Consider the following 144179-nt stretch of genomic DNA (forward strand, 5'->3'; position numbering starts at 1 on the left):
CGCTGCATTCGCTGTAAGGCAGCAACTCTACCGCTGCACCACCGTGCCGCCATAAAAGGCTAACTTAGACATAATGGGCCGAATGGTCTCTTTCAATCCTATATATGTCATAATGCATATAAATTATGCTGAGACATAAATATTTAATTGAATGTACATTTTATAGTTGATAGCTATTCTCCTTCAGGCCAGCAGGGGTCACATACTTTTGGGGACGTATAGTGTTACTGTATTGATCATTGGCAGTCACCATTTTGGATTGATTTCTGAAAGGGCTGTGTTTGCAGACATATTGGTCATCAGCTTGAAAAACATAAATTAACTTTCTGAAGGATGAAACCCAGCCTCCACCCTTTCAAAATGTTGATATATATAATATGGTTCTATGCGAATGAACTGGGAGGAACTCCTGCTCAGTGGCAAAGTAACACCAAGAGGTCTCTTTTGTCCATCTGTTAGAAGCACCAAAATATTTGTATGGGCTGATATTCATATTGGTATTGGTTTATTTTACTCACATGTACAGAGATATTATTGAAAAATGTAGTTTTGCACACTATCAAGTCAAATCATACGATATATAATGACATAAGGTAACGCAAATGAGAAAATAAAAAGAGTAGAATTTAGCTGCAGAGACAGTGCAGATAAAACAAAAGTGCAAAGGTTGTAGAGTCATAGAATGATAGTGATACAGCGTGGAAATAGGCCCTTCGGCCCAACTTGCCCACACCGGCCAACATGCCCCAGCTATAATAGTCCCACCTGCCTGCGTTTGGCCCATATCCTTCCAAACCTGTCCTATTCATGTACCTGTCTAACTGTTTCTTAAATGCTGGGATAGTCCCAGCCTCAACCACCTCCTCTGTTTGTTCCGTACACCAACCACCCTTTGTGTGAAAAAGTTACCCCTCAGATTCCTATGAAATCTTTTCTCCTTCACCTTAAACCTATGACCACTGATCCTCGATTCACCTACACTGAGCAAGAGACTCTGTGCCTCTACCCGATCTATTCCTCTCATGATTTTATACACCTCTATAAGATCACCCCTCATCCTACTCAACCTCTCCCTATAGCTCAAACCCTTTAGTCCTGGCAACACCCGCATAAATCTTCTCTGTACCCTTTCCAGCTTGACAACATCTTTCCCATATCATGGTGCCCAGAACTGAACACATTACTCTAAATGTGGTTTCACAAACATCTTATACAACTGCAACATGCAACTGTCTCTTTGTGCAAAGAACCCCTTCCAATTGACAGTGATTTATCTAAAAAGGCACATTTTTTTTTGTCAGCTTTGCAGAAGGATTAAATCACTGAATTCTGAATTACTGAACTCAAAATAATATGAAGTCCAACGTCTTAACAAAATACCTCGGGAAGGAACTTCAAAGAAAGGAACATAAGGTTTCCCTTTGTGCACTTTCGTAAAGATTAATCCAATTGTCGTTGTCCAGAACGGGGCGGGCATCAGAAGGAGATTCCACTTTGACAATGCCACAAAATCAGTGGCAATAAAACAGAAGTGTATTATTGCAGCAGCATGTTGCTACTAATGCATAGTCTGGGACGTATTTTAAGGGATTGAGCAATGGATTAACATATGGGAAGATTACTCCCGCACTGACAGATTGAACAAAAGCAAATTACCGAGTATTATTTATGAGAAATACTGAGATGAGAGTGTTCTTTTGATGAGACCGATGGATGCAGTCAATGACGGCACAGTGCCAAATATTTTATCCCCCTTTCCATTGCTCTTCATTACACCCTTGTTCAGTTTATCTGATGGGCTGGATTGTGTTGATGCAACCTTCTGCTCAACTGGGCCAGAAGCAAAGGGTCGACCGATTGACCAGAACAAGGAGGCGGCAACTGGTGAGGTATAACAGGCCCAGAACCAGTGTCCTGCTGCGCTCCAGTCTCAGGAACATCCTAACAGGAAGCAAAGCTGGGGTTGGAACTCCTGTCAAAATGTTCTGTTTTTAGATTTAACTAGACCTTGGATCCATTGGGCCCAAACCTCTCCTGCATTGGTGCAGCACCCTGTCCTCCCCCACTCCCCTCTCTCCTCAACCCCCTCTCCCCTCTCCCTTCTCCCCCAATCCTCCCTTCCCCCCTCCCTCCCTCCTCCCTCCTCCCCTCCCCCTCCCCTCCTTTTAAACTTTAAAATGTGAATAACTTAAAAAATATAAGACCGATTTCAATAAAACTACTTGCATTATCACTAAAGTGACAATGGTGAGTAAGGTGGGCCTAAAATTGTCGCGCTATCGTGTACCGTTTTGGCTGAAGTTCAGTCACAAACAAGATAACAAACGAGAGTTTTAGTATAGAGATTAAACAGAGAAATTAAAAAAACATTGAGATTTCTGTAAATAATTGAAGAATTAAAAAATATTTTTAAAACAAATTAAAAGCAGGTTAAAACATCAGGAAGATTTTTTTTTAAGAAAGGAAAAAAATATATAAACATTCCTTTTTCTTCTTATTATCTAAATCATTAATCCCATTTCAAAAGAATGGATTCCCAATCCTGAACAATCTAACTTCAGTGTGACTGCAGAGTGGATCCCCTAAATATTGCGTCGGATTCAGAGCCAGATGAGGCCCCACCTGCAAACTCTACTTGGGGGACAGTGATGGATGCAGGCATCTGTCTTCCAGACTGCCCAGATTTGTCGTGTCTGCATGAAGTGCAAACTTAGTTACTTAGGAGTAGCTGAATACTGGCAATTCCTTTGAAACTGCTGACCACTGCGAGAATGATTGTAAAATGGCAAAGTCCAAATATTGGAATATTCAATTATACTTTATTGTCCTAGGTACAGTGCAAAACTTTGTTTTGCATACAACCTGTAAAATCATATAGCAGACCTCACCAAGGCAATACACAAGTGTCACCACGTTTCTGATGCCAACAAAGTTACAAAAGGTCACTGAACAGTCCACAGATATGAAAATGGTTTGGCTTCATGCAGTGATGTCCAATATGTTAGGTTAATTAAGAATCTCTATGTCGTTATGCAAACTTAGAATTTTAAACCCCCTGTTTTCAAACATGCTTTCTCCAACATCACAACCTTTTGAGATATCTGCACTCCTCCAAGTCTAGCTCCTTGGTCATCCCCAAAGGTAATACCTCAACGACTGTTGGCTGCACCTTCAACTACCTGTTCTCGAAACGTATCATCCTCTCCCTGTACATCTCTAACACATTTCCTCTTTTAAAATGCTTCTCAGAACCTAATCTATGACCAAGCTTTTGGTTACCTAACTTAAGGTCCCTTTGTTTTTCAGTGTCAAATTCTGCATGATAATTCTTCTGTGAATGGGACGGTGTTCTATTGGAGATCTTGCTGCTGTTGCTATTTGGGAGTCAAGATATGGCTAACTATATTTTCGCTTGGTAAGTAAAAGCTGAGTAAGAGACTCGATTGTTGTTCCTGTCATTCCAATAATCAAATTTGCATGACATGTAAAGATGAACTTTGACCTTTTTTTGTGAATTTGTTGATAAGAGGCTAAGACCTGAGTGCTTTAACTGTGTGTTTTATTGCCTTGGTTACTGAATGATGGCAGATGCTTCTTTACTGAATACATACACACGGGAGGGATATTTACCTGTCAGGTGTGGAAGATGATTCCTACCAAAAATCTATGCGTTAGACTACAATACGTGGGGTTATACCGCATTTTCAACTGAATTAAAGGAGGAAAACAAACTTAAATGTTCAACCACTACCTTCAAGATGATCCCAGTAGATAGACCAAGCCTAGAGTGATCATTTTATAACTTGTTGGCCAGTGTTTTGCTTAATGGAGGCACAGATTAGATCAATCAAATTTAATGTAATACTTAGATAGACACAAAAAGCTGGAGTAACTCAGCGGGATAGGCAGCTTCCCTGGAGAGAAGGAATGGGACTTGGTTTGGGTCGAGACCCTTCTTCAGAAGAGTATTAATGTAATACTTCCTGGAAATTCAACTGGTTTCCAGAGCAATGACATTCTGCCACCTACTGGACAAATCTGCCAGTCTCCTTTCCATCAAAGCACAAGAGGAATTTGAAATGCCAAATAATAATAATAATAATAATAATAATATTCATTTATTGTCATTGCAACGAGTACAACGAAATTAAAAAATAGCCAATCCTGACGGTGCGTACAAACATATATGCAATAAATGCAAAAACAAATAAATACATAAATACAATTAAATACAATTATATTAAGTACAAGATTTTTTAACGGTGTTGCCTAGTGCAAAGGTAGTGTTCAGTTCTCGTATGGCCCTGGGGTAAAAACTGTTCTTAAGTCTGTTTGTTCGGGATTTGATCGACCTGAAACGTCGACCAGAGGGCAGATGAACAAACAGACGGTGGCCGGGGTGGGATGGATCTTTTATTATTTTGCCTGCTCTACTGAGGCAGCGTAGGCTGAACAGGTGCTCCAGGGAGGGCAGTGAGCATCAGCATTATGAATCACAGGAGCCTCCTCTGGCATTACTTCATCTATCCCCATCAACTGAACCCTTCTGTTCCGTTCTTGTTCATCTGTTTGTCTCGGGATCCCTTCAAGATTTAGATTTAGAGATACAGTGCAGAAACAGGCCCTTCGGCCCACCGAGTCCGTGCCACCCAGCGATCCCCGCACATTAACACTATCCTACATACACTAGGGACAATTTTTACATATTACCCAGTCAATTAACCTACATACCTGCACGTCTTTGGAGTGTGGGAGGAAACCGAAGATCTCGGAGAAAACCCACGCAGGTCACGGGGAGAACGTACAAACTCCGTACAGACGGCGCCCATAGTCAGGATCGAACATGAGTCTCCGGCGCTGCATTCGCTGTAAGGCAGCAACTCTACCGCTGTGCCACCGTGCCGCCGTAGATTAGATTAAAGGCAAAAGTGAAAGATCACGGATTCTGGAAATCCAAATAAAACCCAAAATATTAAGAAACATTAGGACAGCAAGCATATTTAATAATAATAATAATAATGCATTACATTTATATAGCGCTTTTCAAACACTCAAAGACGCTTTACAGGGATTTCTAGAACATAGAGAATTGAATAAATAGATAAATAAGTAAACGTACAGAAAAAGGAGACAGATGGTGAGGTGACCTTCAGTGGTTGAAGGCAGTGCTGAACAGGTGAGACTTCAGTGATGTTTTGAATGTGGTGAGTGAGGAGGAGTCTCTGACGGTTTGGAGAGAGAAACAGGAATTAATTGCCACAGATGGATGTGGAGGCCAAGACATTAGGTAATTTTAAGGCAGAGATTGATAGGTTGTTAATTAGGAAGTGCATCAAAGGTTGCGGGGGAGAAGGCAGGCGAATGGGGTTGAGAGGGATAAATAAATCAGCTCAGGCAGCATCTCAGGGGAACATGGTGTAGTGGCAACTTCGATCCCATCGAGTCGTCTCCGCTTGCCACCTTCACGGAGGAGTGGAGTGATAGTTCTTGACGCAAACAACAACAGAGAGATCTTCACGATGTTTCAGTTTAATTAGTCGTTTATTGAAGTAGTGTTACCAACAGATTTGTATTTCTCCTGTCATAGATCTGGTAAGAATTGTATCCCGCCACAGCTTCTCCGCTTCTGACGCATCACGTCTCTGCATTGCCAATTATATTCCTAAATCTGGCTCTTCCCAGCCCATATATGCCCATTCTGCCCATATATATATTCATCTCACGACAACCCCCAAGTGTCCAAAAATAATGCAGCAAGATACAAAATAATATGATATGTTAAGACAGCCAATAAACACAAATGGCTCCTACACATGGATAGGCGACGTTTCATGTCGGGACCCTTTTTCAGACCGGCGACCTTTCGGATCGGGACCTTTCTGACCCATCGCCTAACTGTGTTCTTCTGAGATGCTGCCTGACCGGCTGAATTACTCCAGCACTCCATGTCTTCTTTTATAAACCAGCATCTGCAGTTCCATGTTTCACCCCAATCATCCACTCTGTACCCCTCCCCTGTCAGGTAGAAAATACAAAACCTGAAAGCACATACCACCAGACTCAGGAACAGCTTCTTCGAGTCTGTTATCTGACTACTGAACAGTCCTCCCATGAATTAGGGGGCATTCTCGAACTTCCTACCTATTATCATTCACAAATGCAACTGTGACACTACAAAGCAGTAAAACTATATTTTGCACTTTTATTACTTTTCTCTGCTCTACTTGTGTATGGCTTGATTGTACTTATGTACAGTATGATCTTATTTAAATGGATGGCATGCAAATAAAACCTTTTCAATATATCTTGGTACATGTGACAAAAATAAACCAATGCCTGATAAATAGGGACTTCCTGGATTTTGACCTGGTAACAAAGGTGGAACTGGGATATATATATATACATATGTATGTGTGTGTGTATATACTTATGTTATATAACAAGGCATTTTTATCTATGCTTTCATATTCATGTGTTGAATACACAGTTGATTCTTCTATTGTCTGGTGCCAATTTTGAACCTCTGGCTATCACATGCTTCATATTTTTATTGTATTAAGTTGGTTAGTAGCAGCCAACATCATTCCATTCATTATTGCTGTGTGCTGTTTGATTACTCTAATTTAATTATTTATTCAGTTGCTAAATGATTCGATACATTTTGCTAACTTTGATTGTATTATAAATCTGTATTGAAATACAAGCAACATTGGTTTGGTGTCTCGGGTAGATGTCCCTTATTATTGAATGATTTGATAGTGAATGCGAATGTGATTGTACACTCTCCAGTTGGCAAATAATTAAAAAAAACTCCAAAGGAATGAATTTCCTTTGATGTATCATCTTTCACGATTTTACGATGTTCTAAGTTGTTTTGCACCCAATTAAATAACCAATTAATATACTTATCAAATCAGGGATGCACAGTGGTGCAGCAGTAGAATTGCTGCCTGAGAAGTGCCAGAGACCCGGGTTCGATCCTGACTATGGGTGCTGTCTGTACGGAGTTTGTACATTCGCCCCGTGACCCCATGGGTTTTCTGCGAGTGGTCTAGTTTCCTCTCACATTCCAAAGACTTACAGATTTGTAGGTGAACATTGCAATGGTAAATGGTAAAATTGTCCGGAGTGTGTAACATAATGCTTGTGCATGGGGATTGCTGGTCAGCATGGACTTGGTGGGTCGAAGGGCCTATTTCCCTGCTGTATTGCTGTATCTGAAACTACAAAACTAAAAAAAAGTCACTATTGCTATGCAGAAAAATGCAAGAATTGTGCATTGCAAATTTTCAACACAGTGCTGACACAATGACTAAATTATCTGCTCTTGTGATGCCACCAGATCGATATACTGGTTAGGTTAATGCAGAGAGCCTATTGAGTCCTTGAGTCAAAAAGACATAGAGCCCAGAAACAGGCACTTCAAATCACCACATTCATGCTGACCATCATGCTGACATTTTCATGAACTCTATTTTTATGAATTATTCCAAAAGCCCCATTAACTTCCACCAGATTCTACCATCCATCCATATGTTGCTTGTGGTGGGCGTGCTGCCATAGAGGATGGACTAGGCTGGGCTAGATTGGGCTGAACTGGGCTAGACTGGACTAGACTGAGCTGCACTGGGCTGGACTGGGCTAGGCTGGACTGGGCTGGACTGCACTGGGCTGGACTGAGCTGCACTGGGCTGGGCTGGACTAGACTGGGCTGGGCTAGACTGGGCTGGGCTGGACTGGGCTGGACTGCACTGGGCTGGACTAGACTGAGCTGCACTGGACTGGGCTGGACTGGGATGGGGTGGACTGGGCTGGACTAGACTGAGCTGGGTAGGCTGGGCTGGACTGTACTGGGCTGGACTAGACTGAGCTGCACTGGGCTGGACTAGACTGGGCTGCACTGGGCTGGGCTGGGTTGGGCTGGGCTAGATCGGGCTGGACTAGACTGAGCTGTACTGGGCTGGACTAGGCTGGGCTGGACTAGACTGAGCTGGGTAGGCTGGGCTGGACTGTACTGGGCTGGACTAGACTGAGCTGTACTGGGCTGGACTAGGCTGGGCTGGACTAGACTGAGCTGCACTGGGCTGGACTGGGATGGGCTGGACTGGACTGGGCTGGGCTGCAGTTGCTGCTAGCCGCCTGGGCTAGGTGGGGCTGGACTGGACTGCAGTTGCTGCAGCCGCCGCCAGCTGTCGCTGTGTGTGGATGCCGGCCAGGAAGCAGCTGGCGCTGTGGTGCGTTGGCCCCTGACATGTAAATCTGAGTCAGTCAGTGGCGGCGGGAGAGGAGGCGATCACAAGGCAGCAGCAGCAGCAGCAGCAGCAGTAGTAGTATCGGCGGTGACAGCGACGGTGACCACCCGGAGCGCGGGGACATGGAGCTGCGGGTAAGCGGGAGTTCCAGCCCGGTGCCGCCATGGTGGGGCCGAGGCTCCGCACAAGGGCCGGCGTCGCGACCCAGCGCCAGCTCACAATGGCCGGCGCTCCACCGCTGCCTGAGGCCGTCTGAGTAGCCGGCTACTGCCCCGTGATGCCTCTACAGTAGCCGGCTACTGCCCCGTGATGAGTAGCCGGCTACTGCCCCGTGATGAGTAGCCGCCTACTGCCCCGTGATGAGTAGCCGGCTACTGCCCCGTGATGAGTAGCCGGCTACTGCCCCGTGATGAGTAGCCGGCTACTGCCCCGTGATGAGTAGCCGGCTACTGCCCCGTGAGAGTAGCCGGCTACTGCCCCGTGATGAGTAGCCGCCTACTGCCCCGTGATGCCTCTACAGTAGCCGCCTACTGCCCCGTGATGAGTAGCCGGCTACTGCCCCGTGATGCCTCTACAGTAGCCGCCTACTGCCCCGTGATGAGTAGCCGGCTACTGCCCCCCCCCCCCCCCCCCCCGTGATGAGTAGCCGCCTACTGCCCAGTGATGCCTCTACAGTAGCCGGCTACTCTCTCCAGAAGCCACCAAAGTTGGCCACAAGGAGCCGGCTACTTTGGTGGTGTCATGAGGGAGTAGCTACCTATTCTTTCCAGATGCCATCAAAGTAGCTGGCTGCTCTCTCCAGAAGCCACTCAAGTAGCCTGCATCAGGACGGAGTAGCTAGCTACTCTCCTACAGTTACCAAAGTAGCCGGCTACTCTCTCCAGATTACACCAAAGTAGCCGGCTGCTCTCTCCTGGTGCTATCAAAGTAGCCGGGTACCCTCTCCAGAAGCCACTAAAGTAGCTGGGTACCCTCTCCTGATGCCACCAAAGTTGGCCACAAGGAGCTGGCTACTTTGGTGGTGTCACGAGGGAGTAGCTGCCTATTCTTTCCTGATGCTATCAAAGTAGCCGGCTACTCGCTCCAGATGCCATCAAAGTAGTCGGCTACTCTCTCCTGAAGCCACTCAAGTAGCCTATATCAGGCTGGCTACTCTCCTACAGTTACCAAAGTAGTCGGCTACTCTCTCCAGATTCCACCAAAGTAGCAGGCTGCTCTCTCCCAATGCCATCAAAGTAGCCGGCCACTTTGGCAGCATCAGGACAGAGTAGCCAGCTCCTCTGTCCTGATGCACCATAGTCGCCGGCTACCTCTTGCCTTATGTCACCAAAGTTGGCCATAAGGAACTGGCTACTTTGGTGGTGTCATGAGGGAGTAGTTGGTTACTCTCTCCTGGTGTCATCAAAGAAGCCGGATACTTTGGCAGGATCAGGAGAGAGTAGCCGGCTACTCCTTATGTCACCAAAGTTGGCCATAAGGAATAGGCCATTTTGGTGGTGTCACGAGGGAGTAGCCGGCTGCTCTCTCCTGGTGCCATCGAAGTAGTTGGCGACCCCGTGGGAGTGCAGTGTTAAAGGCCAATTCCTGTTGTGACTGATATCCCCAGTGATCTCCTCAGCCAGATGCCAGTAATCTGCAGTGTAGGGAGGCAACCTACGCATATCTGGCTTGATCCCAGGACGAGCGAGCAGACTCTTCATCAGTGCACGGTGTGCCTCGACCATATGAGGTTGATGAAGCCGCAGCTGGCTGGATCGCATCTTTAAAGTAACTTCATCTGCACAATAACACTGAAGGATTGTCAACTTTTGTGGCTCATTCAGTGTCTTTTGCCTTTGAGTGTGAAGTTCGGTTTGAGTCCAACTCTTGGACTCTGGGCTGCCATTTTGCTGGTACAGAAACTTGGAGCAACTTTGAGACTCTGGTACTGTTTGACTTTAAACAGAGCATCATTGCCATCATTCATCATTTTCAAGATTAGCTATGCATTCCTTACCCTTGTTTGTGAAATGCCATGGTTGCATATACAACAAATGTTTATTTTAAGAGTAACTTGGTTATGAAGTGCTTCAGATAACTTTCTGGTGTAATGAGGAACTGCATTAATGTGGAACAGATTTTTGCTGCCAGTGCACCAAATGTTTTTGCTGGGTGATTTCATGCCCTGTGACTTGAGTCAGCTGCCTTGTGGTATATGTCATCTGATCATGTTTGCTAAATGCCCAGAGAAATGAGGTGAGGAAGAATCTACAGTTCTCAAACACGTTATCCTTCCTGTTTTGAACAGAAGCTGTTTGTTGCAGACAATGAGTAAGAATGTTTTTTCTGGCTTTGCTTTGCATGCACATCGTCCTAGGAACAGTAAATCTACTGAATGACTGACCAGCTTGGGGTTCGGTGGAAAACTAAATGTACTAATACACTAGGCCTGTACTTGTGTGTGAATCTGATCTGAAAGACAGGAGTAGGAGAAGTGACCGTAGCACCTGAAGCATTTTCTGTGAATCAACTAAATCCATTTTTAGAGCAACAACTTGTATAGTGCCTTTCATATCCCATGGTGCTGCTTACGGTTATGGTCAAAGAACGTTGACCCTTGACCTCCACAAGGAAATGTCTGCAGAAGAGTTTCAACTCAAAACGTCACCTATTCCTTTTCTCCAATGACGCTGCCTGATCCGCTAAGTTGCTCCAGCATTTTTGTCTCTCTTCGGTGTAAACCAGCATCTGCAGTTCCTTCATTCATAAGGAAATAGTATGTTGGGTAAGCTGATGAAAAAAAACTCGTTTAAAGGGAGAATTTAGAGCAGAGAGTATTAGAGAAAGACTTAATTTTGTACATAAACAAGACAGAAACATTGCCAGTGCTGGCTTTGTAGTTGTCAGTGTACTCTAGCTGTCCAGCTTTAGCTGTGAAGACATGCAGCCTGACATTAACCCTGAATGCCTAGTTCTATTTTTATGGCCATACCCTTTGTTCTGAACTCTGCACCAGAGGAAATGAGGTGGAGCGAGAAAGACAGCCAACTCCCTTTGTCTTGTAAAACCTGAGTTTGGTCTTCCTTAATCTTCTGCATGGAGGATTATAAAATAAAGTGCGATCCCTGGTCAGTGGGTAGCTCTTCATCATGTAACACATGAAAGGTTGTGAGTTCAAGTTTGTCTCCAGAAGTGCGATCAAAAATGTGGCTGAAACTGGTGTATATTAACAACGTTCTTATCTTCAAAGGTTTCTGATATGGTAGAAATCACAGACTCGAACTGCTCTCTCAGATGGACGTAGGAGCTTCATTGATGCTGTTTCAAACAGCAGGGATTTATTCCCATTTTTGTTGGCAGCATTTATCACCCAATCTATATCACTAAAACAGATTATTAATTTGGTATCACGTTGCACGTTGTGAAAACCTGCTGTATATAAATAGCTGATGTGTTGCTTCCATTATAATAGTATATATACTTCTGAAAGGTACAGTGTTTTTTATTTAAAGCAAGGGCTAGTTCATGACTTAGGGCTATAACATCAACACAGCTGTAAAGTGAGGAGCCTGTCTATTGTGTCACCCACGTTGCCTTGATCAAATATCCCAAAGGGAGAAAAAAAGGAGGGCCTGGATTATTTTGAGGTTACCTTTGCTTCCAGGGTAAAATTTGATTTAATAAAGTGGCACTGTATGGAAACTGAAGTTGGAAAATAATTTGAGAGTATCCAGGAAGTATTGCTTCAAACATTGCCAGTTTACGTCTGGTTTTAGTTATCTAAAGGAAGATGCCAGAATTGCAAGACGTAACTAATTGTTTACCTCAGTCCAGAAGCTGTTGGTTTTAACCTCTCAATAGACTTACTTGCTTTGCATATTATGTCCCCCTGGGTAAATGCTAGTTGAGAATGTGGGAATAGAATAATTATAATTTCTTGGAAATACATTTTATAAGTGGGGTAGTAGGTCTTTATTGATCCATTGCTGCTGTATTTTGAACATGCAGTTTGGCACTTGTGATTGTTTTGAACAAGATGAACCGTTGAAAAATAAAGAAAACCAATGAGTATTCCAGCATTTTGTGTCTTTCTTCGGAGCATCCTAAGTGTTGTTGTCCTTAATTCTATATTCTATGGCATCTTTTGCAAGATGGCCTGTAGCATGATATACTTTCTGAGTGCAGTCATTCCCCCAATGTAGTTTAACTAGCAAGGTTCTGATGACTCAATGTTCTGGCTTAGAAACTTCAATTGGAGATAAGACACCTGACAGAAGTCCATAGCTATTCTTTGAATTATTGCTCTAGGATCTTTGGAAAGATTAGATGGGGCCAAGGTTTAACGGCTCATCGGAAAGAACTGTGATCCATCCCTGTGGATTTTGTGCAGTTTGTGCACTGGTATCTGCTTGAGTCACTCTGACTTTTGGTGTGCATTAAAGGTATTCATTTGCATCAGCAAAGAGGGCGTCTGTGATCTCGTTGTTTCTTCTTGCTTTCTCCCCAGTGCTCCTAACCTAACAAATGAGGCTAAGGGAGACTTGGGGGTTTTACGCTGAAGTTGCCAGGTTTGATGATTACAGTCCTCCTTCGATTATTGTCCTACATTCCACTGCCTGTGGAAACGAGGCTGGTTAATACACAAAAGGACATTAATTGCTGGAGTAGCTCAGCAGGCCAGGCAGCATTTCTGGAGAACATGGATAAGTGACATTTTTTTGTCGAGAAGAAATGTCTGAAAAAGTGCATCAATCTGAAATGTCACCTATCCTTGTTCTCCAGAGATGTGTCTTGACCTGCTGAGTTATTCCTATATTTTGTGTTCTTTTTCCCACTGGCTGTAGTTATTAAGTTATCTAAGCTTGACTGTCTCCAGCGTAATCATCAAGTCTAATTTAACCATCGATCTGGAGTTTGGTGACGGTCAATAGCCAGGCAATGGTGTTGACTTCAAAATTGCCCACCTTTGGCCCTCCCCTCTCTGCCTTCTGAAATCTCTCTTTCCATTTGTGGACTTTTGCATACCCCCCCCCCCCCCCCCCTCCTGTTTCTATCAAAAGACACAAAGTGCTGGAGTAACTCAGCGGGTGAGGCAGCATCTTTGGAGAACTTGGATAGGTGACGTTTTGTGTCGGGACCCTTTTTTGCACTGGAATCTGAAGAAGAGTCCCAACCCAGAACAACCCTTATCCGTGTTTTCCAGACTGGAAACGTCACCTGTCCATGTTCTTCAGAGATGCTGCCTGACCCACTGAATTACTCCAATACTCCCTTCCTTTGTCCCGCCCCCCCTGACATCAGTCTGAAGAAGGGTCTCGACCCGAAAAACGTCGCCCATTCCGTCTCTCCTGAGATGCTGCCTGACCTGCTGAGTTACTCCAGCATTTTGTGAATAAATACCTTCGATTTGTACCAGCATCTGCAGTTATTTTCTTATACTCCAATACTTTGGTCTGTTTTTGTAAACCAGCTTCCGCAGTTCCCTGTTTTCTTGTTTCTATCGGTTCATCAGCAATGGGTTTTCCTATGAGGCAATTGGAGTGTTTTGTCTGAATTGAATATATGTTGGCAGGGAGGTGCAGCATTATCTCAGTTTTTAATATTAGTTTGTTATTTTAATAACAAACACTGTGCTGCTAAAGGTTTCTGCACGTTTTACAACATTAGAACCACATCTCAGCACTGTCCTGAGCCATACACACAACAAAGCTGACGGTTTGTGGCGAGTAGCTGAATCTGGACTTTACCTTTACACTTTAGACTGTAGAGATACAGCGCACTCTTTCTGTTAGGCGGCACGGTGGCGCAGCGGTAGAGTTGCTGCCTTACAGCGAATGCAGCGCCGGAGACTCGGGTTCGCTCCTGACTATGGGCGCCGTCTGTACGGAGTTTGTACGTTCTCCCCGTGACCTGCGTGGGTTTTCTCCGAGATCTTCGGTTTCCTCCCACACTCCAAAGAAGTATAGGTATGTAGGTTAACTGGCTGGGCAAATGTAAAAAATTGTCCCTAGTGTGTAGGATAGTGTTAATGTGCGGGGATCGCTGGGCGGCATGGACCCGGTGGGCCGAAGGGCCTGTTTCCGCGCTGTATCTCTAAATCTAAAAAAATCTAAATCTAAAAAACTAATTGTCTATCCATGCTAATATATTGCCTACAATGTCATGGGCGTTCAGTTTATGCAGTTACCTGTTTATGTGGCATTTTGTTCCGAATGTCTTCTGCAAATGCCAATTCATCGCAACTACTGGTTCCCTAATCTTCCTCATTACACCGCAGAAGAGCACAAGTTCTCTTTTGCAAAATCATGATGACTCTGCAAATGGAAACCAGGGGCTGCAGATGTTGGTTTGCAAAAACAGACACGCAAAGTGCTCAAGTAACTCAGTGGGTCAGGCAGCATCTCTGGAGAACATTGATGGGTGACGTTGCAGGTCGGGACCCTCCTTCAAACTCTGCTGGATTACATTAATCATATTTGAGACCGCGTGTTACTACCTAATAATATATTTCAGTATTTTCCTAATGACAAATCCCAGGCGAATTGGAAAAACGGATCCAAGACACAGTGCAGACATGATAACTAGATGGTACTCTCCCATGTCATATGTTGTCATGGAAAATTGATTTAACGTCGTTTCTCAATGTTGACCTTTTATCAGAGAGACTTTACACAGTGATTTACAGGCTAACACCCTTGAAGATAGATAACTGCCATTTGGGGGAGGGTAGTGAAGGTTATCAGTGGTGTACAGAAATTTCAATCCCTTTTTTCTCGGCCTGCTGCCTTTAATGTAAGTCTTTGATAAGAACGCACTTCCTGTGCTGTCTTTGACACCCGTGATATATGCCATCACTGCTTTTCCAATGCTTGCGATGCTTTCTCCCTTGACCACATTGTTTTCACTGCCAGAATGCGCCTCTTGATGAGGCACCAGAATCAGTCTAAAACCGAGCAGACTGTGGGCTCGTTCAAGTGACCTCGGGCCTCAAGTGTCTCATTTACTTGGTGAATGTGGATCAAAAATTAAGGGGTGAAGACTGTGCCACTACCGGGCAACGATGGCATAAGCATTAGTTACACCGAGCTGAAGACAGTCTTTGTCTCACTTAAAGTACATGGATATGAAATTTTGATACGTGGATAGGTAATGTTTAGAGGGATGTGGGCTAAATGTGGGCAGATGAGTCTTACTTAGATGGGGCATCTTGGTGGACACAGATGAGTTGGGGCCGAAGGGCCTCTTTCCGTGCTGTGTGACTCTGATTCTCTATACCTCCACCGGGGGCGTGTCAACTCTTCTGTCGGCTCTCTGGACATGGAAAGAGCAGTTTGAAAAAGCAAGGTCGCTCAGGTACCTGCACTCCCGTGGGAAACGTTATGCTGTCACACAAGATCAACATGTGTAAAGCAGTTGTATTCGCAAGCCTCTTGTGTGGCTGTGAGACTTAAACTCTTTACAGAAAGTACTTCAAACGACTCGTGTTATCAGTCTCTGTGGTCACCCACGGGAATCAAATAATAAGACATGGTAACGAACTTGGATGGTCTGGCCAGGTCAGCATTGAGGCCATGATCCGGAGGCTCAGTTGTATTGGACAGGCCACATAAGCTGTCTGAAGAGGGTCTCGACCCGAAACGTCACCCATTCCTTCTCTCCAGAGATGCTGCCTGTACCGCTGAGTTACTCCAGCATTTTGTTTCTATGGACAGTTCCCGTAGGCCACGCCAGCTCGTTTACAGTATTTTGCAGTGAACAGCTGGAACCAGTGATGTCCAAGAAAATGTTGCAAGGATTGCATTAAAGATAGTTTTAAACACCTTCCTGTAGGATAGTTGAGACTCGTGCACAGAACAGAGTAGGCCAATGTGCTTTGACCAAAGAGCCTGTAGGCTCTTTGAAGGCAGCTGAATGGGACTGAGTCACCAGAGCCAGCAAAATAGGAACGTCTCGGTAACTGCGATGCACAGTGTCTCTCCCATACCTCCGCTGTCCCAGTGTGTGAGCCACCAAGTCTGATCCAGTCACCCACACAAGGGCTCACCATCGAAGATAGCATAACTGGTATTGTTGAACCTGACTCACCTGGTGTGTCCAAAGTCTCTTGGGTTTTAAGGACCTTCAGCCCCAATGGCCTAGGCAGTGCACTAATCTAAAACGTAGGAGAGGTCATTCAGCCCATCTAAGGTGTGCTACTTCAACCTAATCTCGTTCTTCTGCTCTTGACCCAGAAGCCTATAGATTGTAGTGCATCAGTTTTTAATTCAACTAATTTTTATTTATGCCCTCACCCCCTGAGGATGTGAGTCTCACCACCTGGGTCAAAAATGTTCCTACCAGCATCCATCAATTCCTTTGTGATTTAATAACCTCTCTCTATTAATGGTGGCGGATCTTTCCAGTTCAATTTATCCAGGCATGTCCTCATTTAATATAGCATTGAAAAGTTCCACTTCAAAACCTTTGGAATGGGTGGTGATCACAATTTACTTGAGGCTTAACTGTACACATTAGTACCTCAGATTACATGACTTGGCAATGCTCTCACCTGCATCCAGGAAGTTTCCCTATCATCCACATAGATCAAGCTGAGAGTGTTATTGAATATTCGTCTTGTCTGCACAGACGCAATCATTAGAACGTTTGAGGACTGGATAGTTAACTCCCAGGATTGGCTTCCAATCTGTCTGAGTGCTTTTCATTCAATCTCTAGTCTCACAGCTCTATGGTCCTCTGATCTCTTGTCCTTCGCCATTTTCGATCTCCAGTGCACCCCCCCCCCCCATTCACTTTGTTCCATTATTGATGGTCATTTATTTAGTTCGTAAGTCATAGGAGCAGAATTAGGCTATTCGGCCCATCGAGTCAACTCCACCATTCAATCATGGAAGTTCTATCTTTCTCTCTCAACTGCATTCTTCTACAATCTTCCCGTAACCTTTGATATCCTTAGTAATCAAAAACTTTTAAAATAACTAAAGGCTTTGGCCTCCGCAGCCAGACGTGGCAATGAATTCCACATTTTACCATCCTCTGACTAAAGAAATTCCTCCTCATCTCCTTTTTAAAGGTACATCCTTTTATTCCCTCTAGCCCGAGACTCTCCCAACTCTCAAGTGGAAACATCAGTGTAGAGTCACACAGCAGGGAACAAGGCTCTTTTGCCCAACGTGTCCATGCCAACAAGATGCCCCATCTTATTTAGTCCCATAGCCCACGTTTGGCCCATATCCCTTCACCTGCTGAGGTCCTAAGCTCTGAAATTCCCTATCTCTCCTTCACCTTCATGCTTCTCTCCTTCTTTAAGTTGCTCATTGAAAGACGATATCCAAACAAGCTTTTGTGGACGTCCTAATCTTCTTTGGCTCAGTGTTGCCTGGCAACCCCCTTGTGAAGTACATCAGGGTATTTGGAAAACATCAGATAACAGAAAATTATTATTGAACTGAAGATGTCTCCTGATGGTGACATTGCCCACATGTTCGAAGCTAAGCATTGCCTCCAATGACCTCGAATCTAATATAATTTATTTTATGGGGCGCCTATATTAGCATTAAATCTGTAACTTTAGGGAAACAGCAGAGTAATTTGCATGCTTTTCTGTGTTTAAACCGGTTAGCTGGTGTTTGTAATACAAACTCCCACATAAACAAAATGTGTAACAAAATTCCACTTAGTTATGTTCCTCCCTGTTATTATAATTTAATAGCATTTTGATGACCTTGGCAACACCTCAACAAAAATGAATAATTGAATGAACTCGTGAGATGTTCACTTCGGTTCCAATTTAATGATGTAAGATTTGTGTGGAAGTTAATTTGCCTTAAGATCATTTTCACCCATCTCAATTAGTTTTAAGTATATTTGTGAGATATATTGGGTGTTTTGATGCCGATTTCTGCACAGCGAGCTCCACAAATGGCAATGATTATCTGCTTCAAGAGACAAACATTGGCCAGGGGGCTGGGGAGATCAGTGATCAGAGATCAGTGCTACTGTTGTGCATCCCTTTGAGGGAGCAGTCAGGGTTTTTAGTTAAACAATCTGCACATAAGGCGTCAGTAGCTTGCAGCCCATTCCCCTCAGTACCTCACAGGGGAATCAGTCTGTGCTCGAGTCCCTGGAGTGGGCCTTGAACTTATAACCTTCCGACTTCCAGAGACAACTATTCTGCTTTGCACTGTAGCCGAGCAGTACCTACGTTTCAGCTGAACTCGATGTATTGGAAATTCATCCTGAATTATAAAGCAAGCGTTAGAGTGCAGCTTGTGTACCGATTGCCACACCTTAACAAGGAGATAGCATGTTGTCAGGGCTGGAGAGGTTTAGAAGTTACAAGGACAGATTTGCAGGGCTAGGTTTATTCGGAACAGCAGAGACTGAGGGGCAATATGTAAACTTGCGTTGCGTTAAATGATAATACAATAAATTGTTAGTTTACTATGTGCTGAGGTGGTGTGCTTCACTGACCCACAGATGATGCACAAGTAGCTGTGATGTTGGGATCGGGTTCAATTAGTCACCTTCCCGTAACGTGTAGGAAAGTACTGCAGATGCTGGTTTAAACTGGAGATAGACACAAAATGCTGGAGTAATTCAGTGGGACCGGCTGCATCGCTGGAGAGAAGGAATGGGTGAGGTTTCGGGTTGAGGCCCTTCTTCAGACTGAAGGAGGGTCTCAACCTGAAACATCACCCATTCCTTCTCTCCAGAGATGCTGCCTGTCCAGAGTTTTTTAAAATCTATCCTTCTTCCTTTAAAGCATTGGTAGAGTTGATACGACGGGTGAGAGAGAAGTTACGTTCTGCTTTGTCAGGTTTTCTCTTTCACTCATCAAGAGTAGAGTTGCATTTTATCAGCACATGCACACTGTGCTCAACAATTTGTGGAAAGCAACAAGAAATTGGTGAAGAAGAAACTTTCAGATAATGTGAGGAAGCACCTTGTGGCTATTTGATTTATTTATTCGGAGAGACAGTATTTCCTTGCACTGCTGCCATGGTCACTATGCCAATTCTTTAACCATTTCTACGGAAGCCAGTTGCTGTACTGACATAATATAGAACGTTTGAGGGTTACTATGAACAGTGGAGAACAGATTGACCTGCTTTTTTCAGCAGTGAATGTAGCAGGACAAGCAGATATTGAAGAATTAAAAGGATCTTAGCAGCCTTGGAGAATTTGATTTTATGAGAGATTGGCTAAGGCTGAGGTTGTTTTGGAACTAATAATGAGGATAAATTAAACTTCTGTTTATCAAATTAAGGGTCCCAGATTTGAGTTTGCACGAGGCACAGCCAGTAGAACTTAATCCCTTGTCCCACTTAGGCGATTTTTTTTTAGGTGACAACAGGCAACTAGGCTGTCGCCACACGGTCGCCAGGGTGTCGTCTGTACGGTCGTGAGTCGTCTCCAAAGAGTCGTAGCGTTTTTCTGGTCGCCGCTGGATTTTGAAATGTTAAGCCATTTTTGGCGACTGTTGGTTTGACGCCAATGATCGTAGCTTGACGTCTCCTGACGTAGGTGCTGTCACACGTTGTCGCCAGGTGACGTAGGTTGTTGCCGGTGCTGACTTTGGTGAATTCCATTGGCAACTACCTACGTCAACCGGCGACAGGTACCGGCGTCAAAACCGGAGGCCAAAATGACGTGAATTGTCTTCAGTTGTCGCCGACAGGGTCGTAGCTTGTCGTAGCTTGTCACGGGTAGGCGTAGGTTGACTTCAGTTGTCGCCTGCGTGGTCGTAGGTTGTCGTAGGTGCGGTTGTAGGTGGATGTCCCAGGTCGCGACGATTGGGTCGCCGGTTGAAGGTAGCTTGACGTCGACTTGGTGGTAGGTTGTTGTAGCTTGTCATAGACATAGGGGGGGGAGGGGGGTCCGGTCGCAGGTTTTTCGGCGACCTGCTGCGACTATGACAGTCGCCGGCAGTCGCCTAAAAAGTCGCCTAAGTGGGACAGGCCCTTTATGCTTCATGTCCTCTGGTGCTGTTTGTGTGGAATTTGGATATTAACCCTGTGCTCCGAGTTTACGCTGGTTTGCTCCCACATTCCAAAGATGTATAGATTGAGTGGTCAATTGGCCACTGTGAATTGCTCCAAGTTTGTCAGTGATGGTAGAATCTGGGAGGACTTGTTCGGAATGTTGGAAGAATTAAATGTGATGAGTGTTAGTCAAAGATACTAGAGGAACAAGATGGACCACTCCGTTGAAATCGCCGATACTGAAGTGTAGTACACAAAGGAGCCATTTTAGTAGGCAAATCCCGCCGTTCGCTATGCCTCTCACAGTGTAATCAGTGTTTTGGGGGAACAGTATGTGTGATGATACCATTAAAATGCAGAATCTATATCATCTATCAATTCACAGATTTTTGTTATTTTTCTTTTGGTTCTGCAAGTTTTTGCCTACTAAAATGGCACCATGACCCACTACGGTTTTTGGGGTTGAGTGGTCTATCTTGTTCCTCTAGTATCTTTGGTGTTAGTGCTTGCTGGATGGTCGGTATGGACTTGGTGGGCTGTGAGGCAAGTTTTGAGATCTATGACTAAATGGATTGTGTAAGAAGACCTTATTTTGGGTCAATTACCAAAAACATGGAGGCAAATAAGAACACTTAGTATGATTTGGCACACTGCCTGTCATGAGGAGATGAGGAGAAAATTATCTTTGGTCTTGAAACTGGTGGGGTTTGAGAGACAAGAAGGCATTAACTCTTGTCATATTAAACATCCTAGAGTTCAGCACATAATGAGCACTAAAGCGGTTGTAACCATCGAGGCTCGGGACCCGTAGTTGAGATGAAGAATCAGTTTTGGTCTGAGATTCTAAGATGGCCCTCCTGTGCTGTGCGTTTTGCACCGAATGCAGCTGTTTTGTAATTGTTGCTGTTGAAACCTTATCTGTGTTGCCCAGCCTCCAGCTCCTATTGGTTAAAGCACTTCTATTGGTTAAAGCTATTTCTAATCTTGAGGCAGGAATGTGCTCGGGTTTGAGAAGTTTATTTTCTGGATTTACTATTGGTATTTACGAGAGCTTTTGAAGGCAATGACGCATTCCAGCTTCCATTTTGAGGTTTTATTGGTGCTACAGTCACCAAGTTCCTTCATCCAGATTTGTCATGTTTTTCACTCTTCCGGTTTCACCTTCTCTAGTGCAGATTGTCACCAGGAACCCATGTTCCAAGTCTGTCTATTTACACAGTTACTCTTTTCTGAGGGAAACACTATGCCCTAGATTGGCTCCTGGACTGCTTGGAGTTGAATGTTAACTACTCCGTTGGTGCTGTGGGCTTTGTCATAAGGAATAGGAGTAGAATTAGGCCATCCGGCCCATCAAGTCTATTCCGCCATTCAATTATGGCTGATCGATCTCTCCATCCTAACCCCATTCTCGTGCCTTCTCCCCATAACCCCCGACACCCGTACTAATCAAGAATATCTATCTATCTCTGCCTTAAAAAATGAATGAATGAATGAATGAATAAGTTTATTGGCCAAGTTTGTACATATACAAGGAATGTGCCTTGGTGCTCCGCTCACAAATGACAACACAAACATACAGTTAACAATTAAGAATAAAGTAGAACAATAAGGATACAACATTACGGTCTAAACATGTGGGTGAAAATAAACCAGAGCAAAAAATAAACTACAGACTTTGTAAAGTCCGATTGAGCCTTACAGTGTGGAAACAGGCCCTTCAGCCCAACTTGCCAACATGTCCCCTCTGCACCATTCCCACCTGCCTGCATTTGGCCCATATCCCCCTAAACCTGCTACCTTTGGTTGGGCTTGCGACAACAACTGTGCCATAAAGATCTTGGGGGATCATCGTGCAAAAGGTTACAGAGGTAAACAGTGGGACATGAGGATGTGAATTGTAACCTTGAGGAATTGCTTAACCAGGCGACGGAGGAAGTGTCACCATGCGACTGGGGCATGGTGCGCAGTGAGAGATGGATGGCAGACTGTTGGAAGACCTACAGTTTACCAAGGAGAGCATTAGAAGAATTAAATTGACAAAGATGTTTATAAAGAATCTGCCAAGCATGATTGGGTGTTGCGTGGAATCGGTGTGTTGTGCCTTCAGTGTAGACAGTTGAGGGTTTATTTGATTGAGCTGTTTAAGCAGTGACAAGGAATTCAAAATGGTAACTACAGGGACATCTAATTCTTCTCACGCTTCCCATCATCTGAGGAATTCAAGCCCATTGGGGAACAGAAACCAGAAGCAATTTTGGATCCAAATATGGAATTCTGACTCTTTCTCTCACAGTTTGGAAATGCAAGTTGCAGCTTTCATGACTGAGATTGGTAATCTTCCATTAGGCAAGAGTAGCGCAGGAGGCTAAATGTGAGCAAAAGCAAGTGAATGGGCAAGAGGTAAAGGTCAATGACTCAGCAGCTCCAGGAACTTGGTTACTGGGACTGGCGAGGGCTGAGGGTGGCATGGTGGTGCAGCGGTAGAGCTATTGCCTTACAGCGGCAGACCCTGGTTGGATCCTGACTACGGGTGCTGTTGGTACAGAGTCTGTATGTTATCCCCATACCCTGCTTGGGTTTTCTCCGGGAGCTCTGGCTTCCTTCCACACTCCTTAGCCTACAGGTTTGTCGGCTAATTGGCTGCGGTAAAATTGTGAATTATCCCCGGTGTGTGTAGGATAGTGTAAGTGTGCGGGGATCGCAAGTCGGCGAGGTCTCGGTGGGCCTGTTTCCGCACTGTATCTCTAAACTAAACTCAAAAGAACATCCTGTGGCTAACTCTGATCCTTTTTTTTTGTAGGAGATGCTGGATCTTTACAAGGAGACGGTTGAGCTGTATCTAGGACATGGGACGAGTTATGTGAACACAAGGTTCCAGGGGATGGAGCCCTGGCAGATTGCTGCCATCACAGTCATGACTACCCTGCTGGCAGTGTGGCTGCACGGCTTCCTCTTCAAACGGCAAAGTGAGTGGGACTGTCCAATGTGCCAAGAACTGGACAACAGAAATATGGAGAAAGGTCCCAACCCAAAACATTATCTGTCCATTCTCTCCTTAGATGCTGCTTCACCTGCTGAGTTGAGCATGTCCATTGCTTTACTTGTTCTGCATCTTTACCTATGTTTTATTGGTTTCATTAAAAGTCAATATGTTTTTATTGCTGAAGAAAATAAAAAAATTAAACCAGTCATTTTTCTGATCTATCGATGGCTAGAGGGAGCCAATTAAGATTAAAATAGCTGAGTCATAAAAGTGACCAATGTTTGTTTTCCCATTTCTTGGACTGCTTCCTCGAATTGAGTTCTGAAGCTAGATTGAAATATCTGTGCAGTTTTGTGGATTACTGCATCTGCCAACATTGGAAGATCCTCAGAGTATGGAATAACTCGGCAGGTCAGGCAGCATCTCTGGAGAATGTGGATAGATGATGCTCTGGGTCAGGACTCTTCTTTACACTCGGAGAAGGTTGGTTTCTACTATTAAATGGTTACATTTTTTCCATCACTCCACAGGTATCTCCTCACGGTTAAGGAAGTTCTTCTTCAGGATCATACGGAAATTGCCGTTCCTTGCCGCTTCAGTAAGTATGTTTATCGTTTTAGCATTTCTGTGGAATAAGCAAAGGGGCATGGATGGAGTCTCTGCAGTTAAACGTGGAAGATTTCCTTGGTGCATTTCGCTGTGGTCTATTTTCCATTTGCTGGTTCAAAACCAATTCACGTCATTTCGTAGATTCTTGCCCCTGCACCTCGGGCAATCAATTTGCACACAGCAAGGTCCCACAGTAAACCGTGATGGAACACTTGTCAATTTGGTTGTCCTCATAAAGGATAAATATTGGCCAAATCATTTCGGGAGAATGCTGCAAAACAATGGTACAAAATATTTCATGTTGACCTTTGGGTGAGCAGCACCAAATGTAGCTTCCCCTTATAACTGAATGGGAGAGTTCGTCTCTATTTTCATGCTCTGGTGTATGTATTGGTTTTGAACCAGCAAACATCTAACTGGGGCCCAAGTGCCACCTGTCACTCCATGGCTGGCTGTGTTTTTAAACTGAGCATCTCCTTCCATTCGAGCCAACAGATACTACTCTGGACCTGCCACTTGTTCATTCTACGCCCAAATCCTTTTTTTAGGCGTGTAATTATGAATAGATTAGAGCTGAATTTTTCTCCATGGAAATATTTGTCTTGGAGCATTTCATTCTGGTAACCTCGTAGGATTCATTGTTTATTTTTCCAGCATCGAAAGCCCTTTAATTTGTTTTTGCACATTCCTGTGTTTACAGCGTCGCTCCTTCAGTTCTGTCTGTGTGTTGTCCTCCAATATGCGTGTTGCTTCCGCTCTAACAGCGGTACTAAATGATGAGGAGTCGATGATGTGTCCTTTGTGAGAACTTGTTGGCAAGGTCAACATTTATTATCCATCCCTATTCAACTTTGAACTGTGTCATGTACCCTGGTATTTCATTGAGAATTTTAGAATTGCCCACATTGCTCTGAATGGTTCAGGACAGGAGAATTCTTTGCTATTAGTGAATTGGATGTGTTTTTTGCCCCAATCTGGTGGATTCAAAGTTGCCATTTGTGTTGTTCCAAATGTATTTTAATTAATTAACGAGATAGAAACCGTGGCATATTGTAATTTGGGTTCCTGATTGTTGGTCCTAGGTTCTGGATTATATAGAGTCACACAACATGGAAATGGGTCCTCCGGCCCCAATTTGCCCACACTGACCAACATGTCCCATCTACACCAGTCCCACCTGCCTGCGTTTGGCCCATATCCCTCTAAACCTGATCTATCCATGTACCTGTCTAATTGTTGCTTAAATGTTGCAATAGTAGGAGGGGTGGGAGATGGTTTGCAGTGCAAGTACCTCAAGCTGTCCAGGTAGGGGTGGAGGTGTTGAAGGGTTGCGGGTGACCATTTTGTAAATGAGCAGTAGAAACAAGGAACTGCAGATGCTGGTTTACCAGAAAAGTGCTCGAGTAACTCAGCACGTCAAGTCGCATCCCGAGAGAACGGGGATAGGTGACGTTTCGGGTCATGGACCTTGAGAATTTAAGAATTGCCCACAATATCGTGCGTCTGGAGTCCCAAAGAGTTTAGAATGTGTAAGGACTGGAGAGTTCTATGCTATTAGTGAACTGGATGTGTTTTCACCACGATCTGGTTGATTCAAGGTCACTATTTGTGTTGTTCCAACACATCACCTATCTGTGATCTCCAGGAGTGCTACCTGACCCGCTGAGTCTTTTTTTGTTGTAAATGACTCGTAAACGGTTGAAATGGTGCATGGCATCAGAAGTGTTGTGCAAGAAGGTGGTCAGACACTGGATGAGGGGGAAAAAGAATGGAACCAAAAGTCGGGGAAGTAAATTCTGCAGGATAGCATGAATCTGATACAATGAGACAATCTGTTCATCTGATCGCAGTCATTCGCCTTGTTCTCCCCAGCCTCCTCCACCTCTGCAACTTGGAAATGTTCCCAGTTTGTGGAACATCAACACTGATTCTGTCTCCACTGCCAGCCCTACTGAATAATTGCAATATTTTATGTTTCTGCATCAGATTTGCAGTATCTTCATCCTTCGTTCTTTTTGTTCACAGGAATTATAAAAACTTAAGAGGTTGTGGAATTTGCAAAAGGAGAATAACATGTTATTGTGTAACAGACATAACAGGAGGGAGTGCAGTCCATTGTCCTTATGCAGCTGTTTAAAATCATTCTCTAATTTGGCCCAAGTATTATATTCTTTCCCCAGAATCTCGTATGTAAGCAAAAACAAGCTTCTGGAGGAACTCAGAGGGTCTGGTAGAATCTGTGGAAGGAAATGGACAGATGACATTTTGGGTCAGGAGCCTTCGCAGTCAGAGTTTCTCCACCAGCTTATTTATTGATCACTGCTCCAGCACATGCAGTCTCTCATGTCCCCAACCGCAGTTGTTTTCTGTACGGTTTTAGTGTTTTCTATAAATTTGCTACTATTCGCCACAAACCTTTTGTATTAATTCAGTTGTTATATTTCTGTTCTCTGATTGCTGGTACATTTGTCAAAAGAGAAGCTTGGCTCTTGCTTTTTCAAAATAACGTTGGTCACCTTTGGGTCTCTCCTAACTTTCTCCCCGAAAGCAGAGAACATTCCCAGCTTTAATAACTCCCCAACTTGAACTGCCTCATCCTCTGTATTATATTGAACCCACACTGTAGAATCTCGTAAATCTCTTGAAATAATTGCTGAATATACATTGCCTGGAACTCAGCTGAGGCCTAATCAATGATTAGTAAAGATTTATTAAAGGTTTTGTAATCAATGGTTCGGTGTACAAAGCCAAGCTTGCTTTTGTTTTTCCTCCCTGACTTGCCCTGCCACCTTTATGTCTGGATCTCTCTGTCTTGAGTCCTCTCAAAGTAGACAGCCTTGCCTCTCAACATTGCTTCTCCCAGGGTGCATCAATTCGTACTTACACTGTCTTCTGTCTTCCCACTTCACAAGTCTTGTCTGTCCTCGTGTATGTATTTTGTTATTAACCTTCTGGTCTGCAATGCTCGCAAGCTTTATGTCGCCCACAAATGTGTCTAGAGATACAATGCGGGAACAGGCCCTGCGGCTCACCGAATCTGCACCGACCAGCGATCCCTGCACATTAACACTATCCCACACAGACACTAGGGACAATTTACACTTGTACCAAGCCAATTAACCTACAAATCTGTACATCTTTGGAGTGTGGGAGGAAACCGAAGATCTCGGAGAAACCCACATGGTCACGGGGAGAATGTCCAAACTCCGTACTGACAGCACCTGTAGTCGAGATCGAACCCAAGTTTGTGGCACTGCAAGCGCTGTCAGGCAGCAAGTCTACTGCTGCACCACTGTGCTGCCCTGTTAGGCCATCCAACAGCTGTCACCCAGATGGTGAGATCGTCTGTGTTAATTGTTCTCCTTTAACCTAAGCCCATATCATTTACTCACATCTCTGATGTGGAAGAATGGATGATGTACTTGGCTAGTTTATTTTTATTAATTGCATGGTGTTAAATATAGTATGGTCATGTGCTTTTACTGTGTATCAAAATAAAAGATGGGAATTGACCTAATTGCAGAATCCTATATAATTGGAATAACTTTCCATTCTGAACACCTCAGAGGGAAAGAAATAAAAATCTGAAAAACCATGTAGTGAAAAGAAATGGTAAATTACTCTTAACTGTGTCCTCACATTAAAGTGATAATAACCCCTAGCACTGAAATGATTTGTGGCTCAGACAAATTCAGGTTTGCTTTTAACTTGAGAGCATCAGTACCTGACTGTTCATGCCATGAACAGTGTGAACAAAAGGCTGACAGGAAAATCGCATCAAGAGCAAGCACTTAACATTAGCTGATTGAGCTTCCTCTACCATTCAATGGGATTCACAGCAAATTTCGGACAAATTTCTAAATCACTGGCATTTTTTCCATATTTTTAATACTTTTGATAAAAATAAGTTAATTTTATCTGCACACTTCAAAAATGACATGACATCAGTTGCTGTTTATCTAAGGAACTTTTGCACACAGAGGGTGGTAGATATTTAAGAATGTTTCCCGATTTCACCCCTGAAAAAGCTACTTCTAATCTTTCATCCTAAGTTCCTGGTCCAACATTCTCATTCACTCTGTTTATTTCTTCAATCCCTCTCAATATCTTAAAAGTATCATCCTTTCTAAATGACAGAGAATGGAACCCATACATGTGTAATCTCCACTTAGCAGTTTAAGTCTTTCAACCTTGTATCATTACGGTAAATCTATCTTGCTTGCCTTCATGGCCAAGATATCCACTCATGCCCTTATGAGGAGCATTGCATGGGGCCATTGTATCATTTCTACTTTGTGCACAAGCATCAAAAGGAATAGTCAGGGATGTTTCCACTAGGAAAGGAGGGCATTTGATTCACTTTGAGAATACAAAACTGTCTCCTCTGCTTGTAGACCTGTATTTAATTTGCATCCAACACTGGTCTCATTCTTTCCTTTGAAGTTGCTTTGGTCAGCTTGGAACACTTCCAATAGAGAAAACTTCCATGCCCAAATAAAATTTAATAGGTTAGAAACATTGTGGTTGTGTTCTTCCTGTGCTGACTGTGTGGCAAAGTGAGGGGAACAAAGAGCTTTTCAAAAAAAAAAAAGTAGTTGTTGATTTAATTGTTGGCTCTCACAAGGGACTTGTATTTTAATCCGCTCAAATCGGCACGGTGGGAGTAAACGCGATTGTCTTGCTCAAAGCAGGAGCAAAAGATCACTATCCCATCCAACATTCAAACATATGGAGGCGCAGCGGTCGAGTTGCTGCTTACAGCGTCAGAGATCTGGGTTCGATCCTGACTACGGATGCTGTCTGAAGGGAGTTTGGACTTTCTCCCTGTGACCTGCGTGGGTTTTCTCCGGGTGCTCCCGTTTCCTCCCACATTCCAAAGACGTACGGGTTTGTAGGTTAATTGGCTTTGGTGAAATTGTAAATTGTCTCTAGTGTGTGTAGGATAGTGTTAGTGTGCGGGGATCGCTGGTGGTGAGCTCCCCCCCAGCGCAAACTCTGGGCTGAAGGGCCTGTTTTTGCGCTGTGTCTCTGAACCAAACTAAAACTAAATAAGAGTTTATGGAGCAATTTTTCATTAGGGCAGAGAGCACTGTGGTTCTGACTTGCATCACATCCACTCAGTCTGTCAAAACACATTTCTCTCTGTGCTTGGCTTGTGTCCAGCTATGTAGTGGGTGCAGATCTCAGATCTGGCCTGTTATTGAATGTTGATTTCGGCAAGGAAGCACTTCATTTTAATGATTGTTTTTTTAAAAAAAAGATTTAAAAAATGCTTGATTGCTGAAGAGAGATTTTTAAGCAGAAGCTTGCTTAAGTTACATGCATGCAGATTTGTACTGCAGGAACTCAATGCAGAATTTTTTAATTTTTCTGTTCCAATTTATTTTTAACTGTTCAAATAAGTTCAGTTCTTTATAATTAATTGATTCTGGCAAAGCTTAGAGTCAGCACAAGGGAAACTTACTTTAATTGTAACAAAACATAATTGTAAACAAAGAACAACTTGCATGCAGTGGTGTATTCCTGGTATTAAATTTCAAATTAAATATCAAGCAAAAGGTTTGTAGAGGTTATAATGAGTCATAGAGTCATACAGCACGGAAGCAGGCCCTTTGGCCCAGCTTGCACTCGCTGACCAAGGTGCCCAATCCACATCAGCCCCACCTGCCTGCATTTGGCCCATATCCCTCTACCGTTCCTATCCATATACCTGTTCAATTGCCTTTTAAATATCGTTATAGTTTCTGACTCAACTACCTCCTCTGGCCGCTCATTCCATACACCCACCACCCTCTGTGTGAAAAGGTTGCTCCTCAGATTCCTATTAATCCTTTCCCCATTCACCTTAAACCGATGTCCTCTGGTTCTTGATTCCTTAACTCTGGGTAAAAGACTCTGTGCATCAACCCTATGTATTCCCCTCAAGATCTTATACAACTCTATAAGGTTACCTCTCTTCCTCCTGCGCTCCAAAGAATACAGTATTAGCCTGCCAAACCTCCCTATGGGTTAGTCCCTCAAGTCCTTATCCTGACTACGGGTGCTGCACTGTAAGGAGTTTGTACGTTCTCCCCGTGACCTGCGTGGGTTTTCTCCGAGATCTTCGGTTTCCTCCCACACTCCAAAGACGTACAGGTATGTAGGTTAATTGGCTGGGTAAATGTAAAAATTGTCCCTAGTGGGTGTAGGATAGTGTTAATGTACGGGGATCACTGGGCGGCACGGACTTGGAGGGCCGAAAAGGCCTGTTTCCGGCTGTAGATATATGATATGATATGATGATGATACTTGTAAATTTTGTAGCTGAACAACATCTTTTCTCTCACATGGTGACTAATTCCCCCACGCAGTACTCCAACTGTGGCGTCACCACACCTTGGACAGCTGTAACATAACATCTTAATTGCTGTACTCAAAACCCTGATTGATGTAGGCCAATGTGCTGAAAGCCTTCAGACTCACTGGCCTATAGTTGTTCTTCTTAAATGAAGGCACAGCATTTTCAGCCATCCAGTCTTCTGGCAGCTCACCCGTATTTAATGATGACTTGTAAATCTCATCCAAGGCACCTGCAATCTCCTCTCTAGCTTCCAGTAGCGTCCTCGGATATATCTGACCATGCACGTGAGATTTGTCGACCTACGTGCGCGTAAGGATGTTCAGCACCTCCTTGACCATAATACTGACTGCCCACAAGCCACTTCCATTGACTGCTCCAAGTTCTCCAGTCCCCAAATAATCATTGAGGACCTTGCCTATCTCCTGCAGCTCCGCATAGATTTGTGAGGGTGCTATTCTCTCTCTGGTTACTCTTCTTCCCTTTAAAGTACTTATAAAAACTCATTGGATTATCTTTAATATTATCTGCCAGAGCTATCTCCTGTTCCACTTTTTGTCCCCCTGATTAACTTCATTTGCGCGCTCCTCAGTTCCCTTAATTCCTCAGGGAACATACTTGATCCTCGCTGCCCACACCTGTGCCAAACCTCCTTTGTCTTGACCAGAGCCTCAATTTCTCCCGTCATCCAAGCTTTCTTTTGCCCACCTGCGTGGCCCTTCATTCACTGAGATGCAGGGAAGGGCTAACACCTGAATGAATCGGCAGATTAAACACCCTTGTTGCCCTCCACCAACAGATACAGACGAAACTTGACAAAGCACTCAACGACCTGTCTTCAAGTGTCTTAACCCTAGACGAGGGAATGACATATGTCACGTCTTTACCGGCACACGGGCTGACGGAATCTGATCTCCTCACCAAGATTAAAGAATACAGCACAATGGGTAAGTTAACGTGATTGTTACTTGAAAGGATTAAAAAATAATAATTTTTACTCTCCCACCTGAATGAAATATGATACATTTTGTTCCTCGGGATAGTTTTAGTTTTAGAGATACAGCAAGGAAACGGACCCTTTGGTCCACCGAATCCGCGCTGACCAGCGAACCCTGTGCACTAACACTATCTTGTACATTCGGGACAATTTACAACTTTTACTGAAGGCAAATTAACCTATAAATCTGCACGTCTTTAGAGTGTGGGAGGAAATGGAGCTCCCAGGGAAAACCCACGTAGGTCACGGGGAGAACGTACAAACTCTGTACAGACAGCACCCATAGTCAGGATCGAACCCGGGTCTCTGGCGCTGTAGGGAAACAACTCTACTGCTACATCACCATGCCGATAGAGATCCATTCTGTTTCTCACGCTGAAAGCACTAGATAATCACAGCTGTTCATTGTATTCCGCTTCTGAAATTTGGTGGCACTTGCGTTCCATGAGCATATTTTTAGTTCATGTGGCTATGAACTAATTTTATTTTACTCCATCTTGTGTCTTGAGGAAAACATGTTTGTATTTGTACAACATCTTTCAATATTCAGATGTGCTGGGAGCGCAGCAGTCAGTGAAGTATTTTTGTATTCACAAATGTAATATTGGAAGCATGGCAGCTACTAATGGGAGCTTGCTGTGCACAAAATGATAAGGTCCAGAATCTGTTTCTTGGGGATAAATGGGAGCAGGATGCTGGGGAGAACTCCCCAAGGGTTCATTGAGGTTTTGGTTCAATGTCCCAGTAATTCCCTGCTGTTATTCCACATTAGCTTTTTGTACAAGGACATCCTGGTCCTTCCATGTGGCAATGTTCTATGTCTCTTCTTTTTAACAACAATGTTTTTTTAACAACTCTATTGTGTTCTTCATGCCACTGTGTAACTTCACATTTCCCCACACTTCTATCAGTTTAACTGTATCATGCAATGTGTTGCTTCACCTGCATTGACATCTCAGCTTTGTAGCATGCAGAGTTAATTGATCAGGGTTAAAATCCTGTCAAGAGCAACAGTACATTGATGTTGAGAGGCGTTTGCCTGATCCACTTTCTCTATGCTTTGTCTCTTGCAGGGGAAGTATGTTGGGAAAGGGGCCAAGTCTCTGGCACAGTGTACAGTGGCGAAGAGCAACTCACAAAACTGATGGTGAAGGTAGGAAATGGCTCGATGTATCATAACAAATCATCAGGACTGATCCTCCTGCCTCCGGTAACACTAATCCCTTCCCTCTGTTTCTGTTCAATGCTGGTATGTCACCAGCCATGTGAGATAGATGAGAGCTCCATCCCTGGCCCAGCGCTGTGTGGAAACCTGCTGCCTTGCAGCAGTTCCTATGACTTAAGGTTGGCGTGACCATGCACGACTCGTTTGAGTGCAATAAATGGGAACAGCAGGAGGCTGTTCAATACCCTGTGGTGAACAGTTATCTTTTGCTTCAAGTCCATTTTTCTGCTCAATCACCATATCCCTCAAGAATGCACAAACACCAATATGAGAGCAGGAACCGGCCATTCACCCCCTCAGATCTGCTGCTCAGTTCAATATGTTCACAGCTGAAGTCTGAAGAAGGGTCTCGACCCGAAACGTCACCCATTCCTTCTCTCCCGAGATGCTGCCTGACCTGCTGAGTTACTCCAGCATTTTGTGAATAAATGTTCACAGCTGATCTGCCCCAGGCTTCATCTCCTCTTCTGCCCCACAGACCTCAATTACCCCAATCTTTTCTCTCTTTACCCCCAATGGTCCACCCTCCACTAACTCCTGGACCAGGGAATTGCAGAGATTATGAGAAGTTCCTGTACATTTCAGTTTTAATTGACTGCCCCTAATCTCGTAACCAGAACCCCTTGTTTGAGGTTTCTCCACATCTTAACATCTACCCTGTCATGCCTGCTCATGATTATGTACTTATATATAAATACCCATCACTCTTGTAATCCAATGAATTTTACTGTCTGTATGCCTCATTGTTACTCCCCCCTCAGCCAGTAATGAACCATTCTACATTTCCTTGATCAACATCTACTTTGATCTGTCGTTTTCACACCTTACATTCTATTTGTACCCTTCCATATCTCCTGTTTCCCTCTCCCCTGACTCGCAGTCTGAAGAGAGGTCTCGACCCGAAACGTCACCCATTCCTTCTCCTCAGAGATGCTGCCTGTCCGTTTGAGCTGCTCCAGCATTTTGTATCTAACCGTCCCAAACGAATATAGATCTAATTTATTTTGTACTCGTGACTGGACGATCCTGTCACCCCAGCAATCAGCTAAATGAATATCTTGGGAGCTGCCTCCAATGTCAGGTCATTCTTTCTATACTAGGGGACTGAAACTCAGCCCAGCACTCAGAGTGTGGCTTCACTAGTACCAACAGTACAATTGTAACAATACATCTGTATTTCTAATCTCCATTGGTCTTGCAATAAAGGCCAGTGTGCCACTTGCCTCCGAAATCACTTGCTGCACCTTGATTCCCTTATCTGAGAGTTGAGGCTTTGCCAGATCAGAAACTAAGACATTATTGATCTCCTCTTGAATCCACACAGTGACCAGGCATTAACAACAGTTTGTGAAGACATCTCTCCTGATTTTGATCTACAAGCTTGATCTGTGTTCAGAGGCGACTTCACATAGTTGTAGATTCCATCCGAGCGAAACAAACTCTCGATTCAGAATTTTGTTTCAGTGGGATCCTCTCAAACTTCACTAGAGAAAATTGTTGTCACAGTCTCTTCCCCTCGGACAGTTTCTATTCTTCCCTTCTATACATATACAAAAAATAAACCTTGCAAGTCGCAGGTATCAACTTAATAGATATCCACGTGGAAGGTGGAAAATGTGTTTGACATCCTGCTTGCATAAGGGAACCAATCATTTGATAGTTCAGGTGTGTTATCACCAAAATCATAAAATGCATTAGGATTTCTTTATTTAATGGTGATAGTCTTTATAATGAAGACAAGTAGGAGGTTAAGACTTTGCAAGCTGCTGTGTCCTGATGGAACGTTCTAAACAAGCTTAATGATCCTGGAGAGGGCACGGTTCCTGGTTAAAGTTTCAGACCATGAGCAAGCACTATCACCTAATTGTTCGGTGCGAAAGAGGAACTTAAATTCGCCGTGATCACAATTGCTGCATTTTTTGTTTTAGCCGCTTCCTCTGGTTTATTTCCATTTCCCAAAAACGTGCGTGACGGTACGTTAATCTCAACCTGTTCCGAGTATCTAGGCAAGTTGTAACATCTGAGGGGAGTTGAGGAAAATGTGAGGAAAATAAAAAGTGAAACATTTATCATTAGTGTGAATGGATGGTTCATAAGATCATATGAGATAGGAGCAGAATTAGGCCATTCGGCCCATCAAGTCTACTCCGCCATTCAATCATGGCTGATCTATCTCTCCCTCCTAACCCCATTCTCCTGCCTTCTCCCCATTACCTCTGACACACGTACTAATCAAGAAACTATCTCTGCCTTAAATATCTCCACTGACTTGGCCTCCACAGCCTTCTGTGGCAAAGAATTTCACAGATTCACCACCCTCTGACGAAATAAATCCCTTCTCATCTCCTTCTTAAAATAACGTCCTTTAATTCTGAGGCTATGACCTCTAGTCCTAAACTCTCCCACTAGTGGGAACATCCTCTTCACATCCATTCTATCCAAGCCTTTCACTATTCTGAACGTTTGTAATGAGGTCCCCCCTCATTCTAAACTCCAGCGAGTGCAGGCCCAGTGCCTTCAAATGCTCATCATGTGTGAGTGGATGGTTGCAGGTCAGCACTGTCTGGTGGGCGGAAGAGCATGTCTTCTGTCTCTGACTACTGACCTGTATGCGGTAAAATCTCTCAGTACAGCGATGAATTGGCATTGGGGCCTTGGACTACAGTTTAGATCAGTTGGGCTGAAGTGCCTTCTCTGTTGTGTCACCAAGACCAACCATGTAACTGCACCCTGACCATGGATCACCCCCTTACTGAAGACTTTAGCTGCAAAGTGGCATTTCAATTAAAAACAATAAAATGATGAGGACACTCAACAGGTCAGGCAGCACTTACGGAATCTGAAACAGTGCCAACGTTTCAGATTGGGAAAGTTACGATAATGGATCTCAGTCCTGAAAAGAAGATTGTTTCTCTTTCCACAGATGCTGCCTGACCTGCTGAGTGTTTCCCTCATTTTATGTTTTTGGGATTTCCGAATCTGTAGTTTTTAGTTCTGTTCAGTTCAGTTTATCGAGGTACAGTGAAAAGCTCATCTTATTCCAATGCAATTCAACCCCACTCCTCTGTTCCTAGGTCTATGGGGACTTTGCTTGGAGCAATCCTCTCCACCCGGATATCTTCCCTGGAGTGCGAAAGATGGAGGCGGAGGTTGTTCGGATGTCTTGCACACTCTTCCAAGGGGGACCTGACTCCTGTGGAACGGTAGGTAGAACCAAAGTGTGCAGGGAATGACTCCTTGCCTGAGAGCATTGGATGGTGAAGAAGGCTTTCAGTCTTCATCAGTCAGAGCATCGGGTGTAGAAATTGGGACGTTATGTGAGAGTTGCACAAGACGTTGGTGAGGCCGCACTTGGAACCTGAAGAAGGGTCCCGGTCCAAAACCTGAAACGTCACTGATTCATGTTCTCCAAAGAATAAGGGGTAGGCCATTTAGAACGGAGACGAGGAAAAACATTTTCAGTCGGAGAGTTGTAAATCTGTGGAATTCACTGCCTCAGAAGGCAGTGGAGGCCAAGTCTGAAAGCATTCAAGAGAGAGCTAGATAGAGCTCTTAAGGATAGCGGAGTCAGGGGGTATGGGGAGAAGGCAGGAACGGGGTACTGATTGAGAATGATCAGCCATGATCACATTGAATGGTGGTGCTGGCACGAAAGGCCGAATGGCCTACTCGGTCATTGCCTATTGTCTATTGTCTTATCAGTGGGTCAAATTTGCCTCCTGTGGCCAATTCTCTGGAACTCCGGCCCAGCTGGAGGTGGCGGATCCATTCCCATAGCTGACTTCTGAGCCGACCTTTGGGCAGGTATCTTGTCCCCCCCCGGCGTCCTAGGTGGACCTTTCCAGTACCGCTCGATGACTCTCGTTGGCCGTGACCTCTGTTGATCCGGCAAAACGGAATACCCGGCAAAGCGCTGAAAAATTGATGGTGGACCTGTACCAATAGCAATGCAACAATTAAAATAGTATGTTTAAAATTAAAATCATAACTGATTTCTGGATTAAAAGTAGTAATGTTGCTGAAACCTGAATCCTTTGCAATGACATGTTTTGGGCTTGAAGAATGGGGCTGGCTTGTTGGGTCTGTCCTGCCATTCAGAGACATTGTGGTTAATTTTGTACCCAGTGCCACTCGCTAACGATTTCTTCATGCTGCTTGATAACCTCATCCAGTGGAAACCTTTGCACAGACTTGGAATACCCAGTTGCTCCGCCCACCCACCTCCCCCCAGCATCAACAGCCGTTGCAGAAAATGAGTTGGAGAATTCCACTACACTTTGAATGGAAAAATTAATCATCGCACTCCTGAATGGCCTGGCAAATATTTACAGTCTCTCTGCATTCAAACCTGACCATTGTCTGAATTTATTTACTTCATGGCTATGTCTTTTGCTGTGAAGGCATCAACCTTTTGTGGATGCCTTCACAGCTCCTGTGAGAGGTCCTCAAACCCTTCATTCTCACTGTATAAGATATGCCTTGCACACTTTTTTCACTGCTTTGGGTCATTCACCATATGCTTCGCTTTTTGGATCACTTGTGGTTTCCCTCTTGTTCGCAATTCCTGTGAAGGTCACGAGGATATTTGCTTCAGTATTTGTGGTCTGTAAACAGAAATTTCTGTTGTTGCCTCAGCGGAAAGTAACCGTAAAACTTCTGGATTGCTTTTTAGTGGAGGAAATCTTTAATCTGGACTACATGTAACTCCACAACAGAGCTATGTGGTTTGACTCTAAACTTCCCCATGTTATGGTCAGTTCAGCCAAGAGGGTTCAGGTTAATGATGGGCTACGAACATTGGTCTTGCTTAAGATACAATAGACAATAGGTGCAGGAGTAGGCCATTTAGCCCTTCGAGCCAGCACCGCCATTCAATGCGATCATGGCTGATCACTCTCAATCAGTACCCCGTTCCTGCCTTCTCCCCATACCCCCTCACTCCGCTATCCCTAAGAGCTCTATCCAGCTCTCTCTTGAAAGCATCCAACGAACTGGCCTCCACTGCCCTCTGAGGCAGAGAATTCCACACCTTCACCACCCTCTGACTGAAAAAGTTCTTCCTCATCTCCGTTCTAAATGGCCTACCCCTTATTCTTAAACTGTGGCCCCTTGTTCTGGGCTCCCCCAACATTGGGAACATGTTATATGCCTCTAATGTGTCCAATCCCCTAATTATCTTATATGTTTCAATAAGATCCCCCCTCATCCTTCTAAATTCCACCTCCAAAAAACAAATGTGGAACAACAAAATCCGATTTAAATTCTGCAAAATACCAAAAATGGACAACGTTTTTAAGTGGATTGAAACATTAATCTCAGATGATGTTGAATTTCAGCCAAGAGTTCTGGCAGGTAATATTCACTCTGGTATTGCACTCAAGTTATGAGAGTTGAATCTGTGAACAGACAAACAAGTTCATCAATTGTAGCAGAATTTAGATAGCAGGGTTTGGAATGCGCTATGATCTTTAATTAGGGTACAGATTACAGCTCAAAGGTGATGTTATACAGATATTTTTAAGTTTTATCAAATTGGCTTTGGCTGATAGTTTTATCTTTTAGGAACCAGATGCATTGATAAGATGCAGAAGTCCAAAGCTTGCTACTCACTGCATATTCTGCTTGTTCAAGCACATCCTCCTTGTATTCTGTAGAGAGGGCCTATTTACAACAGGAGTAGCTAATGTGGTCACTGCCCTGTCAATGACATTCCAAGGTGCATCAGCATCTTAAGCAGCTAAAACCTGCAGCATGTGACACCGGGATTACTGACACGGGCAGGCTGGAGCAGTAACTCTCAAAGGAAGATAAGTGAAGTTCACAGAAGGAATTCCAGAGCTTCGTCTGCCGACAGCTGGCGGAGCTGGAGTGATTACATTTGGGGAACAGCAAGGGAGTGCAGAGATCTTGGAGTTTATAAGACTCTGTACGGGAGCATGTAAAGCCATTGTTGGAACTGAAAGTTCAAGGAATTGCTCAATTGGGAACCAGTGTAGGTCAAGCATGTGGGTGATGGATGAACAGGACTTTGAGAGAGTTTCATTCATGGTGACAGAGCATTTGATAGACTCCAGTTGGTCAAGTTGGATGCTTTGGTGGCCAAGCGCATTACCTGCAGAAGCATTGATTCTGGTTATCAGTAATGTGATAACCAGGTGTTATGTTTTTAATGTTGGCTCAAGGATAAATATTGGTTCCTGTACACTTCGAAAAATTCCCTATTCTTCATTGAAATAGTGCTGCAACATTTTTTACATTCAGCTGATGGGGGGTGGGGGGAAGACAGTGCCTCAGTTTAATATCCTATTCAATAGACAGTATCTCTGATGGTTCAGCATTCCTCCAGTATGGGACTGAAGTGTCGGCTTTGGATGTCTGCTTGGGCATATCTGACCTGACCACGGCCAATCCAAACCTGACCATTTATTTTCCATAAATTACCTGGCCACAAATGATTACTGTGTTGCCTCGACATACCACTGATCAAAACCAAATGAGATGTGTATTAATACTAAGCAAATCATCCAGATTTGGGCAAAATATGAAGCAGCCAGCATGCCCTGACCCAAAGCCAACCTGATTGTTTTAACCACAAAATGCTGGAGTAACTCAGCAGGTCAGGCAGCATCTCGGGAGAGAAGGAATGGGTGACGTTTCGGGTCGAGACCCTTCTTCTGTGCTAAAGTATTATCCAGAGTAGCACAGTGTAATTAAGCGTCATTATCAGGAGCTATCTGATTGCACTTTCTCTTTGCGGGCAAAGACTGCAAGACAGATAACCAGTTACAACACTGCTATGAAAAGCTTCATATTTCTTCACATTAAAGGCATTGGATTTATTATGCAAGCTGGACTTTGCTTTTCAGCTCAGGGGTTTCAAATGCACTTCACAGAGTTGATTGCTACCATTAAGAAAGCTTTAGCTGTTTGTACTGAAAGGAAACTGTCAGTGATAGTTTGCAAGTCTAACTGCTGTAGTGTAATAACAATGTGACCAACTTGCAACAGTATTTATGTTTGAATCGTAGGTTGCATATAGTCGGGCTGAGCTGTTTTTCTCTCTCTTGTCATGTCCCAGCCTCTGCGCTTGATGAAGAACCCCTCCCACAGATTCTGCTGAAAAAGTTCTCAGCCTTTGTACCTCATCTCCCAGCAGATAGTTTTTTTGAGATTCTCAATGATGCAGGTCCACCAGTTTAAGCAAGAGATGGATAGAGAGGAGGGCCCTGGAACTTTGAACCTGCTTCGAACAGGCAAATCTGAACAGGCTAGGGCTCTTTCTGAAGAAAACGAGAACATCGATTCATAATCTGATGGAAGTCCTTAAAATTCTAATCAATTTCTGTTTTCTCAAAGTCATTGTAGAAGAGATTATTTTAATTGGGGAAAGAAGAGGAAGCGGTGGTAAAAGGGCACTTATCCGTGAGGAGAAACTAGTTAAACATGAGGAAAGACATTCAAGTAGGGCATTGTGAGACGTGTGGAGGGAAGCACAGCATTTGGGCCCAATGATCTGAATATGCAGTAAATCTTTACTTCTATGTATTTGAAGATATTTTATGTCAACTGCAAGTGATGGGTTCTGCGTAACTTATGTGAAAGGTCTCACTGCACCACTGTGATGAATTGTTCCAAGTGTACAGGAGCCAATATTTATCCCTAAACCATTATCAAAAACATATTGAACAACTGAATGTGTCCTTTAATGTGAAACTTACTCCTCCTGTGCCTAAGTTTCACATCAAAGGAGACTACAGGTTCTTCAAAATATATTTGAAGAAAATAATTGGCAATGACAGATTATCAGCAAAGCTTGACATCTGCGTCTATATTTCCAGTGTCGTTCTCCATGCTTCTGGTGTTCCCTTGACAATATTTGTGTTCCCAGTTGCATGTGAAGATGTTGTGATTCACTTTAAATCTCCTTTGGGTGCAATCTACCTAACTGATGTGGAATTTGCTTGACTAGCAATTTGTTCGGTAGTATCCAATCTCTTCCCACAAATCTCTGATCTTCTGAACGGTTGCTTGCATATCCTTATCTCCCTTCGATGATAATGAGCACAGAGTTTTGTCCTGGTTTGTCTTTGCCTGCAAACTTTAAATAACAAATGGGCAACTGATTACATGAGTGATTCACTGCGAAGGAAGGCCAGTTTAACCACAAATTATTTGCACATTCTCTCGGTTCTGCAACATCTCCTCGGGCAGCTACAAAACTAAAGATTCTTATCGTACTTAATAGGGAAAAAAACCCAAATGTACACGATTTACATAGTAGTTACAGAATTTTTAAACTTTTAACTTACAGCCAGGCTTTCCATCATGCCATTATAGTTTAACAGCTGTCTATAAATTAGAAAATGAAGAAAGGTTTAGTACAGAGATACAATGCAGAAATATGCCCTTCGGCCCACCGAGTCCGCGCCGACCAGCGATCCCTGTACACCATCACTACCCTGCACGTCAGGGACAATTTACAATTTTTACCAAAGCCCAATAACTAACAAACCTGTTCGTCTTTGAGAGTGGGAAGAAACCAGAGCACCCGGAGAAAACCCACGCTGTCATGGGGAGAACGTACAAACTCTGCACAGTCAGAATCGAACCACAGTCAGAATCGAACCCGGGTCTCCGGCGCTGTCGGGCAGCAACTCTATCACTGCACCTTAAATTTGGCACTATCCAAATGCCAGTCACTTTTCTCTCAATGTGAATAACATTTTGAATCCAGTTGGGACATGTAGTTGAACACTTTAAATAAGATTTGATCAGGATGATTGCAGGAGCAAGGGATCAACTTTTTAAGGTTGACCCTGTATTTTTGATCAGCATTTAAATGTTGAGATCTCTGAATAGTCATGAGGTCTTAACATAGATGGGAGGAGCTATGCCAGTGCCTGAAGTGAGGGGTGGGATAGAAATTTAATGCTGTCATGTTTTCGCAGTTAGTCTCTGGTATGGCTGATACCGAAATAAAATCTTCATTCCTCCCCAGTGCTTTTTTATTCATTATCGCAAATGATCTTTTGAAGAAGGCAAACATTTTTTTGACTCTTGGCAAAAAAAGTCAATGTTGTGAGAATATTTGGCTGAAGTGACATCTTATATCTAGAGGTGCGCACCAAGCAAGTTAAAGTCTGAAGAAGGGTCTCGACCTGAAACGTCACCCATTCCTTCTCTCCAGAGGTGCTGCCTGTCCCGCTGAGTTACTCCAGCATTTTGCGTCGACCTTCAATTTAAACCAGCATCTGCAGTTCTTTCCTACACAAGCAAGTTAAACTAATCTTCTGTTGCACTGCTACCAGGCAAATTTCACTCACTGTTTTCTTTTGGTCGCAAGAATCTTTTCCAATGCGCTGTGTGATATTCAGGTTCCCCTATGCCAAAGTCTAGACTGAGAGCCTTGCAGGATTATGCAGGTTTTATAATTTCCCTGTAATGGAAAACAAGAAATTCCCAGCCACACTGCAGAAGGTATGAGATCTGATTTGAAAGGCAACTGGGTATGTTTGAAAAGGAAGAACGCCCCTGGTTCTGAGAAGAAAGAGTTGAGAGATGAGTGTAGTAGCAAGTGGGACTTGTTTGGTGGCTCTGTTCCTGTAAACTATAGGTAGAATGGTTTCCTGTGGTGTAAATATATTTAGCCAAATCTAGATTTGGTAGGTGAATCATAGAGTTTAAATTATTAAACCTTTCAAGCAGAATTTAAGGATGTTGCAAAAAATTGTGTCAAATTGGAAGAATGTTGGAGTTATTTGGGACTCCTCCACTAAGATAGACTTTATAACCTGCTTCTTCCATCAAATATTATGATAATCTTTCCTTGTGTCTCTATTGTGGCTTGACTAATTTTGTTTTATCCTGTTTACATGGGTTAGAATATTATATGGCATTATTTAGTATATAAATACTGAGAAGACATAAGAAACCAAGTTGTATTTATATGCTGGTTCTCAATAATTACAATAACAAGGCCTCATTGTTTGTAATTACTAATCTGCCGAGAATAGATTTCAAGATTTCAAGATCTTGGTCTCGGTACTGGCCTTGGTTGAATGATTCTATGTCTCCAGATTCTAGTTTTTTAGATTTAGATTTAGAGATACAGCGCAGAAACAGGCCTTCTGGCCCACTGGGTCCGCGCTGCCCAGTGATCCCCGCACACTAACACTATCCTGCACCCACTAGGGACAATTTTTTTAACATTTGCCCAGCCAATTAACCTACAAACCTGTACGTCTTTGGAGTGTGGGAGGAAACCGAAGATCTCGGAGAAAACCCACGCAGGTCACGGGGAGAACGTACAAACTCCGTACAGACGGCGCCCGTAGTCAGGATCGAACCTGAGTCTCCGGCGCTACATTCGCTGTAAGGCAGCAACTTTACCGCTGCGCCACAGTGCCGCCGATTTAATGTAGCTGGGTTTCCCCAAAGAGATTCTGCTAGCCTCTCACAGGGATGCATACGCCTGAAATTTACTGCACAATGACCATGGAATGTGATAACATGCAATGACTCTGATCTGCAATTGCTTTTTTAGGTTACATCTGGTGGAACTGAAAGCATCCTCATGGCTTGCAAAGCCTACAGGGACCTTGGGCTCGAAAGGGGAGTGAAGTATCCGGAAATGTAAGTGCTATTCATTCGTACAAAAACAAGAAAAAGGCAGGGTGGTCCTTCGTTCCTTGAAAATGAATGGAGATATTTTACTTTTGATAATGGACGTGTTAGTATTTGATTGAGCACACAATATTTTGTGTTTTAAATCATGACTTGCCTCTTTCCCCTATTGCCTAGCTGTGTTCCCAATCCAATAATATATCTATTCTGTCACATTGATCCCATTCCCCCATTTATTTCCCAACACCCTATTTCCAAGAGTGTTTTTTTTTTGTTACCTGTCCCAGATAGACCAATGAAATATTAACTCCCTCCTGATTTTCCTGCCGACTTTGAGATAGAGGATGAAACAGGCTTGCTATTGTGTGAGAATATTATATTACAGTACTCTTCAAACGGCTGTACTATCCATGCAAATGTATTGAAGGAGGAGTTGCCTCTGATGCAAGGCGGTATATGTCCGAGCAGGCTCACCGGAAGAAGCTTCCCACCTGTCAGGTTTACTGTTTGCACTCATTTGCTATCGCTTTTTGTGGTCCATGTTCTCTCTGTGTGTGAAGGCATTTTACAATGTTTCCCTGTGATAAGGCACAGAGTATTCCTCACGTCTTCACTTGCTGTATCAACAAAGAGGTCAAGGTCTGGAATGCACTGCCTGAGAGCTGGTGCAAGTCGCTTTGGTAACAACCGTCAAAAGGAGCATAGACAAATCTACGGAAAGAACAAACTGTTGGGGGTTTGGGAGAAAGGGCAGGAGAATGGGATTAATTGGGAACCCTGAGTTGACACGACCATGATGGGTTAAGTGGCCCCCTGTCGTGTTATTCTATTATATGCTGTGGAGTAAATTATTTGCATATATTTAACAAAAAATAACTGCCAATGCAAAGCCATCTTTGGAAAAGATCTGTTCAGTCGGCATCAATTGTTTATTTGAGTCCCACTATAGATGGTCTAAATTCAGCTGGCGCCTGTGGGTTTTAAATAAATGATCACTTTAGTGCTTGTAGTGATGGTACAAAGGGTTTGTGTGTGAAGGTACATAACATGATCTATCTGAACTGAAGGAATTGGCTGTGCCAAGCATATGGCTTATTGATTGAGTATTTCTATTTGCTTACTGATGCACATAATGTACTGTTGAAAGCAGCTGCCTGACGCCACATCCCACTTGTTGCACAATGTGTTGGACACTTGTATTGGAGAATGATGCATTGTGGAAATGTATATGATATGCCCAGGCCGATCGTGTGTTGTTATTTGAGTAACAACTACTCAATTTTGAGGTACAAAAATAAACTTATTGGGCCTGGTCTTTTCTCACCTCCAACTCTTCACGCCACCCCCTATTTTCAGTCTGAAGAAGTGTCCTGACTCAAAATGTCACCCATCCTTTTTCTCCAGAGATGCTGAATTACTCCAGCACTTTGTGTCCATCTTTGATATAAACCAGTATCTGCATTTGTTTCTATATTTCATACATCTCAGAATTGCTGCGACCCACATCACACTTAACACTAGCAACAACTTTTATCTGTGTACTGAATTTAACATACGTGTTCCTGAGTAGTTCAGAGGAGTGGTGTCCAACATAATTTAACAAAATGCCTCAAAGAGAGATTGGGGACAGGTGATCTGTAGTTTGTTTGCAAGGATCTTGAGATGAGAAGAGGTTGAGAGCTGGGAGAGGTTTAAGGAGGCAACTGAAGACACAAGCTGATCAAGAGGATGGATCTGGAGATGTGGTGCGATCTTGGAGAATTGTATGAAAGAAGGTGTTTCGAGAGAGGTGACAATGTTAAAATGGAGTTATTATTCAAACAGGGGGCAGTGTAAATCACCGCAGTTGTGATTAGGGATCCTGGTCGTGGAATTTTGAATGAGCTTGGGTCTATGGGGAATAAAGGCACAACTATTGGAACTATATGTCGTGGGTTCAATCCTGACTTATGGTATTTTCTGTATGGAGTTTGTCTGTTTACACTGTAACCAAATCTGTTTCCTCCCACGTTCTAAATATCTGCTGGAGATGCCCATCAAGTCAGGCAACATCTGTGGAGAGAGAAGCAGTTAAAACCATGCCTGGAGCTACTACCTGAACTGCTGAGTATCTCCAGCGTTTGCTTTTATTTCAAATCTCCAGCATCTCCAACGAAGACTTGCTTCAACTTAATCCCAAGTGAACCTCGATATTCAGCTTCACATTTTCACTGACCTTATCCGAGTTTAACATCAGTGGGAATGTTTGAAGTATGTTTGTGAAAGTCGACTGCTTTGTATTTTTAAGAAGATTTGGCTTCAGATTTAACAGTTCTTGTGAGGTTTCTACGGGCTCGTCTGCGGCACTGATTTCCTGCAGCAATGCACCAGATAGCTTGGACCAATTGGAGCAGCTAAGATCACATCCAACTACTTTGAAGCTTGTGCCAGATTACAATTTGAGTGAAAGGTTTTTTTGTTTTCTCCATCAACTTTATGAGCCTCTCGGTCTCAAAGGAATTTGAAACAAAACTTGCATTGATACAGATCGTTGAGCAGGATGCAGAATTGTGTCAAAGTGCTTCGAGTGCAATGAATTATTGACAAATGTGAGGCTCAGGAAGCAAAGCAGGCATATTGTGTTGAGTGTTGCAGGGCAGTCGCTGTAAGTAGATACTCAACTAACCCTCAGTGCATCGTTCAGCAGGGCAGCATGTAGTTTTAGGTGGAGATTCTCTCTCCCTCTCTCCTCCACTGTTGATGCATGAGATCCATGGCAGAATTTTTGGAGTTAAATTTTTATTCAGAGAGTTGATTTTTTCTTTAAATTCAGAGAGTTAAAGCGGCAGCAAGTAGCTGCGGCACGGGTACAACTGGTAGAGCTGCTGCCTCACAGTGCCGGGGATCCAGGTTCAATCCTGACCTCGGATGCTGTCTATGTGGAGTTAGCACGTTCTCAATGTGACTGCATTGATGCTCCAGTTTCCTCCCCCATCCCAAAGACTTGCAGATTTGTAGGCTACTTGGCCCCTGAAAATTGCCCTGAGGATGTGTAAGGAGCAGATGAGAAAGTAGGATAACAGCAAACTAGTGGGAACAGGTGATCAATGGTCGGCATGGACTGAAGATCCTGTTTCCATGCTGTTTCTTTCAATGATCAAAGTTGAATCTTGGTCTGTGTTTCATGCCTTTCATATGTCTGGAAAGCCTGAAGAAGGATCTCGACCCGAAACATCACCTATCCACATTCTCCAGTGATGCTGCCTGGCCCCTTGAGTTACTCCAGCATATTTTCTTTCCATATATCTGGAGATGTTGTTTGTGTCACCTCTTACAGACCAATTTAGCCAAATATCCCATTTCTATTTTGTTCTGTAAATCTCTTTTCAGTTCTGCATTGCCATCTCCCGTCAATAAAGAAGCAAGGTGTGTGAATCAATGGCTAGCAGACAAGATGCACGGACAGTTTGGTTTTGGGTAACATCTCTTGCGTGAATGGTCTTTGGCCATCACTGCAGTTAGTGAACAGTGGAACTTTGATGCTCTGTGTCAGGTACATGGATAGGACAGGTTTAGAGGGAGATGGGCCAAATGCAGGCCGGTGGGACTAGTGTAGATTGGACATGTAGGTCGGTGTGGGTGTTTGGCCGAAAAGGGCTTGTTTCCATGCTGTATGGCACTACGTGTTGATTGCTCCAGCTCCTTGAAGTTGAGGATGTTGATTGTGCAGCTCGGTTTGCACCATTGGTATTGAAGCAGCATTAAGTGAATTGACGGGTGAACTTGCTGATACTTTGCACCTCCCCTCACGTGGATATACTAAAGAAGCAGCAACAGCAACACGAGGTATCGGTTATTTCTGTATGAACTGACCTGAGCTCATTGTAATCTAAAATGGACTTGGCTAGCATTGAATATGTCTTCTCTCTTTCAAACCCAGTGTCGCTCCAGTAAGTGCCCATGCTGCTTTTGACAAGGCTGCCCATTACTTTGGCATGAATATAGTCCATGTTCCATTGGACAAAAAGACAATGCAGGTGGATGTGAAGGTAGGTGCCTGATAATGGTACTTATTCATGTGATTGCACTTTCTAAAAGTTCAAACATCTGGGACTCTTCATGGATTCCTCGCTTTTGAAAGTATTGGATTCTTGTGTCTTTCCTCCCCCCCCCCTCCCCCCACAACAATCACTACAGATTATGCGATCATCTACACCTTCTGACCTTTCCCTCACACCATCCTTGCCCAGAAAATGTATAAAGTCTTCGGAGAAACATTTAGTTTGATCATGAACCTGGTCAACAGTCTGAAGGGTCTCAACAGTCTGAAAAAGGGTCAACTATTCCCTTTCTCCAGAGATACTGCCTGACCCGCTGAGTTATTCCAGCATTTTGTGCCTATCTTCAGTGTAAACCAGCATCTGCAGTTTCTTCCCACACAATAGTGAGGCTGCCTTAGTCTTAGGCTGTGGTACAAATGCATTGTGCTGCTCTATGCCTTTTGGAGTGTTGCAGTAAACTGTTCCTGGACATTAAAATAGAGGCCTGGGTTAATGATCAGCATCTTTTTAAATCCTTTTAAATCATTTTTAATCCAGATTAAATCCTGCAACAGCCGTAGAATTTAAATTCAGTTAATTAAATCTGAAATAAACAAAGAACTTATTTCAATAATGGTGATGACGCAGTGCATACAAAAAGAATTGGCTTTTTGCCTATTGTTCTGTTTATATGCTATGCTACTCATTCATTTAATAGTCCAGTCCATATGCAACACAGCAATATGGATCTTAATTGAACTCTGAAAGGGATTTTACAGCTTGGAACACCTGAATAATTTGTAATAAAAATGCTGCTTCAGTGGTTTCTTAAGAACATAAGAAGGAGAAACAGAAGGATCCTACTCAGCCCCTTGAGTCTGTTCACTGTTCAGTAGGATCATGGCTGACCTGACATTACTCAAGTCCTTGATTCTGCCCTTTCCCCATAACTCTTGATTCTGTAGCTAATTAAACAATTATTTACTGTGCATTTCAAGCCTGTATGAACTTCACAAGGAAAGCCAATCTTTCTTTGTTGCAACTCCGATGGAGTTGATGAGACATCCTTATGGTGACTGAGTTCAGGGCTTCTGCTTTGATACGTTACATATGATTGATATTACTAGTAAGCATTGCTACATATTTACATGTGCACATGTTGAATCGGTATAAGGATGGGCACTACTGTGGTGTCTGAACTGGAAATCCCGGAACAAACCCATGCAGGTCATGGAGAGAACGTACAAATTCTGTACAGACAGCACCTGTAGTCAGGATTGAACGGGACTCTGGCACTGTAAGGCAGCAACTCTCACGGCACGGTGGCGCAGCGGTAGAGTTGCTGCCTTACAGCGAATGCAGCGCCGGAGACTTGGGTTCGATCCTGACTACGGGCGCTGTCTGTACGGAGTTTGTATGTTCTCCCCGTGACCTGCGTGGGTTTTCTCCGAGATCTTCGGTTTCCTCCCACACTCCAAAGACATACAGGTATGTAGGTTAATTGGCATGGCAAATGTAAAAATTGTCCCTAGTGGGTGTAGGATAGTGTTGGTGTGCAGGGATCGCTGGGCGGCGCGGACCCGGTGGGCCGAAGGGCCTGTTTCTGAGCTGTATCTCGAAATCTAAAAAATCTAAACAGGCCTTTTGACTCCTTTGTCAATGCCGACCATCAAGTGCCCACCTATTTATCAGTACTTAGTCCTTACCTTGATGATATAAATGCTCATCTAGAAGCTCCTTAAATGTTACAAGAATCTCTGACTCCACCAGCCCCTCAGGCAGTGTCTTTTAGATTTTAATCAAACTTTGTGCTCTGAGGCCATGATTTCCAAACACTGTTTGACCAAAGGCATCTTATTGACAAACTTGCAGCTTTACATTCCGCACTAACAGCATTTGACTTTTTATATTTAAAAAAAAAATCATATTGTGAGTTGAACAACATATTTAATCTATATTGTTTGATGCAGGAAATCCCCCTTTGATCCCCTGCCATGTAATACCCATTGTGGTGAAAGAATGCCTTGACCAGTCCCAGAGAGCTTCTGGAATAATGTTGTTAGTGAAAATAAATCTCTCACGGAATAAGAGTAAGGACAAACAAACCACACCCCGTTGGGCAACCTAACTAATTCAGAACACCACTTAAGATTAAATTGCCTTTCTAATTACTTTTTGTAAATTGTGTTCTGCATTCTAAATTGTAATTTCCTGTCTTATGTGTTCTACTTGTGCATGACGCTTGTTTATGAAGTGAGACTACAGATGCCAGGAGATCTGTGAAGTCTGATCTTTGCTGTCAGTGCTATGCAGCCTCAGCAGATCCAGATGCCCTATCCACATCGCTCTGACCTTCAAGGCTTTTCTGATAAAACTGCCCACATCTTCATCTGAAAGAACAACGAAAATTCCCTTTGTTGAACACTCCTTGCAAGAGTCCCCCCCCCCCCCCTTCTAATTATGGTGACAAATGCAATTTTATGGCCATTAAAATTCACTAGCACCCCTACACCTATTTTTTACCCATCTTCTGAAGCCATTTTTCTTCAGTTCTGGTTGTTCATGTGACCTGATTCACTTAGCTCTCATTTTCCCTAACCTGTTGAATCGATGCTGATCCTCGTGCTTTTGCCTTCCTTGGATTCTTAACATCATAAAATCATAATCAGTCTGAAGAAGGGTCTCGACCCGCAACGTCACCCATTCCTTCTCTCCTGAGATGCTGCCTGACCTGCTGAGTTACTCCAGGTAGCGCAGCGGTAGAGTTGCGGCACGGTAGCGCAGCGGTAGAGTTGCTGCTTTACAGCGAATGCAGCGCCGGAGACTCGGGTTCGATCCTGACTACGGGTGCTGCACTGTAAGGAGTTTGTACGTTCTCCCCGTGACCTGCGTGGGTTTTCTCCGAGATCTTCGGTTTCCTCCCACACTCCAAAGACGTACAGGTATGTAGGTTAATTGGCTGGGTAAATGTAAAAATTGTCCCTAGTGGGTGTAGGATAGTGTTAATGTACGGGGATCGCTGGGCGGCACGGACTTGGTGGGCCGAAAAGGCCTGTTTCCGGCTGTATATATATGATATGATATGATATGATTACAAAACTATCAATGTCAAATACGACCCACCTACTCAAAAATATGTAACCTTGAGGTTGAGAGTGGTTCTCAGGAAGATTTTTGTTTCACTCGTAGGGTGATTGCAATCTGGAGTCCACTTCAGATTAAGGGTCACGACCTGAAATGCCAACCGTCTACCTCCCTGTCCATAGGTGCCGCCTGATCCACTGAGTTCCTCCCACAGTTTGTTGTTTGTTCAGGACAAGCAATTTGCGGAGGGCAGTGGATCTGTGCAATTCTCTCACCTGGAAGGTGGCGAAGGCTTGATCCTTGCGGTTATTTGAAGAGGAAGTAGGTAAACTTGAGAAAGATCGTGGAATTGATGGCTATGTGGTACTGGCACAGTAGATTTGAAGCCGGGGGTGGAGCAGCCATGATCACGTGAATGGCAGGGCAGGCTAGAGGGGCCAACTAAGCGGCTCCTATTTTCTCCTATTGTGTAAAAGAGCCGCACGGTGCCTCAGCGGTAGAACTGCTACCTGACAGTGCCAGAGTCCCGGGTTCGATCCTGACTCGCGGCTGTTGTCCGTACTGACTTTGTATGTTCTCCCTGTGGCCTCTGGGTGCTCCGGTTCCCACCCACATTTCACAGACGGACAGGTTTGTAGGTTAATTGGCTTCTGTAAATTGTAAGTTGTCCCTAGTGTGTAGGATAGCGCTTGTGTGAGTGGTTGCTGGCCGGCGCAGACTCTGTGGGCCGAAGGGCCTGTGTTCACAGAGTATCTCTAAAGTCTAAAAAGGGGCATTGGAAGATGTTTTTGGAAGAGTCGGGAGGTTTCGACTTTCTTGGATGTGACATGAATCTGCTTTTCCTCCCAGGCCATGAAAAGGGCCATTTCTCGGAACACCGTCATGCTGGTCTGCTCGGCGCCTCAGTTTCCACATGGAGTCATGGACCCGGTCGAGGAGATTGCCAAGGTGATTTCCCAAGATCCATATTAACAATGATGGGAGAAGTTCCAGGGGGAATCACGTGGATCTCTCTGAACTTAAAGCTTTTTGCCCCGGTTTGTGGAAGGATAACTGGTGTTGCTTAATATGGCAGTTATCAGTAAAATTATTTCTGTAGCTGTTAAAATGTCTCTGCCAGTAAGCCTTCTAATATGATTAATTTCAGATTATAATGGATAAGCAGCGTTGTTGTTTACACACTATTTTCATTTAGTGTGATTGGTACCAGTAAGGAAGTCTTCAATTTTTGGAGTCGTTAATAACCACATATTGTAGTGCATCAACATCCAGGCTGCTAACAATTTGCTGAGTCTCAAAACATTTTTATGTGTAAACATATAACAGTCCTCCCATGGGCACTATCTCAATAACCCAGGCAAATGCAAAGTTACAGAGGGAGTGAGTGGACCCTGCAGAAAGCCGAAAAAGGCGAGAGGGAAAGTTTGGTGGGATCGTGTTGCATCAGGCGTTAATGATTTAAAAAAAATGTACTGGAAGGGGATGCTAGTAAGGTGAAAGGTCATAGATTGTGGAATCAGGCCCTTCGGCCCAACTTGCCCAAACCAGCCAACATGTCCCAGCTACACTAGTCCCACCTGCCCGCGTTTGGTCCATATCCCTCCAAACCTGTCCCATTCATGTACCTGTCTAACTATTTCTTAAATGTTGGGGTAGTCCCTGTCTCAACTACCTCCTTTGGCAACCTGTTCCATACACCCACTGTCCTTTGAACTCTACTTCTTTTCTTGGGGGGGGGGGGGGGGGGGAGACAAATATCAAGGACTAGAGAGCATAGTTATAAGGTGCAAAGGGTCAAAACTTAATGGAGATGTGCAAAGCAAGTATTTTACACACAGGGTGGTGGGTGCCTGAAATGTGCTGCTCCGGATGGTGGTGGAGGCAGATACGATAGTAGCATTTAAGTGACTTTTAGATAGGCACAGGGGTATGTGGGGGATGGAGGGGGATGGATTATATGAAGGCAGAGAAGAACTGGGTTTGATATAATGTCCGGCATGGACATTGTGGGCCACAATGTGCTGCACTATTTTAAGTTCCATGTACTTTTGAAAAACTGAAATGTATAATGCAATGGGGATTAATTGTCCAGCTCTTCCATCTACCTAACAGATATGAAGGGCTGACAAACCATTGTGTGCTGGAGGCTTCTGCTTCTGCATTAATTGTTTAAATGCTGTTTTGAGATTCCACTAAATGCCTCCAGTTAATGAATTATTTCTCTTGCATCCTCAGCTGGCCCGGGATTATGAGATCCCTCTGCACGTGGATGCCTGCTTGGGGGGCTTTCTTATCGTCTTCATGGAGAAGGCTGGTTATTCACTGCCACCCTTCGATTTCCGTGTTAAGGGAGTGACGAGCATCTCGGCTGACACACACAAGGTAGGCGAGAGATGGTGAATGGGGAACAGGGTTGTTTATGCATAGACTGGAGAAGAACAGGCCGGATAATTTATTCCTTTGGAGTGTGTGTGTATGTAGTTGTCCAAAATGTATGGACAATCTATGTCCATAAGTGTCCTCAAGAAGATGGCAGTGGCCTCCCTTTTTGGAATGGCTATGGGCCTTCTGGTGACGATGCTTCAACACCAATGTTTAATGGGAAAGTTACAGATTTTAGACCAACATGATCTATTTCCAAGGCACTTCCAAGACAGCGTGTGGCTTGGAGAGGAACCTGCAGGTTATGGTGCTCCAAGGGCCCAATGTCTTGTTAGACATAGGTGTCTGGGTTTGGAGGTGCCATTCGTTAAGATTTGATGTGTTGCTACAGCAGATTTTGTAGAAGCTGCCCACAATGGAGGGAGAGACTGGGTGCTTATAATGAAGGATGGATGGGAAGGCTTTGTGAACTAAGGATTTTTAAAATTTTGAGAAATGGAAAAAGTCTGAACAGAATTGGTGGCTGAGTGTTGGGATTATAAGAGGGCTTCCCAAAAACAAAATGTTTAACCTTCCAGGAATAAGTAACAGTATGCATTAAACCACTGGATTGTTGTTAGAAATCCATCCGTTCACTAGAATTCTTTGAGGGAAGGAACTCTGCCGTCTTTCCTCATCTGGCTCCAGAACTACATTGGCATCATTGAGTACTGACTGACCTCTAACATGACTCAACAAACTGGTCAGTTTGAGGATAAATAGCAATGGGCAATAAAGCGTTCCTTGCCAGTTCCACCATGTTGCTTGAATGGGTAGACCAGAGATACGCCAGGAATAAATGAAATCTTTTAACCCTACGCAAACTTATTAATTGATCAGTTTTGCACGAAAGTTCCTCCTCTGTGTTCTACATCATTCTGAGTTTTTACGTGTTTTCTTTCTCCTCCTCCTCCTCCTGCCCAGTACGGATATGCCCCCAAAGGTTCATCAGTTGCACTATACAGCGACAAGAAATATCGACACTACCAGTTCTTTGTCGCCCCAGACTGGCAGGGAGGTATCTATGCATCACCCACCATCGCAGGGTCGAGACCAGGAGGGATCATTGCTGCTTGCTGGGCAACGATGATGTACAAGGGCGAAGATGGTTACGTTAAGGCTACAAAGAAGATCATTGACACCGCACGACACATTATAGCTCAGTACGTATATATCTGAAGATCTCCTCTCTGTTTGGATAATGATAAGTAGAACTCAATCTCTAATCTTTTTTGGGGTGATCATTCAAATGTTGCAGGTTTTGAGATGACTGATGTAGAGTCCATAGACTGGCTTCAGTTCAGACCTTGGGTAGCATCTGTATGGAATTTGCAAGTTCTTCCTGTGACTATGAATCATCTCTGAATGCTCCAGTTTTCTTCCACGCCCCCAAATGCGTGGGTTTCTAAGTTATTTGGCTGCTGTAAATTGCCCATCGCGTGTTGGTGAATGATAGAATCTGGGGCGGGTTGATGAGAATGTAGGGAGAATAAAAAGTGGAATTGATGTATGATTGTTCACAAGTTAGAGGAGCAAAATTAGGCCATTCAGCCCATCAAGTCTACTCTGCCATTCAATCATGGCTGATCTATCTTTCCTTAACCTCTCATTGGTTGCTGATTTGGTGGGTTGAAGGGCTTGTTTCCCTGCTGTGTCCCTGTATTTTATCTCTTTTTTATTATATATTATATCAGTATCTCTGACACTAGTTCCAACACAGATGGAGCAGGAGATGCTGTTTAGGGTCATGCCATTAATTGCCGCGTCAATCGGACAGTGCGGCTGCTGGTGCTGAGGGGCTCGCTGGTGCGGACCAGCGGCACCGGCGCCATTACATTCCACCTCCCAAAGAGAAAACCTTACACGCGGATTAAACTTCATCCGCCATTTCTCTGCTGATCTATCCTGCTGTTACTTTTACAGCCTTCCTCACTGATCAAAACCCCAGCAATCTTGGTGTCAACTGCAAACATACTTACCAACCCGATTACATTTACTTCCAAGTTATTTTCATGTATCACAAACAACAGAGGTCCCAGCACAGATCCCTGTAGAACTCTACTGGTCACAGACCTCCAGCCTGAACATTGTCCTCCAACCACAACCCTCTGTCCTCTGTCAGTAAGGCAGTTCTTAATCCATGCAGCTAAATTGCTAATAATAACATGCATTTTAATCTTCTGGATCAGTTTGTCAGAGGGGACTTTATCATTTAGTAATTGATTTAGTACACTGCTGTTTTAACTTCTTGTCTGAGAAACCCCCAACATTGACCGGATGACTTAATTTTGGAGATTACAAGAACTGAGACCGTGAATTTTTGCATGAGTTTATTAAATCTGTATTGCTTCTCCCTACATCTGACTTGCATTTTTAATGAGGAAGTAGTGAAGACTGATGTATGACTCGTGTCTGAGCAAGGCAGGCAGCTGACAGGCATTTAGGCAAATGTGCGGAAATGGAATAAAGGACTTGTGTCGAAGGGAGAAAATGCTCCATCCCGTATGACAGTCAAAGCGAGGACAGAATTCTTACGTGGAGCGTGTTAACTTCTACAGATCCGGTAGTGATCTGATCAGAAACCCTGCCTTTGACTGTGAGCAAGCCCAGGTTTGTTTGAGTAGCTTATGGGTGTCAACACAATTGGTTATGGGTGTTAATGAGAAGCAAGGAGGATGTGGCAATGAATTAGCACGGTTTAGTTTTGTTTTCTGGAAACGCCTTGCAGCCCACCAAGTGCATGCTGACCAGCGGTCCCCATACACTGACACTATCCTACACACTAGGGACACTTTTACAATTTTTACCAAAGCCAATTAACCTTCAAACCTGTAGGTCTTTGGAATGTGTGAGGAAACCAGAGCACCCGTTGGGGAGAACATACCCACTCCGTACAGACAGCACAGCAATGGGTGATGTTTCGGGTTGGGACCCTTCTTCAATATAAATACCGTTGTTAATCCATTCTATCCTCGCAACCACTTCTGACATTGGGAATGTAGCCAGGTCCCACTTGAGCTTACGACATGATTACCCTGCACAGTTTCTCTGCTGCACAAGTTCTGCACTTCTTCTAAATAGACATCTTTGAGCTAAGTGGCTAGAAGGGAACTGCACAGAGTGCATTTTGTTTAATTATAGTCCTCGAGTGAGATGGATCAATAAAGACGACTGTCTAGAGGCCAATAAATCCAGTGGCACCCTGCGTGCTAAGCTTCAGAAACACTTTCTGTGACACAATGCAGATAGGAAAGGAGGCCGGATTCATTCTCAGCCTGAGCAGCAGACGGTAAAACACGTTGTTTACCCATGGAGCTGGCAGTGATGATGTACAGAGGTTTTCCCTTTTTGTTGTAAGTAATGTGCTTTTAAAACTTCAGTAGTCTCACTCCGAGTTCTGAGCAGCAAACTCTGTGCCATCCAATTCAACCGGATGCTTTCAAGATACCTAGATTTTTGTTACATTGGATAGAGTGGTGTGCTGCATTATTTGTTCCGTCTGAGATGGTCTCTCGGTGCACTGGCTTTGGGAATGTTAACAAAGGAGATTATAGCTTCAAATCTGGCACTTTAGTATGAAGCCGATGATTCCATTGAATCAGTAAAGGGCAAGTAAAGGGCAGCAGAGTGGCGCAGTTGCTGCCTCACAGCACCAGAGTCCTGAGTTCCATCCTGACCTTGGGTGCTGTCTGTGTGGAGTTTGCATGCTCTCCATGTGACTATACGGGTTTCCTCCGGTTTCCTTCCACATCCAAAAGACATATGGGTTTCTGGGTTAATTCGTCTCTATAAATTGTCCCCAGTTTGTTGAGAAAGTGAAATAACATAGAACTAGTCTGAAGGGGTGATTAGTGGTCAGCATGGACATGTGGGCTGAAGGGCCAGTTTCTATGTTGCATCTCTAATCTAAACTCTAAATTAATATTTTTAATACTCATTCAAAGGATTTGGGATTTGTAGGCCGTCGCCATTTAATTGCCCATTCCTAATTGTCCTTGAGATGGTAGTGAGCTGCCTTCTTGAACTATTACGTCTTAGTTTTTTTTAGTTTAGAGATACAGCGCGGAAACAGGCCCTTCGGCCCACCGAGTCTGCACTAACGAGTGGTCCCATACACTAACGTTATCCTACACACACTCGGGACAATTTACAATTTTACCAATCTAATTGACCTACAAACCTGTGCATCTTTGGAGTGGGGGAGGAAACCCCCAGAGATCCCGGAGGAAACACACGAAGGTCACAGGGAGAACGTACAAACTCCATACAGACAGCACTCATAGTTGGGTTTGAACCCAGGTCTCTGGCACTGTAAGGCAGCAACTCTACTGCTGTGCCGCCCTGCAGTTATTTAGTTCCTGCAAGGAATAAAGTAAAATGGGGCCTGTATGCTTTCGCTGGTATATAAGGAGCTTGGTGATCAAGAGTATAAGGGCATAGATAGGTGCAGGGGTTGGTTAATCAGCCCCTCAAGAACGACTGTTGGTGTTGACTCTTTACATTTCGTAGGTCCAACTTTTATGAGGCTCTGATCCTCCAAAATTCCACTACTGTTGGTTTTGAATTAACTCTATGGCAATCATCAGGGACAGCTATTTGGAACTCTGATGAAAGAAATTAGCCCTTGCCTAAATCTGAAACTGGTTGACCACTCGTCCTGTGACTTTGCCGTTTTAGTTCTGTACTTCACAGCTGCAGGAAATGGTCCATTGTCATCTCTGTGGCAATCTCCTTGTGGGTTTATATTTCAGTGAATCACTCTTCTTACCAGTTTCCCAACACTTCTTTAAAAACTATTTTGTTGCTCTTTCCACTGCAGTGAAAATACATTCCTCAGAACAGCAGAAGTCTTGAGTTACATCTCCTTTTTCATTGCTGGTCATTTGACACTGAGGATATTGATATGGAAATTGTTCCCCTCCCCCCTCCAACACATCTGTACCAAACAATCACAAGAGACTACCGATGCTTAAACCTTGAGGAAAAACAAAATGCAGGGAGGACTCAAGAGGGTCAGACAGCATCTGTGGAGAGAAATGAACAGGCAATGTTTTGGGCAAGACACTTGTCCAAAAGTCTGTGTCAGATCTACACTAAACAGAATACAAAATTTTTGTTTTTTCTTCTCCACAGCAAAATATAATGCTGGTTAATTGAGTTGTAATTTCATTTTAATAGCTAATTGTGGCAGTTCAATCCATAACTCAGTGGTCAGCTTTCTTGCCTCAGGACCGTCTGAAATATATACCTTCTGCGGATAAGTGTTTCTTCGAGCCCCAGATACAAATGTAGGCTGAGTTGTGCAGCAGGGAGTACTTTTGCTGCACATTTCCATATCTGGGTTTAATCCTCACCTCAGGTGATGTCAGTGTGGGGTTTTGTGTGTTCTCTCTGTAACTGTGTAAGCTTTCCCCAAGGACATTGATTTCCTCCCACGTCCTAAAAATGTTCAGATTGATAGATGGCCTATTGTAAATTATGTTATAGGAGCAGAATTAGGCCATTCGACCCATCAAGTCTACTCTGCCATTCAGTCATGACTGAGCTAGCTTTTCCTCTTAACCCCACTCTCCTGCCTTCTCCCCATAACCCCTGACACCTGTACTAATCACGAATCTATCAATCACCTCCTTAAGAATATCAATAGATGACCTCCACAGCCTTCTGAGATAATGAATTCCATAGATTCACCACCCTCTGACTAAATAAATTCCTCCTCCTTTTCTTTCTAAAGGTATGTCCTTTTATTCTGAGGGTAAGACCTCTGCTGCCAGACTCTCCCACTAGTGGAAACATCCTCTCCGCATCCACTCTATCAAGGCCTTTCTCTACTCGGTTAGTTATCACCAATGTAAGTGGGGAGTGGGCCCGATGGAAATACTCAAAAGGCCAATATATAAGATCATGGGCAAATGGCCTATGTTGTCAAAAATATGGCATACTCCCCTGGTTTTGTTAGAAATATGGCAATGGAATTATTTCAATTCAATTGAAGGGTAGATCTGACAGTGAAATCATGCTGGATTGCCAGTCTCTGTTTTGTACTCGATCTGTACACTATTTTAGAATATTGGCATTGAATATTCTCCAAAATAAAACACAGAATACAGAACAGTGCACACAGGAACAGGCCCTTTGCCCCATAATGTCTCTGCCAAACATGATGTCAAGTTAAACTCATCTCCTCTACCTGCATGTGAACTATTTCCCTCCATTCCCTGCTATCCATATGCCTATCCAAACATCTCTAATGTTGGTGATAGACACAAAGTGCTGGAGTAGCTCAACGGGTCAGGCAGCATCTCTGGAGAAAAAGGATGGGTGACGTTTTGTGTCGGACCCATCCTTTCTTCAAAGATGCTGCCTCGGAGTAGAATAGGACATCTTTTCCCACCCCATCGTAAAGATGCTGCCTGACCTGCTGAGTTACTCCAGCACTTTCTGTCTATCTTCGGTATAAACCAGCATGTGCAGTTCCTTTCTACACACTAATGTTGGTATCGTATTTGCTTCCACCACCATCTCTGGCAGCGCATTCCAGGCACCAACCACTCTATGTGTAGAAAGAACGCCGGGACTCCTTTGAACTTAAAACCTGCCCATCTGAAACTTGCATTTGTTAACTTGCTTGTGGCAGTCCTCTGGCTCCATCTGTCTGTCAGTGTCAGCCTGTCCTCTGGCTCCATCTTGTGCTTAGTTTCTGTCTTTGATGCAAAATGAGAAATATTACAAAACTGACAGATTTGGCCTTGAAGGAAAACCTCAAATGCAGTAGTCTGAAGAGTAATGGGCAGAGAACTGCTTGTTATCTTTTAACCTTTTCAGGGCAAGGGTGAGATTGTAAGAATCAAAAATGTTTGATCCAAGTCTGGGATCCGGAGTGAAAGCCTAAAAGTTCAAGGGGGTAAAAGGCCTGAAGAGGGTGTTGAAGATACGAGACATGGGATGCGTGTTTCAACCCGAATCATCACCAATTCTTTCTCCACCTCACCCCCCCCCCCCTCCCCCCATACAGATGCAGATCACAGAGTTCCTCATGCAGGTTGACACTAAGTGCTGGGCTAACTCAGTAGGTAAGGTAGCATCTCTGGAGAACATGAATAGGCAATGTTTCAGGTTGGAACCCTTCTTCAGACTGACCAACATCTATACACCAGCATCTGCAGTTCCATGTTATTTCTTCAAGTGCTCTGGTTTCCTCGCACATTTCAAAGATGTGCAGGCTTGTAGTTTGTAGGTCAATTGACTTCTGTAAATTGCCCCTCGTGTGTAGGATGCAAAAGTGGGATAACATAGAATTGGTGTTAGGGTGATCGATAGTTGGTGTGGACTCGATGGGCTGAAAATCCTGTTTCCACGCACTCTCTATCCCAAACAAAGTGTGTGGAAACAGGACTTTCAGCCCATCGAGTCCACACCAACTATCGATCACCCTAACACCAGTTCTATGTTATCCCACTTTTGCATCCTACACACGAGGGGCAATTTACAGAAGTCAATTAACCTACAACCTACAAGCCTGCACATCTTTGAAATGTGCAAGGAAACCAGAGCACCTGAATAAAACCAACACGGTCACAAGGAGAACGTACAAGTTCCACGTGCACAGCACCTGTAGTTGGAATTGAACCCGGATCTCTGGTTTGCGATGCTCTTGCAGGTTGTTTCTTGCTTTCGGTCCAAATTTTAATATAACAGTTGTAATTCATGAGTAGTACACTCAGCTCTCACTTGGAGGTTGAAGGTCCAAGACCCACTCAAAGATTTGATCCCACAACTTAACCCAGGGGAATGATGCCTTTATTCGGGAGCTGAGAGTCATGCTGAGACTTTGTCTGCTATCCCAGATGAAAGTAAATGACCCCTTTGTCTGCTGGCTAATAATTCCTCAATCAGCACGATGGAAAGATCAGATTATCTGATCATTATTGCACTGTGAACTCTCCCAGTTCAAAAGCCTTTATCAGTGACTAATACATTTCAACTGAACCCCATCCTCTGCTGTGTTGAATTCCCTTCTTTCTTCACCTTGTTCTCTCTTTTAAATACAAATCCTACTTTAGTCCCCAAAGAAGATCATCTCCCGTGCTTTTACCTCGCCATCTCTTGGACACCTCCCCTCACCCTGTCCCCTACTCATTTTAATGACTGTGTCTCCTTTGGTTCTACGGTGCTCAAGGGATTTAAATACAAGTGCAAAATTCAGCAATAATCTGTTCTCCACCCCCATTCCCCCCTCCCATTGCACTAAATTGTTCTTTTTCTTTTTAAGGTTAAAGAAAATAAAGGAAATCTTCATCTTTGGAAAGCCTGAAGTATCCGTTGTAGCCATTGGCTCGGACATTTTTGATATATTCCGATTATCAAATGCGATGACATCCAAAGGGTGGAACCTCAACACCTTACAGTTCCCTTCGAGGTATGTGACTCCTTGTGTGCATTCATCCTTCCTGCTGTGACTCTCTTTCTACGTTCTCCATCAGTGCTGATGCTCTCTCAGACTCCTATTTATCGGAGAGTTGATTGGAGGAAGTGTTGCTGCCTAAACCTACACAGTACGTTTATAAAGTCTGTTCACCATTGAATTAATTGATTGTAAGATACAGCATGGAAACAGGCCCTTCGGTCCACTGAGTCCACATCGACCATCGATCATCTTGTTCACATCTTGTTCAGTCTGAAGAAGGGTCTCGACCCGAAACGTCACCCATTCCTTCTCTCCTGAGATGCTGCCTGACCTGCTGAGTTATTGCAGCATTTTGTGAAATAAATACCTTCGATTTGTACCAGCATCCGCAGTTATTTTCCTACACTATCTTTTTCACACTAGTTCTACGTTATCCCACTTTCATATCCGCTCCCCACACAACAGGGACAATTTACAGAGGCCAATTGACCTACAAGCCCTCACAACTTTAGGATGTTGGAGGAAATCTGAGCACCCGGAGGAAACCCACGCATTCAATAGATAATAGACAATAGACAATAGGTGCAGGAGGAGGCCATTCGGCCCTTCGAGCCAGCACCGCCATTCAATGTGATCATGGCTGATCATTCTCAATTAGTACCCCGTTCCTGCCTTCTCCCCATACCCCTTGACTCCGCTATCCTTAAGAGCTCTATCCCGCTCTCTCTTGAATGCATTCAGAGAATTGGCCTCCACTGCCTTCTGAGGCAGAGAATTCCACAGATTCACAACTCTCTGACTGAAAAAGTCTTTCCTCATCTCAGTTCTAAATGGCCTACCCCTTATTCTTAAACTGTGGCCCCTTGTTCTGGACTCCCCCAACATTGGGAACATGTTTCCTGCCTCTAACGTGTCCAACCCCTTAATAATCTTATACGTTTCGATAAGATCTCCTCCCATCCTTCTAAATTCCAGTGTATACAAGCCTAGTCGCTCCAGTCTTTCAACATATGATAGTCCCGCCATTCCGGGAATTAACCTAGTAAACCTACGCTGCACGCCCTCAATAGCAATCACAGGGAGAATTTGCAAACTCCACACAGACAGCACTCGAGGTCAGGATTGAACCTGGTTCTGGCACCGTGAGGCAGCAGCTCTACCAGCTGCTCCACGTTGACTCCCTTGGTGCTTGCCATGATTATTGGGAATGAAGGTCACAGCTGGGTGGGTGAAATGTATTCAAAACTCTGAAAGGCCCAGAGTGAGTAAACAAGAGGTTTGACGTCTTTAAATATGGTATATCTGATCCATTTGCATGCAAAACAAAGCTTTTCACAGGACCTTAATGCATGTGACAATAATAAACCGAAACATAATTCTTTCCCCCCATTAAATCTTGTGAACCTGGAATAATGTTGATTATATTTTTCGGATCTTTCAAGGAAAGAAATTGGACAAACTGATTTTTAGAACACTTAGGCTAACAATGCAGAACAGAAATGAATACTGCACTGTGTCAGCCAGTGTCTTTTGTTTGAGTTGATAAAACAAGGCACTGTGTGTTCTCTGGAATAAAAATACCCATGACATAATTGTGAAAAAGAGGACCATGCTTCCTGGATTCTTCCTAATATTTAATCCCTGATCATTGTTGCTAAAACTGGATGATCTGGTCATTTTTCATACTAATGTATGTGGAATTTTGCAATTTGGAAATTAACCATATTCCAACAATAAAATCTCTTTGTTGGTGATGAGACCTCTTGACCGTGCAAGATGCAAGTCTTCCCATATTCTATGGTTTCCACAATGCGGCCTGCAGTTATATCACATCAGACTAGGAAAGTTTTTACTTCCAGTGGGCTTGCCTGGAAGCCTGAGTAGAACATTGATTGAACAACCACACTTGTGCGAACACTCTTTTACTGTTCCTTTGCAGCATTCACATATGTGTGACACTCCTGCACACCAGGAACGGTGTGGCTGACCGGTTTGTGGAGGATGTTCGTCAGAGCGTGGCTGAAATAATGAAAAACCCCGCTGAGAAGACAACTGGCCGGGTGAGTGATGATAGGGTGGGCAAACATGTCCCTGTAATACCCCGAGTGTATTAGGACACTGAAATGGCTTCGACTCGCACCTTTAACAAAATGGGCGAAAATTCACTTGGTTACAAGGTTTGATAGTAAGTCGCAAAAGATTGATGACACCTGAGGAAATGTAGTCCTGTGGGCAATCTCACACATGACAAAGTTGAGCCATCTTTTAAACTGCTGGGAAATTTGTCCTCGTCCGGATTGTAGAACTGGGAATATTTGCCAGCAAACACTCAAGCCAAATGGATTATATGAGAATAAATGCAATGTGGGAGCACTGCAGGATCTTGAAATGTTCTGACAGTGCACCGTGAACATTGTCAAACACTGCTGCCTTTGTTCTATACAGTGGAAGACTGCTTGGGTTTGTAAGGGTTAATACTGTGGAAGACATTTTGTGATGACTATGGCAGACATTTTAAGCTGAATATGCTATTATTCTTGCCTTGGGAAGTCGGCCTTCACGAAACCAGACACCTGCAGATAAGAAGTTGTTTCCCAAGGTTTAGTTGTTTCTCATGGTTTATTGAGGACTGGACATTCCAATGTTCTGAACTATCATATCATATCATATCATATCATATATATGCAGCCGGAAACAGGCCCTTCGGCCCACCAAGTCCGTGCCGCCCAGCGATCCCCGTACATTAACACTATCCTACACCCACTAGGGACAATTTTTTACATTTACCCAGCCAATTAACCTACACACCTGTACGTCTTTGGAGTGTGGGAGGAAACCGAAGATCTCGGAGAAAACCCACGCAGGTCACGGGGAGAACGTACACGGGGAGATCCTATGGTGTCTCCTTATCGCAAAACGGTGCCTCTCTAATCATCTTAGCTATGCAACACCTCTTTACTCCTGTTTGACTCCCTAACACAATTAAAGGAACTATACTATGGGAACTCTACTATGTTATTGTTAGGATGGCTGATGTCATGTAACTGTGGAAAATTACTGAACTGTGGAAAATTACTGGATGTGCTTTGGGCTGTATAAATATTGGCTATATTCGGGGTATTCTTTGAGAGGACAGAAGTAGGTGCTTGAGTGAACAACAGTGCACTCAGGTCTCTGTGTCTTCTCCCACCTTGGTGTTAAAGTAAAAAGTTTTAACTGAGTCTTGTGCTTTTTGAATTATTTCATAGATAAGTCAAGGCGACTCATAGGTTGCTCTGGGAGAATGTTTGTTTATGTGTCCGGACATAGGGGGCAATGTCCTCAGAGCAACAGAAGATCTGTTCCCATCTTTTCCTCTTTTTCCCCAATGTTCAGTTTTGTTGGACAGCTCTTTGGGAAGCATCTTTGGATGTTTGAATGCAATAAAAATACTTTTCATTTTGATTTTTGCTGCAGAATTTTCTCATTGATTTAAAAAATGGACACAGTGCTGGAATAACTCAGTGGGTCAGGCAGCATCTGTGGAGAACATGTTTTCCAGAGATCCTGTCCATGTTCTCCAGAGATACTGTCTGGCCCACTGAGTTACTCCAGCGCTTTGTGGAGTTTTTTTTTGGAAGCCAGCATCTGCATTTCTATAATCTCACATTGTTAGATGGATTTAGGATTCCACCGTGACCTAAAGTGACTCCCTCTCCTTCCCCTGCAGGGTGCTATCTATGGGATGGCGCAGTCAATTCCTGATCGCTCTCTGGTGACTGAGATCTCTCATGGATTCCTGGACTGCCTCTACAGCACCGAACTTCCCAATAACGAGAAAAGCCACATGAACGGGGACTCGACAAAACACTGAAGAGCACAAATTAACTTTTTAAAAGAGAAAGGAAATCATGGATTGCGTAGCAAGAGAAAGGTTTAGAAGACAGCTGAGGTGTCCAGAACCAAATTCTATTCCTTGCTTTTTGCAGGCATTTAAAAATCTGGGAATACAGTGCCCGCCATAATGTTTGGGGCAAAGACCCACCATTTATTTATTTGCCTCTGCACTCTACAATTTGAGATTTGTAATAGAAAAAAATGAAATGTGGTTAAAGTGCACGCTGTCACATTTTAATAAAGGCAACTTTTATACATTTTGGTTTCACCATGTAGAAATTACAGCAGTGTTTATACATAGTCCCCCCCATTTCAGGGGACCATAATGTTTGGGACACAGCAATGTCATGTAAATGAAAGTAGTCATGTTTAGTATTTTGTTGCATATCTTTTGCATGCAATGATTACTTGAAGTCTGCGATTCATGGACATCACCAGTTGCTGGGTGTCTTCTCTGGTGATGCTCTGCCAGGCCTGTATTGCAGCCATCTTTAGCTGATGCTTGTTTTGGGGGCTAGTCCCCTTCAGTTTTCTCTTCAGCATGTAAAAGGCATACTTTTACAGATCGGATGATTGATGGCCAATCAAGAATTGACTATTTTTTAGCTTTGAAAATCTCCTTTGTTGCTTTAGCAGTATGTTTGGGATCATTGTCGTGCTGTAGAATGAACCGCCGGCCAATGAGTTTTGAGGCATTTGTTTGAACTTGAGCAGATAGGATGTGTCTGTACAATTCAGAATTCATTATGCTACTACCATCAACAGTTGTTTCATCAATGAAGATAAGTGAGCCAGTATCTTCAGCAGCCATACATGCCCAGGCCATAACACCCCCACCACCGTGTTTCACAGATGAGGTGGTATGCTTTAGATCTTGAGCAGTTCCTTCTGTCCTCCATAGTTTGCTCTTGCCATCACTCTGATATAAGTACATTTTTGTCTCATCTGTCCATAAGACCTTTTTCCAGAACTGTGGTTGCTCTTTTTAGTACTTCTTGGCAAACTGTAACTTGGCCGTCCTATTTTTGTGGCTAACCATTGGTTACCATCTTGCAGTGTAGCCTCTGTATTTCTGTTCATGAAGTCTTCTGCAGACAGTGGGCATTGACAAATCCACACCTGACTCCTGAAGAGTGTTTCTAATCTGTTGGACTGGTGTTTGGGGATTTTTCTTTATTATAGAGAGAATACTTTTGTCATCAGCTGTGGAGGTCTTCCTTGGCCTGTGTTTGCGATTAGTAAGCTCACCAGTGCTCTCTTTCTTCTTAATGACGTTCCAAACAGTTAATTTAAGTAAGCCTAAGGTTTGGCTGATGTCTCTAACAGTTTGTTCTTGATTCTCAGTCTTATAATGGCTTCTTTGATTTTCATTGGCACAACTTTAATCCTCATGTTGATAAACAGCAATAAAAGTTTCCAACGTTGATGGAAAGACTGGATGAAAGACTAGGTGCTGAGAGCTGTCTTATACCTGCATTAAGGAGGCATTTAAGCACACCTGAGCAATTACAAACACCTGTGAAGCCATGTGTCCCAAACATTATGGTGCCCTGAAATGGGGGGACTATGTATAAACACAGCTGTAATTTCTACATGGTGAAACCAAAATGTATAAAAATGGTCTTTAATAAAATCTGACGATGTGCACTTTAACTACGTGATTTTTTTTGTCTATTACAAATCTCAAATTGTGGAGTACAGAGGCAAGTAAATAAATGATGGGTCTTTGTCCCAAACATTATGGTCAATAGTCAATAGTCGTTTATTTGTCACATACACATAAATGTGTAGTGAAATGAAACATTACCCGCAGTTGAAACACTAAGACCAATAAGAATAATCAATTAAAATGCAATAACACATACAATCATACACTAACACCAAACAAAAGAAACATCCGTCACAGTGAGTCTCCTCCAGTCCCATCTCACTGTGATGGAAGGCCACAATGTCTTTTCTCTTCCCTGCCGTCTTCTCCCGAGGTCAGGCTGTTGAACTTGCCACGTCGGGGCGGTCGGGGCTCCCGACATTGGAGCGCTGCGCCGGACGGTGAAAGGTCCACGGCCAATTTCAGGCCGCGCCGGACGGTGAAAGGTCCGCGGCGGGCCGACCCAAGCCCCGCGATTCGGGGCGGGCAAACACGCTGCCGCTTCCGGTGCTCCCGATGTCGGCCCCCACCCAGGGGCCTGCGGGCTTCCGACGTCCACGCGGCCCGCGCCGGAGCCTCCGGAGACGAGTCGCAGCCGCTCCCGCAGCATCCGAAGGCAGCCAGCGCCGCAGGTGGTGAGTCCGGGCCGTGGGCTCTGCGAACCAGAGCCCCAGGTGGTCCCTGGTGCATGGCCGGTGGTAGGCCGCAACGGGAACGGAAACACGACACAGAAACAAAGGTCGCGTCTCCGTTCGGGAGAGAGAATTTTTTTACAGTTCCCGTTCCCTCCCACCCCCCCCCCCAAACATAACATACAAACACTACACCATATTAAAACTACAATTCATACAAAAACAACAAACAACACAAAAGACAGACGGACTGCAGGCAAGCCGCAGCTGCGACGGCAGCGCTGGCTCCTCCTAGACTCTATATAATTGGATAAGATGGGGTTAATTTTTTTTCTTGTTTTTTATTTGTTTTTCATTTGCCACGTCTGAATCCCAAAAAGCCTTGTACCTTTTTTAAAATGTTGTATCGAAAATAATTTCTTTGGCCTGTGAACTGCGTAATATTCAAATGCAAAATTGAATATTTTTTGTTTTTTTATTTAAAAAAAAAAGGGAATTCACAGATTTTTGATGAGAATGTTCAAATGGTCAGAGCACTGGTTTCAATTGTCAACTGATTTGCCAAGGATTTGAAGGGAAGTGGCAATTCACCTTGATGCCTTTCTAAACTTTCTTTCACATGAAATGTCTTGGCAAAATCTTTCTCAAAGGAGCAAATCTTATGTTTGGTCACTTCTGGTCATTCTTGGTGTTAGCCTGGTGAGAGTGGGTAGTGCTGAGAGTGATGGGGAGGGATGTTGGTAGCCGGAGCAGAAGGAGTGATGAATGTGTCCTGCTCACCTGTAGACAGGTAAAGGCCCATCTGGATGAGGCAGGTTGCAACGGAGCAGGTGTGCGGGGCCCTGGAATGGCAGTCACTGTTTGCAATTGTATTTGACGTTGCAATAGAATATGAACTTTTGACAGAACTGTGACCATGCGAATTGAGGTGGGAATGGCAGGGTCATCATTCTGAGCTCATCATTCATGATTGTAACCAAGCAGATGGCAAACCAGTGCCTTCAAGTCACTCGATGTACATTTACAGCTTACTCTCACTGTTTGAACGTTCGCTGGTTGCATTTCGCTGGCCCCATTTCATGTTGAGGGTTGCTTTGTCTCGAACATGGCTCCAATGTTTCCATGTAATCCTTGAACGAGCCACATCACCTTTACCCTCAACAAGCAGACGGTTTTAAACTTGAAGTAAGACAACTGTTATAATTACTGGCAGACCGGAGACTGGTTTCTCCGCTGCCTTAGAAATTGCATTCTTGCACTATTGCTGTGCAATTTTTTTTATCTGATTGTTGAAGATCAGATATTCGAACAAGGATGTGATTTTTTTTGTTTCCACAGAAGTGACGCCCGACTTGCTCCTTTGAGACTGTGAATTCTTTCTTTCAGTGTCCTCCATTGTTGAAGTTGGTGGTTTGAAATATTTCAGTGTGTCATAGAGTCTGTGTTTCACTCGTGTTGGTGTCAGTGTTTTTGGATACTTCCATTGCTTACTTACTGTAGCAGGGTCTAAGATCGCATCTGACCGTCAGTGATGCCTTGAAATACTGTACTACCTGTAGCAAGTGCTCAAACTGCAACTCTACTGTCTCCATCTTGCACACCAGTGCATGCTTTATCAGGGAGCACATGAGTAATAGTGGCAAGATTTTAACGGTACATTAGTGCTATCTTTAAAAACAGGCGTGATTTGTACTAATTCTTGAACATAATCAATTTTTCTCCTGGTACACATCACTGCAAATTCCACAATGTTCTGATGCACGCGCCCCAAAGTCACCTGCCGGTGATACTGGCCTTCCGTCCTTCCAAGCTGTTGTTCATGCAGTTAGAGGCCTGAGGCAGGGAACTTGAATATGGAAACTTGAAGGAGCATGACGCTCCACAAAACGCCTCCACCCCTCCCTGATTGGAACTGTGAAATGCTGGCAATGTCAGGTTATAAACCAGTGCCCACTGGGCAAAGCACATGGTCTCTGCCCCACTCTGTTTGCCCACACTCAGAGCTCTGCAGGGCCTGAGCAGGCAATAAAGACCAGACGCATCAAGTTCCTGTAAAGGCATGATCCACTGCAGCCAATGGAAAGTACACCACGTCCCCCCATCAATCAGTGGCTCCAGGTAGGCTCATTCTATTCTCACTCTAGTTCCTTCTGATATGTGAATGGGCTACATCTTGTACTTGTCACGTACTTCTAAGGGAAGATTTTTGCAATGGTTTCTGATTTAAAAAAAATATATAGGAGAGCCTTACTGTTGTGCGAAACAAACGTATCAACATTCCCTACGTTTAAGCCATATTTAACACGCTCACATTCCAGCCTTTAAGAGTTTGTAAATGCATTCCATTGACTTGTAGTTTTCCTGGTGCACACCCATAGCAGTGTTGTCAGGGCCAGAGTGGCGAGTAGATGCAAACTCTGACTGCATGTTGGGTTCCTCTCAGGCTGCACCACTGTACTCTGCAGGTGGAATTGACTGTTGAATTCACAAACTGAACCTAACTCTTTTTTGTTTGTTTTCCCTTGGCTTTGCTCTGCTGTGTGTTTGAGAAGCAGGGAGACAGTCCATGAAATCTTCTGCATGACGTGAAGAGGCAAGATATACCTCCCTCTCCCTTGCTTCCTGCAAACCTGTCCCCACATTTCAGTCCGGTTAACCGGCCGATCAGTGTTGCATGGTGCGTGGCCCCTTTTTATATTTGAGTGCGTGTGTGGCGCCTGTCTCTGTCTAAAACATCTCAAAATAACTGCAGATGCTGGTACAAATCGAAGGTCTTTCACAAAATGCTGGAGTAACTCAGCAGGTCAGGCAGCATCTCAGGAGAGAAGGAATGGGTGACGTTTCGGGTCGAGACCCTTCTTCAGACTGATGACAAGGTAACCCAGGATTGCCTATTTTAATTTAATGCCAGTTTGCTACTAGTTGGAGCAGATCAAACTTGTGTGTCTTGTGACATTTGTAGTGACCGGAGGGGGCAAATGCAGCGGCTAGTTTGTATACAGCTGTGTTAATCCTGCACCTCTATTACTGTCAGACAATCATCCAAATTAATTTACTGTAATATGTATTAACGAGTTTGTAATTGATATTTGGTAATAAACTTAATTTGTTGAAACTATGCGCACTTTGTCTCTTCCGCCATTTTCCTTCTGTTCCCTCTCGTGATGTGACTTTTACTCCCCATTCTTTTCCTGCCCCCTCCGCCAAATATCCCTCCTGAAAACCTGTTTGGCAGCGAATTGAACAAATCAAAAAATTGCTGGACTACCTCAGCGGGTCAGGCAGTATCTGTGGAGGGAATGGACAGTTGCCATTTCGGGACAGGTCCCTACAGATTAAGGGTCATGACCTAAAATGTTGCCTATCATATCCTCCAAAGATGCTGCCAGACCTGCTGAGTTATGCCAGCACTTTGTGTTTTGCTCAAGATTCCAGCATCTGCAGTTGTTTGTGTCTCAACATAAAAGTGATCTGTTTCTCCCTCCAAACATGCTACCTGACCTAATTATTAACATCAGTTCCAGAGCCTTTAGAAAAAAAGTACTGCAGTTGCTGGAAAACTGCGTTGAATTCTTAATACAGCAACCAGCATTTATTCCTCAGGCCAGCCTTGTGGTTGTACCAATATTGGTGAGCTAAACTGATCATGACCTTAATCTATGCTTCATTTCCTTGACTGGAATTTAAACCAGTTTTTTGTGAACGGGTACCCAGTGAAATAGTTGGGTGTGCTTGGGAAACTAGGTGCAAATTGGTCTTGAAATTGGCATTAAGCTTCTGCTAAATGTTATTTATATAACTGTCAAACCAGTGCGGTCAGTCCATGTAGGTTCAGAAGACATCAGAGCAGAATTAGGCCATTCAACCTGTTAAGTCTACTCCACCATACAATCATGGCTGATCTACATTTCCCTCTCAACCTCATTCTCCTGCCTTCTCCCTGTAACCTTTGACACCCTTCTAACCAAAAACCTGTCCATCTCCGCTTTAAAAATACCCAAAGACTTTGCCTCCACAGCTGTCTGTGGCAATGAATTCCACAGATTCACCAACCTTTGGCTAAAGAAAATTCTCCAACTGCCTTCCAAAGGTATGTCCTTTTATTCTGAGGTTGTGCCCTCTGGTCCTTGACTCACCTACTAGTGGAAACATCCTCTCCACATCCACTCTATCCAGGCCTTTCGTTATGTGGTATGACTCAATGAGATCCTCCCTCATCCATCTAAAATTCCAGGCCCTGAGCTAATCATACGTCAACCCAATCATTCCCAGGATCATTCTCTTAAACCTCCTCTGGATCCTCTACAATGTCAGCACACCCTCAGATACAAGGCCAAAACCTCTCACAATATTTTAAATATGGTCTGACCAGTGCCCTATAAAGCCTCAGCTTTACATCCCTGCTCTTACAACTGATTCAATCTGCAAATTTCCCTTTTGGGAATCTGACACCAGTACTTCCAAGTCCCTGCACACCTCTAATTTCTGAATCCTCTCCCCATTTAGAAAATAGTCTACACTTTTATTCCTCTTACCTAAATGCATAGCCGCACACTTTGCTACATTGTATTCCATCTGCCACTTACTTCCCCACTCTCCCAACCTGTCCAAGTCCTTCTTATGACTCCCTGCTTCCTCCACACCACCTGCCCCTCAATCTGTCTTTGTATCATTCACAGACTTGGCCATAAAGCCATCAATTCCATCATCCAAATCATTAATATACAACGTGGAGAATAGCGGCCCCAACACCGACCACTGCGGATCCCCATTAGTCACCGAAGATAGACACAAAATGCTGGAGTAACTCAGCGGGACAGGCATCTTTGGAGAGAAGGAATGAGTGACGTTTTGGGTCGAGACCCTTCTTCAGCTAGAGAGTCGGGGGGGGGGGGGAGATAGAGATAATGAAGTGTGAGGTGTGAGAACAAAACATCAAACGGGTGGAGATCATGGGAAATGTAGAATAGATCATTGTTAACTAGGAGAAGTTAACAAAGTAAACATAAAATGTAATCGGGGACAGTCAGACTGGTCAGAGAATGGAAGGGGAAAGGATGGAGAGAGGGAAAGCAAGGATTACTTGGAAGTCAATGTTCATACCGCTGAGGTGGAGGCTGCCCAAGCGAAATATGAGGCACTGTTCCTCCAATTTGCACTGGGCCTCACTCTGACAATGGAGGAGGCCCAGGCCAGAAAGGTCAGTGTGGGAATGGGAGGGGGAGTTAGTGTTTAGCAACCGGGAGATCAGGTAGGTTTCGGCAGACTGAGTGGAGGTGTTTTCATATTTTTTTAATATTATATTTCGATACAGCGCGGAAACAGGCCTTTTCGGCCCACCAAGTCCGCGCCGCCCAGCGACCCCCACACATTAACACTATCCTACACACACTAGGGACAATTAAAAAAAAATTTTTTTTTACATTTACCCAGTCGATTAACCTACATACCTGTACGTCTTTGGAGTGTGGCAGGAAACAGAAGATCTCGGAGAAAACCCACGCAGGTCACGGGGAGAACGTACAAACTCCTTACAGTACAGCAGCGGTAGTCAGGATCGAACCTGAGTCTCCGGCGCTGCATTCGCTGTAAAGCAGCAACTCTACCGTTGCGCCAACGTGCCGTGAGACGATTGCCGAGCCTGCGCTTGGTCTCACCGATGTGTAGGAATCCACACCTGGAACAGCGAATACAGTCGATGAGGTTGGAGGAGGTGCAAGTGAACCTCTGCCTCATCTCCCACTCCCTCTCTCCCTATAGTGACCGATAGCCAACCATGAAAAGCACCCTTTACTCCCACTCTCTGCCATCTGCCATTCTGCAAACCTTCCCTTGAATACCATGGGCTCTCATTTTGTTTATCAGCCTTGTGTACTTTATCTAATAAAATCCAAGTGAACAACATCCACTGATGCTCTTTTGTTTGCTATTCTACTCCTACTATTTACTCCTTCAATGTAATGGGGTGCAGCCCCTCAAACTGTTTAAGGTATTTAGATTATACTTTGATCATTTGCTTCCATAGTGAATTGTTACATCAAGTATGCCTCAAAGCTTGAGGTGTTTGCATGCTAAGTATTTTGCATGAATGAAACGAAGAGTCATTATTTTATTGATACAAGGCACATTTCGCTCACAATACATTAATACTGCCACTTGTAAACTAGTTCTGTTCAGTCAGATTCAAATACAACTTGATTCTATTAATAGATGATGGTTTAAAAAAAATAACACCAGCCTTTGAAATATGTTGATGGAATGCACATGTCGTGAGCTAAACACCACCTTACACACTGGTTGATTTGGTACGGCCAACAGGTGATGTCCTTGGGTATCACTGAGCAACCGTGGCCTCTTCCATGAAGGTCGCCAGTTTAATGTCTCGCTCGGAGAGCCCGCCACACTCGTGTGTGCTCAGAGTTATGTGGACCTGCAAAGAAAACAAGGTTCCAATGATATGTCTGAAGAAGGGTCTCAACCCAAAACGTAATCTATTCCTTTTCTCCAGAGTTGTTGCCTGACCTGTTGAGTTACTGCGACTTTTTGTGCCTGTTTCCAGTGATATGGTTGTCCTCTCTTGTCGTTTTCTGAGTTGACAGATTGCGTTCCAAGACATGGAATTCCCATGTATTTCCAGCATTCCTTTTGTTTAATTTAGAGATACAGCATGGAAACAGGCCCTCCGAGTCTGTGCCGACCAACAATCCCCATACGCTACCATTATCCGACACACTAGGGACAACTTAGAATCTTTACCAACGCCAATTAACCTACAAATATTCCAGGATCTTGCAGTTCCAGCACTATGTCCTGTCTTCCCTCATTCACATTTCTTCAGCTATAACTAACGAGCTTTCCCTCCCTCCCTCCCTCTCTCAGGAGACACCAACATCATCCGACATCTGATTCAAGAGGGAGCTGGATAGAGCTCTTAAGGATAGCGGAGTCAGGGGGTATGGGGAGAAGGCAGGAACGGGATACTGATTGAGAATGATCAGCCATGATCACATTGAATGGCGGTGCTGGCTCGTAGGGCCGAATGGCCTCCTCCTGCACCTATTGTCTATTGTCTATTGATTCTCCTTGTCTGCCCCAACACAGATTATTTTCATTCTCTGCAGTTCATCCCATCCCTTTGCTGCATAGAACATGTTTTTTTTCTTACTTCTCCCAGTTCTGATACAAGGTCAAAATGAAACTAATGGCTTCTCTCCCCACAGATGCTGCCTGAATTGATGAGTGTTTCCAGCATTTTCTGCTTTTATTCATTAAAATGGGTTCTGATCAATGTTGCATTGCTGTCTATGGGGACTTACAGCACATTAATTTACTCCTGTGTTTCAAACAATTTTGAGTCTTTATTTGAGCAAAGGTAAAGCATTTTGTCATCTATATACTAAAACTCTTGTTTGTTTGTTCCTGAACTAGAGCCAAAACGATATACGATAGCACGGCAATTTTAGGCCCACCATCGTCACTTTGGTGCTAATGGGAAAAGTTTCATTGAAATCGGTGTTATATTTTTTAAGTTATTCACATTTTAAAGTTTAAATCTATCTCCTAGGGAGGGAGGGAGGGGTGGAGGGAGGATAAGGGGGGGGGGTTTAGGGGGAGGGAGAGAGGGAGAGGAGTGGGCAGCAGGGAAGGTGCTGCATTAATGCAGGAGAGGTTTGGGCCCAACGGGTCTACTTGATATTGTCTTTTCAAAATGTGAAAGGTATTCTGGAAATCTCTACCTTGTTATAAACGTTGAACCATTCTGGGTGGTGATCCATTTTCTCTGCCTGCAAGGCCGCTCTTGTCATGAAACCAAAAGCCTTTATTAAAGAAAAACATGTAAACATTCAAGTAGATGTTATTTGGAAAACCAGAGTGTTCAAAGCCTGTATCTTCCGACTGAGCATTCAACCACTAATAAAATATCACCTGGTTGAAGTTTTTAAAGACAAACTCCTTATAAATTGCATCTCTGCCCTCGACCTCAGCCCAGCCCACTGCTCGGAGGTTGGGCAGCAGCTGTTCACGTTGTTCGGGATTCAGTATGTGCGCCTTTCCTGCCTAGAAAACAAATAATTGGTGATCAAATGCACGAAAGATTGGCTTGAATACATCATCCACCTGCTGCGCTTATGCAGGTGAACCCTCGGTATCCTGGCCCATTTTTATTGCCAGGTCAACATCATCTAAATCCATTAGGTTGGTCATGTATCTCATTGGTACGTGTAGCAACTTGCAATCACATCCACCTATTGTCATGTAGAAAGAGATACAGTGAAAAGCTTTGTTTGCATGGTATTCAGTCAACTCGTACCATACGCGAGTACGATCAAGCTATACCCAACTACAACAGATTTAATTGGTAAGGATGTCGGGTTGAGGGGCGAAGGCATGAGAATGGGATTGAGATAGAAAGGTAGATCAGCCATGATTAAATGGCAGAGTAGAGTTGATGGGCTGAATGACCCAATTCTGCTCCTAGAACTTGTGAACAACATAGTACAAAGAGCACCACAATATATTAGAATATTACATTTGCAGTGTAAGTGCAGATGGAAACAGTGCAAGGTTCACAATGAGGTAGGGTGGGAGATCATGACACCATCCCAGCTTATGGAAGGACCGTTCAGTCGGCTGATAACAGAGGAAGAAGTTGCTCCAGAACCTGGTCATTCTCATTTGCACTAATTCACATGTATCAAACGGACTTGAATCTCAGTAACCCATTCCTTCTCTCCAGAGATGCTGCCTGACCCGCTGAGTTACTCCAGCATTTTGCGTCTACTTAACTTTAATCTCAACTGGGTGGAGTTTCTGGGACATTATGATCTTGTTAAAAGGACTCTATAAATCTCTGACCCCTTCAAATTGTGGCATCTATATCTAATTGTCAGACTGATTTGATGACAACACTGCTCAGTTGCAGCAGACCGTTAATCATTGAGTGTGCTGAGTTGGATAGTGAGTGAAGGTTCAGGAGAAGATTATAGACACATATCAACATCTATTGTAAAACACTTTCCCCTGCAACCGCAGGAGATGCAACACCTGTCCCTTTACCTCCCCCCTCAACTCCATCCAAGGACCCAAACAGTCTTTCCAGGTGAGACAGAGGTTCATCTGCACCTCCTCGAACCTCATCTATTGTATCCGCTGCTCTAGATGTCAACTTCTTTACATCGGCGAAACCAAGCGCAGGCTCGGCGATCGTTTCGCTCAACACCTTAGCTCAGTCACGCCTTCATCACCTCCCGTCTGGACTACTGCAACAGCCTCCTCTATGGCGCACCCTCAAAAATCATCAATAAACTTCAATACATTCAAAACTCCGCTGCCCGTCTACTCACACACACCTCGATCCGTGACCATATCACCCCCGTCCTTTATAAACTCCACTGGCTCCCCATCCCCCAGAGAATCCAGTACAAAATCCTCCTCATAACCTACAAAGCCCTCCATAACCTGGCCCCATCCTACCTGACCGACCTCCTCCACAGGCACACTCCCACCTGCACCCTCCGCTCTGCCGCTGCCAATCTCCTATCCCCCCACATCCGGACTAAACTCAGATCCTGGGGGGACAGGGCTTTCTCCATCGCTGCTCCCACCCTATGGAACTCACTACCCCAAACCGTTAGAGACTCCCCCACACTCACCACATTCAAAACATCGCTGAAGTCTCACCTGTTCAGTACTGCCTTCAACCACTGAAGGTCACCTCACCTTCTGTCTCCTTTCTCTGTTCATTTATTTATTTACTTATTTATCTATTTATTCATTTACCTATATTCTCAAAATCTCTGTAAAGCGTCTTTGAGTATATGAAAAGCGCTATATAAATAAAATGCATTATTATTATTATTATTAACCAACCTGATCTCCTGGTGGCTGAGCACTTCAACTCCCCCTCCCACTCCCAGTCTGACCTTTCTGTCGTGGGCCTCCTCCAGTGCCATAGTGAGGCCCACCGGAAATTGGAGGAACAGCACCTCATATTTCGCCTGGGCAGCTTGCAGCCCAGTGGTATGAACATTGACTTCTCCAACTTTAGATAGTTCCTCTGTAACTCTCTTCCCCTCCCCCTTCCCAGTTCTCCCTCTATCTTCCTGTCTCCACCTATATCCTTCCTTTGTCCCGCCCCCCTGACATCAGTCTGAAGAAGGGTCTCTACCCGAAACGTCACCCATTCCTTCTCCCCTGAGATGCTGCCTGACCTGCTGAGTTACTCCAGCATTTTGTGAAATAAATACCTTCGATTTGTACCAACATCTGCAGTTATGTTCTTGTAGATACATGTCAAGGTGGCTGCGGGAAGATCACTGGACAAGTATACCAAGTTGCAACATTGTACTTTATATTCTATTCTGAAGGAATAGGATCAGACACCAAATGACACATTATTCTGATACATTAGATGGATGGTCACAAGATGAGAAATGGAGAGAGAGAGGTGACACATTACACCTTTAATTATGTTTTTGTACAAATGTTGTGATTTCTGCAGTTTACTTTAGGATTGGGATATATGAAAACTCTGCCACCTAGAGATGTAGGTCTTACATTTTGCAAAGAAATTACCATGCTTGCTCTCCGTGGAAGGTTTCTACAAAGCTTATCAGAGGATGTGACCTTCAGTCTGAAGAAGGGTCTCGACCCGAAACATCACCCATTCCTTCTCTCCAGAGATGCTGCCTGTCCCGCTGTGTTACTCCAGCTTTTTGTGTCTATCTGCCAGAGGATGTTGTTGTGGTGGACAGTCAACCTGCTGAGCTTCCCCCAGCATTTTCTGTGTGTGTTTTTCACTCTTTGATTTGGGATTTGGGCTAAGGTTATGTCGATGAAAACTAGCCTCTCGGCTAACTCGAGTACATTTACATTTGTTTGAATGTCAATTAATGTACATTGTCCCTTTTTCAAATAAATTATGATGATGATGGATGATGGATGATGATTATTATTATTATTATTTGCGTGTGGCCACATTGCCCTCCCCCCCACCCCTACAACAAAGCCGCTTAATTCAACTAGTTGTCTGCAACCGCTCCACAAATGTTATCATGTTATCTCTGTGCAATGACCGTAAATGTTTGCGGCCCTGTTAAAATTTGACTTGGAGTAAATACACTTGGAGTAAATCACTGGACTTGCCTACCCGTCTTCCCCCCCCCCCCTAAAAAGAACACCAAACCTGATGATGCTCACATCGGCCAATTATCACAGCAACCTCTGCGTTATCAGTGCAGAAATGACAACCCTCTCTGTCCCGACGGGAAGAAAGCCAATAAGAGTAAGCACGTTTTACATGCTCTGTATGCAGGCATTCATTCCCTGTACCGATCAGCAACCATGCAGAAATGCAAGATAGACACAAAAAGCTGGAGTAACCCAGCGGGCCAGGCAGTATCTCTGGAGAGAAGGAACAGGTGATGGTTCAGGTCAGACTCTTTTTTTCAGAGTAAAGATCTGAAGAAGGGTCAGGACCTGAAATGTCAGCTATTCCTTTTCTCCAGAGATGCTGCCTGGCCCGCTGAGTTACTCCAGCTTTTTGTGTATCAATCGTCAGTTTAAAACAGTATCTGCAGTTTCTTCCTACACATGCAGAAATGTAGCCAGGGTAGTAAACCTTTGATCCCAGCACAAACATTCAGTGCATGTCAAACCGCATTTTGCAGCTTTGACATTCACCAAACTGGAATCAATGAAGGGATAAAAACTGGCGTGAAGTCAGATTGATTTCCACAATCAGTTGTCAGTCAGCAGATCTTAAAAGGAACTCACTTCAACAAGATGTGTGGGAAGGAACCGCAGATGCTGGTTTACACCCAAGATAGACACAAAAAGCTGGAGTAACTCAGTGTGGAATCTACCGCTTGGAAGATGTATTAACATTAACATTTCTTGTTATAGTGCGACACAAAAAGCTGGAGTAACTCAGTGGGTCAAGCAGCATCACTGGATAAAAGGAATAGGTGACTAAATTTCACCTGTTACTTTTCTCCAGAGATGCTGCCTGACCCGCTGAGTTACTCCAGCATTTTTGTGTCTCGCTATAACAAGAAATGTTAATGTCAATACATCTTCCAAGCGGTAGATTCCACATTTCTTTGAAATAACTTGCTCTGCTTTTTCTATTCGGGTTCACCTTTGTTTTCCAATGCGCACGGTGATTTTTTGTTTTTGCAGCTCTGATGCCTGCTGCACGTTGGAAAATGCAAAATCTTTTTTTTTAAAGAATCAGACGCATATTGAAGGTGGGAAATGCTTACCATTTGCAATCGCTGGTCTGGCCCCGAGGATTTCACAGCGACTCCGGGCTCTGTCTGATCCCCGCGGCTGACAGACAGCTGGGCTTGTTGTTACAAGCGTGGTCGGTCACTAACCCAGGAACCTGCAGTGTGGCGGCAGGGAGAAGATCAGCCAGTGTTAATGCACAACAGATACAGCCACACAGTGTGGGTGGGGACAGACAGAGAGAGAGAGAGAGAGAGAGAGAGACAGAGAGAGGAAGGAATGCCTTGGGTGTGTGTTTAACCAACAAACGAACCCTTTGAAAGACAAATGCCCGAACCGCAGGGATTGCAATTGCACTCACGCCAATTACGATCAAAATGGTTGCATTCGTGTTGTTTGCAAAAGAGAGTTTGCTTGTAAGCAGTATTGAAGGACACCTAATGTTGGGTCCTCGCAGGCTGTGGCAGGGCAGGTCTCTATCCAATGACTGCATCACAACATCCACAGTACAAAGTTCCCTGCTTGCGTGATGCATGCCCCCTTTAACTGAATTCATGTCTTCGGTACTTATTTCACCCCTTGCTGAACAATTAGACAATAGGTGCAGGAGGAGGCCATTCGGCCCCTCGAGCCAGCACCACCACCATTCAATGTGATCATGGCTGATCATTCTCAATCAGTACCCCATTCCTGCCTTCTCCCCCTGACTCCGCTATCCTTAAGAGCTCTATCTAGCTCTCTCTTGAATGCATTCAGAGAATTGGCCTCCACTGCCTTCTGAGGCAGTGAATTCCACAGATTTACAACTCTCTGACTGAAAAAGGTTTTTCCTCATCTCCGTTCTAAATGGCCTACCCCTTATTCTTAAACTGTGGCCCCTGGTTCTGGACTCCCCCAACCTTGGGAACATGTTTCCTGCCTCTAACGTGTCCAACCCCTTAATAATCTTATGTTTCGATAAGATCCCCATTCTCACCATCCACACTAAAAGCTTGTGTGCGAAGTATTCTGCTTATTTAAAAATATATATATTATTGGTGTCGATTTATTCACAAAATGCTGGAGTAACTCAGCAGGTCAGGCAGCTTCTCGGGAGATCCTTCTCTCCCGAGATGCTGCCTGACCTGCTGAGTGACTCCAGCATTTTGTGAATAAATCGATTTGTACCAGCATCTGCAGTTATTTTCTTATATTATTGGTGTCGTTTGATTGCAAAAGGAATATATAACAGTGTCTGTAACTTTCTAGTTCAAATATAAACTTTATAAAGGTGTATACAAAGCAAAAACAGTGCAAGACTCTTTAATGCATTCATAGTACCATTGCATTCAGTGTTGCTGGTGTTTTGCCCAAGGGGGTTCGGTTAGCACCCCTCTACCCCGACCTTTCTTCACACATAGCTTCATTGCCATTCATGTGAGCCATGATACCCCTTCCCTTGTTTGAGGGTCTGTCATCACCGGACTCTGCCCCTTTGAATGAAATTTGCTGACAGCAAACCTGGTTTTAAAAAATATTAAAAAACTTAAAATATATATATATAAAAACCGCCCTTGTACTCATTAGGTTTAAATGCGACAGGATGTTTCATAGTGAGAGGGGGGGTATTGGATCTGACTGGAGAGGTGTGTTTGGAGCAAAGATTATTTGTAGACTATAGGAAAAATAACTGCAGATGCTGGCACAAATCGAAGGTATTTATTCACAAAATGCTGGAGTAACTCAGCGGGTCAGGCAGCATCTCAGGAGAGAAGGAATGGGTGACGTCTTGGGTCGAGACCCTTCTCCAGACAGAGAGTTGGTTACGTTTCAGCAGGGAATTTCAGTCTGGAGTCTTGGCAGCTGCAGTCAGGATCAGAATTGTGGAAGGACAAGTGGTCAGAATTGAGAAGATGGAGACACCCTTGGTGTGGGGAATTGGGGGCGGGAAGAGGAGGGAAGGGGAGATCCAGGAAGAGGATTGAGAACATGGAGAGATTTGGAAAGGCAAAATATATATATTTTAAACCAAAGCGTTTATTCTTAATGAGGTGTGAGTGTGTGTGAGGAAGGACAGGGTTAATATGATAGAAGAGACTTTCAGTCAGGACATGGTCTGTGGAGATAGAATGGCTTCATTTACTGAGAGTGGAATAGGGAAGGCTCAGCATGAGTGTGTTGCAATGGTCTAACCCTGTGGTGGCCAAGACATGGATGTGGGTTCAATGATGTGGAGTCGGGAAATGTTGCCAAGGTCAAAATTGACAGTGTTGGAGGTGGCTTAGATTAGTTAATGACTTGTGGCTGATTGCAGGCAAATGCATCTCACATCTTGTTTCACTGAAGCAGTACTAGCTGTTATTCAATAATCAGCAATGTAAAACACTCAGTGATCAATAAACAATTGCAATCTTCCCCATCCTTGTGCTTTACGAACCCATGCACAAAAGGATTAAAGTTCATATCTTCCCAACTGTTATCAGGCAACTGAATCATCCTACCACATCCAGAGAGCAGTGCTGAACTACTTTCTACCTCATTGGAGACCCTGGGACGATCTTTGATCGGACTTTGCTGGTTTTACCTTGCACCAAATGTTATTCTCTTATCATGCATCTTTACACTGTAAATGGCTTGATTGTAATCATGTTTTGTCTTTCTGCTGACTGGTTAGCACACAACATAAAGCGTCTCGCTGTACACGTGACAATAAACTAACCTAAACTAAAGATAGACACAAAAAGCTGGAGTAACTCAGCAGGACAGGCAGCATCACTATATCTCTCATTTCCCTTAACCCTAACCTGTCTGAAGAAAGGTCTCGACCCGAAATGTCACCTATTCATTCTCTCGAGAGATGCTGCCTGTCCCGCTGAGTTACTCCAGCTTTTTGTGTCTATCTACGGTATAAACCAGCATCTGCAGTTCCTTCCGAAACTAAATTAAATGCAGCCCCTGTATAATTGAGATAGATCACGAGTAATGATGGTGTCTGTTTTTGCAGTTACCCATACCTGGATTAACACTGGTCTTTGGTCTGCTGGAACATTACCAGAGGCACGGTTGCTATGGCATTTGTCATTATAATTATCATTACTGTATATTGTTTATTCTGTAAGCTTCCTGCAAAAAAAAAAAACTTGTATTGCACACAGCTTTCTCTGCCTTGGAGGTGCTTATTAGTACTTACCATAGAGATATTTATTAAATACTAGACCAAGTGGACCCATTGTGCCCACACCTCTCCTGCATTGGTGCAGCACCCTCTCCTCCCCCACTCCCCCACTCCCCCCTCCCCTCTCCCCCCACTCCCCCTCCCCACTTCCCTCCCTCTCCCCTCCCTCCCTCGACTCCCCTTCCCCTTCCCCACCCCCTTCCCCTTCCCCACCCTCTTCCCCTTCCCCTTCCCCATCCCTTCCCCTCCCCTCCCCCTCCCCCTCCCCCTCCCCCTCCCCCTCCCCCTCCCCCTCCCCCTCCCCCTCCCCCTCCCCCTCCCCTCCCCCTCCCCCTCCCCCTCCCCCTCCCCTTCCCCTCCCTCTTCCCCTCCCCCTCCCCTTCCCCTCCCCCTTCCCCTCCCCCTTCCCCATCCCCTTCCCCTCCTCCTCCCCCTCCTCCTCCCCCTCCCCCTCCCCCCTCCCCCTCCCCCTCCCCCTCCCCCTCCCCCTCCCCCTCCCCCTCCCCCTCCCCCTCCCCCTCCCCCTCCCCCTCCCCCTCCCCCTCCCCCTCCCCCTCCCCCTCCCCCTCCCCCTCCCCCTTCTCTCTCCCCATTCCCCTCCCCCTCACCATCCCCCTTATCCTCCCTCCCTCCACCCCCCTCCCTCCCTCCCTCCACCTCCCTCCACCCCCCTCCCTCCCTCCCTCCATCCTGAGGAGATAGATTTAAACTTTAAAATGTGAATAAGTTAAAAGATATATAACATCGATTTCAATGAAACTTCTTCCATTAGCACCAAAGGGACGACGGTGAGTAAGTTGGGCCTAAAATTGTCGCGCTAACGTGTACCGCTTTGGCTGTAGTTCAGGAACAAACAAACAAACAAACAAACGAGAGTTTTAGTATGTAGATAATGAGAGCTTCTGCCTCCACTACCAGTGCATTTCAGATTTCCTTTGATTCAGGGAAAAAGAACTTCTTCAGATTCTTTCTAAACCTCCAACCTTATCTTAAACCTGTGATTGAGGTTTGAACCTGAGTCTGAAGGAGGGTTCAGTTCCGAAACATTACCTATCCTTTCCTTCCAGAGATGCTGCTTATCCCTCTAAGTGATTCCAGCACTCTGTGTTTTGCTTAAGCCTATGACCTCTGGTTTTAGAGGCCTGTGTTTCAGGGGAAAGTTTCTTATCGCCTATTTGTTGTACGCTTCACAAACTTTGTATCCTTCAGTTGGGTCACCCCTCTCCCTCCCCCACTCCCTTCCCCATCACCACCACCCCACAGCCTCCTGAATCTCAGCTCATCACTGAAATTCTCAGTCTCAGGCAATATCTGGTGATCATTCTCTGTGGTATTTTCAGGGCTATCACGTTCTCTTGGGGTGGTGACCAGAACTGTGCACTGCACTCCAGCTGCGGCCAAACAATTAAACTTTAGACTTCAATGATTCATTGACACTTTATTGTCACATGTACCCAGTACCACAGTACACATGTACTGTGAGATGCTTTGTTTTGCATTCAACCCAGCAAAATAATACAGCAGACCTCACCTAGGCAGTACACAAGAGTCGCCATGTTTCTGGCCCGACAAAGTTAGAGGTACAGACAGAATCAGGCCCTTCGGCCCACTGTGTCCATGCCGACCAGCGAGCACCCCATACACTAACACTATCCTACACACAAGGGACAATTGTACAATTTTTACCGAAGCCACTTAACCTACAAACCCGTTCGTCTTTGGAGTGTCGGAGAAGACTTTAAAGCTGTGCCCTCTCGTCGTTGACATTACTTTCCACACTCGGGAAAAGGGCTTCTGATTCTCTACCCTGTCGATATCTCTCATAATTTTATATATTTCTATTAACATATCCCCACAACCTCCGATGCTCCAGAAAAAAACAATCAAAGTTTCTCTAACTTGTCCTTATACCCTCTGAACAAGGCAGCATTCTGGAATATATCGCCCCTGATTTCCCTCTTATTTTGAAGTCCATGTAGGGTGTAGGTTTAACTGCTACTATCTATGATAATGAATCATCACTCCCCTCTTCCTGTTCAGTATCTAAACTTCCTGTCTATCCTTATCCTTTCCATGGCTGCTTTGAAATATACTTTGTTATGGTTGCTATCTCCAAAATGTTTCCCCACTGATACCTGTCTCTGTCTTTCTGAGAAGTATTATAGAGTCATGACTGCCACAGAGAGATGTATTGCATGAAAACAGACCCTTCAGTCCAACTCACCCATTCCGACCAAGATGCCCCATCTACACTAGTCCTACCTGCCTGTGTTTGTCCCATATCCCTCTCAACCTTTCCCATCCATGAACCTGTCCAAATGTTTTTAAAATTTTGTTACAGTATCTGTCTCAACTACCTCCCCTGGCAGCTCATTCCACATACCCCTCAGTGTAAGAAAGTTGCCCCTCAGGTTCCACTTAAATCTTTCCCCTCTCACCTTAAACCTATGTCCTCGAGTTCTTAATTCCCCTATTCTGGGTAAAAGCCTCTGCGCATTCACCCTCACGATCTTATACACCTCCATAAGATCAACCCTCATCTTCCCGCATTTCAAGGAATAAAGAACTAGCCTGCCCAACCCCTCCCTATAGCTGAGGCCCTCAAGTCCTGCAAACATCCTCGTAAATGGTAACGCCCCTTGTAGAGGTGGCATGGTGGCGCAGCGGTAGAGTTGCTGCCTTGCATCACTAGGGACCTGGGTTCAATCCTGACTTCGGGTGCTATCTGTACAGAGTTTGTACGTTCTCCCCATGATCGGCATGGGTTTTCTCCAGGAGCTCTGGTTTCCTCCCACACTCCAAAGACGTACAGGTTTGTAGCTATAATTGGCTACATTGTTCCTAGTGTCCGTGGCGTTAGTGTGCGGGGATCGCTGGTTGGCGCGAACTCGGTGGGCCGAAGTGCCAGTTTCCGCACTGCATCTCTTAAGGATAGTGGAGTCAGGGGGTATGGGGAGAAGGCAGGAACGGGGTACTGATTGAGAATGATCAGCCATGATCACATTGAATGGCGGTGCTGGCTCGAAGGGCCGAATGGCCCACTCCTGCACCTATTGTCTATTGTCTATCTCTAAAAAAACGAAACTAAATCTTCTCTATACTCTTTCCACCTAGCGTGGTTATAGGATTGTAGACAGGGTTGGAGTAATGAGGTACTGAGGATGCAGACTGCAGTAGAGAGAAATTCAAAGGCTTTGCTTATATTCTGCCACAAGAGGGCAGCATGGTTTCAATTACTCTTCGCCAATGCCTTCAGGCTGAAAATGAGCAATTCCTTCAGCATTAATGTTTCTTTGCAAAAAAGTTCCAAATGTTCCCCATCTTCTGGGAGTGGCAGCTCTTTCTAACCTCACCTCTGCAAAGCTTGGCACCTGTTTGTGTGTCCTCTCCTCATCTTTAATGTTGGCCTACAGGTATCACTAGAAAAAAATGATATTGCTCTCCACTGGCAGCCGATGTACCCTTTCCCACATCAGGAATGCAGGCATTGAAGATGGATTAAACAACCTGGCTCCTTCAGTCTGCTACGCTATTGAATCAGATCATGGCTCCTCTGATTTTCACTCCAGCTCAATTTCCCGGCACTGTTCCCTTTAACCCCTGACATCCCAGAGAACAAAAATCTATCTCGGCTTTGAATGTATTTATTGATTCCAGCTCCTCAACTTGCTGCAAAGTTTCTCAACCCTCGGTGGGAAGAAACACTGGCTCATCTGGCTCAGATATTTAACCCCCATTATCTTGAAGCCATGCCCCATTCTAAATGAGCCCACAGTGGAAATGTTCATACTTGACCTTTCAGAGGCCTGTGTTTCAGTCAGATCTCGACTCCGTCCAGTATAAGCTATTTGGTAAGCATTCCCCACACAACTCCAATCTCTTAAACCCAGGAATCAACCTAATGAACTTTGAATTGCTTCTAAAGTAAGTGTATCCTTTAAATAAAACAATCCTAGTGCATGTAGTGCTCAATCTCTGGATCTTGCCAGCCCCCTATATGTTCGTAGAAAAACTCCTTCCGCTCTGTACCCATCCCTTCTGCATGGTCCACGTTCTATTTGCCTTCCTCATTCCATGCTCTATGTTCATGATTTATGCTATGTTCATGCTTCATTTCAAATGCCAGGACCTACAGATACCTCTGCGCAGAAACATGCCATTGCCGTTCTTCGTTAAATCAATATTCCCCTTTACTATTCTTCTGAACAAAATAGATAACCTCACAGTGTTCTAAGTCTGATCGAGCTATACCCAAAGCTTTGTGTTGCAGCCGTCTGGATATGTGCATGTGCTGATGGATTTCTGCACTGTTTATGACATCTTAACGATCTATGTACATAACCTGAAATCTCTTTGGATCTTTGCTGCTCCTAATTTTCACAGCCCTATATGTACCAGCAACGGAACAGTGAAATTCTTGCTGTAGCATAATAGGTCTGTAAACACAATTCTTATAGATAGCATATAATAAACAAAATAAAACCCAATAATAGTGCAAAGAAAATCCGAAGGAACCAAGATAATCTGTAGTCGTAGTTTAATTAGTGTTGTGCAGTGTTTAAGAGTTTGATTGTTGTTGGAAAGAAGCTATTCTTGAACCTGGAGGTCACGGTTTTCACTCAATAGAAACATAGAAAATCAGTGCAGGATTTGGCCATTCGGCCCTTCGAATCAGCACCACCATTCGATAAGATCATGCCTGATCATCCTAAATTAGTACCCCATTCCTGCTGTCTCCCCATATCCCATAATTCCGTTAGCCCTAAGAGCTATATTTTACTCTCTCTTGAAAACCTCCAGTGAATTGGCCTCCACTGCCTTCTGCGGCAGAGAATTCCACAGATTTACAATTCTCTGGGTGAAAAAGTTTTTCCTCATCTCAGTCCTAAATGGCCTACCCCTTTATTCTGAAACTGTGACCCCTGTTTCTGGATACCTTCTTCCTTCTTCGACCTTCTTCCCATTGGTAAGGAGTGAAATGAGAGCGTGGCCAGGATGGTGCTGACATTTGATGATGTGACATTTTGCGACAGTTTTATCCATTCTATTAATTTCTTCGGCAATTTAAAGCATCCACTCCCACTGCTTATGGTGCTGTCAGTCTTTGTCGTTAGAAAATGGATGCGTAATTTTCATGCTCATCATCATTTGCAGAAAGCAGCACGGTGGCGCAGCGGTAGAGTTCCTGCCTTACAGCGAACGCAGCGCCGGAGACTCAGGTTCGATCCTGACTACAGGCGCCGTCTGTACGGAGTTTGTACGTTCTCCCCGTGACCTGCGTGGGTTTTCTCCGAGATCTTCGGTTTCCTCCCACACTCCAAAGACGTACAGGTTTGTAGGTTAATTGACTGGGTAAATGTAAAAATTGTCCCTAGTGTGTGTAGGAGAGTGTTAATGTGCGGCGTGGACTCGGTGGGCCGAAGGGCCTGTTTCCGCGCTGTATCTCTAAATCTAAATCTAAAATCTAAAGGTGTGAATGGTTGAGGTTCCAGCACAGGTCTTGTTGGGAAGCCGTTAGCAATGATTATGACTATGAACATCTGCCCATTAACTCTACTCGGCCCTCTCCCACTCAGTCAAATTAGACCCTAGTTACATCTCAAACCATTCAATTAGCCAAACAGAAGGGAAAGAGGCCCTTCAGCACATCAAGACTGCGCCATTCAGCAAGCACTCATTTGATACTAATCCCATTTCATTTCTCAGCACATTCCCTTCAACTCCCTCTCTCACCCACACACTTGAGGGAAACACAGCCGATCAATTGACCGGCTGACCCCGTGATATCATATCATATCATTATATATACAGCCGGAAACAGGCCTTTTTCGGACCACCAAGTCCGTGCCGCCCAGTGATCCCCGTACATTAACACTATCCTACACCCACTAGGGACAATTTTTACATTTACCCAGCCAATTAACCTACATACCTGTACGTCTTTGGAGTGTGGGAGGAAACCGAAGATCTCGGAGAAAACCCACGCAGGTCACGGGGAGAACGTACAAACTCCTTACAGTGCAGCACCCATAGTCAGGATCGAACCTGAGTCTCCGGCGCTGCATTCGCTGTAAAGCAGCAACTCTACCGCTGCGCTACCGTGCCGCTGGAAGAAACCTGAGCAAACTAACATGATCACTGGAAGAGGAGTAAACTCTATACAAACAGTGCCCAAGGACAGGACTGAACCTGGATTGCTGCAGCCACGTAAATGAGTAAATGATTTCTTAGTATTGGTTCAATAATTTTAAAGGTGTCAATTTGTATATTTTGCAATCCTAAGTGTTTAACTTCTGTTGCAGTTGAATTTGAAGGGTTGAACATGTCTCCGTTGTATGCGGTTCTGACCAGCAGATGGCAGTACCACCCTACATTGATGGGATTTGTGTAGACTTTGGTAACATGACCAGAATGCCAGGATTTTAAAACAATTATATTTTTGAGTTATGGTCCGATTCATAAACGGTTATATATTTATTAGTGTCTTGGAATTAACATAGTCGTCGGCCCATATTCTTAAAGCAAGATAATTAGCTTGAATAATCTCATAGTTGCCTTGTCAAGTTTAAATAACTATTTTATCAACACTATTATATTTGATGCTACTTTTAATGCATCCTAAGGAGACAAAAATTGACACTAAATATATGAGGACCGGTCATCAAAAACTTGGTCAAACAGGCTCTAAGTCTTAAAAGAGAGGGGTTTCAATAGGGAATCCCAGAACACAGGGCCTTGGCAACTGAATGTTTAGGTTTTGGTTCATTACTGTCATATGTGCCCAGGGTCAGTGAAAAAAATTATTTGCATGCGATTCATTCAAATCAGATGATACTACACAAAAAATATAATCAAGCTAAGCTTAAGTACAATCGGTAGGTCAAAGGGAAATAGACAGAGTGCAGAATATAGTTCTCAGCAATGTAGCACACCAGTTCCCAAGACAAAGTCTACTGTTCGCAATGGGGTAGAGGTGAATCAGACAAGATAATTGCTGATGGAAGGAACGTTTAGAAGCCTGATAACAGAGATGAAGAAACTGTTCCTGACTCGGGTGGTGCGTGCTTTCAAACGTCTGTACCTTCTGGCCGATGGGAGCAGGGAGAAGAAGTAACGACCAGGGTTGGACAAGTCTTTGATTATGTTGGCTGCTTTTCCGAGACAGCGTGGTGCAGCTGGAGTCTGGTTTGTGTGATGGACAGGGCTACATCCACAACTCTCTGCAATTACTTAAAGCCATGGCTGCTAGTGAAAGAGTGGTTCAGGTATGCCTGAGAGAGCTGAGGAGATTACAGGGATGGGGCGGTGCAATACCACAAACATTGTGGCGCAGTGGTAGAGTTGCTGTCTTACAGCGCTTACAGCGCCAGAGACCTGGGTTCCATCCTGACCACGGGTGCTGTCTGTACGGACTTTGTACGTTCTCCCCGTGGCCTGCGTGGGTTTTTTTCCGAGATCTTCGGGTTCCTCCCACACTCCAAGGAAGTACACATTTGCAGGTTAAATGGCTTGGTATAAATGTAAAATTGTCCCTATTGTGTGAAGAATAGTATTAATGGGCCGAAGGGCCTGTTTCTGCACTGTATCTCTAAACTAAACAATACTAAACACTAATATTCATGCATCCCAATTCTGAGGCCATTTCTTCCCTCCTTTGTAATATTTCAACTCCCTCCTGTGTTTAATGAATCGTCCCCAAGCTCTGTCTCTCCCTCTTTATTCTGAAATGCCCCAGTGAATTCTCTTTCATCTCTTTTTCTTCAAGAAGTTGTTGTGCGCCGTATCAAACACAAAGATTATTTGAAATGTTGCACCAAGCTGTTTAAGAGCGAATGACCAAGAAATTAATAGACAATAGACAATAGGTGCAGGAGGAGGCCATTCGGCCCTTCGAGCCAGCACCACCATTCAATGTGATCATGGCTGATCATTCTCAATCAGTACCCCGTTCCTGCCTTCTCCCATACCCCCCTGACTCCGCTATCCTTAAGAGCTCTATCTAGCTCTCTCTTGAATGCATTCAGAGAATTGGCCTCCACTGCCTCCTGAGGCAGAGAATTCCACAGATTCACAACTCTCTGACTGAAAAGGTTTTTCCTCATCTCATCTCTAAATGGCCTACCCCTTATTCTTAAACTGTGGCCCCTTGTTCTGGACTCCCCCAACATTGGGAACATGTTTCCTGCCTCTAACGTGTCCAACCCCTTTATAATCTTATACGTTTCGATAAGATCTCCTCTCATGCTTCTAAATTCCAGTGTATACAAGCCTAGTCGCTCCAGTCTTTCAACATATGACAGTCCCGCCATTCCGGGAATTAACCTAGTAAACCTACACTGCACGCCCTCAATAGCAAGAATATCTTTCCTCAAATTTGGAGACCAAAACTGCACACAGTACTCCAGGTGCGGTCTCACTAGGGCCCTGTACAACTGCAGAAGGACCTCTTTGCTCCTATACTCAACTCCTCTTGTTATGAAGGCCAACATTCCATTGGCTTTCTTCACTGCCTGCTGGACCTGCATGCTTCCTTTCAGTGACTGATGCACTGGGACACCCAGATCTCGTTGTACGTCCCCTTTTCCTAACTTGACACCATTCAGATAATACTCTGCCTTCCTATTCTTACCACCAAAGTGGATAACCTCACACTTATCCACATTAAACTGCATCTGCCATGCATCCGCCCACTCACACAACCTGTCCAAGTCACCCTGCAACCGCATAGCATCTTCCTCACAGTTCACACTACCACCCAGCTTTGTATCATCTGCAAATTTGCTAATGGTACTTTTAATCCCTTCATCCAAGTCATTAATAATGCAATGCGACCCATGGAGATTCACAGGAGGAGCCCATTGGTATCTCCCATGCATCAGTATTTGACTGGACCAACCCCATGTCCCTGCCACTGCTTAAAGTATTTCTTATCAGGCAACTGAACTATCCTACCACAACGAGAGAGCAGTCCTGAACTACTATCTACCTCGTTGGTGACTCTTGGACTATCTTTGATCGGAGTTTGTTGGCTTTACCTTGCGCTAAACGTTATTCCCGTATCATATATCGATACACTGTGAATGGCTCGATTGTAATCATGTACTGTATTTCCACTGGCTGGATAGCACGCAACAAAAAAGCTTTTCACTGTACCTCGGTACACGTGACAATAAACTAAATTGAACTGAAGTATTTCTCCATTTTCCTGTGCATTTGTTTCTGAGAAAGTGCAATGTTTTTCTGGCTCAATTGCTCCCCATGGAAACACATCTGTGCTTTGACAACAGTCATCCAGCCATTATATCTTTGTCAGAGACACTGATCTAACTGAGAGTGGGAATTAGCCACAGCGTAGTACTGTCCAGGAATCGACACACAGGGACGGTAACATCACTTAACTGGGCCAATGATGCACAAGTGAACCATGCCTTGTGCCCATAAGGTAATATGTGTTGATTAACGCTTTAAATTCAATCATGGGTTGGGTGTATAAACTGCTGGTAAAGGCAACATTTAGTGCACTGAGTGAATTGCTGGGCCGTTTTGGGGACTTTTTATTCATAAAAGATGCCTTAAAAATGCCAAGCTGAATGAGTGACCTAAAAGCAAATCAATTACGCTTCAAAGATGCTGAGCATTTTCTGTTCATGGTTCAAATCCCACCTGGTTAATGTGCTTGACTTCAGTTAACCAAATAAACCCGAAAAAGTTGTATTATTCAATAATGACCCTGAAGCGACCAGATTATCATCAAATTCAATAGGTTCACTGCTGCCCATTCGGAAGCCCTGGGATATATATGAATCTTTAGTCTATGGGTACATGGTTGGTTACTCCTGGAAACGTCTAGGGTGTCCCTCAGTTGTATCAATACCATTTAAACACTATGGGTATTCCCACATCAGATACACACCAGGGATTCAAGAACACACTTGACATCTCAATGGAATTGAGGGCGGGCAGTAAATGCCCACAACCCTGAATAAATAGTACATTATAATCAGTCCTGAACGTTGAACAAGGGACTGGCTACTGACAATATTGAGGAGTGAATTTCCAGCAAGCTTTTATTTTTGTCGACTAATGTTCCATGGTAGTGCTGAAGTACTGGCACTGTCCCAGCGAGACCTTTGATGGTCAGTACTGTAGCTCGTGATCCTTCCTATGTGCCTGACATTATGTTATCCTTGGACTGGGAGCACAGAGCACCAACTTCTATTTCCCAAACCGACAGTTGGCGGAGTGGGCACGTTGATGGCTCCTTTGGGATTCTGTGGAAACTGTAAGTACTCTTGTTCAGAAAGTCCCTTGTTCAGGAGCAGAAAACGCAACATGACTGCTCATTAACTGAACTGTATAAAAGACTGATCAGCGTTTTTGGGATGTTTTGTAGGATTGTAGGAGTCCCACAATTGTTGGCGGAATAGATCAAGATCTTCTATCCAATCTGAATCCAAGACCTTTTCATACCTCTTATTCTTTTGTTCCTTGTACCTTTTCGTACCTCTAGTTTCCCTCTCCCCTGACTCTCAGTCTGAAGAAGGGTCTCGACCCGAAACGTCACCTATTCCTTTTCTCCAGAGATGCTGCCTGACCCGCTGTGTTACTCCAGCATTTTGCGTCTACCTCCGATCCAAGTTGTCAATTGATCCATTGCCCAAATGGCCATTTCGTTGCCAGTCACGAGAAATAATGAACAGAATACAATGTCAAATCTTGAGGATGTCGATCACAATTGCTCTGGACCTGGGTTTGACCAGAGTACAAGGTATTATTTACCACACAGGAGAATGGGTCTCAGAATTTCAGGGAGTACAAGGTATTATTTAGAGTACAAGGTATTATTTACCACACAAGAGAATGGGTCTCAGAATTTAGACCAAGTGATGGCGAAGAAATAGGAACTCATTTCCAAGCCAGAATAGTATGTGTGTGGAGGGGAATATAGAGATGATGTGTGTGGATTTTGCAAGGCTGGGAGAGTAGACCAGGCAAGTAAACTGTGTGCATTATATAGGTGTAGACACTGCAACCACTGTATTCCGCACTGTGTAATGGACAGGAGAAGAGTTTGTTTATTGAGAGGTTGTCTTTTGGCACACACTTCCCACTCGTTCATGACACTGTGTTTGATGCACATTGACATCCACACTGAAGCATTTCCACTTCTGGCATGATCTCTGCAGGTTTTTAGCATGATTAATTAAACTCGATTGCCGGGAAGTAATGCAGTCAGTACACGTTAAAGTAATTCAAATTATACATTTGTGTGTATTCTGAGATGCAAGGCACACATGAGTAGATTCTTCGAGTGAATTATTATTCACTCCCCAATGCAGGGAAGTAAATGCTAATACTGGAAACTCAAGATTTGTAACTTAAATCATTGCAGTGAATATGCACAGGAGAGTTATCTGTATACTAAAACTCCCATTTGTTTGTTTGTTTGTTTGTTCCTGAACTACAGCCAAAATGGTACACGATAGCGCGACAATTTTAGACCTGCCTTACTCACCGTCGTCCCTTTGGTGCTAATGGAAGAAGTTTCATTGAAATCGGTGTTATATTTTAAAAGTTATTCACATTTTAAAGTTTAAATCTATCTCCTGGGGAGGGAGGGAGGGAGGGAGCGAGGGGGGGGGAGGGGGGAGGAGGGAGGTTGAGGGGGATGGAGTGGAGGGAGGGGATGGGTGAGGGGAGGGGAAGGGGAGGGAGGGGGAGGGGAGGAGGGAGGTAGCGGGGGGAGGAGGGCAGGGAGGAGGAGGGCAGGGGAGGGGGGAGGGGGGAGGGGGGAGGGAGGGGAGGGGGAGGGGGAGTGGGGGAGGGGAGGGGGAGGGGGAGGGGGGAGGGGGAGTGGGGGAGGGGGGAGGGAGGGGAGGTGGGAGGGGGGAGGGGGAGGGGGAGGGGGGGAGGAGAGGGTACTGCACCAATGCAGGAGAGGTTTGGGCCCAACTTGGCCTATCAGTCACTAAAGCTTCAACCGATGACGTTTTGTACAATTCTTGCTCGAAGCTTCTACGTAACATTTAAGAAACTGTTAGACAGGTACATGGATAGGACAGGGTTGGAGGATTAGTGTAGATGGGACGTGTTGGCCGGTGCGGGCAAGTTGGGCCGAAGGGCCTGTTTCCACGCTGCATAATTCTATGACTCTAACAGTTGAACAGAAATTGAAGCAGGTGCTTTAAGGAGTTGTGTTGCTTTTCCTATTGCACTGTCACATTAGATGTAAACTGCTAGCGAGACTGCAATACAAAAAGACTCTATGTCTGTTCCACTAGACGCTGTTAATGCGCAATGTCCTTTTATCAGGGATTTGATCTGCTTGGTTTGATTTCAGGCTGTTTAAAAATCAAAGGAATGGCTTTGACCTTTGCAATGCAATTGACCTTTTTTTTGCTTTTTTTTAGAATTTCAGAGTATTTTGAAAAATTATATTGTCTTTCTGGGAATTTTAAAGCAGGCAATAGTTCCTGGACCAATTTGGAACCTGTGTGCAAAACACCCAGAGATGCTTGCATGGTGAAGCTGATCATGTCGAACGACTTTATGGAGCCTGGATTTTGGTTTGAATTCTGACCATGCTGCAGATACTATCGATGCATGGCAGGAAATATGCTGCCTGCGTTACTGCATGTGTGTATAAAACCAAATCAAATCCAAAACCAACTCAATCTCCGTTTGAGATTGGATACTGTATGTCTAATACTGGGCTAGTCCATGCAACCGTCTCCTTTGGGAACGAGAGGGCAGTCACTGAGCTGTGCTGGCAACTTACCACTTTTTCTTCCGACCCCCATCCTCATACTTGCTTCCCAGTCATACAGCATATGACCGGGTCCCTCGGCCCACAAAATCAACCTCAATAATCAACAACTTAATTACGCTAATCCACAGTATATGGATACACGATTAAGGGAATAATGTTCAGTGCAAGATGAAGTGAAGTAAAGTCGGGTTAAAGAAACTCTGTGCGTCTCCAGTGAGGTCGATAATAGCTCAGGACTACTCTCTACTTAATTGGCTTGGTTTAATTGTAAATTGTCCCTACTGTGTGTGGGATAGCGTTAGTGCGCGGGGAACGCTGGTCGGCGCAGACTTGGTCGGCTGAAGGGCCTGTTTCCGCACCGTATCTCTGGACTAAACTAAAAAGCACTGCCTATTGATCCACGGCTGACACTAGATCCCCGAGACAGGAACAGCCGTGAAGAGCGGAAAACTGAACGTCACTGAGATATTGGATGCTGCACCAATATCAAGTTGCATTTGCTGGAGTCTTTGTTTCAAACTTAATACATAACTCAGATGCATGCATTACCATGTGCCACCGTGTTGACCTATTTTTAAAAATGCACTGTAAGTTCATTGTTGGCATCGTCTACAAATTTCCAAAGCGCTCCCTGCTGACCTCAAGCACTACTATTAACATAGCGAGCAAGTTGCTCCAATGATGTGGGATCCCAATGTACAATAACAACCTTTCCAAAAATAAAAAGCTGCCCTCGACCATTTTCCTTTCTAATAACTCACTTTTTTAATCAAATTTATTATTTTTGCCCTGTTTCTCTTTGCTGTAATAATCTCTGCTGGGCATGGATCAAGTGCATTAGCAAGAGATTTTGACAATTTTTACTCGAGCTAATTCAAAACCTGGAGACTCAGCCGTGTAATCAGATAAAGTGACTATGCATCATTTTAATTATTTAAGCACAAACATTTCAGAACAAATCTGCATGGCTGTCCACAATTAGTCTGGAAATCCACAATGCTTAAATGGATGACTGCATTAGTTTGCTCCGTTAAATATTTGACAAAATTAAGCTTTCGGAATGACATTCTTAGTTACACTCCAGGCTCATGGCACCTAATCTAACCACCTTCCTTTTAAGTAATGTGTAGGAAGGAACTGCAGATGCTGGTTTGAACCAAAGATAGACACAAAAAGCTGGAGTAACTCAGCGGGACAGGCAGCATCTCTTTGAGAATAGGTAACGTTTCGGGTCGAGATGAAGCGTCTGAAGAAGGTTCTCGACCCGACCCATCACCCATTCCTTCTCTCCAGAGAGGCTGCCTGTCCCGTTGAGTTACTCCAACTTTTTGTGCCTTTCTTCCTTTTAAATAACTTTCATTGGCTTCTGTATAAGCTCTGCATAATTCTATGAAGGTTTCTGGTTCGCGTTCTCTGCACATATTTTTATTGAATATTTTAGAACCACGATATTTTGATTTATGATGGCATTTGAGCGAGGGGGAGATTGAAAATGTGATTTCAAGAATGGGAGGCCAGTGAATGTAAAATAACACCACTGAGGAGCAACCTCTTTATGAGAGGTGGGAATGTGTATCATTCAAACTTGATGAGTTTAATGACATAGTAGTTAGAGGAATACTGGTTAAGCATGCAAGGTGTGGCACAATAACACAGATGGCAGAGCTGCTGCCCAACAGCTAAAGAACCCCTTCCAATCATAAACTTGGGTGCTTTCTATGTGGAGTATGCACAATCTTGTTGGATTTCTTCCCACATCTGAGGCGTGCAGGTCGGCAGGTTAGTTGGGCACTGAAAATTGCCCCAAGTGTATAGATGAGTAAGACGGGCTGAATGTGGGATTATTGGAAACTTCTTGAACTTCTTGATTAGTACGGGTGTCAGAGGTTATGGTGAGAAGGCAGGAGAATGGGGTTAGGATGGAGAGATAGATCAGCCATGATTGAATGGCGGAGTAGACTCGATGGACCGAATGGCCTAATTCTGCTCCTGTCACTAATGACAGTTTTATAAATGTATGGTTAATGGTCAGTATGGATTTGGTAGGCCAAAAGGCCTGTTTCCAAGATGAATGATTCGATCGTCATTCTTCATATTGATGGAAGGGATGCAATATATAAGGTGATCTAGAAGCTGACATGGATCTTAAACACTGGACATGTACAGAAAATGATTTAATCCTCATCACCCCATTTACTCATCCTGCTTGCCAATCCTTCTTGATAACATTTCTTCCAACTACCCAAGAATCTTTGTTTTATTCCACTTAGCAACCTGACTGCCAAGTCCTATTGTGTCCGTGTGTGACCCACTCCACTGTGATGCTTCTTACAACCAGTATTGCGAGGCTCAATAAATTAAACTGATAACTATTTTGGAGGGTGCCAGGCATCAAAAACTTTGAATGCTCCCAACCCATAATGTTGCCTTTCCGTTCCCTCCAGAGATGCTGCCTGATCTGCTGAGTTACTCCAGCACTTTGTGTTTTCCTCATGATTCCAGCATCTGCAGTTCTTTGAAGCATCTGTGTGTTTGGTGGGGGTATGACTCTGGCCCTAGGACCTGTGTTCACCTATTATCTGCCTCGCTTTGTCCTGCCCCTCCTCTCTTCTATCTTTCAAAACAAAAATCTTTCTTCCACCCCCTTCCCCCCAACCCCACGCAATCAACCTGAAGAAGGGTCTTGACCCAAATCGTCACCTGTCCATGCTCTCCAGGGATGTTACCTGACCCACTGAGTTACTCCAGCACTTGGTGCATATTTTTTTGTAAACCGGCATCTGCAGTTCCGTGTTTCCGCATGGCTGTTACATTCTCTTTGCTCTGTCTATAGTAGTCACCCTAAGCTTCCACTTGCCTGCCACTTTAATTTATTGCCCTGCTGCCACTCTGACCTATCCTGTGTACGGCCTCCTGCACTGTTAGAACAGAGCTCCAGAACTCCGCTGCCCGTCTACTCACCCACTCCCCGATCCGTGACCATATCACCCCCGTCCTTTACAAGCTCCACTGGCTTCCCATCCCCCAGAGAATCCAGCACAAAATCCTCCTCATGACCTACAAAGCCCTCCATAACCTGGCCCCATCCTACCTGAATGACCTCCTCCACAGACACACTCCAACCCGCACCCTCCGCTCTGCTGCTGCTAACCTCCTGTACCCCCCCCCATCCGGACCAAACTCAGATCCTGGGGTGACAGGGCTTTCTCCATCGCTGCTCCCACCCTCTGGAACTCACTACCTCAAACCATCAGAGACTCCTCCTCACTCACCACATTCAAAACATCACTGAAGTCTCACCTGTTCAGCACTGCCTTCAACCACTGACCGTCACCTCACCTTCTTTTTCCTTTTCTGTTCGTTTACTTATTTATCTATTTATTTTCTTTTATGTTTTAGTAAACCTTGTAAAGCGTATTTGAGTTGTTTAGAAAAGCGCTATATAAATGTAATGCATTATTATTATTATTATTATTATTATTATTGTCTTTTGCCTGGGCAGCACTCCGAACTGAATATCGAAATCTCCAACAATCGGTAGCTCACCGTTTCTTCCTGTCTGTGTCAGAACCTCTGCCTGTCATGACTTTGGCTCTGTTTTTCTACTTCTATCCGTATTTTCGGCCCTGTTCGGCATATCCCACAGCCTGACTATTTACAGCACGTTACGACAACACAGAAACATTATGTGCTTGTGATAGACACAAAGTGCTGGAGTAACTCTGTGAGTCAGGCAGTATCTCTGGAGAATAGGAATAGGTGATGTTTTGGGTCGGAACCTTTCTCCAGAAATATCACCTATTCCTTTTCTCCAGAGATACTGCCTGACCCGCAGAGTTATTCCAGAATTTTGTGTCTCCAGTTTAAACCAGCATCTGCAGAACTTCCTATGCATAATGTCCTTGTGCTTGCCTCCGTGAATCCCCTTGGTCTCTCCATCAGAGATATTATCTTTCTTCCTCCCATCCTCCCCCCCCCCCCCCCCCCTACTCTCCTACTGAAAACTAATGTTTTACTCCCTTTCCAAGCTCAGGGACCTGAAACGTTAACCGTTTCTCTTTCCGCAGATGCTGCCTGACCTGCGGTGAGTTTCCTGCATTGTCTGCCATTATCACACTCATTTCCTTCTGTGACTGCCCTTCCTTCCTGAGCACTGATGCTGGTTGTCACCTTTGAAAACAATGAAGAGGCGAATCATCTATTAGCCTCTTTACCATAAACAGCAACTTGCTGCCCAATATGTATTTAAAAGGATGACTTTACACAGGATGCCCTGCTTTCCTTCCACTTTATTATAGATTTTAATGAAAATTTGAAATCTCCACTGATGCAAAAACCTAAATCTTCGTCTGGCAAATTACATCCTGACATGTTTGTATTGAACTGTGCTAATGAACTGAATGTTTGAATAATCTGGAACTCGGGAGGGGGTTTAAGAGGAAGGTGTTGGAAAAAATGACATTATTTTTGCACTTGTTTGGGTAATATTTTATTAACATGCCATTTGATATATGTATGGAATGTGGAGCCATGATGAATAGTTTCTCTTGATCTATGACAGATCTTATTTTGCAAATGTTTGGCTGAAAATGAAATTTAATGTGTGCTGACTAAGTGGAATATTTAAACAGTAAGAAGGAACCGCAGATGCTGGTTTAAACACAAAATGCTGGAGTAACTCAGCGGGACAGGCAGCATCTCTGGAGAGAAGGAATGGGTGACGTTTCGGGTCGAGACCCTTCTTCAGACTGATGTCAGGCGAGAGGGAGATACGTAGATATGGAAGTGTAAGGTTATCAGTCTCAAATGAACCAGTGATTATTAGAGTCTACACAGGATACTTTAGAATCATTATTGGAAGTGTACTGGTGTAAGGATGGCAAAGCAACATCAAACACTTGGTTTTATTTTTACTTTTGTTATAGTCTTGTCGGTCATTCCAAAAAGTAGTTGTAATTAATATACTTAAAAGTAAAAATTAACAAGCATTCCAAAACCGAGGCGTTATACTTTTTAAAAAAATGTTTATTTTTAAATTTTTAAATTTAATTAATTACAGTGCATATAACAACAACAGTAAACCCCATCCCTCCCCTTCCCTACATAATCATGAAAACAAACAAACAAAAACAAACAAATAAATTTAAAAAAACAACAACAAAAAACATAACTACAATGTGACAAAAAAGGCAAAAGACAAAAACATGAGGCAAGGTAATTTTCACAAGTCAAATGTTTCAGTATTTTCACTGCTGGATTCAAAGAAGGTATAAAAGGATGCGGCATTGAGGGGATAGTTTTACTTGTCCTTAATATGCTGCAGCACTGGGTTCCATATGTTGAAGAACTTTTGAGGGTTGCCAGACAATTCATATCTCAGCCTCTCTACGCGTTATACTTGTCAAGAAAGATTGAATAGTCTTAGTGGAGTAGTCTGTATGGCGTTTGTACGTTCTCCCCGTGACCGCGAAGGTTTTCTCCGAGATCTTCGGTTTCCTCCCACACTCCGAAGACGTACGGGTTTGTCGGTGAATTGTATGCGTAAATTGTCCCCAGTAGGTTAGTGTTAATCTGCGGGATCGCTGGTTGGTGTGGAGTTGGTGGGCCAAAGGGCCTGTTTCCGCACTACATCTCCAAACTAAACTGAATCTAGGGCTCTTTTCAATTCAAAAGAAAAAGTGGACTTTAAAATAGTGAGAGGATTTGATCGGCAGATTGCAGAGAATATTTCATATTTGAAGGCCAGACCAATACAAGACCATGAATGATAAATAATTCTAATGAATCCAAAGGGGGCTAGGATGATTTTTTCAATGCAAAGAAAAAAATTGCTGGAGGAACTCAACAGGTCAAGTAACATCAGTGCAGGGAAAGGGATGGTCAAGGTTTTGGATCGAGATCCTGCATCAGGATTGATGAATGTTATTATTTATTAATTTCATCTTATGTGAGTGAACTAGTGAACTAGTTTAGTGTTCAATCCTTATATGATGTCAGTACTTCAATTTAAAAATGTATTTCTTATGTTAAAATTCCTCGACAGCCCTCCCCTTCCCCAGCTGAGGTCATCTTACAACAGTCTGCACGCTCCTAGAAATCTGACTGCCCGATCATCCCCAAATTAAACAGCTCCCTCATAGGAGACTGCATCTTCAGCTGCATAGCTCAATCTCTGTCATTCCCTCACCCCTGTTCCTTTCACATGCTCTTTCTTTGGCTAAGCTATTAGTTGTCTGATTTTCACGTCCCCTCACCTTGTTGGATATCAGGTTCTGTTTGACCATACCCTTGTGAAGTGCCTTCGGAGGTTTTACCACTTTGAGGTCGTCACATAAACGCAAGTTGTTGTTGGGAGGAAGCCAGGTCATGGCTTCATGCCGAGGCATTGATTCTAGATGTGCTGTGCCCATCTGAACTTCCATTCCTTGTAAATCTCACGAAGAATGAAACCTTATTTGGCCTCTCTAGCTTCCAGTCCCTAATTCCATCCTGAGACAGGGTCACAACTTACCATCTCGTTGATCTTTCTGTGCCTCCCATTCCAGGACCCAGTACCTCTGACAGAACTGCACTCAATCCTTGAGTAGGACTGAGGCAAGGCCATTCGGCCCATCAAGTCTAGTCCGACATTCAATCATGGCTGATCTATCTCCCCATCCTAACCCCATCCTCCTGCCTTCTTTGCACAACCCCTGACACCTGTACTAATCCTGTTTCCACACATTATGACTGTATGACTATGATTCTCAGACAACACCGAGGGTCAGGATTGATCATTGGTTGCAGGAGCTGTGAGGAAGCAGCTTTGTTGCTGCACCACTGTGCTTGCAATATAACGCGTGACACAGCTTCAAATCGTTAACAAGATCCTTCCTTCCAAGTCCTGTAAAGTACTAAAAGGCAGCATGAATGAGCTAATATTCTTTATTTCTAAGTTCTGTTATTGGCAGTGGGAAGAACTGACGTATTTTTCTGCAACCCCATGGGATCCTTTGAATCCAAGAGAGTGAGCAGGCTCTGGTTAAAGTCCCATCAAAAGGTTGGCACCTCTGCAATGTTGCACTCCCGCAAGGCTACATCAGGAGCGTCAGCATTAAAAAAAATTGCTGCTGAAGAAGGACTTGTTGGTGACGAGAGGATCAATATAATTAGGGTTTTTTCGTTTAGGTTTAATTTCAGTTCCACTTGAGGTATTTGCTTGGCTACTTTTTAGTTTTTAGCTTAGAGATACAGGCCCTTTGGCCCACCAAGTTCGCACCGACCAGCGATCCCTGCACATTAACACTACCCTACACGCACTACGGACAATTTTACATTTATACCGAAGCCAATCAACCTACAAACTTGTACGTCTTTGGAGTGTGGGAGGAAACCAAAGATCACGGAGAAAACCCACGCAGTTCACGGGGAGTGCTATCCACTTTGCTGCTGTAACACTGTAAATTTCCCCGGTGTGGGACAAATAAAGGAATATATATTGAATATATATTGAGAATGTACAAGTTCTGTATGGACATGCACCGGTATTCAGGATCGAACCCAGGTCTCTGGCGTGGTAAGGCAGTAACTCTACCACTGCCACAGTGCCGCCCCAGATTACTGTTCAGCAAAATCACTCTTCAGAAAAAAACAAGGCAGTTAGATGCATTAATTCTTGGTTTCTACAAAGTGCAACTCAATGGAAATAATAATGATAACAAAAATAGACTAGTTCAACCTTTGAGGATTTTGATGAAGAACCAACGTCATAAAGGGAGGCCATTCAACCCATTTATTCCAGGCCTGTATCTGAGACCAGTCTCAATATTCCCATTTCCCTTCTCTTTAGTCTGCTGTACTCCATCACCATATTGTGTCTCTCACATGGCCATCAACTCCTCTTTGACTCATTGAGGGGAGAAGGTGGCCCAGCAAGATGCCTAACTGGGTTGATCTGACTAGTCTATGTTTGGCACATATCTGTCAATACTTTTCCTATCCATGTATCTGTCCTGATACTCTTTAAACATTATAATTGTATCTTCCTTAACCAACCACTCCTGCCGCTCATTCCATATACTCTCCACTCATTTTGACATGAAGCCATGCCAAAGAGCGATCTACAATTGGCCTCCCAAGAAGATCTTCCTTTGCGTAATGATGAATAGCGTTTGTTTCCCACCTCATGCCGATCCCTGCTTTTAAACTTCTGGCCTTTTATCTGCATTGTGCAACTGATTCTCAAATCCCACAAACAAATGGGATTGGAGCAGCAGTCTGTATGAACAGTTCGAAAGCCATATGCAGTAATGTTAAAACAAACAGTGCAAAATAACAGTAAGCCTGGTTGGGCCGCGGTAGAGTTGCTGCCTTACAGCGTCAGAGACCCGGGTTCGATCCCGACTACGAGTGCTGTCTGTATGGAGTTTGTACGTTCTCCCCGTGACCTGCGTGTGTTTTCACCGGTAGCTTAAGTCTCCTCCCACACTCCAGAGACATACAGGTTTGTAGGTTAATTGGCTTGGTATAATTGTAAACTTTCCCTAGTGTGTGTAGGATAGTGTTAGTGTGCGGGGATCGCCGCTCGGCATGGACTCCGCGATGTATCTCTAAACTAAACTAAACAAACTTAATAAATATAGAATTTTTGCATGCATGTCATTCGTTGTTGATATTAGGTAGCACAGGACTCATTTTCGCTTTAGAGTTTTTTCAGAGTTGTAAATGGGATAAACCCACAAAAAAATCCCAAGTGTAAATAATGTAATGTCAATAATCTGTTTATTATTATTGGTCGCCAATGAGTCTGTCTACAGTGACACGGGCGGCAAAATGACTGCTGACGCTCCTAATGGAAGTGCAACGTTGCGGGAGTGCCAACGTTTTGATGGGACTTCAACCAGACTCCTGTCCCCTCATTTGGATACAATGGATCTCATGAAGCTGCATAAAAAAAATAGTTGTCTCCGCTGTTCTGGCCAATAACTTAACTCTCAGCTAAGAGAACTTTTGGAAAAAAAAGAACATTAGCTCTTTCATGTTGTTTTTTTTGTGAGAACATATGGTACTTGGAACGCAGGAGTTTTTAGACAATTTGAAATATCTGGAAAATATGTCTAGCAGAACTTATTCAAATTATTTGTAAGAAATCATTTCTATTTGGGTAACATGCATATGGAAGTTGAAACAATTGGCGTAAATTATATATACAATTATTAATAATGCGTCTTAATGAATGCCTGAGGGTTATTATAATCTTAATGTACCAGACAGCATCTTCATAAAATAGACATTCCTCACCATGTCATTCAGCTTCAGACTGAGATGGTGTTAGCTGAGAAAAATATATTAAGAAATTTTCACCTTTCAGATGTAAACTGTAAATAATCATAAAAAGCTGATAGTGTATTGAAAGCCATAAGCCAGTCTTGGAGGCTCACTTAATTTCATCCCGAGGTTTATATCATTGAAATTCCTCTAAAAAATTGTGGTTTAGAAATTCACAGGAATCTATCTGTTCCCCATCATGTCGAACAGTTGGAAATACACAGAACTGTGGAACATTAACAAATTCATTATATCTTGATAATTTAAAAATTTCCAATATGTTCTGGCTGTGGTAAATGAACATCCATATTAGACTATAAATTGACGTTTAATCACTTCATGATTACTAATGCTTTAGTGTGAATGCTATTACAAATGCATCAGTCCAATGGACCGACCACCTGCCAAACCTGCTACTTTAGCAGAGAGGTGATTTAACTGCTTGTAAATCACTTATTTTGTAATCTTGATAAGGTGGTGGTGATAATTGTCAAATGGGAAAGTGGACTTTAGTCCTTGTTGTTGTAGTATGTTCTACTCACTCCAAGACTGTAAGTAATTGCAGAGATAGACACAAAAAGCTGGAGTAACTCAGCATCTCTGGAGAGAAGGAATGGGTGACGTTTCGGGTCGAGACCCTTCTTCAGAATCTGCCTGTCTGTTGCAGATGCTGCCTGCCCCGCTGAGTTACTCCAGCTTTTTTTTGTCTGTCTTCGGTTTAAACCAGCATTTGCAGTTCCTTCCTACACATACAGTAATTGCAGAGTGGTGTGGATGTAGCTTAGACCATCAAACAGACCAGACACCCCACCATTGATTCCATCTCCGCTTCACGCTGCCTCGGGAACACAGCCGAGATAATTAAGGACCATTTTGACCCCAGTCATTCCCTCTTCCCCGCTCCCAACAGGGAGAAGATACAAAAGCTTAAAAACACGTACCACCAGACTCGGGAACAGTTTCTTCTCCTCTTCATCAGACTTGTGAATGGTCCTTCCATAAGGTGGAGTCCGATCTTCCAACCTACCATATTGTGGACATTGGACCTTTTCTCTGGAACTGTAATGCTACAATGCAGAAAAACGATATTCTGTACTCTGGCATTTTTCTCTTTGCTCTCCCTGTCGTACTTGTGTATGGCTTGACTGTACTCATATGTAGAATGATTTTCAATATGATCTTAACATGATCTGATTTAATTGGATAGCACACAAACAAAACCTTTTCACTGTGTCTCAGTGCACATGACAATAATGAACCAATACCAATGCCAGTCATTGAATCAAAGAATCATACGGTGCAGAAACTTTCAGCCCAACTTGCTCTCGCCGACCATCTACACTGGTTCCAGCTGCCCGCGCTTGGCCCATATCCCTCTAAACCTATCCTTTCCATGTACATGCCCAAATTCTCTTAAATGTTATGATAGTACCTGCCTTAACTACCTCCTCTGGCAGCTTGTTTCATATACCTAGTGCCCTCTGTGTAAAAAAAGTTCCCCCTCGGGTTTCTATTACATCTTTCCTCCTTACTGTAAAACTATGCCCTTGTGCTATCGATTCCCCAAATTTGGGCAAAATACTCCGTGCATTCCTGTCTAGGCTGTTGCTTTGATTTTGTTTCATTTTCTCGCTCTGCACTGTGAACTTTTGGCTAGGCTGTCACCCTTTGCTTGCCTATTTCTCCCTCACTATCGTGTGCCTCCGCTTTGTCCTCTCCTCTTGATTTATTAACCATCTTGCGCTTGGAGCTCTCCTCCCTCCGATTTAATTTGAAGTCCTGTCTACGACCCTATTTGTGTGATTTGTCAGGACTCTTGTCTCAGCTTGATTCAGCTGGAGCCTCCACCCAGAAACCTGAGCACCAAAATCTCTGCTGATGCTCCATTGTGGCTGAGAGAGTTGAGTTGAGTTGCGTCTAGTTTATCGTCACGCAATATTGTGAGCAATTATGGGCACCATATTTGAGGAAGGATGTGCTGGCTCTGGAGAGGGTCCGGAGGAGGTTTACTAGAATGATCCCAGGAATGAGTAGGTTAACCTATGATGAGCGTTTGTCGGCACTGGGCCTGTACTCGCTGGAGTTTAGAAGAATGAAGGGGGACCTCATTGAAACGTGCAGAATAGTGAAAGGCTTGGATAGAGTGGATGTGGAGAGGATGTTTCCACTGGTGAGAGAGTAGGAATAGAGGTCATAGCCTCAGAATTAAAGGACGTTCTTTTAGGAAGGAGATGAGGAGAAATTTCTTTAGTCGGGGTGGTGAGTCCGTGGAATTATTTGCCACAGATGGCTGTGGAGGCCAAGTCAGTGGATACTTTTAAGCCAGAGATAGATAGATTCTTGATTAGTACAGGTGTCAGTGGTTGTGTGTCGAAGGCTGGAGAAAGGGGTGAGGAGGGAGAGATGGATCAGCCATGATTGAATGGCGGAGTAGGCGATGGGTCGAATGGCCTAATTCTACTCCTGTCACTTATGACCTGATGACGTGTACCGAGGTACAGTGAAACGATTTGTTGTGTGCTGACCAGTAAGCGGAAAGCCGATTACAATCGAGTCATTCACAGTGTACAGATGCACGATAAAGGGAATAACGTTTAGTGGAAGATAAAGTCAGTAAAGTCTGATCAAAGATAACCTGAGGGACTCCAATGAGGTAGACTGTTCTCATGTTGTTGGTAGGATGGTTCAGCTGCTTGATAACAGTTGGGAAAAATCTGTCCCTGAACCTGGAGGTGTGCGCTTTCATACTTCTGAGCTGCCAGAAATGAAGTGTTGAACTGCCAGAGGTACTGAGTTTCAGATGGGCCATTAGACTTGAGTCTCATTGTTTTTTCCAGTAGGTGAGATCACTTGGTACTATTTCAAAGGTCAGCTTGGGAGTTGTCCCTGTTGTCTTTCTCAATACTTACCTCAGTATCGGTATCACAAAATGCTGATTTTCTGGAGACACAAGGAAATGCAGCTACTTGTTATAAAAAAAGTCACAAAGCGTTGGAGAAACTCAGTGGGTCAGGCCGCGTCTTTCAATAAACTTTGCTACCAATATTCCCTTTACCCAAAGACGATACGGAAATGGAATATGTTACTACCCAACACACACGTGCTGCTCCCGATGTTCAGTCATTTAAAAAGGGGATTGATCAACGAGATCTCCTCAACTTGGTCAAAAAGGCCCACTTCAAAATTTAATCACTACTCTACTCACTCCGACCTGCACGAGGTAAGCACTTATGAGGTGTTTGCGCAGTAACCAGCCAGAACCAGAACCAGAACCAGAATCTCTGGAGAACATAGATAAGTGACGCATTGGGTCGGGCACCTTCTTCAGACATTAGACTGAAGAAGGGTGTCGACACGAAATGTCACCTGTCCATGTTGAGCATCTCTTTATTTTCACATTGTTGCCTGTGGGGCATTGCGAGGTGCAAATTGATTGCTGCTTTACTCATATTGACTAATGACTGGACAACAAAAGTACTTCAACTGTGCAGCAATTTCCAGATAATGGGAAAAGTTCAGGGCTTTCTGCATTTGACCTTCATGGGTTGGGATGTTGAACCCATAGTCAATGTATAAACATGGATCTTGCTCGAGGTTTGGGCAGAGGCAACTTGGGCAGTGGCTACTGCATCCATTCATGTTGTTTCTGTGATTGATTATGTAAAGAACTACCAGGATATGAAAATATTTAGCACCTTGTTTAATATTCCCATTGAAAAGTTGGCAAGCTTAAGTAGCTGACAGAGAGACTTATTTTCATCTGGCAATGGAGATTAGCCACTTCAAATATCCAAACTCCACCTTTTGAGTTTGAAGATATTTCTAACATTTAGATCGGTGCGGAGCAGGGGAGCGAGAGAGATGCAGCACTTCACAGCTTGCAGAGATGAACTTCTTCAGTGAGATGAGCCATATGGTTTGGGTGCTGTCTAGGTGGAACCAGTCATTTAGAATCAAGGTTATGAATCAACAAAGTGACAGATTCCAGCTGTGCTTCATCTGTCACGGATTCCAAGGTGTCTTGCAATCTATGAAACATGAACGTAGGGGTGTATGTGTGTGCGTGTGGCTGTGTGTGTGAATGTGCGCAAGTGTGTATGCATGTGTGTGAGTGTGTGCTCATGTATGTGTGTGTGTGTGTCTGTGTGCGCTTAGTCCCAGATGCCCAGACACACACATTTTCTCATATTGCAACTGTACGGATACAAGGCACACACAGTAAAACCTGACCTGATGGGAATATCAGGAGTAATTAATCATTCCCACCAGCGCATTTCCTCTTGAAAACACTTATGTAAATCACCAAGTTTGCATTTGGAAGTTAATGAAATGTCCAATACTATTTTGTCTTTACCTGTCCCTGCACCGACTCCCTCAGCACTCTCCAGGGAACTAAACGGCCCTTCAGGTGTGGCAGAGATTCACATCCAACTTGCCGGTTGCATTCAGTGCTGTTGATGTGGCCTCCAACATTGCCCCTCCCAACGCACAGCTCTCGACTCACTGTGCCGATTCCAGCCTTATCATCAAACCCGCAGGCAATGACGGTGACGGACCTCTGCCTTGCAGGGGCTAGAAGACAACTCTTGGACATCTTCTCATACTTGTCCAACCATTGATCACCTGGCCACAGACTCCCATCCTAACACAGATCCCATAACTCCAGATTTCCCCTCTGCAACCTTCAACCTGACATTTCCCCAAATCTAACACTAGCACTCCACAACTCTATATTGCTCGTTTCTATCGTTGGTTCTGCCTGCTCTTTCTCCACCAAACGTTTCTCCTCATACCTCAACTCTATCCTTTTCCGCTTTTTCACAAGTTCACAATTCCACAAGTTATTCGGCCCTTCGAGTCCTTTCTGCCATTCAATCATGGCTGATCTCTGCCTCCTAATTCGATTTAACCCTTGACACCCGTTCTAATCAGGAATTTGTCTATCACTGCCTTAAAAATACCGACTGACTTTACCCCCCCGCCCACCCTCAACCAATTCTATCCAACCTGTATCTGGGAGGCCTCACATGTCTTACATACCATTTTAACAACTTTCAAATACTACAGCCTCAACTTCACCACTGATGCCCAGTCCTTATCCACCTCCTTTTACCCTGCAGGAATGCCTGGAGATGGGGGCGAGTCTCCATTTCTTTCCACAACATGGATCCAACCAGTTCTCTTCTACTAACACTCTGCTCTGTCTTGTGTAACTTGTGCTTACCTTTAATCTCTTTTGATTCCTCCCACTTTCTACAAACCAACAGTATAGTTGTGGGGACAAACCTGGGGCCTGGCTATGTCTGCCTTTAGTGGGCTACATGGAGCAGTCTTTATACCAAGCCTACTCTAACACCACTGCCTACTCTTTCTCCGCTACATTGCTGCATCAGAGCTGCCTCCTTTCCCGTGCAGAACTGATCAATTTCATCAACTTTGCTATCTAACCTCCACCCTGATCTCAAGTTCACCTGGACATTTCGGACAACCTTTTCTTGATCTCCCGGTCTCCATCTCAGGGAACAAATTATTCACTGATGATTACTACAAAACCACTGACACCCACAGCTGCCCAGACAATAGACAATAGGTGCAGGAGGAGGCCATTCGAACCCTTCGAGCCAGCACCGCCATTCAATGTGATCAACACCTCCTCCCACCCAGTCTCCTGTAAGTACAGCATCCTTTTCTCTCAGTTTCTCCGTCCGATTAATTTTCAAGACCCTCAGTGCACATTTCACCTTGCCTAGGTACATGTGACAATAAAGTATCATTGAATTATTGAATCATTGAGTGTTAGTTTTGAGAAATCTGGGTCAGGTTTTAACCTTGCACTGTGATTTGAATATGCTTTTGGCAATTATTGGAGTTTTCTGCAAACAATTTATTGAGGCCAGAATAGTCCTGTGGAATTCATTGATAATCAAATAACATGCATGTTCGTCCACGGATTTCTTGAGGTTTAAGTCAACCTCTGATCGAAAAAGTAACTGCGATCTAAAGCAGCCAGTATTTGAAATTTAGGAAGAGACAAAATGGAAAAAAATGGTCCAGGGCCCGAGGAGGTGGTAAATAATCTGAATAATACCTGATGTTAGAGGTTTGAACCCTGTTGGAGAAATAATGAGTGAATGACACAAGGGGGTGTTTGTATTGCACAAATCTGCCAGGTAATCAAGGCTGAGGCATTTGTCGCGGGCTGCAGATCCCACCACAAGAGTGTCATCACTTTATTGATAAGAACTTGCTGGATTTGCACATTAATTGTCCATTAAAATGCTGCAGGAAGTTCGGGCTGGTAATTAATGACGTGGATAACGTAATAACATGGAGATAGATGCCCCTGTGATGCTAATGGACCACATGGTCCCAGAAATGCAGCCCAAACGGTGGCGTCCTGATCATTCATGTGGTAAATTTTGCTTTAAAAGGTTTTATTTGATTAAATAATGATTTTATTTAAAAGGTTTAGCTTCTTCTTTACTTCACTTTCTGCACCTGATTTCATTCCTTTTATTCCCTGTCTGGCTTTCCTCTTAATTAATTTTAACCCTTGCATTCTTCTTCTTCTTCTTCTTCTTGCGTTTGAGGCAGCAGAAGTTATGATCCGTTAGTTAGAAAGTCACCATTGGCCCTGGGGTTTTGTTTCATTCATTGCCTTATTATTAAGTTGTGTTCCCATTACATAACATTGCAAAATTATTTTCAAGCTGGAAGGTGCAGAATAAAGTTTTGACTAACATTGTGTACTGTACAATGCCCCAAAGGTCCAATCCATCAAAAAACGTGCATGGTTGGTTTCGGATTCGAGTGTTAAGGTATGTAATTTCAAATCATTTAAACAGTGTTTTCTCAATGAGAATAGAATATTCTTCACCTCTTCTCCATGTTGAAAGCCACCATCCAGGTTGTGCACTGTTCCAGGTGTGGGCTCCTATATATCGGTGAAACCAAGCGCGGGATCGGCATTCAGTCCACTCTGTCCGCCTAAACCTACTTGATCTCCCGGTTGCGAAACACTTTAACTTCTCCTCCCATTCCCACACTTTCCTTTCTGTCCTGGGATCCCTCCATTGTCAGAGTGAGGCTCAGCGCAAATTGGAGGAACAGCACCTCATATTTCGCTTGGGCAGCTTGCACCCCAGCGATGTGACCATTGACTTCTCTAACTTCAATAACCCTTTCTCTCCATCCCTCCCCCTTCCCAATTCTCCGACCAGTCTTACTGTCTTCGACTACATTTTATCTCTGTTTGCTTTGCTGTTACCTCCTCCCAGCTAACAATGATCTATTCTACGTTTTCCCTGATCTCCATTCCCTTTGCCCTGTTTTCACTCCTTCACACTGGATTATCTACAGTATGTATCTCCCTCTCCCCTGACGTCAGTCTTAAGAAGGGTCTTGACCCGAAACGTCACCCATTCCTCCTCTCCAGAGATGCTGCCTGTCTTGCTGAGTTACTCCAGCATTTTGTGTCTACCCAGGTTGATATCATTTCCGCAGAGAAACTCGTCTGCAGCAGCACATAAGTACCAATGTTGGGAGAGTAGGTCAGAGCCGATGTATCCTGTGGCAATTGATTTCCCTTCTGATGCTGCAAAACCTTTTCTCCCTGTACAATGTACAAGTCCAGAGATGTACCAGAATACCCTCAGCTTGCCAGGATGTGAACAGTTGCAACAGCACTCTAGGGCAGCGGTAGAGTAGCTGCCTTACAGCGCCAGAGACCCGGGTTCGATTCTAACCACGGGTGCTGTCCGTACGTAGTTTGTATGTTCTCCCGTGACCTCGTGGGTTTTCCCCCGGGTGCTCCGGTTGCCTCCCATGCTCCAAAGATATACAGGATTGTATGTTCATTTGGCTTCGGTAAATATTGCAAATTATCCCTCTTGTGTAGGATAGTGCTACTCTGACAGCATCTTCCAAAATGGCACATTGGCGTGGCGGTAGGGTTGCTGCTTTCCAGTGCCAGAGACCTGGGTTCGATCCTGACTCCGGGTGCTGTCTGTATGGAGTTTGTATGGTCTCCCCGTCAACGTGGGTTTTCTTTGGGATCTCCGGTTTCTTCCCACATTCCAAAGACATAAAGGTTTGGAGGCTAATTGGCTTGGTATAATTGTTCCTAGCGTGTGTACGATAGTGCTAGTGTGCAGGGAATGCTGGTTGGTACAGACTCAGTGGGCCGAAGGGCCTATTTCTGTGCTGTATCTTTAAACTGAACTACATCCCGGACCAATACCATGAAGAAGGACAATGGCAGAAGATGCATTGGAACACCACCTCCAGCAGGTTCTGTGTCATAAGAATTTAACAATTTGGAATAGGCCAATTGCTCTTTTGAGCATTAATCAAGATAATGGCTCATCTTCTAACACAGTACCATGCACCATAAGAGTATAGAATAGAATAGAATAGAATAGAATAGTTCCTTTATTGTCATTGTAACATGAGCCATGTACAACGAAATTGTAAAATGTCAGCCAGTCAGTGCACCATTCAAACATTTCTAAAAGCTAACGATACATACAAGGTAAAATATTTTAAAAAAGATAAACAACTAAAATAAATATCATGAAAATAGCACGCATAAACACCCAACCCTACATCCTTCTGTCGATTTCACAGTCTCTTATTATGTATCGCCCCTGCGTTCCTTGGCGGCTACATTTAGTGCCTTTATAGCAGTGGGGTAAAAACTATTTTTAAGTCTGTTTGTCCTTGTCCTTGTAGATCTGTACCGTCTGCCTGACGGTAACAGTTCAAACAGGGAGTGTCCGGGGTGGGAAATGTCCTTTATAATACTCTGGGATTTTTTGATGCAGCGGGAACTGTGTAAGTCCTCCAAGGTAAGTAGAGGGCAGCCGACAATCCTCTGGGCGTTGTCAATGGCCCTCTGGAGCGCTTTCCTCTGAGCCGCTGTGCAGCTGGTGTACCATACGCATACACAGTATGTTAGGATGCTCTCAATGTAGCACCGATAAAAGGACAACAGCAGTCTCTGAGTGATGTTATTCTTCCTGAGCACCCTCAGGAAGTGCAGTCTCTGCTGGACCTTTTTCAGCAGCGCAGAGGTGTTCACGCTCCACGTCAGGTCCTCCTCAATATGGATTCCCAGGAAGCGGAAATCCGCCACCCTCTCCACACAGTCCCCTCTGATAGTTAATGGTACCATGTCCGTTTTATTCTTTCTGAAGTCTATTATTATTTCCTTTGTCTTTAAGGTGTTGAGGAGCAGGTTATTTTCTCCACACCACACTGTCAGCTGCTCCGCCTCATCCCGGTAGGCGTACTCGTCCCCCCCGGTGATGAGTCCCACCACCGTAGTGTCATCCGCAAATTTGACAATGGTGTTGCTGTGGTGGGCGGGGGTGCAGTCATGTGTATAGATGGTGTAGAGCAGGGGGCTCAGCACGCAGCCCTGTGGAGAGCCGGTACTGAGGCTGAGGGCCGTGGATGTGTGATGGCCCACTCTGACTCTCTGGCTGCGAGCTGACAGGAAGCTATTTATCCACATGCAGGTGGAGTGTGGAAGTCCCAAGTCCCCCAGTTTGTCCACCAGTTTATGGGGAAGGATTGTATTAAAGGCAGAGCTGTAGTCCACAAAGAGCATCCGCACGTAGCTCCCCGGCTGCTCCAGGTGGAACAGTGCAGCATGGAGGGCTGTGGCTATAGCGTCCTCTGTGGATCTATTCGCTCTGTACGCAAACTGGTGGGGGTCAAAGCTTCGGGGCAGGAGTGATGTGATATGACCCCGGACCAGTTTTTCAAAACACTTCATCACCACTGGTGTGAGTGCGACTGGCCGGTAGTCGTTGAGGCTGGAAATGTGGGGTTTTTTGGGCAAGGGGACTATGATTGCGGACTTCAGACAGGATGGAACAGTGGACTGGGCCAGAGACTGGTTGAAAATCCTCGTACAGACTCCAGCCAGCTGGTCAGCGCAGTCCTTCAGCACGCGTCCAGAGACGCCGTCGGGTCCAGTAGCCTTCCTTGGATTGATGGCCCGCAGCGTGCGCCTCACCTCATGCTCCTCTATCTTGAGGGTTAGGCTGCTGTGGACCATGTGGTGTGATATGGCTGTCTCGGGTGGCTCCACTTCAAAGCGAGCAAAGAAGAGGTTCAGCTCCTCTGCCAACGAGGCGTCACCTTCAGCAGCTCCAAGGTTGGTCTTATAGTTGGTTAGATACTGGATCCCCTGCCACACCTGCCTGCTGTTGTTACTGTCCAGGTGGTCCTCTATCTTCCTCCTGTAGTCTAATTTGGCCTCTCTGATGCCTCTCTTCAGGTTAGCTCGGGCCATGCTGTATAAAGCCCTATCGCCAGACCTAAAAGCAGTGTTCCTCTCTTTTAACAGCCGCTGGACCTCCCGGGTCATCCAGGGCTTCTGGTTGGGGTAGACCCGGATGCGTTTGTCCACTGTGACAGTGTCCATGCAGTGTCCAAACATAGGAGCTGAATTAGGCCATTTGGTCCATCAAATGGCTGATCTATTTCTCCCTTTCAACCCTGTTCTCCTGTCTTCTCCCTCTAACCTTTGACCCGTATACTAATCAAGGACCCTTCAATCTCCCATTTAAGAATACCCGATGACTTGGCTTCCACAGATATCTGTAGCAATGGACTCCACAGATTCACCACCCTTTGGCTGTAGAAATTCTTCCTCACCTCCAGTCTAAAGGTACGTCCTTTTATTCTGAGGCTGTGTCCTCTGGTTCTAGTCCCTCCCATTACAGGAAGCATAGACAATAGACAATAGACAATGGACAATAGGTGCAGGAGGAGGCCATTTAGCCTTTTGAGCTCGCACCGCCATTCAATGTGATCATGGCTGAGCATCTTCTGCATGTCCACTCTATCCAGGCCTTTTATCCCCTTTTCCCTTCATTTATTTAACATCCAGCTATCAACTTCTGCTTTGTACATGTGACGGCCAATGTTTGCAGAGTAGGCTTTCATAAATAGTTGCATGGTAATGACTAGTTGATCTGTTGTTTTAGTGATTTTGGAGTCTGAGGTAAATGCCGGTTCTGAATGTTGGTTTGAAGAAGGGCAGCACGGTGGCACAGTGGCAGAGTTGCTGCCTCGAGTTAGAGACCCGGGTTCGATCCCGACTACAGGTGTTGTCTATACGGAGTTTGTACGTTCTCCCCGTGACCGTGTGGGTTTTCTCCGAGATCCTCCCACACTGCAAAAACATACAGGTATGTAGGTTAATTGGCTTGGTGTATGTGTAAATTGTCCCTAGTGTGTGCAGGATAGTGTTACTGTGTGGGGATCGCTGGTCGGCACGGACTCGGTGGACCAAAGGGCCTGTTTCCGCGCTGTATCTCTAAACTAAGCTCAACTAAACTAAACTGAACTAACCTAAAGGGTCCTGACCTGAAATGCCATCCATTCAGATATTGCCAGACCCTCTGAGTTCTTCCAGCACTGCCTTTTGTTCATAAATGATGGTTCAACCCATTTGAAACAGAGTCGTGTGATTTTTTGCATCCATTTTATCAAGCATCCTGTCTCATCCAAAAAACAGAATCAGAACAATTTTGAGAGTTGCTTCTCAAATTAGATTAAAACTCACTTGACTTGTGTTGATTGAGCAGCAAACATTTCTGTTTGTAAAGTGGATGTTCTTGGTACTGATCGGCAATGTGTCGGCATGGGAAGATACATTTTAATCCCATTGTTCCAGGTTGGATTAAATATCAGTGGAGAAAGCATTATGGTTCTGTTCCATTTGACTAGCCACTCTGTCTTAAGAGCATGTTTGTTGCATCATTTAAAACGCCACTGGTTTGTGTGTCAGCACACGAACATATTTGAATAATTAAATAGACACAATCAAAAATACACAGGGATTCATTTAATTTGTTTCATGAATATATTAATAAATGCATTAGTTGTGATTATTTATTAAACATATTAGCACGGCAGAAATTGGAAAATGTGCAATAAATAAGTCTGACCACAGGCGAGAATTTCCAAAAGTATCGACTTGACTCGTTGGGGTAACAAAATTCCTTCTGTGATTAAGTTGTAATTTTCAATGTGCAATTTACCATGTATTGAACCATGAGTGGTTTAATTTAACGTGAGCATAGATGAAATCCGTTCTAAGCATAGTGCTGTGGTGCAATATGCAGCTTTTAAAAGTACAGATGGGGAGTTAATGTAAGCATTGAACTGTGACTGATGAGACAATTACTTTTTCCACAGTAGAACACAGATGATTCAGACCCTCCACGACACGCTGAAAACAGCCAGGCAGATGGCAACCAATGTGCCTATTGTGCGGCAACAAACTCTTCTCCACGTTCAGTTGTTTGTGAAGGTATCTGGTTTAATTCGGAAAACCCACCCTCCGTCTAACTTGGTTTCTTAGTTTGAGTGTAGTTTATTGTCACCTGTACAGTGAAAAGTTTTCGTCACATGCTAACCAGTCAGCAGAAAGACCATATATGATTCCAATTGAGCCGTCCACAGTGTACAGATACATGATAAAGGGAATAATGTGAATAACGTTTAGTGCAAGATAAAGTCCGATCAAAGATAGTCCGAGGGTCTCCTGACCCTCTTAGTCTGACTCTCAGTCTGAAGGGTCTCGACCCGAAATGTCACCTGTTCCTTTTCCCCAGAGAACCTGCCTGACCCGCTGAGTTACTCCAGCATTTTGTGTCTATCTTTGGGGTAAACCAGCATCTGCAGTTCCTTTCTACACTTATCTTTAGATCAGTCAGGATCTCATTGAATGGCAGTGCAGGCTTGTGAGGCTGAGCACTCCAAAAAATCACTGAATTTTTATGTTTGTTTTGGATCTAGTCCATTAATATTTTCTAAGGACAGAGAATGTACCAAATGCAATAAATAATTCTCCATCTCACCTTCGAAAGTGTCAGGAGATTGTTTTATATTTTTCTGAGAGAGCAGAGAGGGACTCGATTTTATTCTCAGATGGAAGACAGAATAATATTTATTTTATGCAGGGGGTCAAAAACTAACTCTGAAACTGGTTTTCGCGTATGCTTTGAATTCTATGAATTTGTAATTATGAGGATCACATAGTGTCGAAGGCATTGGAAAACCCCAGGCTGATATCCTATTATTTTCATCTAGAATCGAGAGGCCACATTTATTTTTGCTTCTTGGATAAGGAGATATTGGAAATAGAAGTTTTCTTCTTTAAAAAAAAATAGGCATGTATCTCTCTAACATCTTTTCATAACCTTGGATCTTTCCAAAATACTACACAGTACATTTCAAGTGCTGTCACTGTTAAAACGCTGGAAACACGACAGACAATTTGTGTCGAGCAAGATCTCATAAACAAGAGATTATAAACAAATCCTTTTTGGTGATGTTGGTTCATTTAGGCTTAAGTTTATTATTGTCACATGTACGAGGTACAGTGAAAAGCTTTGCTTGGCATGCCAAATAGATCAGATATACCATACATAGAAACTGAAGAAGGGTCTCGACCCGAAACGTCACCCATTCCTTCTCTCCTGAGATGCTGCCTGACCCGCTGAGTTACTCCAGCATTTTATGATACCTTCGATTTGCACCAGCATCTGCAGTTATTTTCCTATCATACATAGAAACAATCAGTTCAAACTGATATACAATAGATAGAGCAAAGGGGAAGATATAAAGTGCAGAATATAGTTCTCAGCTTTGTAGCGCATCAGTTCTCTTGACCAATTCCAAAGTCCTCAATGGGGTGGAGATGAATCAAACAGTATCCTAGTTTATGGAAGGATCATTTGTGGAAGCCTGATAATGAAGGAGAAGAAACTGTTCTTGAATCTGGCGGTGCGCACTTTCAAGCTTCTGTACCTCTGCCAGACAGGAGCAGGGAGAAGACGGAATGACCAGGATGGGACAAGTCTTTGATTATGTTGGCTGCTTTCCCGAAGGCAGTGTGAAATGTAGATGGAATTAGTGTTGGGAAGTCTGGGGGCACTGCAGATGGGGGCAGTGGTGGGCCACTTGACTCCTCACATATTCAATGTTCACGGCTGTTCTACCCCAGTCCACAAATCATTTTCTGAGCCAGTTCCCCACAGCACTGAATTCCCTGATCTTTCTTTTAAAACGATACATCTACAGCTACCTCCTTTTTAAATGGCAGAACTAACTCCCCAACTCTTATCTGATGTCTAGACTTCAATAAAATCCTCAAAAGTGGGTTGCCTGTTCATTGTGGGAGCTTGCTGTGTATAAATTGTCAGAAGTTTCCTACACGTGACTGCATTTCAGAAGTATTTTCCTTGTCATAAAGCACGTACTGAAAGCCGCTATACAGATACAAGCCATCCCTGAAGAAGTTTAGAGGGTACTTAAGATGTGATGGATTACTGTATATGTTCCTCATGGGTATATTGAGAGTTAGAACAAAATCCTCTGGGTGACTTTCTTTGCCCCAGCTGATCAATTCTTAGATGAGAGATGACTTTATAAGTTCATAAGTTGCAGGAGCAGAATTAGGCCATTCGGCCTATCAAGTCTACTCCGCCATTCAATCACAGTTGATCTATCTTTCCTTCTCAACCCCATTTCCTGCCTTCTCCCTGTAACCTCTGACACCCGTACTAATCAAGACTCTATCTCCACCTTAAAAATATCCATTGACAAGGCCTCCATAGTCTTCTGTGGACAGTTCCCTCTGCCCTAGCCTCTTATGTTACTTTAGCATCAACAGAGCAGTGGACCCTTACTTGTGTCTTTATTTTTGAGTGTCCTGTCCCCACGTGAAATGTCGGCAGGTTGCAATGGGAATTATTTAGCCTGCACTGGGGGTCATGCACCATGAGTTGTGTCAGCCAGGAACATATTCATCACTGGTTGAACAATCTCCTCATGGAGACAAGTATGAGGGAGGGATGAGAAATGGGATTACCGGCTTCTTTCATATTATTGTGTAAAATCAAGATGCATCTGTAATATTCAACCGTCCAGATAAGATTAGATTAGATCTAACTCCCCAAGGCGGCACGGTGGCAAAGCGGTAGAGTTGCTGCCTTCAGCGAATGCAGCGCCTGAGACTTGGGTTCGATCCCGACTACGGGCGCCGTCTGTATGGAGTTTGTACGTTCTCCCCGTGACCTGCGTGGGTTTTCTCCGAGATCTTCGGTTTCCTCCCACACTCCAAAGACGTACAGGTATGTAGGTCAATTGACTGGGTAAAATGTAAAAAATTGTCCCTAGTGTGTGTAGGATAGTGTTGATGTGCGGGGATTGCTGGTTGGTGCGGACTCGATGGGGCCTGTTTCCGCGCTGTATCTCTAAATCTAAAAGAAATCAGAGATCCAGCGTGGAAACAGGCCCCACCGAGTCCGCACCAACCAGCAATCCCCGCACATTAACACAACCCTACACACACTTGGGACAATTTACATTAATACCAAGTAAATAAACCCAAGACAATTAACCAACAAACCTGTACGTCTTTGGGGTGTGGGAGGAAACCAACCATCTCGGAGAAAACTCACGCAGTCACGGGGAGAACGTACAAACTCCATACAGACATCACCCGTAGTCGGGATCGAACCCGGGTCGCAGGCACTGTAAGGCAACAACTCTTCCGCCCCACCATCGTGCCACTCCACGTTTCTGTGGCAACTAATTCCTGCTTTGAAATATCCAATAAAATTCATAAACTCCTAAAAGAAAATGTAGTTGTGTTTCAGGTTATGAAAAGCACTGTAACATAATATTCTTAATAAAACTAATAATAATTTCAAGAATTGTACTGGCAGGGATTTTGGTGAATCTCAGTTGCTATAAAATGTTCATTTGCTGAATATAGATCTGAATTGCTTGGAGAACAGAAATTCAAACTGAAATGCATGGCAAATAATTCAAAAATAAACCATAATCTGATAATTTAGCTGCTCGCGTCATTAAATGTTCCCCTTGGATAATTCAAGAGGGAGCCTGAAATTAATACTTTCTTCCATTCTTTCTGTGGAGAGTCTAATATCAAGGTTGAAGAACTGTGCATAATTATTTCACTGGCCCAATCTCTTTAATGGTAGACGCAGTGTTTTGAAGCATTCCCAATAAGGCTGGACGCAGCTAGCAGACCCTGTAGTATAATGCAACAACGTATTAAATGTCTGGGGCACGGTCGTAACATTTCAACAGTGGATGCTGACACTGGGGAAAAGGTTGGAGATGAAAGCACATTATCTTATATTTTCCTGGCATCACAAATTGCTCCCGGTAGATGATGTGCAGAGTTGTACTGAGTAAACAAGACGCCTGCTTTCTGTGATTAATACCAAGATTACGAGTTATATTCTGCACTGATAAAAACGGGGGAATTGGTGAATGGTAAGTGTAAAGTTCTGAAGGGATTTTCTTGATTCCAGGTCCAACAATATTCATAAGATTATAAGATCATAAGGTCTGAAGAAGGGTCTCGACCCGAAACGTCACCCATTCGAGTCTGAAGAAGGGTCTCGACCCGAAACGTCACCCATTCCTTCTCTCCGGAGATGCTGCCTGACCCGCTGAGTTACTCCAGCATTTTGTGTCTACCATAAGAGATAGGAGTAGAATTTGGCCATTCGGCCCATCAAGTCTTCTCCGCCATTCAATCATGGCTGATCTACCTTCACCCTCCTAACCCCACTCTTCTGCCTTCTCCCCATAACCTCTACTAACCCATACTAATCAAGAATCTCTCTATCTCTGCCTTAAGTATATCCACTGACTTTGCCTCCACAGCCTTCTGTGGCAAAGAATTCCACAGATTCACCACCCTCTGACTAAAGAGTGACAAGATTCAAAATGATCACAACCATTCAAGCATCCATCCCGAACATACATCCCTTCCACCACTTGTTAGCGTGACAGCAGTGCGTGCTACCTACAAGGTGTACTGCACTAATTCACAAAGATATGCTTGACAGCTCTGAAGCCCTGATTTTTACCATTTAAGACAGTGGACATTTGAGTTTAGAATTCAGAGAGACAACATGGAAACAAGCCCATTCACTCCATATCAGTTATCTTGCACGCGTTCACATTTGTTCGATGTTATCCCACTTTATCATTCACTCTGCACACACTAGGGGCAACTTTACTCAGGCCAATTAACCTACAAACCCGCACATCTTTATGAATGTGGGAGGAAACCATAGCATTCGGAGAAAGCCCAATGTGGTCACAAAGGACAAACTCCACACAGACAGCACCCGGGGTCAGGATCGAACCTGGGCCTTTAGCAGTGTGAGGCAGCAGCTCAACAAGCATCACCACTGTGCTGCCCCCAGATGCCCTCCGTCACACCCTGATTTGAAGTTATCCTGTCGTTCCCAGTTAGTCAGCCATCGGTGGCACATTGGCGCAGTTTGTGGTGCCCCAACCTCACAGTGCCCTACACCTGGTTTCATGTAGGTGCTGCATGTGTGTGGAGTCTGAATCTTTTCACCGTGACCGCTCGCCTTTCCTCTGGCTACTCCATTCCCCCCCCCCATCCCATGGATGTTCTGTGGCAGATGGATTAGTCACTTTAAATTGACCCTGGTGTGTTGGTGATCATGAGGAAGTTGACGAGAATGTTATAGGCTCACAGAGTCATAGAGTGATACAGCATGGAAACAGGCCCAACTTGCCCACACCAGCCAACATGTCCCATCTACACTAGTCCCACCTGCCTGCGTTTGGCCCATATCCCTCTAAACCTGTCCTGTCCGGCCGCGGGACTTTACATCGCTGGTGCGGCTCGGCCGCGGGACTTTTCATCGCTGGTGTGGCTCGGCCGCGGGACTTAACATCGCCCGGTGCGGCTCGGCCACGGGACATAGCTGCGCAAGGCTTGGTCGCGGGGCCTTCCATCGCCCGGCTCGGCCGCGAGACGTTTCAGCACCCGGTGCGACTCGGCCGCGGGGACTTCCATCCCCTTGCGGGGACTGTGCGGGTCGGTCGGGGACGAGCTGTCTGTCCGTGGGCGTGGGGAAGAGAGTGGAAGTTTTGTTGCCTCCATCACAGTGAGGGGGTGTTTGGAGTCACTGTGATGGACGTTTGTGTTGGGGTCATGTGTCTTGTGTTCTTTTTTTGTATGACTGCTATGTAGTTTCGTTCGGTACCTCGGTACCGAATGACAAATAAAGCTCTGTTATACTGTTATACTGTTATATAATGTTGGAAAATAAAAAATGTAGGATTCGTGCAAATAAGTGGTTGATGGATTTTGATGGGCCGGGGGGCAGTTCTTGTGCCATATCTTTATACGAAAGAGGAATTTTATGACAGGAACTCTCTACTGTCAAAGCACCTTCACCACCATCTTTTCAAAGGGATTGGTCTTTTGCCGTGATGCTCCCATTCCACAATTAATTCTCGTCAGTATACACTGAAAGCAAATGTTGTGTATTTAATATATTGTATATTGCTTAGTCCAAATAACCCCAATGAGTTCAATAGTCATCCACCACTCTGTGGGCCTGCATTATCCAACCCAACAATTACCTCTAAATGCACCTCTTCAGAAGATCTTTAATGTCCATCCGAACTGCACAGCCTCTGTGTAATACCTTATCCATCCTTTAGCACTACTTATTTTATATTTGGATGAGAGTATTTGATACCAGACAAGTATAGGTTTTTAAATTGACAACGAGATAGACCAATACTTTCAAAGAAGCGCGAGTCAGACTAATCTAACAAAGGATGAAAAATCTCTTGGACCAGATAGTCCTGGTTTTGTAAATGAGGTGGTTGCAGAGGTGGCACGTTCAATGGTGTCAACTTTTTAATATTTCCAGATTCTGGAAAGGTTCTGGCTGATTGGAAAGCAGCAAGTATAATATTACCAATCAGAAGGAGGAGTGTTAAAGATAAAAGGCGAGATAGAACCTGTTAGCTTAACATTGTCAGTTGAAATCCGTCATCAAGTGATGACAGAGCATCCAGTTTTGTGTTACCAGCAAACTGTTAAATACAGGTATTTAAAATATACTAGACCAAGTGGACCTGTTGGGCCCAAACCTCTCCTGCATTGGTGCAGCACCCTCCCCCTCCCTGTCCCCCTCCTCCCCCTTTCTCCCCCTCTCCTCCCCGTCCCCTCCCTCCACCCCCCCTTCCCCTCCTCCCATCCCCGTCCCCCCTTTATCCTCTTTCCTCCTCCCCCCTCCCTCCCTCTCTCCCTCCCTCCCTGGGAGATAGACTTAAACTTTAAAATGTGAGTAACTTGTAAAATATAACATTGATTTCAATGAAACTTCTTCCATTAGCACCAAAGGGACGACGGTGAGTAAGGTGGGCCTAAAATTGTCGTGCTATCGTGTACCGTTTTGGTTGTAGTTCGGGAACAAACAAATAAACAAACGAGAGTTTTAGTATATAGATATCAGTGATTTGGATGAGGTCTAACACTGATTCTAGTCATGCCCCACTTATCATAGAAACATAGAAACATAGTACCATAGAAAATAGGTGCAGGAGTAGGCCATTTGTCCCTTTGAGGTGGCACCGTCATTCAATATGATCATCGCTCATCATCCAAAATCAGTACCCCGTTCCTGCTTTTTCTCCATGTCACTTGATTCCGTCAGCCCTCAGATGGTCATCACTTGCCACCCTGAAAAGGACGCTTTATTCCGACTCAATATTCTGTTTGACGACCAGTTTGAAAATTCCTATTGAAACGTTCCCCTCCATGCCAAGCTCTTTCATCGGCCATACTAACTTTTCATGTCAGCCTTTATCAAAAGCATTCGAAAGATCAAATAGTTCCCATTCCCTCGTTCTCCCACATCTATTCTATCTATCACATTCTCAAAAAAAACAGTAGGTTTCTCAACTACAATTTCCCTTATAAAAACACCACATTGATTTTTGTCTAACCCCATTAATATTTTTCTCTCCAGTTCTTTTGTTCATTATTGTGGCCTCTGGCATTTTCCCGACTACTGATGTCAGGCTTATACTGGTCTGCAGTTTCCAGTTTCACTTTCTCCCTCCCACTTATATTCCAGTTTGCAGGAACTGTTCAATATTCCATAGATTTATGGATTTCTTCCATAGATATAGAAACATAGAAACATAGACATAGAAACATAGAAACATAGAAAATAGGTGCAGGAGGAGGCCATTCGGCCCTTGGAGCCAGCGTGATCATTGTGATCATGGCTGATCATCCCCAATCAATACCCCGTGCCTGCCTTCTCCCCATATCCCTTAATTCCACTAGCCCCTCGAGCTCTATCTAACTTATCTATTCCATAGATAACCAGTGCTTCCATTGTTTCCTCAGTGACATCCTTTCATATTCTGGGATGTAAGAATTGAGTTTTGTTAAGGTTCCATCGTGGTTAATATTACTGGATTAATATTTAAAGGCCTGGACCACTGATCTGGAGACATGTTTAAATCTCAGAGAGCTGCTGAGATATGAAAATTCAATTAAATAAGATTGTAATTAAAAGTTAGCATCAGTGATGAGGACTTTGAAACCAAAAGATTATTGAAAAACTCATCTGATTCACTGATGTTTTACAGGGATAGAAATAGAAACATAGACTCAGCAAGCACCTGGACCCACTACAATTTGCCAAGTGCCACATTAGGTATTCATCGGAGGATTGAATCTCAAAGAAACATAGTAACGTAGAAAATAGGTGCAGGAGTAGGCCATTCAGCCCTTCCAGCCAGCACCGCCATTCAATATGATAGAAACATAGAAACATAGAAAATAGGTGCAGGAGTAGGCCATTCGGCCCTTCGAGCCTGCACCGCCATTCAATATGATCATGGCTGATCATCCAACTCAATATCCTGTACCTGCCTTCTCTCCATACCCCCTGATCCCTTTAGCCACAAGGGCCACATCTAACTCCCTCTTAAATATAGCCAATGAACTGGCCTCAACTACCTTCTGTGGCAGAGAATTCCACAGATTCACCACTCTCTGTGTGAAAAAAAACGTTCTCATCTCGGTCCTAAAAGACTTCCCCCTTATCCTTAAACTGTGACCCCTTGTTCTGGACTTCCCCAACATCGGGAACAATCTTCCTGCATCTAGCCTGTCCAACCCCTTAAGAATTTTGTAAGTTTCTATAAGATCCCCCCTCAATCTTCTAAATTCCAGCGAGTACAAGCCGAGTCTATCCAGTCTTTCTTGATATGAAAGTCCTGCTATCCCAGGAATCAATCTGGTGAACCTTCTCTGTACTCCCTCTATGGCAAGAATGTCTTTCCTCAGATTAGGAAACCAAAACTGTACGCAATACTCCAGGTGTGGTCTCACCAATGCTCTGTACAACTGCAGCAGAACCTCCCTGCTCCTATACTCAAATCCCCTCGCTATGAATGCCAACATACCATTCGCTTTCCTCACTGCCTGCTGCACCTGCATGCCTACTTTCAATGACTGGTGTACCACGACACCCAGGTCTCATTGCATCTCCCCTTCTCCTAATCGGCCACCATTCAGGTAATAGTCTGCTTTCCTGTTCTTGCCACCAAAGTGGATAACCTCACATTTATCTACATTATACTGCATCTGCCATGCATTTGCCCACTCACCTAACCTATCCAAGTCACGTTGCAGCCTCCTAGCATCCTCCTCACCGCTAACACTGCCCCCCAGCTTCGTGTCATCCGCAAACTTGGAGATGTTGCATTCAATTCCCTCGTCCAAATCATTAATATATATTGTAAATAGCTGGGGTCCCAGCACTGAGCCTTGCGGTACCCCACTAGTCACTGCCTGCCATTCTGAAAAGGACCCGTTTATTCCTACTCTTTGCTTCCTGTCTGCCAGCCAGTTCTCTATCCACATCAATACTGAACCCACAATACCGTGTGCTTTAAGTTTGCACATTAATCTCTTATGTGGGACCTTGTCGAAAGCCTTCTGGAATGATCATGGTTGATCATCCAAGATCTGTACCCCGTTCCTGCTTTATCCCTTGATTCCGTTAACCCCAAGAGCTCTATCTAACTCTCTCTTGAATAAACCCAGTGAATCGGCCTCCTCTGCCTTCTGTGGCAGAGAATTCCACAGATTCACAACTCTCTGGGTGAAAAGGTTTTTCCTTATATCAGTCCTAAATGGCCTACCCCTTATTCTTAAACTGTGACCCCTGGTTCTGGACTCCCCCAACATCGGGAACATTTTTCCTGCATTTAGCCTGTCCAATCCCTGAAGAATGTTTTCTGTTTCTATAAGATCCCTTCTCATCCTTCTAAATCTGGCTTCCTTGCCTATTCCGGCCTGTGTGTGGTCCCAGCCCCATCAGTGTAGTTGACTGTAAATAGTTCCTCTTGCCCTATTATTAATTTCTTATGAATGAATGTCCTGTGCCTATGATGGACGGCATAGAGAACTCAGAGTGGTGTGGCTGGTTCTCTGCATTACCTTCAAGCAGCAAGGTTGGAAGATTATCCTTGCACATCCGTAATTGAATAATCTTTTGCACATTCTGTAAACGTAGGTAATATTCTGAATGACTGGAATCGTGTCTTTGAGGGATATCTGCACCCTTTTTGTTCATCACTTGTTCTCGAGTGTTCATGACCTCTAGGCTGTGGTGTTGCTATGTGCATGGAGCTGGCCCATTAGACTAATCTGGATTCAAATTTCCTTTCACACAGGTGACAGAGATGTAAAGATGCTCTAGGTTTTTGAGACTGTTTTCCTCTGGTTTCTCTATTTGAGCTTCCTCAGAGGTCCCTCAAAATTTCCCAAAATCCTCAGGGTGACATGGTGGTGCAGTGGTAGAGCTACTGCCTTACAGCACCAGAGACTTAATGTTCAGCTACCAGTTTGAGTAATGGGCCGTTTTAGACCAAAATGATCAGCAATTAATGGCTATTTTACAACAGCATATTACATTTTATGTTGATCAAATTGAATCAATATATCAGTGAGGTACATGTTTGTTTAATTCTGTTGGTTGTAACCCGATGCATTTGAATAAAGGTCAACATTTTAGTTACAGACCTGTGGATGTTAGCTTTGATAATAAACTATCTTAATAATGATTAATGCAAGAGTCATCAGCCAACACAAAATATACCATTAATCTAATCTGTTAAAGTCAAAGATCAACAAGCAAAGAAACAGAAGTTCCTCATATTTGAACAGGTTAATAAACATAGTTGCACTGTTATTAAAGTGCTTGCAGTTTTGGAATCATAAATTTTCGCTGTAATCAGATCCTCAGATTGAACTACGAAAAAAGACACAAAGTGCTGGAGTAACTCAACCGGTTCAGCAGCATCTCTTGAGAATATGGAAAGGTGACATTTTGGGTCGGTACTCATATTGAGACTGATTGTGGTGAGATGGGGGTGGGGGGAGGGGGAGAAAGCTGGAAGAGAAGTGGGGGCTGAACAAAGCCTGGCATTTGATAGGTGGATACCGGTGATGGGGAGGTAATGATAGGCAGATGATTGGACAAAGGCCAGAGGTGAAATGCCGAAAAATGGGAGACAATGATAGAAGTGGTGAAAATTGTGAGACCAAAGGAAGGACATAGGTGGAAGGGGAGAAATGGGTGCAAATCCAGGTAGGGCACAGGGTAGAGAGGGGAAAAAAAGGTGGGGGGAGAGGGGGTATGGTTTCTCCAGAGATGCTGCTTAATCAGCTGAGTTACTCCAACACTTTGTGTCTTTTTTTGTGAACCAGTATCTGCAGTTCCTTGTGTCCTGTCTGAACCCCTGACAGATTTCCTTGCAAAAACTAACTTAGAGTCATAGTCACAGACAAACAGCATGGAAACAGGCCCTTTGACCCAATGTGTTAATGCTGACAAAGATGCCCATATAAACTAATCCAATTTGCTCGCGTTTGTCCAATATCCCTCTAAATCTTTCCTATCTATGTACCTGTCCAAATGTCTGTTAAATGTTTCTATTAGTTTAGTTTGCTTTAGAGAATACACTGAGTCCGCACCGACCACCGATTCCTGCAAATTAACACTACCCCACGCACATTTACATTTTACGTTTATACCAAGCCAATTAACCTACAAACCTGTACGTCTTTGGGGCGTGGAAGAAAACAGAAGATCTCGGAGAAAACCCACGCAGGTCACGGGGAGAGCGTACAAACTCCGTGCAGACGGCGCCCGTAGTCAGGATCAAACTCGGGTCTCTGGTGCTGTAAGGCAGAGGCTCTACCACTGTGCCACCATGTCCCTCACAGTACCTGTCTCATCACTTCCATATGCCCACCACCCTCTGTGTGAACATGTAGCCCCTTGTGTCCTGTTTAAATCTTTCACCTCTCACATTAAACCTATGCTTTCTAGATTTTGAGCCACTTTCCTGGGAAAAAGGCTGTGTGCATTGGAGCATATTTATGCCTCGCATCATTTTATTTAACCTCTGCAAGATCACCTCTCCGTCTCCTATCCTCCAAAGAATACAGTCCTTGCCTGCTGAAAGTCTCCCCATAACTCAGGCCCTTCAGTTCTGCTGAATTTCTGCAGCAAGCAAGGCTTTCTCATTGAACCTGCACCTCACTGTTCTTGTGCACATGACGATAAATTTGACTTGACTTTTAATGCATTAACGTTCACTAAACCATGGCCATCAGTTAGAAGATGAAGCTCAGAAAGGCATCACCTATTTGACAAAGCATATACTAGGAGAGAGCAGCTAAAACAACAAACCACCAGAAATTAGTGTACCCACCTTTCAGCACTCATCAATGCCTTTGCCTTGATAGATGATTTTTAATCGTTAGTCAGTTTAGGTAACGTCATTTTTAAATGGAGTGTTAACTCATGGTTTAAGTGAAAAGATAAATCGAAGGTGAAACTTTTCAAACTTTTTTTGTACCGCATTTTTATTAAAGGACAAAACAACCGACTTGCTGCAAACTGTGACAGAACTACTGAATAAAAGTCAGAAAAGTTAAACAAAAAAATGATAACAACAGTGGTTTGCTTGTTCTGACGATGTGATGGAGATTTTCCCAAGACGGCATTGGTGGTACCATTGTCAATGGTTTGAGGTATGTGTTGTAGGTAATCCGTGTAACAAAAAAACCTATCGCTGTACTTTGGTACATGTGACAAACTAAACATAGAAACATAGAAAACAGGTGCAGAAGTAGGCCATTCGGCCCTTTGAGCCAGTACTACCACTCAATATGATCATGGCTGATTATCCAAAATCAGTACCCCGTATCTTGCTTTTTCCCCATATCTCGTTCAGAAACGAAATTAAATGAAACTAAACTAAATTAAACCTAAACTGAAATTTGTGTTGAGATGCAGTATGCAGATGTTGAGAGCTTCTAATGCTCTTTTCCTCAAATGGATAAATACTGTGCAGGCACACTGGAGGTGGTGGTGAATCTCATCATCAATGTCGGTCTCAGTTGAGAAACGGCTCCTGAGTTAGGGGAAGTGGTCCAAGATACCTGGGAATTACGGACAGCTCAGGAATATCCAAAGATTTGGAGCAGCTCAAGGAGTTCATGTTGTAACCCCAGGTTTGGATGGTGGAGGTCTTTTGTTCTGCATATGTTTGGTATAAGTTCCATTCTCCCATAAACTTTAGTGAAAAACGACTTGGAACTCAGCCTCAGAACGTATATATACATACACGTAAGTGTTACCTGCTGCTGCAGCTCGATGACTGAGGTTGCAATGACCTTGGTTCTGGAGTGGAGACAACGCAGGTTGAACAGTTTCCCATTTGTCCTTTAGATTAGCTTCACTCCAGCAGGAAGCTCACTTCAGGAAAGGGAATGCTCTGACTGATGTGCTATTAATAGCAACAAATATGCCATTAGCAACTCCCAGGGCTAATTAATCATCTCTTGGTGACACATATTGACCATTAAACAGTTTTCATTAGCATCTAGTGGTTAGGTTGCTTGGGTGAGTCCATCTATCTTCATTAGTCCAACGCTTCGAGCTAGATCATGGGCAGACAAGCTTGGTTTGTCCGCTGCTACCTTCAGTGTTAAAGGTGTGTTGCTGATTGCTCTGTAGCTGTGGTGGAGTTGATGTGGGGGTGGGAAGGCAATTAACACACTTTAACAGACTTGTTTTAAACCATCAAAAATGCCTGCACTTGAATTGCACCCATCCACCAGTCATCATTGCCTTCCCATGAATGTTTTGAGCGCAGGTTGAATTAATTTCCTGTCACCACACCCCATGCTTTTATATGCCATACTTGGAATATTTTACTTTGTGTTTCAAGTCTTCCTTGTGACAGTAACTCTCAATGGAAGAAACAGTGCTTTTAACCAACATAAATGTGTCAATGACAAGTGTAAACTTGCGACTGTAGATGCAATCGTTTATTAAAGCAAGCCGGCAGATGCGTTGTGTGGAAATTGCAAAGATTGCAGTTTGCGATATATGTGTGGAAATTATAAGTGCGCTGCTAATAATGAGGGTGGATCCCAAGTGGGCTGTTTCTCCACTGAAAGAAAGAACTTGCATGTCTCTGCCAGACTTAGGATGTCCCATGTGTAGGAAGGAACTGCAGATGCTGGTTTACAGCGAAGATAGACACAAAATGCCAGAGTAGCTCAGCGGGGCAGGCAGCATCTCTGGATAGAAGGAATGGCTGATGATTCGGGTCGAGATCCTGAGTCTGAAGAAGAGTCTCAACCCGAAACGTCACCCGTTCCTTCTATCCAGAGATGCTGCCTGTCCCCCTGAGTTATTCCAGTATTTTGTGTCTATCTTGGGATGTCCCATGCTTCTTACACCAATGCAAGACACAGCTGCAAGGAAGGGAATGTGTTGGTTTGTGCACTCAAGGTCCCACATCGAGCAAGTTCACAAGTTATAGGGGTAGAATTAGGCCATTCAGCCCATCGAGTCCATTCAGCCCATCGAGTCATTGCTGATCTCTGCCTCCTAATCCCATTTTCCTGCCTTCTCCCCATAACTTTCGACACCCGTTCTAATCAAGAACTGGCCTATCTCTGCCTTAAAAACATCCACTGACTTGGCCTCCACAGCCGTCCACAGCAGTGTGGAGATGACTTTGTAATCTGATTGAGGGATACCCATGAGGCAGGGCGCAGGGCGCAGTGCGGAACTCTTCTGGCTCCAACTTTTGAAACTGCTGTGGGATCATTCACCTCCAATCCACCTGAAGGATCTGTGTTTCACAAGGCACCCCAGCACTGTACTGGGTGCATCAGCCGAGGTTATCTAGAATGGGCTTTAAACATGACCCACTGTGTGTGTGTGTGGGAGTGCTGCCCACTAAGGCAAAGAAGAGTGCTGATAAAGGCAGTGCCTCTGATGTTCCACATGAGGCTTAGACAAGGTTTTTGTCCTGCGGATTCTGGAGTAGGTGCAGGACTGTCCCAGATGCTACGATCAGGCAAACGCCTCCGCTGTCACACTGTGAAAACGGAGAGGATGAGACGGAGCTTCTTCCCACAGGCCATCAGGACTGTCAACTTTTATAACCCCAGAGACTAAATTTTTGTCAACAATAATAGTAACTTATTAACTTTATTTATATGCTGTAACTGTAATTCTTTTTGTGCACAACCCGCAGGCATTGCCACTTTCATTTCACTGCACATCGTGTATGTGTATGTGACAAATAAATTTGACTTGACTTGACTTGAGGACCTACAATTTTCTCACAAAGAGTCGCATGTGGAGAATACTCAATCACTGCCAACAATGTGTCCGGGAGGGAATGATACCGCCAAAGACAAACAGATATGAGATCTTTATTTTTATTTCCAGCACGTTACTAAATGATCCCATACATTCCACAAATTTGATTTTGGTTCTCACATTCACTCCTCTCACCGTGTTGGTTAAGTTTAGTTTAGTTTACAGATACAGCATGGAAGTAGGCCCTTCAGCCCATCGAGTCCACGCCGACCCACGATTGCCCTCACACTAGTTCTATCCTACACACCAGGAACAATTTACAGAAACCAATTAACCTACAAATTTGCACGTCTTTGGATTGTGGGAGGAAACCGGAGTTCCCCAGAGAAAACCCAGATGGTCACGGGGAGAAGGTACAAACTCCATACAGACAGCACCTGTAGTCAGGATCGAACTCTGGTCCCTGGCGCTGAGAGGCAGCAACTCTACTGCTGCACCAGTGTGGAAGTGCAGGCTCTGATTCGCTGTTAAGAACAATCTGTTACAGCTATATTAAACTAAACTGACGCACTAAATCATATACATGTATATGGACAGGCTAAACGCTTCTACATTATTACAGTATAACATTTAATGAATTCTGGTTCTTGGAGAGACTCTTCCACCTGACCACTCCCTGCATGTGTGCTTCTACTGAGATTGATTGTTAAGTTAGACGTATCGGTCTTTGTGGGAAGAGTCTGTATTCAAGTCCCACACATGAGTTTGGAGCATAATGGTCTTGGCTGAGTCTCCTGAGCAACGTCAGAAGAATAACCTTTTGTAAGAGTCTTAAACTGAGGTAAGATGTACCCCTTTGGATAAATATGATGACTGGGGACATATCTGCATTGTATCCATCGATATTTATGTTTTACCCAACTTGAGTAATAGTTCTGGAACAGATTCTCTAGTCATTATCAAATTGTTATTTATAGGAGATTGCTGTGCATAAATGTCTTAGAAGGAGGCTGTTCAGCCCATCAGATCCATGCTGGCACCCAACAGCTCCCAATCCCTCCCGCATCAATTCCCTTATTCTCCCATACATGCTCCTCAGCTTCCTCAGGGCGGTGAATCTGTGGAATTCTTTGCCACAGAAGGCTGTGGAGGCCAAGTCAGTGGATATTTTTAAGGCGGAGATAGATAGATTCTTGATTAGTGCAGGTGTCAGAGGTTATTGGGAGAAGGCAGAAGAATGGGGTTAGGAGGGAGAGATAGATCAGCCATGATTGAATGGTAGAATAGACGTGATGGGTTGAATGGCCTAATTATACTCGTATATCACTTATGACCTTATGACCTTCCTTTGATTGTTTCGCCCCCTCACCCCACAGAAGAAATGGGGGTAATGAAGAGTAGCCCCCGAACAATGGCACATCTATCGGATGAGGGAGGATCGTGGAGCATCTGGGGGAGACACATGTGGTCTTGGGGAGAATGTACAAACAGGAACACCTAAGGTCAGAACTGTTGACTCACCCCCTATATTGCAAGAGGCATATTGGCTGTAAACCAATTTAAGATGAAAGCCCCGATGAATATATAGATTCTTTTCCTTCCTCATCTCCCCTCCGGTTATGCCTTGTTATTCTATTCGGTCTTATGCCATTGATAGTTTGCCAGCAGGAATCCAGAATCATTCAACATTGGATTTGATGATTGACCATTGTTGAGCTGATGTTTATTTTCTTTTGAATTAATCATACAAAAATAGCCTTAAATTTTAAATATTGAAACTTAGACTTTCGACTTTAGAGGTACAGTGCGGAAACAGGCCCTTTGACCGGCGATCCCTGTACACATTGCACTACCCAACACACTCTGCTAGTGTGCAATAGTGTGTCCTCTGCTGTTGGGGGAGTCCAGAACCAAGGGCCACAGTTTAAGAATAAGGGAGATGAACGGAGATGAGGAAAAACTTTTTCACTTAGAGAGTTGTAAATCTATGGAATTCTCTGCCTCATAAGGCAGTGGAGGCCAATTCTCTGGATGCTTTCAAGAGAGAGTTAGATAGAGCTTTTAATGATAGCGGAGTCAGGGGGTATGGGGAGTGGACAGGAACGGGGTACTGGTTGTGGATGATCAGCCATGATGACATTAAATGGCGGTGCTGGCTCGAAGGGCCGAATGGCCTACTCCTGCACCTATTGTCTATTGTGCATTGTCTAATGACAATGTACAATTTTACCGAAGCCAATTGACCTACAAAACTTAATGTCTTTGGAGTGTGGGAGGAAACCGGAGCACCCAGAGAAAACCCACCCGATCTCAGAGAGAACGTTGTACATCCGTAGTCAAGGTTGAAGCTGGATCTCTGGTGCTGTAAGGCAGCAGCTCTACCGCTGCACCACTGTGCTGCTTTTGAAAGTTATTTCTCCAAAAATATATAAAGATAAAGCGAAACACAGCACTCATCTCTAAAAAAGGGAAAATGGAAATGGTTATCAAATTTAAATTAAGATATATAAAACCAATCTTTTATATTTTTGCTGTTGAGTGTGAATGTTCTGTGATTTCTTTAGTGAAAAGTTACCACACCTTCTGCACCTTAATGAAAAGGGTTAAACAAACGCTCTGTTATAAATTGTAATCAGTGCAATTCCATGTATTTTATTGACAAGTGGAAGCATTAAAGGCTCAAGGATTGAGCACAGTTCTCAAATGAGCTGAGTGACAAGACTGAATACTTTATTAAATTCTTTATTAGTCGCTTAGATATTCTCTGACTGACTTCTATTAGTCGATCGATTGTTATACTTAATGAAATTTGTTTCTTCTGAGGTAGACACAAAATGCTGGAGTAACTCAACGGGTCAGGCAGCATCTCGGGAGAAAAGGAATGGGTGACGTTTCGGGTCGAGACCCTTCTTCAGACCCGAAGGGTCTCGACCCGAAACGTCACCCATTCCTTCTCTCCCGAGATGCTGCCTGACCCACTGAGTTACTCCAGCATTTTGTGTCTACCTTCGATTTAAACCAGCATCTGCAGTTTTTTTCCCCGCACTTTGTTTCTTCTAATGTTGGTGCAAAGTTTCATGCACGAGAGAAGCTTGAACGAGATGTTGGGAGGAATGTTTTCTATTGTGCCAGCACACAGTAAACTTAAAATACATTAATGGTGTTCCCTGCTCTGCCTTCCCTCACTGGGTACAGCAAAGGTCAGCCTCCTAGGACATCTGTCTCAGCGACAAGTTTAAGAGACAAGTACAAGTATTTAGCAAAATTAGTTCTGGCTGATTAATAACCTCGTGATGTTGTGTTCGGTGGGAGGGGAGAGCTCAAATAGTGAGATTTGAGAGTCGGAATTTCATTTTCATTCACACACAGATTTCTTCAATGAAGTGAAGGTGTAACGTAAAAGTAGAGGTGAGGAAAGTCTGAATTTCTGCTCTCGCCCCTCAACAACAGTGGTTTGAGATAATGTGGAGGAATCAGACCCAGGTTGCAAGAGTGTAGTTAATTCTCAGCTTTGGTGTTCTTATTCTTGTGTCCACATCCTTCCAGTTCTAATTGCCTCCTGCAACCTCCTCCTGCCCACTGAGTGTGTTCTGGTCATTAATTATTGAGTTCTGGTCATCGACTTTGCTCCAAGGGCTGATTACAACTCATCTTGGGGATCTGAAGACTTGCGGTATAGATTCTGACCACCCACTTGGGCCTCAAAAGAAGTCCACCATAGGACCCAAGAGGTAACAGGAGTTTGGAAAACATGGACCACATCTCATATTTATGGAGCCACCTCTCAGTGAAGGCAGATTTTGATGATAAAGTCAAGTCAAGTCAAGTTTATTTGTCACATACAAATACACGATGTGCAGTGAAATGAAAGTGGCAATGCCTGCGGATTGTGCAAAAAAAAAAAAGAATTACAGTTACAGCATATAAATTAAAGTTAATACAGAGAAGACAAAATTTAGTCCCTGGAGTTATAAAAGTTAACAGTCCTGATGGCCTGTGGGAAGAAACTCCATCTCATCCTCTCCGTTTTCACAGCGTGACAGCTTGCCTGACCGTAGCATCTGGAACAGTCCTTGCTGGGGTGGCAGGGGTCTCCTTCAGTGTGAGGGCATTCATCTCCTTCAGCTCTGAGGAAAAGGGTGTTTGAAGAGAGCGCCCCCCAGCCCCAAACATGCCCCAGTCCTCCAGTAAGTTGCTCTTCCCTTGGGATGTTCTGAAGTAGCCAAAGATGCAAACATTCCGCTAACTATCTTGAGTCGGAAGAAACTGCAGTTGCTGGTTTAAACCGAGGTCAGACACAAAAAGCCAGAGTAACGCAGCGGGTCAGGCAGCATCTCTGGGGAAAAGGAATAGGTGATGTTTTGTGTCGGGATCCTTCTTCAGAAGAAGAGTCTCGACCCAAAACAGTCTTGACCCGAAACATCACCTATTGCCTGACTCGCTGAGTTACTCCAGCTTTTTGAGTCTGTCCACAAACTGTCTTGTTGGTTATCTTTGGGATGTTCCAAAGACATGTAGATTCTGTTTTAACGCCCCATCCAAATGACTGGATGGATATCGTTATTACTGGGCTAGGATGGATTTGCAAATCCCCTGGTTGAAAATAATGAGCTAAAACTATGAGCTTTCCTCTGCAAGGCAAGTTCCAATTCTTTGTTTGTTAGCAAACCTAATTTCAATTCTCTTTCCTCGGCAATTGTTAGAAGCACTGCAGTTTAATGTTCCCACTGTGAGAAGCCTGATCCCTGTCTCCTTTATTATATGTACACTCTGCTTTCTCATGAATAATGCACTCTGTTTAATGCTCCGGCTCCATTATTAGCACTCGTGCCTCTGAATCAAATGCTGTGGGCTTAAGTCCCATTGTAGTGATCCCAGTGCAGTGTGGAGGAAGTCCTGCACCGCACAAGGTGCAGTCATTTGGATGGGACGTTAAAACAGATTCTGCTCTCACAGTTGCACATAAGAGGCACCTATTTAACAGTAGAACAAGTGAGTTATCCCACTGTCCAGTACGATATTTAATCAGTCAACGCCATCAAAGCAGGTTCTCCACTGTCTGATGAAACTTGCTGTGTACAATTTGGCGGTGTTTCCTACATTACAACAATAACAGTGCGTTCTCACCCCTTTATCGAAACGTATAAGATTATTAAGGAGTTGGACACGTTAGAGGCAGGAAACATGTTCCCAATGTTGGGGGAGCCCAGAACAAGGGGCCACAGTTTAAGAATAAGGGGTAGGCCATTTAGAACTGAGATGAGGAAAAACCTTTTCAGTCAGAGAGTTGTGAATCTGTGGAATTCTCTGCCTCAGAAGGCAGTGGAGGCCAATTCTCTGAATGCATTCAAGAGAGAGCTAGATAGAGCTCTTAAGGATAGCGGAGTCAGGGGTTATGGGGAGAAGGCAGGAACGGGGTACTGATTGAGATCAGCCATGATCACATTGAATGGCGGTGCTGGCTCTAAGGGCCGAATGTCTATTGTCTATTTACTTTATTTCCTATGCACTCATGACTGTGTGGCCAAATTCTGCTCTAACTCCATTTACAGGTTTGCAGTATAGTGGGCCGCATCTCAAACAATTATGAGATTGAATAGAGGAAGGAAATAGAGAGCTTAGTAACATAGTGTCAAGACAACAGCATCTCATATTTCACTTGGGCAGCCTACAACCCAACGGTCTTAATATTGATTTCTCTAACTTCAAGTAAGCCTTACAACCCCTCCCTCCATACTCAGGTCATTGTACGGGCTACAAAGCCGTCTTGTTGAGTCTCATTGTCTGTAACTGGTTTTCACCTAGATCACAACTAACAATGGCCCGTTCCCTTTATTATTGTTACGTTTTTGCATATCTTTCATTCATTTGTTCTATATCTCTCCAGAACACCGTCTATGCCTCTCTTTCCCTTTCCCCTGACTCTCACTGAAGAAGGGTCTTGACCCAAGACGTCCCCTATTCCTTCTCTTCAGAGATGTTGTCTGACCTGCTGAGTTGCTCCAACTTTTGGTGTCTACCTCTCCCTCAATATCAGAAAGATGAACGAGCGAGCTACTGACTTCAGAAACAAGGTAGTGTACATGCTCCAATCCTCTGAAGTGGAGATGGTTGTGAGCTGCAAGTTCCAGAGCGTTTATAAAACAAGGAATTTGTTGGGGATCAGCCACATTGAAGCTATGGCTTAGAAAACACACCCATGCCTCCACTTCATTGCAAGACCAAGGATGTTCGGCCTGTCTCCAATAATACTTATCACTTCTAAAGATGGACTGTAAAAAGCATCTATTAGGATACATCACAGCTTGATTTGGCAACTGCCCGGCTCAAAACCACAATAAATTGTAGAGAGTTGTGGATGTAACCCAGTCCATCACACAAACCAACATTGCCATCATCGCCTCCATCTACACTTCATGCTGCCTCAGGAATTCACCCACCCTGATCAAGGGTCATTTACACTCCAGTCATGCTTCTTTTCCCCTCTCCTATCTGGCAGAAGATACATAGAGGTGAATGCAACTTGCCATCAGTTAGGAAGAGATTTGGATTAGGAATTTAAGCACGCTGCAAGATGATGCATCCACAAAGAATGTATTGGAATAGTCAAGTTTAGATATAACAAAGGGCAACACAGTGGGTAGAGTTGCGGCAACACCGCCAGAGACCCGGGTTTGATCCTGACCTTGGGTGCTGTCAGTGTGGTGTTTGTACATTGTCCTCATGATCCTCCCGTTGCTACGATTTCCTGTCACATCCCAAAGACATGCGGGATTGGCCTCGAGAAAATTGCCCCTAATGTGTAGGAAATGGATGAGAAAGTGGGATAACAGAACTAGTGTGAACGGTGACCAATGGTCAGCACGGACAAAGGGTGGGCAAAGGGGCCTGTTTCCATGCTGTATCTCTTAACCTGAAGAACTAAAACTAAAGTCACGGGTGGGGTTTTAGCGACAGCTCAGCTGAGACATGACTGGAAATGGACAACGTGTTGGTGTTAGTGGGATTATGATATTGGAGTAGGAAGGAACTGCATATGCTGGTTTATAAGGAAGATAGACACAGAATGCTGGAGTAACTCTGCGGGTCAGGCAACATCTCTGGAGGAAAGGAATAGTTCTTGATTAGTACTGGTGTCAGAGGTTATGGGGAGAAGGCAGGGGAATGGGGTTAGGAGGGAGAGAGAGATCAGCCAGGATTGAATGGCAGAGTAGATTTGATGGGCCAAATGGCCTAATTCTACTCCTATCACTTATGACCTAATGAATAGGTGACTTTTCTCCGGAGATGTTGCCTGACCTGATGAGTTGCCCCAGCTTTTAGTGTCTATTTATGATGTTCGAGATCAGGTAGTTCATACTGCAACAAGAGGCATGAACTGAAATTGTAAAAAGGGAATAGGTGACCCACGATTTGGATATAAAACAGAAGGGGGAAAATGAATGGAACAAACTGTCTAGTCAAGTTGGCAGCGTTGGCAAATTGAACACCTGGATTGGGCTTTGGGTGCACAAAATGAGGAGGGGGTTTAGTACAACAGGCAGCTTCCCTCCAGAGAGGAAGAGGTGTGGGGACTGGAGACGGAGAATTATGTGACAGAAAACCGAAACGTTGTTCAATTGAGTGAAATATATTCTGCTCATTATCTCTGTTTGACCTCACTTACACAGTGTAACAGGTCCGACAATCATTTACATTCAGAAAATGGGACAAATCACACTTTCAGCCTATTTCATCACCAGCCTTCATGAATTATTACTGCAGTTTCCCCTCAAGCATTGTTTAAGAAGCAATTACTTTTGATAGTGTTTCCTGTAATGCACCATTTTTGATGCTACAAATGTGCAGATTGAAGCAGGCATTTATTGATTGCTTCAGAGGGACAAGAAAAGTATTCAACACACACACCCTCTGCCTTCCCAGAACTCACTGTCTCATGGCAGCCACAGTATAAATGATTTATATCTGGATTAATTGGAAACACGATTAAAGTAACATTTCATATCCTCAGTGTAAATAACATTACAAGAAATCATTCATGAAATAATTTCAGAAATCTATTTGTCGGATCGTATTGAACGCAACAGGAACAAGGTTCTATGCACCTATTAATTTTGCAGAGATTCTGCCTGCCCTCTTAAATAATAGTGGTCGATACAAAGACACTTGCATTGAAGGTAGTCTGAGAAACAGAGTTGTATCTCGGGCTGCCGTGTGTATGGTGACACAATGGATAAAGGCCACTGACTTCAATCACTCAACCACTGTCGATGGTGTTCTCAGCTGCCAGGAACTTAAACTCTGGAGCTTGCCCAACCCTCTAAAAGCTACTTCTCACATAGATAGAAGATAGACACAAAATGCTGGAGTAACTCAGCGGGACAGGCAGCATCTCTGGAGAGAAGGAATGGGTGACGTTTTGGATCAAGACCCTTATAACGTCATCCGTTCCTTCTCTCCAGAGATGCTGCCTGTCGTGCTGAGTTACTCCAGCATTTTGCGTCTATCTTCGATTTAAACCAGCACCTGCAGTTTCTTCCTACACATCTCATATAGATAGGCGTTAGTGCATCTCCTTACATGGATGGAAGGGTGTCATTCAGCCCATTGGCTTTGCGCTGGCCATAAATCACATTTCCCCCACTTATTCACCTGTGATCTATTAAACTCAGGGAGGGTTTCAGCAAGAAAAGAGGCCCTTCAGCCCCCTCTGTACGTGCCATCCATCAAGTACAACTTTTTTTTAACATATAGGGTTTTAAGTTTGAGTTTAGTTTATTGTCACGTGTACCGAGGTACAGTGAAAAGCTTTTGTTGTGTGCTAACCAGTCAGCGGAAAGACAATATAAATTGCAATCAAGCCGTCCACAGTGTACAGATACATGATAAAGGGAATAATGTGAATAACATTTAGTGCAAGATAAAGCCAGTAAAGTCCGATCAAAGACAACCCGAGGGTCTCCAAAGAGGATGATAGTAGTTCAGGACTGTTCTCTAGTTTTTGTAGGCAATAGACAACAGACAATAGGTGCAGGAGTAGGCCATTCGGCCCTTCGAGCCAGCACCACCATTCAATGTGATCATGGCTGATCATTCTCAATCAGTACCCCGTTCCTGCCTTCTCCTCATACCCCCTAACTCCGCTATCCTTAAGAGCTCTATCTAGCTCTCTCTTGAATACATTCAGAGAATTGGCCTCCACTGCCTTCTGAGGCAGAGAATTCCACAGATTTACAACTCTCTGACTGAAAAGTCAGAGTGCACCATGAACAGGTGCAGCATGGAAACAGGCCCTTCAGCCCACCAAATCTATGCTGACCGTCGATCACCCATTCAAACTAGTTCTATGTTATCCCACTTTCTCAGCCACTAACTTCATAAATTTCTTCTTGCAGGGGCCAACTGACCTGCAGAGCTGCACGTCTTTGGCATGTGGGAAAGAGATGTGCATTCGGAGAAAATTCACAAGGTAAATGTGCAAACTCCACATAGAAAGTATTTGACTGTCAGGGTCCAACTCGGGTCTCTGGCGCCATGAGGCAGCAGCAATAGGAGCTGCATCACTATGCCACTCTCATTACTGTATATCTCACCCCACCTCATTTTATTCTCCCCACTTCTTCCCAAATACTACCACTCATGTAACACACAGCAATTTACAGTCGATCAATTAATCTGCTAACTGCACATCTTTGGGATGTGGAAGAAACCAAGAGCAACCAGAGGCAATCTACATGGGGTGGCACAGTGGCACAGTGGTAGAGCTGCTGCCTTGCAGCGCCAGAGACCCGAGTCTTGTCTGTATGGAGTTTGTACATTCTCCCTGTGACCTGGTGGGTTTTTTCGAGGTGATCAGCCATGATCACATTGAATGGTGGTGCTGGCTCGAAGGGCCGAATGGCCTACTCCTGCACCTATTGACTATTGTTCCAGTTTCCTCCCACATTTCAAAGACAAGCAGGTTTGTAGGTTAATTGGCTTCTGTGAAATTGTCCCTGGTGTGCGCAATAGAACTAGTGTACATGTGAGCACTGGTCAGCGCAGACTCGGTGGGCCAAAGGGCCTGTTTACAAGCTGTATCTCTAAACGAAACATATTGGGAGAATGAGCAAAATCCACGTAGAAAACACTGGAGGTCAGGATTGAAGCAGGATGCTGGCTCTAAGAGGCAGCAGCTCTACTAGATGCATCATTGTGTTGTCCTTCACACATGCCCACCAACATCTCTGTGACTCTCCCACCAACCACATGCAGGTAACTGTCAATAACCAATTCATCTATAAACCAGCACGTCTTTGGGATGTCGGAGGAAGTCAATGTCGGAGGAAGTCCATGTGGCCACAGTGAATGTGAAAATTCCATATAGATCGCATCTGAGTTCAGAATTGACCCAGGTTCCTGGAGCTGAGAGACAGCTTCAGGGCCAATAGAGTGCCGAGCTTTTACTTGCCTGTCTTGGTATCATCTCTTGTGACTCGGGAGCACTTTTTGTTTAATGGTTGCTCCTTTGAGATACTACACCACCTTAAAGAAGTGTGTTAAAAATACAACTTCCTATTGTTGAAATGGGATGGAGACTCAACATCCCTCCATGTTGGTTCTGTCATACCTCATACCCGAACCAGTGAAACAGCAAACAGTTCAAACATGGGCTGCCTTTACCTGTCAAACACGCTCTGTCATCTGCACTGTTTAACTATCTATTGCCCTGATAAATACTCTGCAGTGCTTTCCAACTCTGTAATAAATGGTCCCTCATCTTGTTCTCTTGAAAATGTCCAAATAGTGCTCCACAAGATGCTTGGTGTTAAATACATGCCAAAGCCAGAAGGATTAGAAGGCAACGATAGACACAAAAAGCTGGAGTAACTCAGCAGGACAGGCAGCATCTCTGGAGTGAAGGAATGGGTGACGTTTCGGGTCGAGACCCTTCTTCAGACTGACCCTTCTTCAGCCTGTCCCGCTGACCTACTCCAGGTTTTTGTGTCTATCTTTGGTTTAAGCCAGCATCTGCAGTTCTTTCACACACATGATTAGAAGGCAGCTATGAAGGCACGTAGGAAGAGATTATTTAAGCCCTGCTGCTGCTTCATGGCTGACCTCCATGTATATTTTTCTTCCTCAAGTCCTTAACACAGTCAATGAACACAATCTGTCAACTTCAGATTTACAACTAAGGATTGAGCCAGCCATGCTTGCCATTAGTGGAAGAGAGTTCCAACCTTTGATCCCCAATGTGCGCTGATTAATTTGGACCCCGCTCCGGAAAGGCCTGATGCTTTTTTTTGGATCACATTCCTGCTCCACGAATCCAGCCAGACTGTGTATTGTTACTGAAAGATCCAGATGGCAAAACTAATGAACGAAGGAGGATATATTTGTAACTGCTGCACGACCCCAGGACAAGTGCGAATTTGTCATCATTCAGAACATTTCCATGCGGTTTATTATATTATGGTGTTATGAGATCGGATTGGTAAAGTGTGGTCCAAACTGGTCCAATGGTTTTCACAGTGCAAAATTATAGGTGTGGATGGGCCAGGTAGGAACATGCGATTTCCTTCTCTCAGAGGCATCAATTGTGTTTTTTTCTGGTAACCCAAAGGCTCCACGATCATTGATACTGAGTTCAGTTTGGTACGGTACTTTATTTGTCACGTGTAACGAGGTACAGTGAAATTCATTTTTGTTTACAGTTCAGTACAAGCATCACTATACATAAGCACTTAGATACATCTTAGATAAGCATTTCATACAGTACAAGTGTATAGCAGTAGTACACTGTGACAATATACAGAGTCACCAGTTTGGCACCATTTTCAAGTCCCAGTTGTTGTAAGTGCAGGGATCTTGATCTGACCATGAAGGTCTGTTGTCCTGGCAGCGTTGCAGGGCCGGTCTGGTCAAGCTGGGCCGCACGGTGGCGCAACGGTAGAGTTGCTGACTTACAGCGAATGCAGTGCCGGACACCCGAGATCGATCCCGACTACGGGTGCTGTCAGTACAGAGTTTGTACGTTCTCCCCGTGACCTGCATGGGTTTTCTCCGAGATCTTCGGTTTCCTCCCACACTCCAAAGACATGCAGGAT

The 144179-nt window shown here is 44.1% G+C and overlaps 2 protein-coding genes across 3 annotated transcripts; one reads left to right on the top strand and one right to left on the bottom strand.

Moving 5' to 3' along the window:
• Positions 1-8202: 8202 nt before the first annotated feature.
• sgpl1 (sphingosine-1-phosphate lyase 1) lies at positions 8203-70240 on the top strand. The gene is made up of 14 exons (XM_078428486.1): positions 8203-8386; positions 23013-23178; positions 23726-23793; positions 30941-31088; positions 32212-32291; positions 35438-35566; positions 42907-42995; positions 46906-47014; positions 50939-51037; positions 52325-52471; positions 53435-53673; positions 60783-60929; positions 62857-62977; positions 64627-70240. Exons 1-14 carry the CDS (start codon positions 8375-8377, stop codon positions 64768-64770), a joined length of 1698 nt encoding a protein of 565 aa, XP_078284612.1. The 5' UTR covers positions 8203-8374; the 3' UTR covers positions 64771-70240.
• Positions 70241-73169: 2929 nt separating this feature from the next.
• Positions 73170-79762, bottom strand: pcbd1 (pterin-4 alpha-carbinolamine dehydratase/dimerization cofactor of hepatocyte nuclear factor 1 alpha). 2 transcript variants are annotated; one of them, XM_078428487.1, is made up of 5 exons: positions 79663-79762; positions 79337-79458; positions 75000-75131; positions 74810-74890; positions 73170-73503 (listed from the first exon to the last, which is right to left on the bottom strand). In XM_078428487.1, the coding sequence occupies exons 2-5, from the start codon at positions 79337-79339 to the stop codon at positions 73408-73410; spliced, it is 312 nt and encodes a 103-aa protein (XP_078284613.1). In that variant the 5' UTR covers positions 79340-79458; positions 79663-79762; the 3' UTR covers positions 73170-73407. The 2 variants fall into 2 exon arrangements, with proteins under 2 accessions (XP_078284613.1, XP_078284614.1); XM_078428488.1 differs by having other exon boundaries at positions 79615-79711.
• Between the last annotated feature and the right edge of the window lie 64417 nt (positions 79763-144179).

Source organism: Rhinoraja longicauda, chromosome 35 (genome assembly GCF_053455715.1).
Source record: "Rhinoraja longicauda isolate Sanriku21f chromosome 35, sRhiLon1.1, whole genome shotgun sequence".
Taxonomy (NCBI): Eukaryota; Metazoa; Chordata; class Chondrichthyes; order Rajiformes; family Arhynchobatidae; genus Rhinoraja; species Rhinoraja longicauda.

Excerpts from the sequence above, each read along its gene's own strand:
- sgpl1 (XM_078428486.1), top strand. Across the intron at positions 42,996-46,905 it reads GGAGTGAAGTATCCGGAAAT|TGTCGCTCCAGTAAGTGCCC; the intron begins GTAAGTGCTATT and ends TTTCAAACCCAG. Across the intron at positions 60,930-62,856 it reads ACCTTACAGTTCCCTTCGAG|CATTCACATATGTGTGACAC; the intron begins GTATGTGACTCC and ends GTTCCTTTGCAG.
- pcbd1 (XM_078428487.1), bottom strand. Across the intron at positions 74,891-74,999 it reads TCTTTAAAAACTTCAACCAG|GCTTTTGGTTTCATGACAAG; the intron begins GTGATATTTTAT and ends TCTTTAATAAAG. Across the intron at positions 73,504-74,809 it reads GGTTCAACGTTTATAACAAG|GTCCACATAACTCTGAGCAC; the intron begins GTAGAGATTTCC and ends TTTTCTTTGCAG.